At 48.0% G+C, this 144,179-nt stretch overlaps 4 protein-coding genes and 2 long non-coding RNA genes across 6 annotated transcripts in view; 3 read left to right on the plus strand and 3 right to left on the minus strand.

Annotated features, from left to right (window-relative positions):
* Nucleotides 1-3,631: 3,631 nt before the first annotated feature.
* Nucleotides 3,632-8,045, minus strand: LOC144149807 (gem-associated protein 5-like). Its single transcript, XM_077681455.1, has one exon. It carries the CDS (start codon nt 7,847-7,849, stop codon nt 3,719-3,721), a length of 4,131 nt encoding a protein of 1,376 aa, XP_077537581.1. The 5' UTR covers nt 7,850-8,045; the 3' UTR covers nt 3,632-3,718.
* Nucleotides 8,046-9,309: 1,264 nt separating this feature from the next.
* LOC144148894 (coiled-coil domain-containing protein 167-like) lies at nt 9,310-47,064 on the plus strand. Its single transcript, XM_077680418.1, has 4 exons — nt 9,310-9,494; nt 9,587-9,681; nt 9,761-9,813; nt 46,845-47,064. The coding sequence occupies exons 1-4, from the start codon at nt 9,450-9,452 to the stop codon at nt 46,961-46,963; spliced, it is 312 nt and encodes a 103-aa protein (XP_077536544.1). The 5' UTR covers nt 9,310-9,449; the 3' UTR covers nt 46,964-47,064.
* A 28,301-nt stretch (nt 47,065-75,365) lies between these two features.
* On the plus strand, nt 75,366-83,723 carry LOC144149097 (uncharacterized). The gene is made up of 4 exons (XM_077680631.1): nt 75,366-75,663; nt 76,396-76,533; nt 82,697-82,793; nt 83,576-83,723. Exons 1-4 carry the CDS (start codon nt 75,463-75,465, stop codon nt 83,611-83,613), a joined length of 474 nt encoding a protein of 157 aa, XP_077536757.1. The 5' UTR covers nt 75,366-75,462; the 3' UTR covers nt 83,614-83,723.
* An 8,072-nt stretch (nt 83,724-91,795) lies between these two features.
* Nucleotides 91,796-94,880, minus strand: LOC144149167 (uncharacterized). The gene is made up of 2 exons (XR_013318215.1): nt 91,998-94,880; nt 91,796-91,925 (listed from the first exon to the last, which is right to left on the minus strand). It is a non-coding gene; the product is annotated as an uncharacterized LOC144149167 (long non-coding RNA).
* A 4,390-nt stretch (nt 94,881-99,270) lies between these two features.
* Nucleotides 99,271-105,213, minus strand: LOC144148958 (uncharacterized). Its single transcript, XR_013318123.1, has 4 exons — nt 104,818-105,213; nt 101,457-101,558; nt 101,135-101,314; nt 99,271-100,953 (listed from the first exon to the last, which is right to left on the minus strand). It is a non-coding gene; the product is annotated as an uncharacterized LOC144148958 (long non-coding RNA).
* Nucleotides 105,214-109,320: 4,107 nt separating this feature from the next.
* Nucleotides 109,321-144,179, plus strand: part of LOC144148556 (uncharacterized) — a 47,018-nt gene continuing 12,159 nt past the window's right edge. The window contains exon 1 of the mRNA XM_077680075.1: nt 109,321-109,698. The gene's annotated coding sequence lies outside the window, so the exon portion shown is untranslated. The remainder of the gene's footprint in view (nt 109,699-144,179) is intronic.

The following is a 144,179-nucleotide window of genomic DNA, read 5'->3' on the forward strand; positions in this document are numbered from 1 at the left end:
AAAAGCGTGTCTTTTGAAGCACTCAGCTGTTCAAGAACCAACACGGTGCCATGTACCACAGATACTACAGTCACTGTACTGATACTGTTCGAAATGACCGGCCCGTCAGCTCATAATGCACCGGTACCGCTTGTCGAAACACGGTGACATATCGCTTACAAAATGTTATTAGGAAAAATTTAGTCGAGATAACTACCTAATCAGCGAAAAACGTCGTGTATCTTAAATCAAAGAAGATAAGTCCTTTCAATTTCATCAAACTTTGCACATAGTTTCACTTTTGTGAAAAAAAAAAGGGGGGGGGGGATATAACTTTGTTTGCTTTGGTATTGTTCGGGTAAAACTTCCTTTTGCTCAACTTTTTCTGCTTGTGTCACGGTCTCTACCTTTTGCGTAGTACAGGGTGTTGCGACGATAACTGGAACACTTTAAAAAAATTTCCTGAGCGAACCGCCGCACTGTTCGCGCTCAAACTTGCCACGAAGGTCGCAATTTGTTGTTTATTTTGTTTGATACCGGGAGCAACGATGGTAATTACCTGTGTATTCTGAAAATAAATAAAAACGATTTTTGCCTGTGAGAAAATGGCGGCTGATTTGGACGTGCGAGCCGGCGCAAGTTGATGTTGGAACGACGGAACCACCTTCAGAGTGAAACGCGCATGTTTGGGATTCACGTATGGAGCCAAATGGTGCAGCAGACGATCAGAAAATGCACCTAGAAATGAGCTAACAGACGATCAGAAAACCCGGTTTTCGGGCTCACACGTCCAAATCACCGCCATTTTCCCAGAGGCTAAAATCGTTTTTATTTATTTTCAGGCTAAACAGGTTAAGTACCGTCGTTGTTCCCGGTGTCAAACAAAATAGACCACAAAATGCGACCTTCGTGTGAAGTTTGAGCGCGAACAGGGCGGCGGTTCGCCCAGGAAATTTTTTTAAAGTGTTCCAATTACCGTCGCAACAGTACTGTATATATCTGTTATCATTATACTGTTTTTTTGGTGCTTTGTCGTTGTCTTATATAACCAACGATTGCGTTGATAGTTTGCCTTTGATGCCATTTGGTTTGTTTCATGTTTATAATTTGATTCACTGGTTGTTGAATGTGCTTCGCTAGTGCTACTGCCGTAGTGCTACATCAGGAACGGGGCCTCGTCAGGCGGCTCGATCGGGCCCGATCAATCCGGCTAGATCAAATGGGCTCAAACGCCTTGTGCCCCGTTTGCCTCGGCAGAAGATTGAAAATTATACTATCGTGCGCGGTGTACTTGTACTCTGCCTAAATAAACAAACTTTAATCCTTCATCCAGCATTAAATATTCCGGGACATTTTTCAGGACCAGAGTCCCCTATACCAGTTGTATAGAAGGTTTTGCACGCAGCACCACAAGACGTTCTTGCGGCACGTCTGACATTTGGGGTGTTAAATTACACCTCCAACTTCAATCATTTGTCGAAATAAACCAATTTTCCTTCACGGCCTCCAACATCCAACTTTACCAAAGATGATGCATGCATTCTTGAACTAGAACATAAGGAATTTAACTTCCCATGTATTATCTTCAAGCCATTTTAATATTTTCAAAATTCGACATCCCAGACCAGTTCCGCGACCCCAGTTCATTACATGCATGCGGTTCCTTTAAATACCCGAATCCAAATCAGCACACTAGTTTTGTATCTGTTCACAAGAGAGTTGCAGGGCTCACAGGACATTTGAGAAGCCGCAGCTAGGATTTTATCAGTAATGCTAAGTAGAAGTCATGTCATGGAGACCAATCCCTAAGTGCAGAGAGAGAGAGAGAGAGAAAATGCATTTAATGGTAAAAGCGAGGTTAGCCGAGCCATATCGCTTACCATGCTACACCACATGAAGGAACGAAAACATGAGGGTCTGTGAAGTGAAATAAATAAATAATGAAAAAACGAGGTGATGCGCACGAGTGCTTAAGCACATTTACAGAGTTAGGAAAGCACATACACAGAGTTTGGAAGTTAAGTTGGTCACAGCACTTGTTCCAAGCCAGTACTACGCAAGAACACAACAGAGCTTTGGTAACAGCACAAACAACCTGCACATCCCGCTTAAACTCAAAACCTTCTGCGAAAAGCTTGCAGCACAGGATAAAGCGGAAGGATTTACTGCAAAATAGTGAGCGAGTGCTACCTGAACGTTGAAGACCAGCACATTAAAATACACGACCTGACTGTTAGAGAACTTGCAGCAAAAGAACGGCAACAAAAATTTCTGTGTGTTCTCTGTCTTCTCCTAGATGCTAGTGCACCGTTAAATCTCTTTCGAAATGGCTCAACAATTTTTAGCTAAGAGCAAAAGCTAAAAAAACCCACATGCGATTGTTTTTTCGAGGAAGGTTTTTTATTACAATGCATTGCAAAAAAATATATCGTAATAAAGTATGCAGAATTAGGTAACTTCAGGTATGATTGGTATATAGACCATACGATATAAACAGTGCCTGCATTGCACACTACTGAAATGCAATATATTGTGAAAGCAGCCAAGCTTGCAGACATCTGAGCACTCTGCATTTTACCCCAATGCTGTCGGGCTGTTGCTTTAACAATTTTGTGTCAGTGGGGAAAATCGGTTGGTTTTGGGTAGTCCAAGAAATATTTTTTCCTGTCACAGAAAATGAGTGATGCTAAAGTGTTAGGTATGAAATGATAGAGGAAGGAAGGATAGGGCTTTCCATCAGTATCAATTTCAAACAACAAATTTATTATGAATATTATAAAAAAAATATTTAAAACAAAAAAGCAACAAAATGATGAAAATATCAATGCTACTTAACTTTGTACAGGGTAAATAAAGAAAATGTAATATACACTTTGAATACAAGGCCCTTAGAGAATAATACTGCAAATATGAGCTCTGCGAGTACAAATTTACATACATACAAAAATATCAGCACTAGTGCTTATCATGCAACCGCGCAAAGCATTTTCTCGATGCAGGGAAACAAAGGTTGGCTCCACTGTGTAGCCGGCGCCAAGTGGTCCCGTCCACACTAAGTGGACACCCTGCAGATAAGAGCTGTGACCTTCAGAAAAGGCTGGATACGTTTACATCAACGCACGGCAGCGATAGAACTACCCATGGTGAAAGCGAAACTTGTCGGCAGATACCTGCCGACGTTCCAGGGTGGTTTGACGCACTTTTGCCATCCATACCGAAATCTGGCATGTCTTTGCTGCAACCATCATCCAGACATTACAGCTCAGATTCCTTGGAAGCCATCAAAATTCGTTTCCATGGAGCATCGGCGAGCAGCATTGACACAACTCAATCCCCGTGCACCCAACTGTGAAGGACCTTTAGAAATCCCCCCCCAAGCAGAGAAAAGAAACTCGAAAGCGAAAAACTGATGAAATACTTCCTCTTTTACCCTTTGGATGGCGTTAGCTGTCTAAAGTGCTTGGAGAGCGCCAAAATTTGAATTTGTATTCATCAATAACATACTATCGATTGGAACAGCCGCGCTCGCGAAAGTATTAAAACTCAGCCAACTGTGTCACTAGCCAAACACACCTTTCTGCACGGCAAAACAAAATATGGTATGGCAGCATACGACTTGCCGTACCAAAGAACCTCCAATTAATAAACACAATTCAAGGAACATGTAACATCGAGCATTTAATGCCTGAGTTTTTACCACAGCCGCCACACACACACACAAACACAAACGGGTGTCACGTCACACGTCCAAAACCAGCTGCATCCACGCCTCAAGCGTCGTCTTGAGTCCAACATAACTCTTATCACTTACACCGCCGAGGAGCTGGATGAGGCGCCTCAGGACGCTGGTTTGATCCGGAAAAGGGCAGTCCAAGGTCGCCGCTTTCATCTCCTGGAGCAGCTGTTTACACGCCTGAACCTCGTTTTCAAGCACCGATTGTGGAGAAGCCTCATCTTCGGCCGTGCCAGGCTCCTTGGCTTTTTTACTTGGCGCCTCGGTTATCCAAGTGAGCAGATTCCTCTCAGCCACGAGGTACCTGTAGCTGAGGTGCTCCAGACAGGCAACTGTCGGCGACAGCGCAAGCGCAGAAAGCTCTCGAGCGACAGACGCCCGCACGTTGGCCGATTCAAGTACTTGAACACAATTGCACAAGATGGCGTCGCACAGGTACAGCAGCAATGCCTCCTGCGCTGGATCGGAGTGATGCGTGCTCGCTTTGCTTGTAAGTGTGCAGAAGTTACTCCAGAGACTAGCGCTTGAGGCTGGACACTCGAAAGTCGGAGACGCGGCAACGGAGGTGCCGTCCAGCTTGTCGAGAAGCAGGCACCGATCAGGCTCGACGCTGACCGCAGCTCCGTCGGCGAACGTGGAGTCGACAACTTTGGCGCAGAAAAAAAGCTGGCAGAGGGTGCCGTAAAGTGGGTGGTTGTGTGCCTTGGCGGTGGCTAGAGCTCTGGCAAGGTACAGCTTCCACCGATCCGGACTGAACAGGGCGACGCCGAGGAAGCCGGCCACGTGAAACAAAATGTGCTCCTTAGTCTCGTTCACGACCACCTCCTTCAAGACACTTTTCTCCAAACCAAGCAGGCCACTTAGCTCCACAAGCCCTTCGGTGCTCTTTAGTGGGCTGTAACCATGACTTTCGTAGGCTTCTACTAGTGAGGAAAGGAACGTGGCGGCAATGCTGTCCTGACTGCTCCAAAGGATGCGGTCGGTGCTGTCCTGGCCGTCGACAGTGTCCACTTTCATTTGACCGATCGTGTTTACAGCCTCCACAAGAGCCTTGTGTAGTTTAATAAAGCTCAAGAACACCGGACTCTTCTCGTGTTCCTCAACAAACTGAGCTGCCTCCTCCCACTGGTTGTGGATCAGTGAAGACTGGAACGCTGCCTGGAAAGCCATTTCTGCCTCCGCCGACAGGCCATTCCTCTTCGCTACGTAGGCCGCCGACCGCAGAGAGTGTGGATCCCGGCGGTTCAGCAAGAACGCAACCGCCTTGGCAGCGTCTCCAATGGCGAGGTAACACTTGGCGGCCTGCTCAAAGTTGCCGACCTTGGCCGCCCTCTCAGCCCAAGACTCGTAAACCTCCACAATCTCGGGGCTATTTCCAGAGAAATGAGCCCTCGCAATGGCGACAGCCTCACGGTGGAAGTTGTTGCTGCAGAGAAGCTTGACGGCCTCCTCGCTCTTCCGACAGGCCAGGAAATAGAGCGCAGCGCGGTGGTGCTCCCCTTCACTTGCCAACTGAATGGCGTACTGCTCGCACATTTCGATCCACACGAATCGAGAAACCATCGGAGCGAGGGCGACCAGAGTGTCCGTGAGCCGACGCTCGGCAGCCGCTTCCTTCAGGGCTCCCGCAAGGTCGCCTTTCCACGCCATCATTTGGAAAGCGTAGTCGAGGTTGTGCTCCTTCTTGTGGTGAGCGATCTCGGCATCCAGCACGCCCATTGCACCAGGCCTGTCGGTGTACGCTCCGAGGTGGCTGTGCTCAGGGTCTAGCTCTGCAGCTCCAGGTTGACTTTTAGCAAGCAGGTCAGCCAGGTACTGGACATCGCTGGATCGGCTCTCCTTGGGCAGGTTGTCGAAGTGTGAGGAGTAGGGAAAGTACGACGCCATTTTCTTCGCCTTCTTCTTTGAACCGGATGTGGACGTTTTGGATGAAGTCATGGCTGGACCTGAGCCAGTGCTTTGGTTATCCAGGTCCACGGTGTCCTTCTTGGGGGGAGTGATCTCATCCGCGATGCCTTTCCCATTTACGAGTGGCGCTGCAGCCTCGGCCTCCTCTTGCTTTTCGGCTTTCTCTGGAGGCTTCGGAGGCCGGACAGGCTTTACAGGTTGCTCAGAGAGCTTCCAGGATCTGATGACATTGTCCTCCCCTCCGCTGAAGAGGACATCAGGGTCGGCAGGGCTCCAGCAAACGCTGAAAACACGCGACGAGTGGCCCTGGTAAGTTGCAACAAGCTGAGCCTTCTCGACGTCCCACACCTGGACTGTACGGTCGTACGAAGCCGACGCTAGCAAGGTTTCTTGAAAAGGGCTCCACGCCAGCGAGACTACCTTGGCATTGTGTCCCGACAGCTGCAAAGTGGGCTGGAGGATTCGGTGGACCTCAGGGCTGGGGGTGGCAAGCTGGCTCAAGTCGTAGACAAATATTTTACCATCAGTGGATGAGCATGCCAGCCAGTACATTAGGGGACTGTTGCAATCAGAGAAAGGTGCCTGGGAAGGATGCCATGCGAGACATTCCGCAGGTTTTCTCTGCACTTCAAGCGTGGCAATTTTTTCCAATGTAGGGCTTTTGCCAACTTTGTAGAGCTCAACAAGACCATCCATGTTGGAAAGTGTCAAGATGCCAAGGTCCCTGTTGAAGGCTAGAGAGGTGCGCTTCGCTCGACTTGGGCCAGGATTAGGCAAGAGGCTTTCGATATCGGGTGCGTCCTTGTCAAGCTTTGGGAACTCGTGAATTTTGACTCTGTTGGAGCCGCACGAGAGCAAGAAGGTCTTGAGGGACCCTCCTTCGACAACAAGGTCTGCCCAGCAGACTACATAAGTGGCGCTGGTGTGGTGGCTTTGTGACACCGTAATGTGTCGGGTGTTGATGTCAACCACGCAAACTTTTCCCTCGGATGTGCCAAGCGCCAGCAGGTTCTCCTTCTTTGGATGCCAGGCCACATTCAGGACCCTATCTTTTCTCCCTAGGGTGATCACTTTGCTGCTGTAAGGGTTCTTGACACAGTCTGTGCGCCATACCTTCACACTACCGTCCCCTGATGCGATTGCCAGTGTGGCACAGGCAATGGGTGAGAACACCAGAGAGTAGGCGAATCCTCCGAGGCACGGAATGCAATACGCGGACTTTTTGGCGGCCAGGTCCCAAAAGACAATGTTGCGGTCTTCAGACGTGGTGACGGCGTACATTGGAGCTCCCTCCTGGGCACCTCCAACAATGCACAAATTGTAGACAGTCGAGCTGTGTCCCCCGGAGTCTGCATCAACAGCAAGGAACATGCCCTCGTCGGCTCCATCCGGATCGTAGATGCAAATGTCCCCGGCTATGGAAGAGGAAACAATGGCTCCGGAGCGGCCTGGGATCCACGAAGCCGCGGTCCATTTCTCCCGTGTGTCACCCTTTCTGTACTTGCTGCTTGTCGGAGTCCTCAGCGTCTTCACCAGTTTTTCGGCCGTGACGTCCCAGATCTTCAAAGTGCGGTCCAACGCTGTCGAACAGAGACACAGCGGTTCCGTCGAGCTGCCTTCATTCGGGGCACTTGAGCCGACTTGCCAAGACAAAGACAACACACCTGCTGAGTGCCCTTTGAGTTTGTATATGAGATTGCTGCCTTTCTTGAGCGTCTGGACGACAATGGTGCCGCTGTTGTAGCCGACTGCGACGATGTCAGGGTCATTTGGATGCGAACGCAAGATGGTGATGTCCTGTCCAGGCGCTTTGCCCACCGTGACAGCAGCGCCTGTGTCAGTACTCCACACGAGTACAGAGGCGTTGGTGCCGCTGAAGACGACAGACGTCGAGAGGTTGCCCCTCCAGTCAGCACAGCAGGTTGAGGACTGGGACTGCGCGGTGCTCTTAACTGAACGGTCCTCCACGTTCCACACTCGTATCTTGCCATCGCTGGAAACGGTGAGAAGGGCCGGCACGTTGTCGGCGTCGGCACGTGCGGAGCGACAGAACACGACGCAGGTAACCACTTCCGGCCCCACAACCCACGACGACTTATGTACCGGTGCGCCGCGTCTAGCATCTAGCACAACAACGGAGTTCTTGGCCGCGAAACAGTAGAACCCGGCATCAGAGCCGGCGCTCACGAAGGGTTTGTACCAGTTCGGAGCTGGAGGCAAGAAAGCCATTGTTTGTTGGATCGGCAGGGTCACTCGGGTTTTTGCGAGATGTACTCGTGGAACAGGTGCGAGAAAGAAAGACCAGAACACTCAAGCTAGTTCATTGCGAACGAAGCAACTTCGTACAAAAATGTTACGACACGAACACGTTCTACTGTCACAGCTCGTGCACGGCGCCATCGCTGTTGGTCACGTGACACGTGCGGTCGCAGAACTCATAGAGATAATAGAGAACTATTTCTTTCTCTATGGCAGAACGTGATAAAAGATGTCATAAAAGATGTGCTTATAAACTTAACAAAATAGCAATTAAACAGGGCTCGCAAGCTTGGACGTTCCCTGTCTTCCCTATAGGCGGCGTAAAAATCGACGCCCCACGTGACCAACCTTGACCAACCTAAAGCGCTGTTTTCGACCATCAAGCCCACCAGACGGCGCAGGCAAAATGTTACTTTTGGTATAGAATACAAAACATTCATTCCGTGACTCAAAGAGCCCACACAGTTCGCTTACAATGTGTTATTTAAAAATACTATTAACAAGTTCCGCATCAAACATCCGTTGAGCAAAAATGTACGCAACTTTTTACGAACAGCCGACTGGTGCACCACCTTGTTTCTGAATTCGCAACCACAAAGCCGCCAATTCAAATTGAAACCGCTGCAACGGCCGACCGTTTCAATGTGCGCGGAGCACCGGTTTCGTGACTGTTATTGCTGTTATGTGCTTTTGCGTCCATCAGTTGTTGAGAGGACTGGCAAAACACGAGAATTGAGTGCTTGTGGAATGACAAATGTGGGAAATTCCGCATCGGAAGGCAGCTGTCGAGGCCAGAATATTCGATTCTTCAAACAGAAGGTGAGTGTTATGCACTCCGCTAGAAAGACGGTGCAAAGGAAACCGTTGTCGCCGTCAATACTTCATTTGTGCCCTTCGTTCGAAATCTTAGCGCAAGTGAACGAGTTGTTATGGCAAAAAAAAAAATGTTGTCACGAAAGCGACGTACAATTGCAGCGATCGAAATGAAATGATGTCCTGGCCTCTGTAAACTTGCGGATGTCAATAAACGATTTGTTCTCACTTGCTGCTCACTGTGGTCTGTGCCAGTCGAGGCCATCTGGTCACCTGGCGTAACATCACTTCACTAGCGCGGCGCAAGTAAACACGCGACCAGCGTGCCAGCCAGGAGCCAGCAGGAGCAGCCACGGCCGGACTCGACGCCCCTTTCGCGCGCGGGAGGAGGAGAGTCGAGTCCGGCCGTGGAGCAGCGAGCCGGCGGCCGCCGTGCGAGGGCAGCCATGTTATTAAGGAGCTCAAGCGGCCTGTGCAAAAAGCATCCGCCATGTTTACAAAGCCGTGTTTACAGCGCCATCAAGCGGGCGTACTGGGTAGTTCACGACGCCGCCACTACGCTTTTTCTGGCACTACAGGCAAAGCTAGACCTTTGCTTCTCTAAAATCCTCCCTGCGTGCACTCATCACGGCGCTGACAGCACACACTGCAGCCAAACCCTGAGCTAAAAGTGAACCCAGCGCGTGGCCGTGGGTTTGCCGGGTTTGCGCGCCGACTTCGAGAAGTGGAAAGCCCGGTGTCCGACGAAGTCTCAAAGATGCCTGACGGCACTGACACCTCTCGCATGTCCGTGATTAAGGAAGTATGTAAACGCGTTTCTGTTTCGTGTGGCGGCCGCCGTCCGTTCACTTTGGCACAATAGGGCAACGTGTGTTTTTTGCTGCCTTGTTACAGATTGACAGAAATGAAGCTTTAGTACAAGACTACCTTTTTCAACTAGATCAGATAGAAACAAAGTTGCGGAGGTCGGCACTATCGGACTCTCAAAGGTAACCTCGCCGATTTCACGTGCAGGACCCACGGGCATAACAACTTTTAGGTGCCTTTTTCTTTTCTTTTTTCATACAGGGAGAAGCTTGAAGAGGAGGTGAAGTCGTTAAAGTCGCAGCTGGACATTTTGGGTAAAATTGCTGTTATGTTTAGCTTGCTTCTGAAACATTGTCAGTGGGCTAGTTGACACCTCACGGAAATTTTGCATTCCCCTTTCACGAGGGCATGGACAGAAGCGTTCAGGTTGGCTCAATGAAAACTTGCAGCTTGTGGGCGCCAGTTAAAACTAAAACCCAGACATGAAAACCAAAGACGAGACCCTTCTTTTGCTCTTGCTGCACGCATCTACGAATAAAAAAAAATTAAACCGAGAGAAAAGCCTGGTGTGCAAACCAACACCATTTGCTTTTGCCCCATGCAAGTTCGAGGGACAAGATGCTTGCCGATAAAATACAAACAAAATTGGCCTTGCATTCTTTTTTAAAGCAAACTTTAAAAGCGAAGCGAGGTGAACGGAAAATTCTCCGTCGCAGCCCCATGCGTATGTGTAAAAAATGACGGAAGCTCACTCTAACACGCAAGACTTGAAGGTAGCGAATCTGTACACAACCTTCACGGCCATTGCGATGGTCGAAGTCAACGATTGCAGCCTTCTTTTTGTTACCTTCTTCTACCTCTTCTACCTCCTTCTTTTTGCTGCCTTCTTTTTGCTACCGTTTACTCAACCATTGTTGTTATAAATTGGAGCTTCTTTCTTCTTCTTTTTTTTTTTTTTTTGAGGTCGTGGGTTCGATTCCCAGCTGGGGCGGCCGCTTTTCTAATGGAGGCAAAAAACAAAAAAAATGCCTGTGTGTACAAGATTTCGCCGCACGTTAAAGATCCCCAGGTGGTCAAAATTAATCCAGAGCCCTCCACTACGGTGCGCCTCATCGCCTGCGTTGTGTCGGCACGTAAACCCTACAATCAATCAATCAATCAATTCTTTCATTTTTTTAGAAGAGATAATTGTAGAGACGCGCCCGGGTGGCGCGGACGCCGCGAGCCGTGCCGAATGTGGGCGTGAAGCCCGCGAAGAATGACGCAACTACGCGCAGTTCACGAACAACAAAAAGCCCCGTTTAATCCCCGCCAATGCCTTTATACAGAGTGGGGGCGCCACCTCCCAGTTACTCGAGTCAACAGGTGGCGTCCTCTACATCCCTCCTTCCGGAGCTCTCAAACACAAGTGCTACAAAAGAGCACCACCAAGAAACAGTCCTTGCAGCAGTCTCACAAATCCAGTCTGCGAGGTGGCACCACGCGCCGGCCGTATCGTGTGCAACGGTGGCCTGGCGATCCTGCAGCAGGTGCAGGAGCTGGAGTGTCCGATGCGGCACCGGTTGCTGCCCGCTGTGGTCCTGGAGACGGCGCAGATATCGGGGCCGCACGGTTGGAGCTTCCCGTGTCATCTGAGGGGGCTGACTGAGGATTGCTGCAAGGGACGAGGTGTCTGCGGTTTCTCACTAGTATGCCACTGGGCGTCTGGACGATGTACGAGCGTGGTCTCTGAGCTGGGCTTAGGACCGTCGCCCTTGACCGCGTGTCGCGTACCCATACTTCCTCCCCATCGTCGAGAGCACGAAGGTCATGCGCTGCGTGCCGGTTATTGTAGTCTCTCTGTTGTCTTCGTCTCTGGGCGGCATCCCTGTCATTGAATTCTTTCACCTGTGGCCAATCTGGAACAAGGCTTTGAGCCGTGGCTGGCACACGAGTTCGCAGAGAGCGTCCCATGAGCAGTTGAGCCGGGCTGTAGCCAGACACACCGGGAGTGTTACGGTATGCTAGCAGAGCCAGAAATGGGTCTGTGGCCTTCAGAAACAGCTCCTTGATTGTGCGAACCATGCGCTCTGCTTCGCCGTTGGACTGCGGGTAGCGTGGACTGCTCGTGACATGTGTGAACCCGTAGGTCTTCCCAAAGTCCTCAAAAGCTTTACAGGAAAACTGTGGCCCATTGTCGCTGACTACAGTCACCGGGATGCCGTGTCGGGCAAACGTGCTCTTGATTGCAGAAATAACGGCGTCCGCAGAAGTGGACCGGAGTGTGATGACCTCTGGGTAGCGAGAACGGTAGTCTACAACCACAAGGAAATCTTGATTGGCGAAATGAAACAAGTCGATGGCCACCCTCTCCCACGGAGCTGATGGTGTCTCGGTCGGAATCATGGGCTCATAGCGTTGGACACGTGTAGAAGCACATGCTGGGCAGTTCTCTACGGCTGCTTTAACCTGGCTGTTGAGACCGGGCCACCACACAGAGTCTCGGGCCACCGCCAAGCATCGATTGACGCCTTGATGACCATCATGCAGCAGGTTCACGATGTCTCTGCGTAGTGCTTCGGGCACAACTAGACGTCCGCCCATGAACAGCAGGTCCTCGCATATGGTGAAGTCCCCACGGTGCTCCCAGTAACGTGTCATGTTGAGCGGCAGCCGGTCTCGTCGAGGCCACCCCTTCATGCTGTATGCTTTCAGCATTGAGCACTCGCCGTCTGAAGTTTGGTGAGACCTGAAGTCTTCAAGACGTACGGCCAGGGTTAAAGGAAGGGCTGCCACGACCATAGACACAAAAATTTCTGTGCTGTCCACTTTGGATGTAGAAGAGCATTCAGGATCCCTAGAGAGGGTGTCTGCAGTGGCCAGGTACTTCCCTGGAACATACTTGACGGTGAACTGATATCGCATGAGCCTTATGCGAAATCTCTGGATGCGAGGGGGCATGAGGTCAAGATCGGCGGAGCCAAGCAACCTGACGAGCGGCTGATGGTCTGTTTCAACGACAAAGCTGAGTCCGCGCAGGAATTCCTCAAACCTCTCGATGGCCCAAGAGACACCAAGCGCTTCCTTCTCAATCTGACTGTACCGCTGCTCAGCAGTAGTCAGTGCTCTTGATGCGAACGCGACAGCCCGTCGCTCTCCCGTCTGTTGCTCCTGCAAGAGAACCGCGCCTAGCCCGAACGAACTGGCATCTGCCGACACAAGAGTGGGTAGCTCTGGATTGTAGCTGGCCATACAAGCATTAGATGCCACCATTCTCTTCAATGTCTCGAAAGAGGTCGCTTGCGCTTGGTCCCAGGTCCAGACCGCATTCTTGTTCAAAAGGAGCCGAATCGGTGTAGTGACGGCAGACAGGTTCGGCAAAAACCTTCCAATGTGGTTCAGCATGCCCAGGAAACGACGGACGCCTTGCGTATCTGTCGGCGGTTTCATGTTCACAATAGCAGATACCTTGTCGGGGTCAGCCGAGATGCCAGTGGCGCTTACCACTACACCAAGGAACTTGACGGAAGATACCCCGAAGGAGCATTTCGAGGCATTCAACGTGATGCCCGCTTGTTCTAACTTGCGAAGGACTGCTTGGAGTCTGCTGTCGTGCTCGGAACGGTCCCTGCCAAATACTAGAATGTCATCTACCATGTTCACACATCCTTCCAGACCCTCTAGAATCCGAGACATTTGGCGCTGAAAGACTTCGGGAGCGGAGGTGATGCCGAAGGGCAGGCGGCGGTAGCAGTAGCGACCAAACGGGGTTATGAAGGTAGTCAGTTCCTGACAGCTTTCAGATAGCCTTACTTGATGAAACCCCGATTTTGCATCAAGTTTCGAGAAGACTGCGGCATTGCCAAGACGCCCAAGTACCTGGTCCACCGTGGGCATAAGGTGTCTCTCCCGGAGAACTACTTGGTTCAACTTCGTGAGGTCGACACAAATTCTGTACTCTCCATCCGCTTTGGGTACCAGCACAATACCAGCACACCACGGGGTTGGCACAGTGACTCGCCGGATGACCCCGTCCCTTTCCATCGCGTCTAAGTCCTTCTGGACTACACCTTCGAGGGGAATAGGGATGCGCCTAGGAACGCTGAGAGAAAATGGAACCGCTCCAGGCTTGATGCGGATGTGATATTCTTCAGGCATCTCGCCAAGGCCTGAGAACAGCGAAGCTGCCGCCTTGTCGGACGTTGGGGGCCTTTTCGGAGCTTTGTCTTCCACGGCGTCAACAAACTGGACGACTCCCAGGTCCACTACCGCCGAGTACCCCAGCAGAGGAGAGTCAATGTCTGCTACGACATACAATTTTTTGCATACCGTCCGGCCTCGCCACGACAGGGTAGCAGGAAACGTCCCGAGCAACTTTAGGCGGCAGCGGCCCGGCCCCATCAACTGTTCATTATTGGGTTTGTCTAGGTCTACTGGGCACCCCGCGAAGCTCGGAGGTACGACCGAAACGTCCGCCCCAGTATCCACCTTGAATTGAAGGGGGCGTCCATTGACATGAACAACAACGTGCCGGCGTTCTGTTTGCGCTGCATCCACGGCGCAGAGCTGGATTTGGCTTAAGCGCCTAGTACTGTTCGAGCGGCAAACCGCCGCGAAGTGACCGTTCTTGCGACAGTGGTTGCATGTGGCCCACCGTGCTGGGCACTCAGATCGCGGATGAGGGGCGTAGCCGCAAAAATCGCATGCCGACTTCGGGCCGGCGCGGTACTCGGGAGGCCGACAGACGTTACTTCGTGCAGTTTCGCGCGCTGGGGCGGCGGCCATTCGGTACTGCTTATTCACAACGGCGTCGACGTTCAGTGCGTCTGGTGCGAAGTCTGTCCCCTGACGCCGCCTTTTCTCATTTTCGGCGTCTTCGTACTGACGAGCTTGGATGAGCGCCTCGTCCAGTGTAAGCTTTGGATTGCGGCACAGCTGGTCGGTCAAGCGAGAGTCAAGCAACCCTACGATAAATCTGTCCCGAACCAGCCGGTCGTCAATTTCCCGAGAGGCGTAGTTGCATTTCTTCACGAGAATTCGGAGCGCCGTGAAAAACGCGTCGACTGACTCGCCTACCACTTGCGTGCGCTTGTGGAACCTGCTCGATTCGTATACCTCGTTGACGGGGTGTACAAAATATCCCGAAAGACTTGTTGTCACGCCGGAGTACGAGCGATAGGCCTCAGCGTCTGACATGAGAGACGAAAGCACCTCGCGACCTTGGGGACCCATACAGTAGAGCAGCGTGCGTACCTTGGTTTCTTCGGGGGCGGAGGACAGCCCTGAGGCGAAGGAGTAATCCTCGAATTGTTGAAGCCACGCGGTCCATTGGGCTGGGTTGTCGAAAGTGAACTGCGGCGGGGTTCTCAACGTGAAGCTGGCGGTCACGGCGGAGGCGGCGGCTGGGTTATCCTCCATGTTGCACGGTTGTCGCAGCATCCCACTTCTGACACCATGTAGAGACGCGCCCGGGTGGCGCGGACGCCGCGAGCCGTGCCGAATGTGGGCGTGAAGCCCGCGAAGAATGACGCAACTACGCGCAGTTCACGAACAACAAAAAGCCCCGTTTAATCCCCGCCAATGCCTTTATACAGAGTGGGGGCGCCACCTCCCAGTTACTCGAGTCAACAGGTGGCGTCCTCTACAATAATTATTGGGCATCATCTTAGAGGGTCGTACACTATGACATGTGACATGTCTTTCTCGTTCTGAGCAAGTTTTGCCACGAGTACGGTGAACGCTGAAGGTGTATTTTTTTTTCTTTTTGGCCAATCTCTCTAAGTGGGTATTCTCGGCTTGAAAAGCACGCTCCGGGGACGCTGGGTGGTTGCTGCGAGGCAAACACACACAAGCGCTCGGCATTTTCTTGGTATTTTTTAACTGCCGGGTGGCCGCCGCAATTTTGGGCCAGTCTCCCTAAGTGGGTATGCTTGGCTTGACAAACGTGCGCAGAGAGGGCGCTGGGCAGTTGTCGGGAGGCACGAACAAAGGAGCACTATACTCGGTGACAACTTAAGAACGGCACCGGTACTTGCCGCTGTGCATTATCACAGTAGCAGGATGTTTCTCCGCGCGGCGCAAGTAGGGCGTTACTGGGAATATTTTGAACATGGCGTGAGCCGTTCCCGTGATTTTTTGGACTTAATATGCTTACAAACGACTCCAGTGACGACAAACAAACTGCATGAGACAAGGCAGACGATATCACGCATTCATAGCAAACCCCTTTCAAAACGCGCGCGCACTGACGTCATGGGTCCGGCGCTTTGGCGGAGTGATACACTACATGAGGTGGTGCCGTTCTTGAGTTGTAACCGAGTATAGGCATTTTCTTTGTGTTGTTCACTGCCGGGCGGTAGCCGCGAGGACGTGCGCGCGCTTGGCAATTTCTTGGTATTTTTAGCAGCGGACACGAACAATTACGACTGTCTAAACAGCTTCTCTGTCAAAAACCCATGTTGACGAGTAGTTACCAGTAAAGGGAGAGAGATTGGCTGGGTGAGTGAGCTACTGCAGAGTGAGCTACTGCATAAAGCACAGCTCAGGTAACAGCGGCGGGCAGGTGGTGCGGGCGGAGCAGCGTCAACATGGAAATAGCAGAAACCAGCTACACATTACTTCGAGTAGGCCACATTACTTTGGTAGGCCACGTGTCGCACGTAAAGTACCAGCCACACATTATAGCTTCCCTGTTTGTGGAGCGCCTGGGGGAATTTTTTTGTTTGTTTGCTTGTTTCCCTCTCGATTTCTCTCTTTTGTCACAATGTGTGTGGTGGGCCTTGCTGCAGCAACAAGAATTGGTCGCATAACTGACGATGTTTCTCAATCTCAACTACCACTCGATATGCCCACTATGGTGGTGCAATGGTTAAGGCTTAAACATTTGAGATTGTTGACAAGTTTCGCTGCAGCAAAATTTTCTTGTTTGTACGTCTAGGCTCACTTCCGTAACACCCAGGCACTTATATATTCAACTTCAAATCTAAAAGTAGCCATGGTAGCAAAATTTTCTCATCAAGCTACCCATTCCGCTATCAGTGATGGTGGTGACGATTTAATTCAAGGCAGCTACTCTACCCAAACCTTTCGAATGCACAATTTATTTGATTGAGGGTAGGGTTTAACGCGCCGACGCAACGCTGGCGCTGAGGTTCGCCGTAGTGGAGGGCTTCGGATTAATTTTGACCACCTGGGGATCTTTAACGTGCGCCGAAATCTCGTACTCACGCGCGTTTTTGCTGCAGCTGCAGAGAAGCAGCCGCCGCGGCCGCGAATCGAACCCGTGACCTCGTGCTCAGCACCACAACGCCCTAGCCACTGAGCCACCGCGGTGGGTACAATTTATTTGTCTCAGTGAAAGAAGCTGTGAGTTCAAAAGGGACTGAAGATTAGTGGTGTAAACCCTACGCCCGTGCATTTTCTGCTATTTTGGTGGTATGAGTCGCTGAGTAGATGAGTAGTAGTAACTTTAAAGATCCTGTGCCAGTGTTTCAGCTGAGGCACAAAATGATTTACATCAAATTGGTGGGGGGGGGGGGGTGCAGGGTTCACAACTTTGCTGCATAATCATGCCAGCCATTAGCGGGCAGTGAGAAATGCCTTGTGGCAACGCCAACTTTGTACTGAAGCCTAGCTATAATATGTCTACTGGGTTCAGTTGTTTAACGTACACATTTCTACTGGCCTATCTGTCATGTGATGTATTAGAGTCACACAAGAGGCCGTGACAGGTCTGCTCTAAGCTCACTGGTCCAAAATTCATGAGTGAAACTAAGCGCAAACAGACACAGGGACAAGAAAGGGAAATGACACCAGTGCTGGTGTCGTTTCCCTTTCTCGTCCCTGTGTCTGTTTGCGCTTAAGTTTCACTCATGGATGTTCACCAACTAGCTCGCCTTTCCATTTTGGTCCAAAATGTTGCTGTTAGGGAGGGGTAGGAGTAGGCTAACTAAAAAATAAAGACAGACGTTCATGAGCGGTGATGTTGCTCCTGGAAGTGACATCACCAGAAATAATAGAAGGAACGTCAGTGCAGTGCGCTGAAGTAGAAGTTGGTGCCACACTAGGGAATTCCGGGGATAAGCAGGCGTGGCGTGCATACACTACAGGGACTGAGAAAGCGGTTTGCCAGGGTGCTTGAGCATAACAGAACAACGGGCGATTCCGCCGTGCACAAAGCTGCACTGAAGACATTTTCAAATCCTGAAGCAGCCACGTATGTAACCTCATGGACACAGTTCACTAACAATGCATAAACACTTAGAGTATAAGCAGGTGTCAGTTTTATTTCTATGTGGCCACAGGCACTTTGTAGTAAGTTCGAATCCGGAAATTTCGTGCCAGCTGCTTTCAAAGTTGGGAAAGAACCATGAGCGATTTTTCGCATTGCTGAAACATTGGGACTCCTCGTTCCTTAACTTCACCTTTTTTCATTAAACAGACTCGCATCATTGAACCAACAAATGGTATATGGCACTGCAGTGTGAAAAGTTGTATTAGAATGAGCAATTTTGCAGATGTGAAAGAGAAAGAAATGATATCTACATTAAAAACAACATGCACTCTGGAATAAAAATAGGTGGAAGAACCTTTTCTGTTGTAAATAAATAAATACCAGGTATGGGGATTCTAATCTGCTATAATTCTTCTGGAAGAGTGACAGAAGTTAACAGGGTGAGTTAAAAAATGGGAGTTGGTCTACAACCATGCTGATGTTATGCGTGCCTGGCAGTGGAATGGCTGAAGGTGGGCAGAGTGGGGAAAATTGTTACGCGCTGTAGAATTAGAAATTTTGGCCTGTCAAGCTTTTTGCTAGGTCCTATGCAGCTGATGTTAGTACTCATTATATATTTAGCAGACTCGTGCGTTGTTAAGCGATTATACGTGAACACAACTTCAGTTTCCTTTGTTTGTTGAAGTCCATCAAAAAACCTAAAAGCGTGAGGGTTCCGGCTAGTTGGTAATCCATTAGCAACACAGCGCAAAAAAGACCAAGGACAAGACAGAGACGACAAACAAGTGCTTGTTTGTCGTCTCCGTCTCGTCCTTGGTCTTTTTTGCACTGTGTTGCTAATGAAGTCCATCAGTTGAGGGGCCATTTGGGGAAGTACTTGCTGCGGTGGCTCAGTGGCTAAGGCGTTGTGCTGCTGAGCCCAAGGTCGCGGGTTCGATTCCAGGTCGCAACGGCTGCTTTTCTGATGGAGGATAAAAGCAAAAACGCCCGTGTGTACAAGATTTCGGCGCACGTTAAAATGTCCAGGTGGTCAAAATTATTATGGAACCCTCCACTACGGCGCACCACATTGCCTGAGCAGCGTAAACCCCATAATCAATCAATCAACCATTTGGGGAAGCAATACTTTTGAAGGGGAGGCCCAGTGCTGCAGTGAGTGGTAGTAAACCGCCTACTGGCAGGGTCCATCAATACAGAAAACCTGGAAATGGAAAATTTTAGCGCCTAAAAAATTGGGAAAATCTCCGAAAATTATTTGTTTTTAGTCTGAATTGGAGAAAAATTACTATTTGTATCTTCTAAATAGACGAATGGGCTGACAGATATACAAGAGACTTTGCTGAGTCTCCACCCAGCGGCTCATGTTCCACAGCTTGTGCACTGCAGTGAGCTACTCCCTCCTTTGTCTTTGGTAGCTGTACCAACATGCATGGCTGCTGCTTTTCTCACAGTGTTGGGACGTACTTAATTTGCCTGTGCGATGAACTCACCTTGCCTCATCTAGAACTAATGCAAATTGGGGACACTTGTTTTTGTGATGGATGTTTTTTCCTCAGTTTGCTTTCACTGCAGTATCGGCCTTTCATCTCACTTCTCACAGTCTTAGTCTCGGGGGTTTTTTTTCTTTTGCTCCTGAAGAGGTCAAGAAGATTTTGTAACTAGGCTCCAATACAAGTTAAGAAAGGCAGTAGGGCGTTTAGCATATCACTTCGCTGGAGCAACAGAATCGTGACGTCAGTGCGCACATTTTGAAAGGAGAGTGCACCTAATTTTCGACATCACCTGCTTTTTCTGACGTGGTTTGTTTGTCATCGCTGCAGTAATTTTATAAGCGTATTAAGTGCAAAAAATTATGTAACCGACTCGTGTCACGTTCAAAATGCTCACAGCAATGCACTCTGCGCTGTGCGCGGGAACAGCTGGCTGCAGTGATGAGCCCTCGGGCGACGTCTGTTGTCATTTTTAAGTGGTATGGTGCCTGAGTACGAACGTTTTCTCGAGAAAGAAAAGAATTTAGCTGTGTCGGGCAGCGCCGCACTCGCTCATCACCAACAACGAAGGAGTACGCAGTTCGTATCTTGGCTAGGTCTGTCGCAGTCATCTGAGTGTTTTCTTTTTTTTCCCCCGAAATGAGTCAAATTTAGAAACCGAAACCAAATCAGATAAAACTCTTGTGGCAAGAAAAGCTCGGTAACTTTGCCCTAAAAAAAACAGGTTGCAACAAAATAGGTCAGAGAACGCCTGGCAAACGACTATGAAACTTGCATTTTAGATCGAAAATGAGCCAGAACCTGTTGTGGCACGGATTGAAACGAGCCGAATCCATTTTCCCGATGGGAGTGGGCTTTTGGTTTGATGTCATATGACCAACATGCCAGCCTCCTTGTTGTGAGTTCCTGCCTTACAGCTCGGCCTGTCAAGAGGGACGAATTGATTATTTAGGATAGGAGTAAATAATTGTTTAAAAGTTAACAACCAATTAATTTTTGATTACTTTTGGCCACAAACTTTCCCCGGCTGACGTAAAACATATTACAAACTAGCTATGACAGCAGTGCGTAGAGGTCCCGTAACAAAGTTATGCTGTTTTGTCAAATTCTGTTTGGGTGGATATGGCTCATTTCGAAAAAAAAACTCCTTATTTGTAGATTGCATCTATGTCCTGTATCGAATCTAAAAAACCCAATCTATGTCCACATAGATCAAATCTCTTTGACGATAGGTTAGTTCACTGTCAACCATGGTTCATGTCGTCTGTCTAGCTACCATGTAACAATATTAGCATAACAATTTTATTTGGAGTTTAAACGCGTCACACTAAAAATTTTATATTATTGTGTGCTTCATGCGGCCTCGTAACATCCCGTTTATAGTCTATATTGCTGGAAGTTTGCCTTGAAGCGTAGTTGCCACATCATTGTTGGTAGTTTGCCGTGACTACTCATTGGTCGAAGACTTCTCTGAAGGTCCCAAGGTAGTAGGTTTTAAATACCTTGAATAGAAATAGATAGAAGAGACAGAAGGCGTGGCAATGTTGGCTGTAAAGCTGTCCTGCTTTTTATTCCACCGCATCTATAGTGCCACCTGATGGCTCTCCAGCTCATCGCTACATCCACGGCTGGAGTGCCGTCCAGTGACATTTGAATATTTAAGACTACGCTGGCCCAGGGCAGAGCGTCTGCTGTTGTTTAATGGTTCCGTCTTGGCTTCCCGATATCAAGGATCAAGGGCAGTGGTTTGAATGCGACACTTCCATTTTTTTTTCCATCTTTGCATTTTTATGGCTTAGGTTAGTTTTCAGTGTTTTAAATCTGTTCCTTCTGTTTGTTAGGTTATGTAAGGTTAGGTTACGTTACGTTAGGGAGACCAAAGTAACGCCAGATGCAGCATTTTTTTGTTACGAAATGGTGGTAAACGTCGCTTTAGTGGAATGTGTTAAGGGCTGTTTGATGGCTCTCTGGACACAGCCTTTACATTTACATCCATCATCTTGGCCAATCCTTGGGACTTTGGGTTGAATGATTAATGAGCCGGTAGAGGGGGGGCATGGAGGCCTGCTCTGTCCTGGCTTTTTGTTGCAAGGGGGCACAGACACAAAAAATGTTGAAAAATGGCTCTGGTCTGTGCTAGTTGGTACATCTTCGGTGGGAATCAACTTGAATAAAACGAACACAAAAGAAAGAGGGAGTAACACGACACACTGCTGACTATCAACTGGAATTTTACTGAAGGAAACACATATATATACATACGCAAAACACGAAAATTATAAAAAGCTTGTTCACGTCAGTCAGTTAAATGATTAGCGAAGATTACTGCGCAGAAACTCTTTTTCGGTACGTGACAGTGCCACAGACGGCACACTGACGCAGCTATCTCCAGCTTCGTCTATCGCCAATGCTTCAACTATCTCTCGTCCGGTTCTACTTCTCTTCCGTCCGATAACTGCGATTTTGTTCACGTAGGCTTCGCAGGGGCAGTCCCGAACGTGGGTGGCAAGGTGGTTGGAAGGGGTTCCTTGGAGTGAAGCAGCATGCTCTCGGGCCCTGTCGTTCAGGCATCAGCCGGTTTGTCCGATGTAAACGGACCGGCACTTCAGGGGAATTTTGTAGACATTTTTGCTGCAATCTGCGTACCTTGTCTGGTGTTTTTTGTCACAAACTGGCAACGCTGCGCACCTGTTAACCTGACGGCACATGCCGTAGGCCTTATTGGGGGCGGAGAATACGACCTTGATGCCATGTTTCTTTCCCACTTTTTTCATGGCATGAGAAAACCCATGTACGTATGGCAGCACTGCCAACCGTCTTCTGTCCTCTTCAGTGGGTTGAGGAGGCCGTCTCTTCTCTTTAGCCTTTATCCTTTGCAGGAGCGTTTCACAGACAGGTTTCAGCAAGCTTTTTGGGTATCCGGCGTTCTGTAGGCGACTGGCCTGTCTTTCGAAGCTGGTAGTCATCTGGTGCGGACAGGACTTCTTGAGTGCCGATAGCAAGGCAGTAGTGGCCACTGCTCTCTTGACAGTCTTGGAGTGGCCAGACGCGGCCAGACGCGGCCAACCAAACTTGACGCGGCCAACCTTGGACAACTCTGCTCCAAAGTCACCAACACCAAGAATGGTTCCCTGTGCGTATTCTTTGCGGCGAAAACCCACAAAGAGGCAGTCCCGTTCAGGGCTATCGTCTCGGAAGCAGGCACCTGGCAAGCTCGTCTTTAGGGCTACCTTGCTAAGCATCTAGCCCAGGTACATGTACGCGACCCTTACAAGGTACCCAATTCTGAGACAGTGACTTCCTTTTTGGAGAAGAATGAAGCAAGAGTAGCCTCCGGTTTTTCGCTTGACGTTGCGGACATGTACTTCTCTATCCCGCAAGCCAACGTTCTGACGGAACTGCGCTCAGCAATTGAGGAACAGGGTGCTACACGTTTTCAAAATGCTGCTGGAATTCCTGTCGACAGCTTTCTTGAGCTCGTACATGCCTACCTGTTGTCCACGATCGTTCAACACGAAGATGCGCACTATGTCCAAAAGGACGGCATATGTATAGGGTCCCGTGTAGCCCCGTACCTATCCGAAATCTTCCTGGCCGCATGCGGAAGAGCAATCGAGTCCAGTCTCGAAGAAGACAGCGTCCTTTCAATTTTTCGCTACGTAGACGACTTCCTCGTCTTGTGCAACTCAACCACAGATGCTCCTCCAAACCGTTGCCTGAACGCTGTCCTCAAAGTCTTCAATGAATGCTGCCCGGACCTCTCCTTCACACACGAACTCCCTGAAAACGCGTCGATCAGGTTCCTGGACATCATCATTCACTTCCGGCAGCACCACGCCTGTTGGAGGTACGAGCCCCATTCGTCCAAGGCCTTTCTTCCCCACGCGTCTGGCCACTCCAAGACTGTCAAGAGAGCAGTGGCCACTACTGCCTTGCTATCGGCGCTCAAGAAGTCCTGTCCGCACCAGATGGCTACCAGCTTCAAAAGACAGGCCAGTCGCCTGCAGAACGCCGGATACCCAAAAAGCTTGCTGAAACCTGTCTGCGAAACGCTCCTGCAAAGGATAAAGGCTAAAGAGAAGAGACGGCCTCCTCAACCCACTGAAGAGGACAGAAGACGGTTGGCAGTGCTGCCATACGTACATGGGTTTTGTCATGCCATGAAAAAAGTGGGAAAGAAACATGGCATCAAGGTCGTATTCTCCGCCCCCAATAAGGCCTACGGCATGTGCCGTCAGGTTAACAGGTGCGCAGCGTTGCCAGTTTGTGACAAAAAACACCAGACAAGGTACGCAGATTGCAGCAAAAATGTCGTCTACAAAATTCCCCTGAAGTGCCGGTCCGTTTACATCGGACAAACCGGCCGATGCCTGAACGACGGGGCCCGAGAGCATGCTGCTTCGCTCCAAGGAACCCCTTCCGGCCACCTTGCCACCCACGTTCGGGACTGCCCCTGCGAAGCCTACGTGAACAAAATCGCAGTTATCGGACGGAAGAGAAGTAGAACCGGACGAGAGATAGTTGAAGCATTGGCGATAGACGAAGCTGGAGATAGCTGCGTCAGTGTGCCGTCTGTGGCACTGTCACGTACCGAAAAAGAGTTTCTGCGCAGTGATCTTCTGCGCAGTGAACTGACTGACGTGAACAAGCTTTGTATAATTTTCATGTTTTCCGTATGTATATATCTGTGTTTCCTTCAGTAAAATTCCAGTTGATAGTCAGCAGTGTGTCGTGTTACTCCCTCTTCCTTTTGTGTTCGTTTTATTCAAGCTGATTCCCACCGACAAAAAATGTCACTGTGGGAGGCCAACACACTTTTTATTTAAAATTTGAAGCTGTGTACTGGCAATGTAAGCTTTACGTACATTGCACTACCAAAGTGGCTATGCATATGTTGAGCTACCGCCTCATCTTTCTCAGTATGCAGTGGTGCTACCAGTCAATTACAAAAGTTTTGATAATAAAATGCTCGGGGAAGCCTGGGGTAAGTTCATAATGAGAATTCTGTAAACACTTGGTTAAAATGTTACATTTAGTGCAAAAGGTGGCCATAGTCTTTAATGGGAGCCTAATTTCGAGTTGCATTGAGAGCACATGAACGTGTCACAGTCTTTCTCTTAAAATGAGGCTTACATGGAGAAAGGCTGATGGCAGAGACCTAGAACTTCAGCAGCAAATCAAATATGCAGGGATTCAAGTGGGTTCGAAGCAGTGGCATTCCATCCAGAGAATCATAGTCTGCAGCTTGCGAGAAAAACAGCATATACCCTTAATGTCGTGCATTCTAAGTAATTGGTGGCATGATGTGGGGAGGTAATTACATAGCACTCACTGTGTCATCTGTAATGGTGAAAAATTCTCCGACATAGTAGCTTATATCATTCCTGTGGCCTCTTCCTGGTACCAGTGGTTCTGATGAAGTTTCTTATTGCCTATCGAAAAGGCATCTGGGTGATCTATTTGTTATCTCGTAGTCTACTTACATCGTGAATCAGGAAATTTCAGCCTCATAACAACCTTTTTTTAATGCTCCTTTTTATGAAGATTCAAGTTATTCACCTCACTTGTCATATATCTGTGATCCAGCTTAAGACTCTCCATCTTCAAAAATGTTGAGAAGCTGCATTTAAGTGGAAACAATGTGTGATGGCTTGATGTCGACCTTGTGCAAACGAAGCGACTAGTTCAGTGAACACCATTTGTAGATTGTCCCCCTGGAGTGAGAAGCTGTGACGACGTAATATTCCCAATTCCACAGAACCCGTTATTCAGCTTCCGTAATTATTTTTCCAGTTCTACTGGGTGCACATCCACAAGCACCAGCTTCATTCCTGCCTATCATGGGTATTGTTGACAGGCAGTTGCGAATACGAGCTTCTATAGAGACAACTCTTTTGGATGAGTCAAACCAGCTGGTCTGCTCAATCCATGCATGACTCTGCTGTACAGGCTGCAGCCATTCATTTCCAAACTTGGTGATTGTGAAGTGTTTGGCCATGATTGCTTTAGCATGGTGGCTACAAAACAATGAAGGTTTGCTTGATCATGAATGTTTTTGGGCCTCTGGAAAAATAAAAGAAAAAAGTGGGGGTAATTCTTTCTTGTAAAGGTTGGTAACAGCACAGAATGTTGTGATAGGGAATGCCGCATCCTGATCCCCTGACCCTGAGTATGTGATGGAGAATGGCTTGTTGTTCGATCCACTCATCATGCTCCGTCGTCTTTGATGAAGAGTGAAATCTTGGTGAGGAGCGGGATGACTAGCTACTGTTTCTTGAACAAGGAGCAGGATTGTGATCTTCTGCTCCTTAGTCACAGGAAGTTGGGGTCTTGACGAAATGACTCATTTTAGCTTAAGAATTTTGGCCCAGAACCAGGGGTACACATTGTAGTCCAAACAGTTCCAGGGAATACAGCGAGAGAAAAAGTACTGGTTTCTAGAACCACCCCCCAAGCAACCTTCCTCAATTTCACTGGCTGTCAGCAATAGCTGTGCCATGCTGCTTCTGTTTGACAGGCAATGATTTATAAGGAGACCTGTTGGAGATATTTATGCAGCTGCCACTGCTTCGTGAGGTTGAATACATGGTGACAAGTACTGTGCGTGACTGAACGCTGCTGGAGTGGCCCTTTCAGGTCGTGGAGGTGCACAGTGGTTGTCATGAAATACAAAAAACAACACAAAGGAGTGGAGGGCCAAAGCACATTATTAGGTAGACAAGGAAGAGACAGAATAAAGGGCGTTCTAAGCAGAGCCATAGCCTCGGGGGGGGGGGGGAAACCCAATGGACTTTACAAAAACGTGCCGAGCAACCTTGAGGCATGGCGAGGCCTGGGAAACTTCATGGTCCCCCTGTACTGCAGGCCTTGCCCACCATGGCTGGCAGCTCAGTGCACTGAGCGTACCATGATGGCCAAAACGTCACCGTGCACGACACCATTCACCCAGCAGGGTGACCGTGAGGTCATTGGCCGACTGCAAAGACCAAAGGACACTTTCTGGGCACATCACTGACCTTGCCGCTATGGCAAACCACACCGTGAAACTACCGTCTGCAATGATAAATACCTTCAAACATCTTTATTAATCGACTCAGCAAGGACACATTGACCCGGTACAGCTTGACCACCAGGTCAGCCACGTTTTGGACTTTGAAGACGACGTACAGGATCATGACGATTCAAATGTATATCTGGCAGTGGTTATTCGCACTAACTTCCGGCTTCATGAGCGAATATCCAAAGTAAGCTTAATCACCCTGCGAGCCACCGAAGACAAAAATTGATGCCGACCTTCTGCAACCACTCCAAAGCAGCACCCGTCAAAGCATTGTGGAACCAGTTGGTGACCTCTCTGACTGCTGTGGCAAAGCATCTGATTACAAAGACGAATTACCTACTCGGTAATGAAAACGACACCAGCAGAAACCACTTCACTGTCAGCAGACAATTGTCAGCAGGCAACTGCCACAAATGTGGCATCGTTGTTGATTGCATAGAGCGGCAGAATGGAGGGCGGGATTCAGCAGGACTTTCTGAGCGGGTACCTAGACAACAGTCTGTTAAACAGCCTGAAGTCAAACAGTGATTCCATTCAAACCAACTTGAACTGGCGTAAAGAACGCAAGTTCCATCACAAGACCAGCAAATGACATCTGACTATCAAGCTTGAAACTAGAAGCACAGCTGCTGCACGTTTCCAGAGACTACAAACCCAGTTGCCATGGCAAAAAAGAACTAAGCCCTATGCTGTTAGATTTCAGGATGGCGGAGAAGGCCTGTACTATGCGACCGATCAAGCGAGACAACGACTGTCCGCCGCATTCCTTTAAAAAAAGCTGCAACAAGATGCCAAGGCAACTATATACAATCCTCCACCCACCTAGAGCCATTTACCCCTCCTACTGTTGCATCCAAGTAAAAGACTGATGCTGCTCCAATGTAGCCCATACCCAAAGACATCCCTAAGTTTAATAGATCGCCAATTTTATACACTTTCACCAGTAACGTAACATTGGCCTGTGGACCTTGGTGCGCGGCAAGAACACACATAAGCAATAACAGTACACCGACGACGGCACTCCCAACCTTGAAAGCTGGATGAAGACCTTTCCAAACTCGCTAAAAAACAAGACCCCAGGACATGATCACGTCAACATAACCTCGATGTTGATTTGCACCAAGGTGTCCAAATCCGCTCCAATCACCACTGGACCTGCCAAATGCTACCCCCCTAATGGAAACACACTGACATCACACTTAGTACAGTTGCTTAAACAAATTAACATAAGCAACATAAGCAGTTAAACAAAGCAACATAAGCAGTTGCTTGAAACAAATTCCTTGAACACGTGGTTCATACTGACTAACTGCTGTACTTACTCACGTCATGCACACACTTTTTTTCATAAAACCAAAGAGAGTTGGGGCCGCATTTATTAAGTGGAGTAATTACTTGTTTTGCAGTGATAAAAAAATGCATTACATAAGCTAACTTTTGCAGTAATTTACACATATGCTATTTGCAAACAAACAGCATTTTTATTGAACTTCACTCATCTTTGTTTCTCGATGCTTCACACTTCATCAGAATCATTGGACTTGTCGTCCAGGTTTCTGGCCACTTCCTCATCGGGATCCCACAACTGGTTGTCCTTGCTGTCGACCAGTGCATTGGGTACTCCATTTTTCATGAAATTCTTTGAGATCAGCTAACAGCAAGCGCTGTACACCAGCTTAATAGACATCTTGCTGGTTAGCATTAGGGCATGCCTTCCCTGAGTCATCCCGTCTCTGTACAAGCAACGCGCAGTGTCTTTGAATGGCTTGTTCGCTCAGACGTCTAGGGGCTTCAACATCGAAGTGAGTTCACCCAGAATGATGACGATCTTGGTGCTCCTGTAGTTCCCGATGAACATTCTCTCCCAGGTAGCCGCAAAATCTGTCCAGCATAAGGAGATTGTGGAAGCAGGGATCCAGGTTGCTGTCCCCAGACATCATTATCATCATCATCATCACCAGCCTATCTACGCCCACTGCAGGGAAAAGGCCTCTCCCATGAATCTCCAATTACCCTGCTCCTGTGTTAACTGCGACCAATCTATCCCCGCAAACTTCTTGATCTCATCTGTCCACCTAACTTTCTGCCGCCCCCTGCCACGCTTGCCTTCTCCAGGGATCCACTCTGTTATCCTTAATGGACAACGGTTATCTTGCCTTCGCATTACATGCCCCGCCCACGTCCATTTCTTCTTAATTTCTACTAGTGTGTCCTTAACATGCGTTTGTTCCCTGTCCCACTCCGCTCTCTTTGTGTCCCTTAATATTGCACTCATCATCTTCCATTCCATTGCGAGCTGAGTCGTCCTCAATTTAAGTTGAACCCTCTTAGTGAGCCTCCAAGTTTCTGCCCCGTTGGTGAGTACAGGTAAGATGCAGCTGTCATACACTTTCTTCTTCAGGGACAATGGTAGGCTGCCATTCCTTGGGTCCCCAGACAGTAGGGACCCAATCGGCCATTAGAACGGCGAACATCCAGTCTTTCTATTGAGGTCACTCATGATATGCCAGCTGCGAAGTGTGCCTTCGGCAGAGATTTCCTATTGAAGATCACATACGGTGGGAACTTCCTGCCGTGACAGCCAGCATTATCGCGAAATGCTGCTTCTCGGTGCCTGTCGTTTCGACAAGCACCCTGTGTGCTCCTCTTTGATTGACCATTCTGCTTATGAGCGTGCCGAAAGTTGATGGGCATCTAAGTGATCTGTGCCCCCTCAAGCACATTCCACTGCGCCGCATGAAGTCTGTTGTCCACCCGTTATTCACTTCAAAAGTAATGAGTGTGATGCTGTGCTTCCTAGCTGTTGCTTGCACATGCATCACGATCGTTTGGTGTGAAATGATGCAGCCTTCCTTTCACAGGACCTGGACATATTCCGGGACATCTTCCACATCAAAAAATTGTCCAGTCTTCGGTCCCCTTTTGTACTGTGGAGCTTGTCGTGCTGCTTTCACCAGTAACGCATGCACACCTGATCAATTTCTAAATGCCTGCCGGCAGCACAATTCCCTGGCCTCACTGCATACTTGCAGGTATTTGTTGTTGGGTAAAACCAGATTTTACCCGGTTCTTACACCCCTAACATGTTTCAGGAGATTCGGGGTTAAGCCCGGTTTCTCCCCGAATGGCCCTTCTGAAAGTACCGACCTGCATTGCTGTGTGCTGAAGGTCGACCGTTCTTAACCAGTACTTGCTGTAAGCAAGCCCCGCAAAACACAGCTTCCGAACTCATTGAGTACCGACTCTACCACTCACTACGTCAGACTGGCAAAGGCTGCCCTAAAATGGTTGTGCCTAAATAATGGAAGTTCTTTTGTCAACAGAACTTTCTCCCAGTTGAGATACCTTCAGTGATCTGACAGGTCTCAAATGCAGACCGACGCATTGCTCAAGGAGATAATATTGTGTGTGAACTAAGATGAGCGATAAATCGATGACCATATTTTCGTGGATAAAGGGTTTCATTTCTTAGAAGTTATCAATGCTCTTAACTGTCATCATTCCTGATTCATTTTCAAAGAAACGCAAAACTTCGGAGAGCATTTTTTAGAAACCGTGATGTCCCTCCGATTACAAAGTTGAAATGAACACCAATTTTACGCGTCAGAGTTAAAAAGCTCGTGTGTATAACTTGGTACATCTGTAGATTTAACCCAAAATTACCCGAATTTCGGAATGGTTTCACAAAAAAAAGCAGATTTCTTCCCAATTATCAGTTTTTAAAATATCACCTGATTTTGTACCAACAGATTAAAAAATATATATAAAACCCCAAAACGAACAACCCTGTGCATACTCTACAGCCTTTAACTTAAACACGGCCATGCAACTGACATTTCTGCCCATCGCATCGGGTAGAATGCAAGGCAGGCAGGAAAGCAAGCAACTGGAAATGCTCTTACACCGTGGAAATGGCTGCCAGAAAAAAAAAAAAGTAGGGGTAGATCCTGCACGATCGTCTAGTGCTCTTTTGAACGGATGTCCACTAATGCCACAGTAGAGTGTTCATTTTTCCTCAAAGATATGGTTCTAGGTTGGTTGCATGCACGATCATCTTCAGCTGGAGAGAGTGAAGGGGGTTGTTCGCACGGCTGCCGGGGATCAAATTTGGGGCGTGTTTATTACACTAGGGGTTTTGACGACTAAAGTTGGGGGAGCTTTCATTATGCGAGTGCATTCATTACATGAACCGCATGCCACAAAATCTTTCAGTTTCACGGTCGCATGTAAACTCAAGATGTATTTGTGCAATATGTGCAACTTGGAACTAATCACTGATGTGCTCAGCAAAACACATCCTGGTGCCATCCTCCGCCTGCACGTGGAAGGAGAGTTCGATCGTGTAACTGATGCAGCCATTCCTCAAGGACTACAAATTACAAACCATGGCCAAGCAATGTATAGCTCCATTCGAGCTTTCCTTACCACCTTCTCTGCCTGCTTCTGCTTTGGCCGTCTTCACATTAATGAATTTCCAACACCACCCCGTGGAGCCCCACAGGGCTCAGTCATTTCACCTACTCTTTTTATCATTGCACTACACGACCTCTCTGCTCAACTTACCAGCATTCGTAATTTACATCATGCACTATACACAAATGACCTCACCTGGCTTTTGCCCAACTCCCCAGGAAACTAGCAAGACACACTTCAAAAAGCTGTTTTATAGCACTAGGGCCTCGTGTGCACACCAAAGGAATTACCCTAACTTATTCTACACACAAAGGTTTAGGGACGACTTCCCACCCCCTGCCCGACCTTGCCCGACAATGACTGCAGTGTCTTTACCCAATGTGACTCCCTTGCGTGGCCTCAGCCTGCTACTGCGACAGGACAGGCGTGGAGCACACACACATCTACCAGCGCAACTTTACGGTTCTAAAGCTGACTTACCTACATTCGCAGAATCACAAACTATCACAAAGGCCTTAAGGAAAATGCTTCTACAAATGGTACAAGTATCCCTCACAGGTCGAATCGCATATTCCACCCCTACTTCTCAATCCAACCACATGAAAGCACCAAACTCGACACAGTCATTTGACAAGCCACCAAGCTGGACCTAAAACTCCCGGCACAAACCTCCAACTAGGTGTCCACTAGAGTGAACTCATCCAGGCCCATCAAGCCAGCCAGCTAGAGCGACGGAAAACTACCATCGCTGGCTGACATGTTCTGCGCACACTGTGCTACCCCTCCTGCCACCCAAACCCGCAGACGAATCCCCCTGAAATATGGCAATCGACCGTCTCCCTGATAACAGCTACAAAAAAGGCCGATGCACCACAGGAGTTATTGCCCTCCACGCTGAATACCAGAGGAGACCCGACACACCGCACCAACGCTAGCTGTTACCCCCCCCCTCCTATGCCTGTTGTTAACTCTGGGGCAAAACGTTCACCTCCCTCACTCTACCCACCTTTGATGTCACAACAGCCAAAGAGACTAGGATATCCATAGATAGCAGCGGTTACAGACATGAAATACATCACAGTTATGACCGCTGTTGAACTGCCTGCTGTCATATTTTCGGGGGTCAAACCGCTGCGCTGCTTGCTCATTAAGGCTTGTTCCTTGTCCCCCTCATCATTGCATGCACGCGGTTGCGGCTTGCTGGTTCTGGGGGAACCAAGGGGGGGGGGGGGGGGGGGGGGTGCACATTGCAGACCGTTGGTCACCACCCCTTCTCAAATATAGTGGTGTGTGTAACAAGCGGCAAAGCTGCTTTGCTGCACAGCTGGCATGCTGTTGCTGTCTTGTGCTTGTAGCCTTTTCTCTGCACTTCTGCGAAAAGGAATACCAATAAATGCCATTGAAGAACGTGGCTGGGAAACAAACGTCTTCGTCCGCAGCTGCAGTTCCACTGCACCACCTCCAAACCCTCAGCACTGGACATCTTGGTAGCGGTGGATGTAGAAGGACGGTCCTTTTTCTTAGCCGGGGGGAGTGATTCTTGTAAAGAAATAGCAATGGAACCAAAGGACTTAAGTTGCTCGGATTGGGCATTCAGCGCGGTAAGAACTTTGAGGATGGAGGTTTCGAGCTGAACCAATCGAGTGTACTGGGCGGTGGACGTGCTTTCGACTAAGTCTGCCAAAGGCATGAGTTGGGTTGCAGAGGGAGCTGTGGTGAACGTGGCAAGGTGCTGATTGAGCTGCGCAAGTTGGGAGGTAAGACAGGTGGTGGTTGCTTGGAGTGTTTCGGTGAGAGACTGAATCTGCTGTTGCAATTCCTGGGAAATGCGCTGCTGCTCACGCAGCTGGCGTTCGAGCATCGCGAGTCGGAGGTCGAAAGAGTGACGGTTCTCCTCATTCAAGGATGGTGAGGGTGTAGCATTGGAGGAAGTGGGCGGTGGCACCGACGGTCCTTTCAGTTTAGCAGCGTACGAGCCCGGTTGGGATTTGACCGGTGAGTCAGATGCAGGTTTAGAGGACGGAAGGCAAGGGGTGTCCTACGTGACCCGGCGCAAAGCTATGCGGCGTTCAAACGCAGCTTTAGCACATGCGCGTTGCTTTTCGAGGAGGAAGGGGCAGGTAGGGTCAAGAGAGGGGTGAGTGTTCACCTTGCAATGAATGCACCAGGGCTGAGAGCATACGTGGGTGCTAGGGTCGGGTGGTAGAGGGGCAGCACAATGGCGGCACTTGGCCGGAGCACAATGCTGCGGGCACTGGTGAGCCCGGTGTCCCAGAGCGAGACAGCGGGTGCATGTGGGGGGTTTAGGCTTGTGGGGGCGACACCGAAAAGCAACACGTTTGAAATATACGAAGCGGGGGATCACGGTGCCAGCAAAAGTAATGAGAACTGATTGGGTGCTACCCATCATGCGTGCAGCAAGAATATCGGTGGTATACAACTCTAGTTCCTGCATAATCTGAGGAGGAGTGAAATGGCCGCCGACGTTATGGATGACACCAAGGCAGGAGATGGGAGGGCTGCGAGCATAAGGTTTGATGCTGATGGTCTTACCATGAAGCCGAACGTGTGAGAGAGAGAGTAGGAGGTGAGCGGTAAGGGGGGAGTGAGTTTTCAGAAACACAAGGCTCTGAGTGGGCTTCGCCTGGAGGGTGATTTCTTCACTTGTCTGGGAGGAAAGTTGTGCAGCGGAGGCAATAGCGGTGAGCAAGTCGTACAGAGGTAGCTTGCGAGTAAGGGTGCCTGGAGGAAGTTGGATGCCGACAGTGATCAGTTCGGTGCGGGATCAGGCGGTGGAAGCGGGTTTACGGGATACAAGAGGCCCGTGCCACTAGTGCCATCCCAGGTTACCGCGCCCATCATGCCGCTACAAGCACGCCGCTAGCATCCATTTATGTGCGTGGCGACATGCTCGTGGAACCACTGGACATACCCTGTACCCTTCTCAAATATTTAGTCGGCGTGGTCTATTATGATCCTTCTTCTAAAATCTCACTGGCCCTTCTCTCTTTCTACAACCCGCCTGTAACTTCCTCTTTATTCAGTGCACTAGGCAAGTTCCTTCACTCACTTCCGTCCACCACCAATCTAATCCTTGGGGGTGACTTCAATGCACCTCACACTCTTTGGGGCTACCCGCAGACCCTCAGAGCTGGCCGCCTTCTCCACTGTCTTGTACAGGAACGCCACCTCAACCTTCTTAATACTCCGGGCTCCCCTACCAGAGCCGGCACTACCTCACAGCGGCCCACGACACCCGACCTTACTTTCTCTCGGGGGCCCCTTTCAGTTCAGTGGCGGGTCACAGCGGAAAACCTCCTCAGCGACCATTTTCTGATTCATCTTTCCATATCCGTTTCCCACATCCCGCGACGTCGCCTCGTCACTAACATTGACTGGGACGCCTTCCGCACGGCTCTGGCCTCCCACTCTTTTGAGTCGTATGAGAACTGGACGTCGGGCATTGCCGCTGCGCTTTCGAGCAGCAGTCGTCGTGCTCGCATCCGTCATCCAATCCAAGACCCTGACCCTCACTTCCTCCGTTTATGGCGCCGGCGTAAACGACTGCAGCGCTCCTTCCGCTCCCAACCCCAAAATACTCAGCTCGCTTCCAGAATCGCTGCTCTACGCGACGAGATTGTTGCCCACTGCGCTTCCCTCGAACATTCTCGATGGAGTGCTCTCTGCGACAATCTTGACTCTGCTTTGCACTCACAATCGACATGGTCTCTTTTTAAATCTCTCCTAGGCACTAAGCCCACGCTTGCTCCCACTTTAGCTAAAGCTCTTGCTCAAGGAACAGCCTCTGACCTCTTCAACCAACTAGCCTCTCTTTATCTCCCGCCCCCTCTTACTCCGAGCTATATGGACTACTCAGGTGAACCTAATTCTGATCTGGACCGCCCTTTCACTCTCCGGGAGCTCGAGGCGGCCCTGGTTGGAAATGCGAAGCGTTCTGCTCCTGGAGAAGACGCCATCACATACACGGCTCTCCGCAACCTCCCCGACAATGCGAAAGAGTTCCTCCTCCAGATTTTTAATCAAGCTTGGGACAGTGGCAGCCTACCTAGCTCCTGGACGTCTTCCCTTATTACCATGATTCCCAAACCTGGAAAACCTCCTTCCATCGCTAACCTTCGGCCTATATCCTTAACGTCATGCGTTGGTAAGACCCTTGAGCGTATGGCTCTGACTCGCCTCTCTGAATTTCTCGAAAAGAGGGACTTCTTCCCTCATTCTCTCATCGGATTCCGTCGCCGTGTCGGTGCTCAGGATATGTTTTTGCTTCTCCAGCACACCTTTCTCTCTTCCACCCCCACCCAAATCCACGCTCTGGTGACCGTCGATGTCCGTAAAGCCTTTGACAGTGTGTGCCATGACCATATCCTGGCACAGCTTGCCGCAATGTCCTGCGGCTCCCGCATGTACTCCTATCTCCGCTCCTTCCTCTCTCACCGAGTGGCTCGCTTTCAAGTCGACTCTCATCTGTCCGACCCCCACCACATCACTCGAGGCACTCCTCAGGGTGCTGTTCTTTCCCCCACCCTTTTCAATGTTGCTATGACTCCTCTGGCTTCCCAACTATCTGAAATCCCTGATCTTCATCACATTTTTTACGCCGACGACATCACCCTTTGGTGTTCATCTGGCTCTCCGGGCCATGTGCAGAGCACCCTGCAACGTGGCTTGGATCTCATCGACTCTTTTCTCACCACTGTTGGTCTTTCCCCTGCTCCGGAAAAGTCCGAGCTTTTCCTTCTCAACCGTTACTCTTACCAGCGTGCCGACAATTCCCTCATCTCTCTCCATATTTCTGGTTCTCCCATTCCTGTCGTCACCAAATGCAAGGTTCTTGGTTTTCCTTTGCATGCAGCCAAGAACATACAAGCCCTACACAGCGCCGTCGCGACCTGCCACTCGGTAACCCACCTTCTACGTCGTGTGGTCACTCGACGGGCGGGTCTTCACGAAGCTAATGCCTGCAGGGTTGCTCACGCCCTCGCGCTCAACAAGTTCTTATACTTTATTCCTTACATCTCCTTCACCAACACTCAACTCAATACCCTTGAGACCGCCTTGGTGGGACTCTACAAAGCAGCACTGAACCTCCCTATCACCACTTCTACAGATAAGCTTTTTGCCACGGGCCTCTTTCATTCCCTTCGCTCTCTACTCAATCTCCATCGAGATTCCCAGATTTCTCGGCTCTCCCTTACCCGTCAAGGTCAATGGTTACTGGTTCAGGCGGGTATATCTCCGATTCCCGTCTCCCCCATTACCCCTCCCGACGCAATTTCGGCGCCCAACCTTCGTATTCTCCCTCTCCCGTCAAACATGTCCCCTGTCCTTCATGCAGGTCGTCGTCATGCTGCCGCGCAGCATCATTCTCCTCTTTTTGCGACCCAGGGAATTGCTTACACAGATGCCTCCTTTGTGGCGCCTCGAGGCTCGTGCGGTTACATTCTGTACCACCCTCACCTTGCTGAAGCAGAAACCCACACTAGCGGCCTGTACCTTCACCCTCCGGAAGCAATGTCTCTTGAGGTTCTCGCCATTGCCCATGCCCTTCAGTCCTTTGCTTCTCTCCCCCCCGTCCCCGAATACACAGTCTTTTCTGACTCTCACGCCGCTATTATACAGATACAAAGTCGCTCACTACCTTCTATCCTTCAACAGGAGGTCGAACGAGCGGTCTCCGCTCTACAGCCATCCATCGTTTTCCTCCGTTGGGTCCCTGGACATTCCGGGATTGACGGCAATGAGTTGGCGCATCAACTCGCCCGCGAAACTCTTCACCGGGCACCGTTGATCCCCTGGCCCGGGCCCTCGGAGGACGGTGCGAGGCTCTCCCTTCGTCGTACCATCAAGGAGGTCTACCTTCAGCTCCGTCTTGACAAACGCCTCTACCCGCCTCCTCACCCATCACTCACCGTAACGGAGGCTCGACTCCTCCGGCACATCCAAATGAATGCCCTGATCACTCCCTCCCGCCTTTTCCTCTATCGCTATAGGTCTGACTCCTCTTGTCCCAACTGCCCCACTGCCTACGCTGATCTACCTCATTGCTTATTCTACTGCCCGGTGGCTCAGCTATCCGACTCCTATCCCTCCCCATCCCTTTCCATCACCACCTGGACCGACTGGCTTGGCTCTGAAGGAGAAGAAGAACAGCGCAGACTGGTCGCCCAGGCGGTGGACATGCTCGGCCTGTAACTTCGGCCGAATAAAGGTCTTTTCTCTCTCTCTCTCTTCCGCAGCTTTCAGGCATGCCATTGAAATTAAAGAATAATTGAGATAGGAGCAAGAATGACATAAATTCTTTCATTCAAAAGGTATTTCAAGATTGGGGCAAAGGCTGCAGCTTCTTAGGCTTCTATCGCGTAATGCTCTGTTTCAACGCGTTCATACTGTATTATAACTTATCGGAAACCCTCTCATTCTTTCTTTCTTTCTCTTCTTTGTTTTAACCACCTGGCAGCCACCAATACATTTCCTATTGAAGGCATTGTCTACATTATCTTTAAACTGCGGGAAATTTGTGGAAGCCTTTTTTTCTTTCTTTCTTTCTCTTTTTTGTTTTAACCACCTGGCAGCCACCAATACATTTCCTATTGAAGGCATTGTCTACATTATCTTTAAACTGCGGGAAATTTGTGGAAGCTGAGTGACCCCTGAAATGCGTTTAAACTGCATTCTAGAACTAGATTCATTCGAATTAAAAACCATGGACAGTGTTTTTTGAGCATACACCATTTGCATGTAGGTACAAAATTGTTTTTGCTTTGCACATACTATTCATTTTCAGCTAACACTGCATTGCTCCTGTATGAGCCAGTGCTTTGGCTTGAAATATGGATACATTAAAAATAAAGCAAAATGACACTTCAATAAAATAACGTAGAATGCAGACAACTTAAGCTAGACTATTATTCGGTTTGAGCCTTAAAACAAATGCACCCATTCCTCCATACAAATGGCTGACCAGCGAAGCTGCAACTTGCGGCCAGTGTTTACCCATGCATTTCTGTGTACCGTATTTTCTGGTGTATAAGTCGCGATTTTTTTTCTGGAATTTTCGTTGGTGCGTCTTATTCACTGGTGTGACTTATGTATGGAATTAATTTGGTACGTGGCGGCTGCACGTGTTCCGTGCTTGAAAAGGTGCCTGTGTGCTGCGTGATGTCAGCGCACGTTATTAAGAGATGCAGCTCTATGGTCTAAATGAATGAATTATTTGGTAGCGAGTCACAGGAAGAACGTTTCAATGGTTTTGCCTAAACGCCATCAGTAATTACATGCCATCTGTGTGTGTCAATAAACCAATTTTGAGAAGTTGCCTTTAGGCTTTGGGTGGTAGATGCACTGGTCTAGCACTGCTTACCGGGGAATGCGTTCAAAGGTGGCACCCGGCGCAACCATGTACTTTCATCGCACATTCTAATGAACTGATCCTCTATGAGTTTACCTGATTAACAAGTGCGTTTTGTACGCCGGTGCATCTTATACACCGGTGAAACTTATACTTTTATTTTTCCCCCCCGGAAAAACTGCCGTTTTGAGAGGAAGCGACTTATAGACAGAAAATACGGTATATCCATGTGTTTCACTCCCTCTGGTGCACTGTTCCCACATACCAGTGTTATTAGATGTGAGAGTGTAGCTACATCACCTTTAAACCGAGCCAATCTCTCTTCCTTCACTTCTAACTTCTCTCCAACCTGTTTTGCTTTCGCATGTGCACATGAGGTTACGAAGGAGGAGTTTTCTGCGTACAGGGGACCACTGGATCTTCATTCCACCTAGCCACATAAAGTTGAACTTTAAAATAATAGTAAGGATAGTTTTCTTAGAGATCGTGCACGTGCAACACCTGCAGAGTTCCACGGAACTCTGTTGATGCAGCGCCGTCATCGACCGCGCCGATCGTGGCACTGTTACTGCACGACTGTCCCACACGGCAACAGTATCCGTCTAATTTATGTGCATTCAAGCTCAGTATACTTTGATGGGGCTGTCTGAAGTCGTGCTAATTATTTTAAAAGATATGTCTGTGGTTGAATTGCTGCCCCTACCCTTTTTTTCTGTCTTTTTTTTTCCCCTTACCCCAGCCTTCACTGCTGACACGTGTGTCATCTGATCTTTGTAAGGTTGCACTTCACCGTTTGTAGTACACAAAGCTCGCGCCCTTCATGATCTTCTCCCTAAAAAAATAAATATGCACTGAATGTTTGTGCAGTCTCGGTTGAAAGTCCTCAAACTATGCCAAAAGTTTACTCGCCACAGCTAATTCAAAGGACAAGCTCAACCATCAAAATCAAATGAAATGTTTTTTATGCCATGAAGTTTCCAAAAGTATTATTATTGTTATATATAAAAAAAAATCTGTTTCACTTGAGGCAAGTTTTGTTTTATTTATTTATGGCCTGGAAAGTTTTGGCATGCCCTGGGAACCTGTGACCAAGACTGTACTTTTAAATGACTACAGTCGAGTCCACTTATGACGATACCGTTTATAACAATATATCGGATATAACGATGAACAGCTATGGCACCGTCAACTTTTGCATTCTTTCTATGGTAAAATAAACCGCTTATTACAATGCTCCAGTGCCACGATATCGGATATAACGATTGAATTCGGTTATATTGTGCACCAAAAGTGCAACAGTGATGACTCTAACGACATGGTTGCGCAGCCTACTCAAGTAGTGTCATCGTAGGAGGCCCAATGCGTGACACAGTCTTCCGGCTTTGTTTCCGCCAAGGACATTTAGCTCAGCTAGGTGAAGCACCTATCGATGCTCTTGGAAAAGATTTGCGCTAGCTTCCAGTGCGGCAAACAAAGGTGACCGAGTGTGGCTTCTTTTCCGCAAATTAGTATTAGTACGACCTTGCTGGCATGCGAATAAAATGTTTTGAGCTCTGCTCCGTCTTTTTATTTTGCGACCCGCTTATAACAATTATCGGTTATAACGATGGGATTTCCTTGGCACTTGGATATTGTCATAAGTGGACTAGACTGTATTATAAAAGCTTTGCGATGTGTATAACAAGACATTATAGGGAACTTTTTGTCAGAAATGGGGTTATCGAGCTTAGCATCAATAAAAGGCTCATTCACGGTGGAAAAAGTTGTTTGCGTGGGTTCAGCTGCGATAGAGCGGGCTTGCTCCCACAAATTCTCCTGTGGGTACTTGATTCGGTTGGTAAAAATGTTTGAACATTTGCCTGCAGCTGTCAAGGAAGCTGTAAGCTTGCACAGAGCACTGTTTGCACTTGTTTTACGTGGAACACCACCAACACACCACAAACACAGCCTGGAACAAACGAAAGTAAATGAGCTTTAGCAGTTGTGGTGGCTCCTTGGTCATTCGTGCTCGTAGAGAGAAATGGGAAAGTTGTTTGTTGCCTTACTCCCTCAGTCAGCATCTCGCGACAGTGCTGCAACAGACACTGAAGAACCAGCCATGGTGGCTGGCTCTTCTTGAGTCTCAAGCAATCACAAATGTAGACGAGTTTCTTAGTTCAGTGGAGCTGTCTTAAGCTATTCTACAGTTTAAATGATGCGCGAGACATTTTAAATACTTTTATTCTAGTTGCTCTGTGTCTCAAGACAGTACTAACTTGGGACCTCAACACACTGCGACTTCCTCGTATTTATATAGCATCCTTTGGGGCCGCCGCAAGGAACTTAACCAGCTGCCAGGAAGTGTCACAAAATAACACTTGAAAACAACATTACAAGCTTCTGCAGTAAACGCAAAGTCCTGCAAAGCTATTTTCTTGTGTATCATCAACCCATCTTTGTGAATGCGTAATATGGCAATCAAAGAATGGGAGCACACTGTTTATCTAGCACTAGAGCCCCGTGTAGCAGGGAATCGTAATGCACTTGCCACGCTTTGGGGTGAGGAAGCATAGAAGCGAGAAGCCAAATGATCAAGGACCTTTTCTCGTAGGAATGAAACATGATTATTGTGAGTGGGCAACCCTGCGTATTAAAGTTAAAGAGACGTAGAAGACAGCACACAGCCTCGCTTCACTCACAAAATAGATCAAGTTTAACGCAGGCTTTATTTAAGTCATTGTTCTGCGATACGGGCTGCGAATTGGGTAGCCGATCCGGGAAAGGGTTCTCCCACCTGTGAGTGTCAGCAACAACCATTCTCGTTGGCTGGTGACATGCGCTTGTATGAGCTCTGTAGCTGTGTTGTGTAGGCCCAAGCCAAGTAGGCGCTCAGTAGAAGTATTGGGTGGCAAGCGCAATGCTCACCCGCAAGCCTTCCTTATGGTTACATCAATCGTCTCCAGGTTGTTCTCGCGTAGCCGCAAGCAGGGGTCTACATTGACGATTTTGCTGATGAAGAATGCCTAGACTAGTCGAAGGCAGTTTGATTCCTCCATACAGTGGTTTCTTCCCGTGGTGCGGTTTATCATACCGACAGTCTGAGCTGTGGCTCGTTGGAGCCGATGTATTGCGAAAATTTCCGTTTTACGCTAATTTATTCCTGTACGCTATGCGTGAAAACCTAAGCCAACGCCCCCTGTAATAACATTGCCTGACGCGTCGCGCGCTTTTCAATGGGACGGGTAGGGACGCTTAGTTCAGGCACTGATCCGCTATGTGGCGCATGCCGGCGGACATCTCGCCTTACGTCACTGCTCGTGAGTCGCGAACGCTGCACCCACTTCTACGACATGTGTCTGTCAGCTTGCCTGTTGGGCTTCAAGGGCCGTTTTGCTTACATCTTAGCCGCGACGGGGCGCTAGTTCTGTGGAGCAGTGGGGATCTCGTTCCACGTGTCACTCGCTTCATACTTGCTGCATTTTTCCAAAGATAAAGACGTAGGCGGACTGAAATAGTGTAAGAACATACTGATTGTCGGGTAGACACATAGCTAACAGAAAAACGATATTTTCGGATGGGGCAGCCATTATTTTACTGATATTTTTTTTCTCGAGCATTTAGAGAAGAAAAAATTGCGTGCACGTTTTTTGTTCAGGCGCTCACTTCTACGATTACTTTCCAATTATATCACGTGCTTGTAAACTTCAGAAAGTAATAGGAAACAAAAGGATAAGCAGCTGGGATCCCGCCACGCTGTCCGGGCGCTTCTACAGTACAGTCCTCAATTTTAGAAGTCCGGACCGATGCGGAGTGCGAACAGCGGGGTCAAAACAATACCTAAATGCGGAGGGGATAGAGGTGGGATGCCCCACTCAGAAAATTTCAGGGCCTGTGATGCGAGTAGATAAGCGCGCAAAGCTGGCATCAGCCTGCGGCAGCGCAAGGGATTTTGCTTCGTGACAAAGGAAGTTTTATCAGTGACAGACCAAGACAGACAGGCATGATGAAAAACAAGAAGGCGTAGGAGCGCCGCCTCGGGAACGATAAACAAACTTTCCACTATTTTGCATAGTTTGCGAGAAGCGGCGCTGGCTGGCGGACACGAAAGCACGCTGGAAGGCTACGGAGCGGGGAAGGGTAGGAGAGAGCAACAGGAGAGTGGCTGTTTGGCCATTTTTCGCTCACGCGTTAGGCAATGTTTATACAGAGGCAATGTGTTATGCGTTGCCTAAGCATAGCCTCGCTGTAAATGTCCTTAAATAATTAAGTTAGACACTCGGGAAAGTTTAAGACAGGTGGCAGGTCCTTGTGGAATTTCCAGCACTCGTTGAATGGTGTCGCCAAGCGACATCATGGTCAGGCCTGTATGGAGTGGCTGGTTTTGTTTATAACTAACGCAGATTTATCTCTAGTAACATAGCAGCACTGAAGCGGTGCTCATTCTAGTTGGGCCCCTCGTTCTCAAAAATATGAACTTCGCATATGGAATTTTTCTTGCCGTGAATCACATTGTCAAATGTCATATTCTAAAATCTATCATTTACACCGATTCACTAAGCGTTGTGCGGTTGTTATTGTCCCAAAAGAAGTAAAAAAAAATCTTAGGATGATTATGTCAGCATATGGCTGAAAGCTTGAGGTGGCTGTTTGTTGGGTCCCAGGCCACTCGGGGATTGCAGGAAACGCTGCTGCCCTTACTGCTGCCCTCGCCACCTACACGGTGAGCATAACAACAGTACCCTACACCGACCTCAAGCCACATATAAAACAATAACTATGTAAAACATGGCGAAAACATTGGAGTGAACAGACAGACAACAAACTACATGCATTAAAGCCACGCTGGGGACGATACACAGCAGACACACAGAAGTTTCCTTAGCAAGGTTACGGATAGGTCACACACATGTAACACACTCCCACCTGCTCACTGGAACACCAAGACCCATGTGCAGCAGGTGTGGAGAGGGCCTATCCGTAGTCCACATACTCATTCAATGCAAGGCACTTGACATAACACGACGCAAACACTTCCCACAACTATACACACCACATATTCCACAACACCCGTCATACTTCTCAGGAGGCGAGCCCATATTTTCAGTCAAACGTGTTTTTGTGTTTCTTACCAACGTAAAATTTTTACATCTCATTTCTTATCGTGCATCTTGACAACTGGCCGTTTACACCAGTCATCTTCATTACGTTGTGTTTTACTTCGTTTGTTTTTACTGAAATGCTTTTCTTTTAATTTCACTTTCATGAAATGACTTCCTTTTGGTGCTCTTTGCCCTCAGTTGGCCTTGCGCCATTAAAATGCACACATCATCATCATCAAACATATGAACCTGGGGTGGCCGTTTTGTCATGGGAATGTTGAGAGTTTGTTTGGGCTGAAACTGTCTAATCGTAGTCACATGTGGATCTTGGCTTGAAACTCATCGCATGAAGCACAAGTGGAACCTGTTTTTACATACGTGAAAATAGTAGGTTAGACGGTGGTACCTTAGTTTTTGCTTCCTGCTGGAGTGAATCCGTTCAGATTTAGGCACCGTGGTGATTGCCAGTGTTTTTTCATCTGCACGAAGTATGACATGAAATGTTCACGTGCACCAAAAGATTACTTATTTAAGTAGCAGATAGTTTTAAACATGCCCCTTTGGATGCAAGTTCCCCTGTAGTAAAAACAATTTTGCAGCAAAAAACTTCGTTTAGCTAATCTTTCAAATAAAGTAGAATCATGTTGTTTTTGTGGTCTGTTCAAGCTGTGGTTCTTGAGGTGCGACTTTAGAAAATTTGTGTTTTAGGTATCACTTAACAGCCACAATCGAGATAACATCAGCTGTGATGTCTGAAGGTTGTTTGCGCTTGGAAAGGGTTCAGAAAAGGTTCACGCGCATCTTCTCTCGCCGCTACACCCTACACGAGAAATACGCTTACAAGGATGTCATCAAGCGGCTGAAGCTCGAAGAACTGCAATCTAGACGCACAAACCGCGATTTAGTGTTTTTGTTCAAGTGTATCCACTCCAGATTCGACAGCCCGAAATTAGTGAGCTCTGTTCGGCTAAGGGCACCAATTCGAGCTCTCCGCCCCCACCTTTGCTTTGATGTGACCACCTCAGAGATGCTGTCTCCAGTGTGCCGTGTGCAACGTGTGTACAATGATGACTTTCGTGCATCTTTGGACGTCTTTTCCGGCAATGTTAACTCTTTTAAACGCGCCCTGAAAAATGCATGCATTTGAAGCCGCTGTTGCCCATTCAGTATGGTATAGAAGTTATCTCGTGTTCGTGTTTTCCCTTCCCTTCCCATTTTCTACACTTGCACCGTTTGCCGTACACATACTCCCGTGCACCTATGTATGTGTGTCCGCAGGTGTGTGTGCATGCATGCACGTGCGCATTTGCCTGCACTTGTTCACCTTGACATGCACCCGCGTGGGCATGCGTGTATGTATGTTTTGTTTGCACTCACGAGCGTATGTGCCGTGCATACGTATAAATTTTGCTTTATATGTACTTATTACCAGTATCCATGTTCCCCAGTAAGTTACGATGGTGGATCGTACTGAACTTGCGTGTATGCCAATGTACTTTGTAGTATACCTTGTCACAAGCCCTGTCTCAGCGCGTCCTAATGTACCTGACTGTAATCTCAATTCCTTAAATGTATACATTGAGTGTGTGTGTGTGTGTGTGAGTGTGTGTGTGTGTGTGGTGTGTGTGTGTGTGGTGTGTGTGTATGTGTGTGTGTATGTGTGTGTGTATGTGTGTGTGCGTGTGTGTGCGTGTGTGTGTGCGTGTGCGTGCGCGCATGCGTGCGTGCTTACGTGTGTGTGAGTGCATGTGCGTGCCTGCGAGCACGCGCGTGTGCGGTGGTACTATGTACTTTGTGATCCCTGCACTTCATAACCAGTCTCCATGTTTTACCGTTTGTTTATCTGTGTGTCGCCCTATCCTTTTTGTGTGCACCACCCAAGAAGGCCTAGTGCTGTTGGTGGGCACCACCCAATAAACAACTATAAACAACAATCAAATTTATAAAAATACTGTACAAAGATTGCTGCTAGCAAGCAGGATAGGCTTTATGAGCATTCCTTCTTTGTGAAAGAGTTAACGGTTTTTTGAAGAGAAGGCTGTATGATCATTCCCCTTCCATATAACAAGGAAAAAAGTGCTGCTTTTTAGGCATAAAATGAACAAATACTCTGTTTTCATTTATGTCTTGGTTGAGACAAGAAAATACAACGATCAGATCAATTGCAAGTCCACCTCAATTTTTGAATCTCCTTAATGTTTAGAGATTTAAAAATTGAAAACAGAAGGCTGTGACTTATCACCATTTTTTGTTCGTTCCAATGGAAGTTCCTTTTGTGAGTATGTGTATGTGGTTGGTGCGTGGCCAATGTGTAGTGTGCAGTTAAGGATGCGCAGTCTTTGTCAAAATTTTCTAGGCCACAGCACAAGTGCGTAGGCCACGAAAAAGTCAACGTACATCAACGTACCAGCTTACCTCTTGAGCGAGGAGTAGTGTTTTATGCCTGCAAGCTGGAAAAAGCACCTTTATTTCTTATCGGCATAAAACAACTTGTTCTGAGTTACACATGAGGCTTTTGCATTGAATAATTTGCGTGCCCCAGAAACCTTTGGTTTGGCCTAAAAAATTTTGACAAAGGATGTACCTGTCTGGTAGACATAGTCAAGAGTGACTGCCTGTTGTGGCTATGGTGCATCCACACATCTCCAGTCCAGAGCGTCGTGAATGTGCATGTGATGTTGTTTCACGGTATATGTATTTAGCTCTTCGTATGTGGTGGTGTTTATGTACTAGGTAAAAACAATTATAGTAAAAGCTCGTTCATTCGAACTCATTCAATTTCAACTTACAGTTAATTCGAACTTGCACCCTCCCGGCACAGCACTGTATATTTCAATGCAGAAAAACTCCCGATAATTTGAACACGTCGGTATCCACAATGGTTAATTCCAACTCGGATCCTCTGGTTTGCATCGCTCCTCACAGAAAAAGTTCACCCAGAGTGATTACAATGTGTTGCAAATCCAAACCAAACCAAATTTACGAGAGATGCATAGGAAGCAGCGTCGTGGCTGCATGTTGCAGCACGTGATTTCTCAGCAGATGAGAATTATGACGCTGCGCTGGAGCTCTTGGGCAAGTTGCAAGTGATGCTCATGGACTCGTGACAGAACAAACGCAAGCAAATGCGTATTACCGATTACCTTTAATTTCGATTGCCTCAACCCTGCCCTGTAAATAAACGTGTTTTCGAGCTTAGACAGCATGATTATTTCGGCATTTCGGCTCGCAGCTCACATGAATGCATGTCGGTGCCAGTTTCTGGCGTATAACTGACTGGTCAATTAGTTTAGTTCGCTGTTCCATCTTCATGAACATTATCTACGAAATCACCTGCCACAAACGTATAGTACTGCTTATTCACGATAATGAGTCCAGAGGGGGCTTCTGTGTGTTCTGCCCGTGCAGTGTGGCGCGATCTCCATTCATTCTACAGCGCCCGCCCACTAATTCGAACTTCGCTTAATTCGAAGAATTTTATGGTCCACTTTGCGTTCGAATTAGCGAGCCTTTGCTGTATTTACTTCACCACTCTCTTGGCGTTTGTATCTGTAGTGCTAATTTCTAGTGATCCCTCCTTGTTCTGACTCACTTTCCAGCATTTGTATCCTAATTCATCACTGCTTAACACTAACCACTACTATTTGATTTTACGGCCTGAAAGTCTTGTTAAAGTGCCAACTGGCTCCTTTGTGTCCGTCCCCTTGTTTTCCCCCTGCGCAGAGAAGGAGCTCACTGGGCTGCGGAAAGAGAATCGCAAGAGCATGGCGATAGCCGGCTGCCTGCTCCTGCTGTTCCTCATCATCTATTACTTTTTAGTCATAAAGACTGTCACCGGCTGAGGCTGCAGAGTGAACATGCCTCCCGTTCTCCACTGCCTTCTTTTAAGCCATTCCTTGTTAAAAACAATAAAGAAATGGACCTCAGGGCCCATAGCATTCAGCTTGGGGCTGAAGTTTGTTTATTTATTTGTATGTGCTATGCAGAGCAGTCAAATAGCGAGTCCTAAATGGTTTGCCAACGCTTTACACACCATTACAGGAGCCTCAAGGTATGCAGAAGTGTTTAGAATGCAAAAAATGTAGTCCCAGGATGCGTCATGTGCTTTGTGCTTGTGCAAACAGAAAACATGGGGGCCCAGAGGAATGTGATCTGTACGGCTGACGCAATGGCCTCCCCTCTCTAGGTGGTACACATGCCAATGGTAGCCTTTCCAGAGCGGCATCTAGTTGGTTACATGGGGCGTAGTGTATTGTTTGTAAAGTCTAGTCATGTGTTAATGCCATAACCACAGAGTGCTTCATTTCCTGATTTAATTGCTGATGTGGCCGCACGCACAGTTTGCTTGTTCTCGTGCCAGGGTTGCATTGTAATTTCTGAAGGGGGAAAAGTTTGGCTGCACCCGCTGTACAAGTTGTGTCGCGCATTAAAAAGTGTGCATACTTTTCAATTTGGGATGAGTACTAGGTAATAATTTTTGAGACCTAGTTGTGCAATGGTATTGATGTTGACAGATATCAGCATAGTTCGACTCTGACGATTGCTTGGCCGCAAGCACCATTATAAAGTGGAATAAAAAAAGCATTGGTGGCCAACTTCTCAACGAGGTAAATGAATTGCCATGATGCGGAAAATGTCAACGTAATATGTTTTTAATATTGTCTGTGATATCGCATTGGATGTCTTGGACAGTTTGTGCACCTCGAACCTGTTGTGTATCGTAACTTTTAATATCGATAATAGAGCACGTTGGTGGGATTGCGGGGCTATCTTGGGGAGTGCATGTGCAACACTGTCGTGGTGAATATCATAACACTTCATTATAGTGATAGCCCTAAAGGGCACATAACAGAAATTATGGTGACTGGCGTTTGGTGTATAGGTATGTCGAGATTGTTGATTTACGCTGTCTAAATGTGTGCTAAAAGCTCACTTTCTAAGGACGTTACAATTAGGAAATTTGGAGAGTCTGTTCACTGTATGGCTAATCTTGCAACCTACCGAGTGTGACATTGATCAAGATTGTTGGCTGATGCAATGATTTAGCCCCCAAATCTGACTAAGCGTGAATTTTATTTAAAAATCTCGGCTTAGGCGGTCCATGCACACGTGCATAAGGTCCTGAAAGCTCAGTGCAGTTTACTAACAGCTATGCTGTGGTTCATCGGCAACTGTATCTGAGTATACACAGACACGCACCCAAATGAAACACCCGATGGACACATTTTTGTGTAAGGAGACTTTTTTAGACCACAAGGCAGGGCAAAGGTAAATGCTTAAGTTAGCTAATATTTTACAAGGAACCAGTGAACTCTTGCTGAAAAAATTTTTAATGAACCATTCTTTCCTTTTGATACATGGAAGGCCATGGGTAGGGGAAGTCAACAGCGACTGATGATAGGGGAAGGGGGCTAGTGGGTATACATTTAAGAGGCTTCAGAGTGCCACTTAAGCAAGATGCCAATAATATGCCCAATATGACAACGTCAGGTTAATAATCCAAATTAGTTGCAGGAAATAGTAAAACGTTGCTTGAAAACTATTTTAGGCAATATAAAGCAGCATAAAATCATTTCATCAATTTCCACAATAATAAAGCAAATTTAGAAGAGGGGCAACACAAACTCAGGGGGTGTGGAATATTGGCTGCATTCTCTTCCAGGCTACTACCCACAATGGAACATTTTTTTTTTGTGGTGGACACCTGACCATTTGGCAAAATTGTGCATCTTGCAATGACAAAATATTAGGCTTGTGCGAATAGTGTTATTTTAGTTCGAAGCGAATTCGAAGCAAATAGGCCTGGGGTCGAATATTTTCGAAGCGAATTCGGGTAGTCGCGTAGAAAACCGGGCGTTGGTACAGATTCATCTTCGCAGCGCACAAATGACAGGACAAAGGGGAGGAAAGGCAGGATTCATCTTCAGCGCTTGTCCAGTGTTTTCCTCCTCTTTGTCCTGTCATTTGTGCGCTGCGAAGATGAATTCGAATAGTTGTCAGGTGTCCGAAGAACAAAACAACAGTTGAAGTTGTTCTATGCAAAAGTTTTTATTTGTGAGGTTAGAACATACAAAGGCATCACGGAGAATCCTGTGATAACATGATAAAAAAGATTTCTATATACAGGCAAGTCGTAGAAGGAGCATGCTTCCTTCTACACAGGTAAACAACCTACAACACATACATGCATAAAACATCACAGAAAATCATTTGATAACGTATTTCAAGTAAAATAATAATGGCTTAAAGGAGCCATGAAGACAAAATACAGGTTGGGTTTATTAGAAATACTGCTTAGTCCCAATAACAATGATACCAATATCATCGCAATCTTCGAACAAATAATGGAGATATTAAAAAAGTGTGAAGCAGTCGCGACCCCCTATCCAATTTCCCGCAACTTTTCTATGACGTCACGGAACCTTGTTTGTGCGATTGGCGGCCGCCTAACTGACCTGTCGCGATGACACATGACTGGACGTCTGTAATGGGGCCTCTATTTCCATTTGACCGCATAACTTGAATGCTAACGTGCAGTTAACGCACTGAAAATTATGTTTTATTGTTGGCCCGTATGACGTCATTCTTGCTCATAACACGTCACCGTGGCACAAAATTTGAAAGTTTTTAAATACTACTTGCTTTTTTCGTTAAAAAAACATCATTTGTGGCTGTAATGGAGCTGAGTGAGATACTGAATCCTAGTTCTTTCAAATTAAACGAAGTTGTATTTTCTGTTCATGGCTCCTTTAAAGACTAGCAGCTCCACACGCAGTGAAGAAGACGTTCCCTGTGACTAGTTTCAAGGTTACAACACAGAACAAAAAAAATCTGAAAATTTGGCTACATATTTTAAGCAAAAAAAAAAAAACATTGGCATATAGACTGCAGCTCCACATGCACCCGCCGCGGTTGCGGTATACCGACAGAACAGCACGGGACGAAACGGCACGCGACAGAATAGCACCGACATAACAGCGCGGCGTCAGAAGGACACGCGTCAAAACAGCACAGCGACGAGCGCACAGCGACAAAACCGCACACGACAGAACAGCACGGGACGAAACGGCACGCGACAGAATAGCACCGACATAACAGCGCGGCGTCAGAAGGACACGCGTCAAAACAGCACAGCGACGAGCGCACAGCGACAAAACCGCACACGACAGAAGAGCACGGCGCCAAAACAGCACGGCGTCAAAACAGCACGCGACAGAAAAGCACGGCGACAAAACAGCACGGCGACGAAACAGCACGCAACAAAACAGCACACTGCAAGAGATGAGCACTGTAAAAGTTGGGTGCGGTGGCGTTGCTAGGTAGTATGGCATAGTGCACTCGCCGGAACGGAATCCAAACTCTGCGGCAAGTAAGGAATAGAAAAGCACATTCATTTGAACTTATTTTTACAAGACTTATCTGTGCAGCAACATATCAGTACATGGACATTTAGGCACCCGCATATTCCAGTGGAGGGCGATTTCGGTACAGGAAGAGATTTAGGTGTGCCGGTGATAGGCTGAAACAACACAACATAGTGAGCCGTTGATATCAATTACAGATTTTACTTGTTCGTATTACTTTCTTTTTCATGCATGGTTATATGTGCAATTATTTCTATGAAACGACTACTCCAGTAATTGCCTATTAAAGGTGGTTCCTCGATCCCGTTGTATTGATTGGTTTTTGGTCATGAATTCAGGGATCTATTTTTATGAAGACGGCATCTGTGCCCTTTTCGTGGTAATTTAATGCAGAGCCATGAATTTGCATATTTCGTGAACACTTTTTTCTGTGTTAATTTACTGAGGATTGTTCGTGGTTCCTCTATTATTTAATTACTTTTCTTATAAATGCTGTTTGAATTATTCATTTGCTCATTGACGCCATTCTTTTGAAAACTTCGATGTATAGTGACGGTCTTTTTCACTAAAGTGAAGAATGTGAGCTGCCGGGTCACCAATGAGCCGCGATCCACAGTAGCTCATATTCGCGGACGCTGCTTTGACGCGCAATATTGTTGCGGAAATATTTCTTACCCACTAAGAGCTCCTCTGTGCTGTTAAACAAATTAAACCCCCATGTATAAATTAGAATTAAGTGGTGTAGGACTTCAGTAAGAAGCAAATTATCCGTCAGAATAGTAGCGCTTAAGGAGTATACACTTCGGCTTTTTCGCTTCCATCATATTCCAGGTGATTTGGGTTGCAGCGGCTCATGATAACCTGAGGCATGCCTATTGCAACTGGCACTTGTTCTTTTTTTACACTTTCGATAAAACAGCAGAAAAAGAAAACAGCAGCAAGAGAAGATCTTCTTGTGGGAGCCGAAAGATCACGGCCGCTGCAAAGCATGCCTCGGTACCGGGTTAAGGTCTTTTCTTGCCTTGATGCCGTTTTTTTTTTTGTATTCGCAGTGCGGACTCCATAAAAGAAGCACACAAAAGCTTTCATTTCTTTCAGCTTTTTTAGGCTTCACAAACAGAACGCTAAATTTGGAATATGGGATGCTCCGCAGTGAGGGACTTCACACTTCTTCGCGTGCATTTAAACGGCGACACTCCGGCGTGTTCGCTCTTCTCCTTCATTTGAAATGCAACCACCATTGCGGGCATCTAACTCGCTTTCTTTGGCTCGGCGGCTCAACGCTATCCGCTCTTTTCAGCCCCTACAGGTGGCGCTGTGGAAAACGGCAATAGGAGAAGCGAGTTTAAAACCGGTAGGCGGAGGGCTAACCTGTTAGGGTAATAGAGGGTAGGTTTAATGAGTAGAATAAGACAGGCAAGTTGGTTGGTGGCAACGGACGTCCCGATACAGATGGAGGGCTTCTAATCATCATCATCATAATCATCATGGCGTACCAGACTGTGATCCGGTCTTCATACCAACATGCGCGCCAGCATCAATAGAGGCCCAAAAGCCCGTAGCTCTACTAGAAACAATTACTTTATTAAAGTTAAACGCAGGCATATGTTGCTAAATGCGAGAGGACGTTAAAGGAGCCATGAAGAGAAAAGGCAAGTTGGTTTTATTCGAAAGATTTCGTGTTTTATAGTGCCCCCAGCGCTTGTCCGGATACAAACGGTGCTTTATTCACTGAGAAATTAAACAATTTAGGTTAAAATTTTGATTTTCCCGCTCAATCGTGCGGTTTCGTGGTCCCAAGTGACATCACTGAAACCGACCGCTCTGCAGCCTAGAGTACCTTCATTCACGCATCCGCCGTACAGGGTAGAGACACGTATACGCTAGCGCCGCCATTTTCGGTTGCTCGCTCGCCGCCGAAGCAAGTCATTGTGTCAAAACCGCGCTAAAATTATCGCCGCAACGCGGTTTACTGAAGAAGTTTGAATCATATTGTCTGTTTCGCGTTGCTAGGTCTCGTGGGAAACGAAAAGAATAACGCGTTGAGCCCGTTGGCCCAATTGCGGCGGCACGGGACCGTTCAAAGGTTGTCTCCACCCTGTACAGCGGTGTCGGTTTGTTCCCGCGTTTCTTTGCGTTCCGTAACCTAGATGGCGCCACCATACCGTGGCAAGCGTTTGGTTTGTTTTTGCCCGCATTTAAACCTGGCTTGTTTTTGTTCTGGGAGAAAATATTCGTTCCCTGAAACAGTGCTCGCTCGACAAATGGGGTCACGTAAGACACCGTTGCTTGCGTCAATCGGCCAGTGTCGTCTGAGACAACCCCAAGCCCCATAGTGCTGTGCAGCGAAACCAAACATGCTGTGCGCAGTACGAACAGCAGAACGCATCAGTACTTCTATGTTTACATGTGCTTTCGTAACTTCCACTGTTTGTCCCATCATTCTTATTGCTTTGTAAAGAATGTGCCCTAAATTTAAGCGCAAATCGCTCGTTCGTCTAGTTTGTAAGTTCTACCTAATTTGCGTCTGCTTCTGCCAGCCTCCGCCAATCGCAGAGCTTAGCTCATGTGACGACATAGGTTCTGTTGCGGGAAATGAGCTGGTGGGTCGCATGACCATTCCCGTTTTTCCTAATTATGTAGCTTATTTGAACGAAGTTTACGTTAAAAGTGGTGTCAGTATGATTCTAACGAGACAATTTTTTGAATGAACCAAACTTGTGTTTTCTCTTCATGGCTCCTTTAAATTTGTTTCAGGGTGCCTGGTGCCGCGTAAAAAGAGCCGCGTTATACGCAATCCGCTGTGCATGGCTCCGGCCGCACGGAAGTGGTTCGCGAACACCCGCCTTACTGCGAAAAAAACTGCTATAGGATGTGCAACGCTAATCTCGTGGGGTGTTTGCAGTGTACGTCATCGCCGTGTACGTTAAACTTGAGGCGTGTTTGTTTTTTTCCTGTGTAACTGCTAAGCAGAAGACCATACGCTCGATGTGCGGGCGATATGGTCCCGGCACAAATGGTCCCGGAGCTACTGGCCCCGGAACTGATAGTCCCGGAACAAATGGTGCCGGAAAACATGTCCCAACTTCAAAGTAGGAAAAAAATATCCCACCACTACTTCACCTATCCATGAGCGCCTGTATAAGGGAAGCAGGGAGGGGGTCAGTTTATTTGTCGTTACATGTTTGTATTTGTGCACAATGTATTTGCATCGGTCCGTACATAATATATTTGCTAAGGCTGAAATTATTTGAAATAAATGCTGCATGCGAATTTGTCGTCGTACGAGTATGTTCTCCCGTGCTTCCATTGCTTGTATCCTTTCGTTTATTAACGCTTGAGAAGCGAGTATCACGATTCAGGCTGTGCAGTGAGCACTTTTACAGGCACAATATTATTTAGGTTACATGATGTATCGAAAATGGGAGTGGGCCGGCACCACTGAATATCAGACAACATAAAGCTGTACTAGCGATCACGCTCGCCGATTTCTCGCTATTTAAAAAAAACGAACTTTACCCGATGAATGGTTTATTGCGTTACCTAAGCTGCGATATATACTGTGCTCTTCATCTGAAATGCTTCGATATCTGCAGTTAGAATCAAGCGAAGCGGCACTAAGGTTTTGGACCTTGATACTTTTGCAGCTTGCAGCTTCGATACTTTTGATTTTCCCCGAAAATATGACATATAGCTATTATCTATGACGCCTATTATCTTGCTGCAAGGCTTAGAAGACTGCTGGCTAACATGCGTTGTTCAATTTGCCGGCGTGTTGCCGGAGCCTAACAATTGTTGACGGCAGCAGGTGAGCTCATAAAAACAGGTCACCCAGTGGCGTAGACTTCTTATTTTTCCGGGGGGGGCAGACCTGGAGTGCGCCTCGAAGCGGCGAAGGGAGGGGGGGAGGAAACGGCGGGGGGGAAGGGGGGTCCCTGTGAGATGACACGTCATCACCCCGATACAAAGAGGCTACCACTAATCATCATCATCATCATAAAGGGCACCTGCAGCAATGAGGGCCTTTTACATTGTGTCGGCTAACTACGAGGTGTCCCGAAATAAGACGTCCCGCAAATCTATGAACCGTGAACTTCAGCGGTTTGACGCATCGAGTAGAAATTTCTTTGAATGCGTGTTTTACTGGTCACATTTATTCAAAAATATTGCATGACTGAACCATCAGCACAAAAAAAAACGAGTCGATTTGTTTTTCTTTTAATGGACAGTTCGGGGGTAAAAAGAAAGGGACACGAGAAAGGGACAAGACAGGGGCGCTACGTGATGCTATGTTCATTTCCGTTAAGAGCCCCCGAAACGGGTCTGACTTTGACCACTCATTTTGTATCCGTGTGTGTGTTGTGCCAAAGCGCCCGTCACAAATTCGCTCCACCTGGCGACGTGCCGGTGGCGGGGTTGATTCGCGCCTAGGTCAAACCGCCCGCGTCACGTGCCGCGACTTGGCGGGAAAGGCGCCGCCGAGTCTGCTTTTCCTTTCCCATCGCGACGGCTGGACCAAATCATGCCTGGGACGAACTAATTCCCGTAGACGCGCAGCAAGTAGCGCATGGAGACGCCGCCGCAGAGTCGCCTTCCCTTTCGCGGTCGTGGCGGCTCGGCTGACGCAATCGCTTCGCCTCCATTCGCCAGATTCATAATGCGGCCAGTGATAGCTCCGACTGGAGGCATTGGAACTGCACGCGGCTGCAACGGAACCATGGGGGTATAAAACCAGCCCGGAAGCAGCGGTGGAGCGGCGGCATCTCATCGAAGGCCCTGAGTTGAAAAGTGCTATCGCGCTTGTCTTAGCCATGTAACACTCTTGCTACCTTTGTATATATTGTATATAAATGCTGCTTCAAATAACCGTCAGCTAGGCTACTTCGTCGCTATGGTCTGCGCCGCGTCGATAACGGACTGGGCAGGGCAACGTCGCAACAGTAGTGACTGAGCTGGGATGGCCCAGTCCCAACAGTGTATGTGTATGTGTTTTGGAGGCTTGGAGCGGGTATCGCTCGCAGTCGACGGCCGCAGTGCACCCAGTTGCTGCCGGTGCTTGGCAGCCGTTACAGCCCTGTCTAACTGCTCTGGCGTGCTTTGTGACCTCGAAAACAAAGTTTGCAGACAGGCTTTTCGGAGGCGTGATAGCTTGCACTGACGTCACTGTATTCCCGTGTTGGTGCGTTGGTTTCACAGTAGAAATCTGCAGCTCTTGGTTCGAGAAGCGCTGATGAAGCTAAGAGCTATCGATGAAAACATGCGGTGGCGTCGTTATGGGCAAGCAACATCTTTTACGAGACGTTCCAAGACGCGAGCTAAAGGCAAAAACCCAACGTCTGGCGTTGGCGTTCATCATATAAAACGGCCCTTTCACGAGGCCTTCCACAGAGCGACCTTAAATTCGGCACAAGTTGCTAGCGAGGAGTGGTCGCCCCGCCAGTAAACAGCAGATGAAGGTAGGGGAAGGACAACCACCGAAATTCATCGTCGTCGTCAGCTTCATCATTACACGGTGGCATAAATGAGAAGCAGCGCATCGGGTTGCCATTCGAAAGCAAAACACTCCTCCAGCATCAAGATGCCAGCGCTGTTCGACAAAATATGCGGAGCGAAACAAGGCGTCACACGCGTTCGACTGGGCATTATGATGTCCGATTAACAACCCACAACCTGCATGGTGGGGCTATATGCTCACTTGTAAATGGACACCACGAGGACATAGTCCTACCAAACCTGAGCAAAAAGTTTCAAAACTGGAGCCTAATAAAACCATGTGGTTGACACAAACCATGCAGTCAATTTGACGCGAATCACGTAAACTAACAGCGACTGTTTAAATGAGCGGTTCCGCTCATGAAACGACTCCAGAGCATGACATGCATCTATGGAAACTGCTTAAGACCGAAAAAGAGCGACTTCGGTGCGCGTAGTGCATGCATTGTGAGCAGCCCCCACAGCTTCCCCTAAAACAATTTGAATGAAGCAAGCGGAACGAAGCAGCTACGCGGTTCCAGGCCGCGCATTTGTAAACAAAAATAACTGCTCCAATCAACAGGTGCCGTAGAAACAGAGCAACTGTGGCCGCGCTTCCAACCGGGACCTAAACCCCTCGTTTTTCCCTTTTCACCGCGACCCCTTAGCGAGCGACCGCCGAAAAACGCTAACAGCACCAAACAAGGACAGGGAAAGGAGGGAGGTGCAGTTTTCGTTGCCTGATTTTACCATCCTTGAGAGTTAAGCAGCACAGCACGCGCCACCGCTGAATGTCTCAAACTCGTACACGTGCGTCCAGACTTGAGTTTGTGATAGAACTTGTTTGCACTGCTGTACTCACGAGTGCATGTACTCACGAGTGCAAGCATGAGTTCTGTACTCACGAGTAGTGGACTTACCCCTGTACTCAATCGTCATCATACTCACTTTTTTAATCTGGGTGTGTACTCACTCATCATCGTACTCACTCGTGAGTTTGAGTACGAATGAGTACAAATGAGTGTACTTACGAGTGAGTTCGCTGACCTATGCTCCCGACAAAATGTCGCTTTGCTGGCGTGCTGCTGAAGCCAAGCTATGGTGGCTAGAAGGGCCACCCTCCTAGCCACATAGCCAAGCGCAGGGCTACATTGTTGTCAACAATCCGCACACTGAGCACGTCTAACTCACCGTGAAGAAAAGCGACACGGCCCTGCGTTTCCCCCTGCCCATCGGGGGGACGGAAATGTCTTTCAAGATCCCAACCCCTATTGTAAACAATAGTTGGCAGACAGGACGGCCAACAGTCCGATGTCGACGGGCGCAGAGCCGAGCCAAGCCCTTAAAAAAATCCTCAGCCGGGGCCGGAGGGGGCTCTGCCCCCCCGTAAAGCCGTCCGGAGGGGGCACGAGCCCCACTGCCCCCCCGTAGTTGGCGCTTCTGTGACACCCACCATAAACAACAAACTCTGTTGTTGGGAACCGCATTTGTGCAGAAACATATGCAGTTCATTCGCTAAAATGCATAAACATGTTCGTGTGCATCTTTCTGACGGCTTTACTTTCCCAGAAATTGCTAGAATCAAAGACTGTCACTTGTCATGGTACAATGAAAAGCCAACGATTGATGCAACGATTGATGCAAGAACGGGTGGACCACGAAACAACCCCAACGCGGGTAGACCACGAAACAACCCGAACCCATTTTGCCTGTCTCAAAATCCCACTCTCAAAATAAACTGGCTATTTCCCCTCGTGTTCAAGATCCCTCCTCTCATATGCACATGTTAACAATTGCCCCCTCTCCTGTCCCCTCGACCTTCTCCCTCTCCTCAGCGAAAACGAAGGTTGGGTCGGCTTTTGTTGCCGCCAAGACGAACAAAGGGGCAGTGGCTGCCGTGGGGCGCACAGCGTACAATGCGTGCGTGGGGACGTACAATGGGTGCTCTCCTGCTATAACTGTTGGGGGTGATCCCCTCAGGCCTCAGCAATCAGGCCGTATTTAGGCCGCGTCGTCAACGTGTAAGTTTCATGCTATTATAGATGGATTGTAGGGTTTCACGCGCCAACGCCACGCAGGCGATGAGGCGTGTCGTAGTGGAGGGCTCCGGATTAATTTTGACCTCCTGAGGATCTTTAACATGTGCTGAAATCTCGTACACACGGGCGTTTTGGTTTTCGCCTCCATCAAAAAAGCGGCCGCCGCGGCCTCTATGCTATTATAGAAAACCTAACTACCCCTTCTCTTTACCAGGCCTAATACTGATGACCCGGCCGGACCGAAACATTTAAATTTCGCCACAAAGGACAGACACTTTATTCTTCTGTTGCAGTTCTTTTTTATTTATTTGCAGCGGGGAGTCACGGCCGTCTTTTCCTTCCAGGCGGACCGAGCTCGCACAATACCAGGCGAAGCTCCCCTGTTCGTTCCCACTAAAAGGGTCGTTCCCCTCTCCAGCTCGAGGAGGGGGCTTTCGCGGCAGGGGGAGACGCAACACGTGGGAAGAAAGACAGGGATTATGGACAGTGGGATTTTGAGACACGGGGGAAGTGGGGCGGGAAAACTGTGACGGGGGAAATGCGACATGAGGAAACGTGCTACACCCCCGAACGCGTTTTGCCTGTTTCCAAGTCCCGCTCTCAAAATAAACTGGCTCGTGTTCAAAATCCCTCCACTCAATGCGCATGTTAGCAACTGCCCCCTCTCGTTTCCCCTCGACCTCCTCCCTCTCCTCAGCGAAAACGAGGGTTGGGTCGGCTTTTGTTGCCGCCAAGACGAACAAAGGGGCAGTGGCTGCTGTGGAACGCAGAGCGTACAATGCGCACGCGGAGACGTACAATGAGTTGCTCCCCTGCTATACACCATTTTCCATAAGCAGCCGGGAAAGGAGGAAAATACTCTCAAACCAGTTCTCTCGGCGGCCGACCAGCGTTGCCTGAGCGCGCTGGGCTGCTAACATCGCTCGGCGTGGTGTGCTCCACTGCGTAGTTCAGGAGTATTTCGCACCGCGTGCTTAGTTTTTGCGGAACTTTCAACTGTTTTAGCCAATGCTGCGATGCCGTTCAAGGCGCAAACGTCGCCTGGTCAGCACTGCGCGGTGGTGGGTTATTGAACAACCAGAGAAAGCGAGAAACAGTCGCTGACAGCACGCATGTGCACGACACTGCCTGGAGAAAATGCAGTGCGGTTGCGGCGTATTTTTGCGGCATCGCTTCCCAACGCACACAGAGTTGAGATATCGGTGGATTCCGTTGATAAATCGCAACGACTTTGTACCAACGACCAACTCCAGGGTTTGTTGGGTGCACTTGGACGGCAAGCAGACGGATCAAAATCCATTTATCACACGCAAAGCTGCGACAGGGAACGGAACCCCCTGAAATGTTAGAAGCAACTTTATCCTTTACAATACAGCATTGATTGGTTGGTTGATTGATTGATTGATTGATTCATTCGTTCATTCATTATGGTGTTTAACGCCCCGACGCTTCATGGGTAATGAGGCGCGCAGTAGTGGAGGGCTGCGGGTTAATTTTGACCACTTGGGGATCTTTCACGAGCGCCAATACAATACAACACTACAATAACTTCTGGTTCCTTGTAGTCAATTTAAAATACCATATATTGTTTGGTCATTACAGCCTATTGGCATTAAACCATCCCCTTTTCGTCTAATCTAACCTTTAAAATCACGGCGTTTTGTTTACTTTTTTTCAGACCAACGCATTACACTGCCAAACGATTTGAAAGGATAACTTTCTCCATCGCACACTGCTGGTCGATAGCAAGATAAGCAGGCAGCCAAATGTGGAAACGCAGCTCGAGGTACGCGTGAACGCTGCATTTGGAAAATAGCTCAACCTGTTCACAACGCGGTCAAAGGAAAAGCTTTTAATCCTTTTGCGTTGCCACGGAATCTAAAGTATTACAATTACAAAACAGTTACTGCTGGTCGCGTAAAGCATTTGTGGTGAAAGCAGCGGCCGGTTTCACAAAGGTGGGCTCCGAGCGGCAGGCCACATGCGCTGCGCAGAGTTAGGTCAATCATGATCACGATCATGATCAACCAGAACGTCAACCCTTTTGCTCAACCTTCGAATAGTAATTTGACTGGTTGTGCGGTCGCGTTATTTTTCCGCCCGGGTAATTTCGTTTCGTCAGTAACCGTCATAAGTCTAGTTAAGAAAGATTATATTGCATTGCAATGCCAACAGCGTAGCAATCGCCTCGTCGAAAGTCCATCGCGAGCACGGATCACCGTGACCCACATATGCTATGCGCGCTCCGCATTCGACGTCCGCGCTTCCGTAAACACGACTAATCGGTGAACATAACAAGCACGGTGGCATTGAAAACACGTATTTACTCCCCGATATCGATTTCTATGTCAGTCGGTGCCATACCGGTACGTTTTCATCGCGGAACTGCGGAGCACCACCGGCACCACCACCACACTGCTACTGCTGCTGGTCTCAACAGCCGCGGTCGGAATTTCCCGCTCTGGCAGCAAATCAGGACCTAAAATCCGTCCGCAGATGATGAAAACAAAACAGAACACACACACACAAGCACTGCAACCGCTAACTTAACGCCAAACCACTACGGTTCACTCAGTAATGCACGGATTCCGAGCAGACGCACGCAAAGAACAGCGCACTTAACAGCCCAGCGCGGAGGTTTCGGCGGTCGCTACATAGACGGCGCTAAAATAAAAAGCTCGTATCAAAAAATTGCAAAATGTTTCTGCGGCGCAAAGCAGACATACTAAGACTACCCTGCGGTTTTTATTACCGATTTTGCTCTGATCGCATTCCGGGCGAACAGTATTTCCTTTGGGTTCGTAGCGCAGGCGTTGACTTTAGACTCGGTCACCGGTTTTAGCGCGTGCTAACGTGGTCCACTTTGGGAGAGATGTGAAAGCCTGCGGACGAAATGATCCGGGCCTACCAGTCTTGGAGAACTGTCAGCGGCAAATTCGGAAATAAATTCTTCTTCTTCTTCTTCTTCTTCTTCTTCTTCTTCTTATTATTATTATTATTATTATTATTATTATTATTATTATTATTATTATTATTATTATAAAAATTGTAGGGCTACCTAAAAAGGAACAAAAGTTTTACCAAATGTCGTCCCTGGCTTTTGCTTCTTTTATTTCAGATATCCCACATGCTGTAATAATTAAAGCCGTAGTATTTTTCCCGAGAAAGAGTAACGAAACATGAAGAGAACCTCAGAGAGAGCAGTTTGCGCCCACTAAAGTGTTTTTATCCATGTTAAAATCAAAATATTTGCCCATTTAGGCGTTCCATAAAATCGTGCCGTTCTGTCGCTGTGCTGTTTTGACGCTGTGCTGTTTTGTCAACGTGCTGTTCCGTCGCGTGCGCTTTTGACGCCGTGCTGTTTTGTCGCGTGCTGTTTTGTCGGGTGCCCTTTTGACGCCGTGCTGTTATGTCGGTGCTCTTCTGTCGCGTGCCCTTTCGTCGTGTGCTGTTTTGACAGCGCCCCCGCGGTTGCACAGTGGCTAAGGCGTTGTGCTGCTAAGCTCGCGGGTTTCATTCCCGGCCGCGACAGCCGCTTTTCTGATGGAGGCGAAAAGCAAAAACGCCCGTGCCCGAGATTTCGGTGTACGTCAAAGACCCCTAGGTGGTCAAAATTAATCCAGAGCCCTCCACTATGAAGCACCTCACCGCCTGCGTTGCGTCGGCGAGTTAAGCCCTACCATCAATCAGCTCCACATGCAGTGAAGAAGGCACTCATATCTACTAGTTAAAAGTTTACACCACACACAGAAAAAAAAAAACAGGATCTTGTTTGATGACGTTTCAATAAAAATATATCACAGATCTACATGCAAGTAAAATGTACAGTTAATAAAACAACATTCAGAAATTCTCTTGGAGAAAAACTAGTTCTTCCACATGCTGGGGAAGGAGGTGCTTCCTTCTGCAGGTTACAATGGCACCCGCTGTCGAAAACAGCGTTTCACTTGTTGTTTGGGTTGCTGTCACTGAAAGGCAGGCGCGTAGCCAGGATTTTTGTTCGGGGGGAGGGGCTAAGGTTGTTTTCCGCCTCCTCCCCCCACCCCCCTCCCCTAAAGAAAAAAAAAGCGCGGTAGTTTGCAAGCTCCCTTAAAGGCTATGAAGATAAAATTCATGTTTGGTTCATTAAAAAGTCTGCCTTGTCCCGACAACAATGATACCAGTTTTATCGCAAACTTCAAAGGAATATTCGATATATAAGTTAAACGTTTGAAGCAATGGCGAATCCCCGCCCCCTTTCCGGCGGCGATTTCACTATGACAGTTCAGGATCTTGTTTGTACGATTGACGCCCAACGACTTAAGTCACCGCCAAGTAACATGATTGCGCGATTGTATCCTCCATTGATCTTATCATTTGAATTCTAACGTGCAGTTAACACACTCATAACTACGTTTTAGTGCCAGCCTATATACCACTCCTGCCGATATCACTTCACTGCAGCGCTAAATTTGAAGATTTCTGACATTTGTTGCATTGCTTCGGTTGAAAAAACGCCTGTGATTGGAATGAAGCTGTGCGAGTTATACCAAAGTCTAGTTGCTATTCAATTGAACAAGGTTGTATTTTGTCTTTAAAAGGCCCTTTAAGGTTCTCTCATAATATTGGTGTTGATTATGATTGTATTTGTGCCAGGTTAAGTTGTAAACTGGGCGAAAATACGCAGACCGGGTGGTACAAATGTATGCCCGTGATACGGGACGTACATTGCACGCACGGGAACCTTGCGCAGGCATTGCATTAAACGGTCATAGTTTCATGCAATTACTTGTTTTATTTCAACGTGTGTAGTATGATGAGTGTGACATCAGCAATAAAATGACGTAGGCCGTAAGAATTAGATTTTTTATTTAGTTATTCTTGCCCACAATGCAAAGTAAAATGTTTTTGCATTCAACGTCCGTACATTAGCTGCCAGTGTAAAGCCAATGGAGCTCATTCTGTGCAGTATACATCGAATCTTAGCACTTAAGTTATGTGTAGCGCAGGTCTTATCTCCAAAAAAACGAGTGGCTATGAATTATGCATGCAAGAAGCGTTACATCACCAGCAATATTTCAACAAATATCAACCCTAAACAGACAGACACCACGCGCAAGTACAGCGCTGTTAAGGGCGAAACTTACACGAACCTGGCAGTATTAGTCCACACGCAAAGCGGAATAATTCAGCCATCGGCATTTGTTAAGTCATGCCAGTTTAAATTTGCGCTTCTGTTTTGAGTCTCAACGTGGTCCATTTCGTATACTATAGCTTCTACCAGGACTCGGGACGCACATGAGAAGCTTGTGCTTTGTAACATAATGAATCTGGTTGACATTTCCGCACAGCTCAAATCTAGAGTCTGCTGTAATGAGCTTGGTGTTCTCAAATAGTTGCATTACTACCGGTCAATTTTCCAATGCTTCGTGCATAAATGCCCTATTATCTGCCTGAATGCGTGTACTGTTAAGTTATACCTTTTCTGGAGCAGCCACCCCCTTTAATTACCACTCCCAGATGAGATAGAGCAAGTCACTGCAAAGTTCGCAATTCAATGCTGTATCGAAATTTATATTTAGCAAGAAAAAATAATAACGCATATACGGCGATGTCTGACCATACTGTTGCGGTTAGGCATGTTCTGTGCAAGCTGAGCAAAATATTGCTGCGTTTTGAATTTTGTCGTGAGATCTGAGGAAAGAGTTACAGTCAAACCCGTTTATAGCGAACTGCGATATGCACCGTGATTTGTTCGATATATCCAATAGTTCGATATAGCCGAACCCGCCTATACTAGCTTATTGTTACGAGTTCGCATTGCGCGGTAGCCCCCTCCAGTCTCCCCTCCTCAACTCCACCATTCCCGCATGCAGAAACAAACACAGTAAGGTAGCTATTAACCACACCCAAAATAATCCATTTATTGCAATTAATACAGCTTCTTTCCGCCTTAACAGCCTATTTTGAAAAAAAAAGCGGTGATTTTTGTTTTCACTTTCGTTTGGGCGGCTACAATTAGCATAGCATTCTCTACACGAAACATATTTGCAGCAGTACGAGTCTGCGTTCTCCAAAATCGCAGAAGCATTGGCGGAGCACATCAACTGCCGAAAGCGCTTCACTATAAGCATCGGACGTCTTTCACTCGCGACACCATCGTCAACGTTGGCGAGCTCTTCCCACAGTTCACCGATGCTGCTGTCTTGGTCCGGATTCGCTGACAGGGCGGGTTCCATCGTAAGTCCCACGCGTCGGAAAGAGTTACGGAAAGTGTCGGCCGTCACGGCGCTCCGTGCAAGGCGCAATGTCCCAGTCGCGGCTCTTGCTCCGTGGTCGCGGCCAATCCACATCTCAATCGCCGCTCCGAGACCATGCATTTCGGCGGCCATTCTAGGCGCGCGGAGTTCGATATATCGGATGTGAACTTCGTTATAAGGAATATGTTTCCCATGTATTTCCGTAACTGAAGTATTTTTGTTCGATATATACAGTCAAACCCGTTTATAGCGAACTGCAATATGCACCGCGATTAGTTCGGTATATCCAATAGTTCGATATAGCCGAACCCGCCTATAACGAGCTTATTGTTACGAGTTCGCAATCCGCAGGAGCCCCCCGCCCCCATCCCCAACTCCGCCATCCGCGTATGCAGAAACGAACACAGTACAGTAGCCATTACCATACCAAAATAATCCATTTATTGCAAGTAATAAAGCTACCTCCGCCTTAACTGCCCACGTTGCAAAAAAACGGTGATTTTTGTTTTCACTTTCGTTTTGGCGGCTTCAACTAGCACAGCATTCTCGACACAAAACATGGTTTGCACCAGTTCGATTCCGCGTCCTCAAAAATCTAAGAAGCATTGGCGGAGCACATCGACTGCCGAAAGCGCTTCAATATAGGCGTCGGACGGATTTCACTCGCGACATCATCGGCAACGTTGGCGAGCTCTTCCCACCGTTCACCGATGCTGCTGTCTTGTTCCGGACTCGCTGACCGGGCGGGTTCCCGGTCGCGAGTCCAGCGCATCGGAAACAGTTACGGAAAGTACTGGTCGTCACGTCGCTCCGTGCGAGGCGCAATGTCTCAGTCGCGGCTCTTGCTCCGTGGTCGCGGCCAATCCACATCTCAATCGCCGCTCGAAATCATGCATTTCGGTGGCCATTCTAGGCGCCCAGAGTTCAATATGTCGGATGTGAACTTCGTTATAGGGAATATGTTTCCCATGTATTTCCGTAACTTAATTATTTTTGTTCGATATATAGTATAATGCACTCTATCCGGGTTCGTTATAGCCGGGTTTGACTGTATAATGCGGTCCTACCATTTTGGTTTCAAACTTTAATGAAAGGACATAGTTTTTTAGCTGACGCGTGCATTGCCATTTTTCAGCCGAGAACACACTGCCGGTTTTAAAGCTAAACGATAAAAAAGTGTTTGCAGTTCATGAGCATGGGCGGCTCTGGAATGTATAGGGCGCACAGAAGTTTTGTACATTTCGTTGCAGAAGCGGGAAATGTAAATTATGTTTGAAATCTCCTTGGTCCACTAGAAAACGGAGGATTGGGCAGCTGTGCAGAGCCAGCATGACCTTCGGGCATGGTGCGATGCCCGAAACAAGTCAGCATTTTGTTTCCCGGAGTGCACCAAAAAACATGCGTATTGGCATGGCCCCGCATACAGAAAGACCAAAGACTACCATGCTTTAGCATGAAGTGGACAGTAATGACACAGTTACACTATTTCCTTGGTTGACAGCGACCATGATGTTCAAACGAAAGCATGGTTTCAGGCTACGACAGGATAGATTGGATAAAAATTGCAAAGTTGTTTACCGTGGTAATTCTCGGTTGTTTCGGTTACTTAAGAAATGCTGACGATTGCTCAAAATGTCCTTCATGCAACATTTTAGAATGTATACGTAGCAGTTGTGGATCCAGGAAGAATCACATCAGCGCGCACCCATATGTGTGTGTGTGTGTGTGGCGGGGGGGGGGGGGGGGGGCGTAGAGGGGAGGAGGCGGGTGGAGGTGTGCTGGTGCTCTTGAGAGGGCCTGTTGTATGTGGCCGTTTATTTAATTAGGAAATTCTGTTGTCATGCACGACCGATTGAGCCTTGAAAGAACGATACTCCTGCGCCCACAGAACTTCAAAGAAGGCCAGGAAGAGTTAAAGGAAAATTCTATCAGAAAGGCACGCTCGTTTCTTCGCCACCAGTACGAAGGTCCTTCACTTGCGCTGCGCACGCTGCTTTGGTTTTAAAATTGGGTGTAGCAGTAGATGCACGCGTCGATATGAAACGCGGTAACAAAGTCCCAATAACGGGCACACCATGCGACAGCGGCTATCTCACATGGAGTTTCGTCCCAGTAAAAGCAAACTATTAAAACTGCAGCCAGAACAAATATATTTTTCACTCTTCATGTACTGATACTAACGCTGTCCCGATACACTCTGAGTAATCCTCTCCAACTTCGTGCATAATAAAATATTTGGGCGTTTACAGGAGTTGAATTTACGTTTTCCCTCATTAAAAGTCGCCTATCCGCTCCACCGTGGGCGCTTTCAATTACCAATTCAAACGCAAATACTGCATTCGAAATAAAACGAGATAGGCATTTTTTATCTCGGAGACACAAGGTACTGTGGTATCGTGTAAATATTAGGAAGTGAATATTTAAATATCAAAGAATGCATAATTGATCTGCGACGCACAACTTAACGTACAATGCAACCTCCATCGTCAAAAGACATCAGTGATCATGTAAGGATATTATTCACTGGAAGAAAATGACTTACAATTCGATATCGCCATTGTGACTCCGGCCCGAATATACACTGCTCTGGGCAGCCGCCGTCCAGGGAAAAAGCGGTCGTGGACGCAACGGAGGGGCTTTAGTTGTGATCGAGGTAGAATATGGCCATCTGATGGTTGTTACTGTCGCGACGCCGTCTGCTTGTGGCAGGACTGGTGACCGTCGTGTCTTCATATTTAGGATAAAGTCTGGGACCAGCTCAAGGAGTCGCAGCGCGCCTTTTTTGTCGACCCGCTGTTCTCCAGTTTCCTAGGTTAGGGGAGAATACCGCCCAACAAAGCTGCCTAATTGCAGGGGTGAAATTGATTGTCGCAACATCGCCGTTGGAAGGGGACAACACTCAGTGCGCGCAATCTGAGTCTACTCCAACAAAACCCTCCGGGGCTCGACAGAAACGTGAAAAAGGAAGAATGAAGGGCTGACGCGAGGAAGAGGGGCGTACCGTGCTGTGTGTCTCATTCGCAAAGGCCATCTGCCCGCGCACGGCATTCATCCAGCTAAACTGCACGTTTCAACCATTACGTAGCCCCGGCGCATTCTTAAAGTTACCTTGAAGGAGTATTGAATGTGTGCCCATGGCCGCTTGATCTCTCCCTTTCTAGTATAGATGGAGCGGCCTGGCCGTGATCAGCCACCCCCCGTTTGCACGTTGTTCTGCTTAACACACAAAGATCGTCTGTTTCCTATCGAACCTGCATTGTACCAGTCTTCAACCATCAATGGCCGGCGGTCCCTCTTTTTTTCCGCCGCGAGTTAGTGCGGTCCACTCCTTGCTTCCCCTGCAGAGCCAATCTCCTCTGCTGAGAACGACTCAGCCGGCCAATTATTCTCTGTCTTGCTGCATGTCTCGCACAAGGGGTACAACGCATGCCTTTGGCGTACCGTGCGCTGAGCTTACCCGAAGGCACCGTCGCTTTTGGGGCTGCACCCCTCCGAAATCATCCCTCAGCAGTTCGCACCTCTCGGGCGCTTCGTTTTGTCACGTTCGGACTCGACTCCCTTTCCGCAGCGCGGAAAAAGAGTCGAGTCCGGCCGTGCTTTTGTGTAAACACCCATGGGAAGGGCAGAGATGCACTTTCGTGGCATTTTCGTAGCATTTCGTGGAAAGTGCCATTGGTGGCACTTTCGAAGCATATGCAGCTTTGTTCACAGGCGACGTACCAGGCATACTGGCAGCACGGCGACGGCCCGAAAAATTTCGGGGGGGGGGGGGCTGAAGCCCGGTCAGCCCCCCCCCCCCTCACTACGCCACTGGTGGCGTTATCCCAATCGATGGAATGACCACGATTATTGGCGTGCTCGGCCAGCGTGTTCGGCACTTTCCTGTTCTTGCCTGCGTCCCTTTTATGTTCCTTTATCTCCTGATGAAGTTGCCAGTTTCGTCGATGTAACTGCAGCTGCAGTCTGCACATGGTATCTTGTAGACAACACCGGGGTATCTCTTGCTGTCCAAGCAATCTGTCACGTTCACAAGCTGATTCCTCAGCTTGTATGACGGCATGTGCGCAACGCGAAGGTCTACCTTGCAAAGATACGGCTTAGCTTCGCTTTATTTAGCCTAAAGGCGCACAATCAGAATACTAATGGAAAGGAGGCAGTTACGTCGCCACCAACTAAGAAATGCGAACACGGCGTTATGAAAGGGGACATACTCCTCGAAACAACTTTTTTTTTTAATAATGAAGTTAGGAGGCTGAAATTTTCACATCTTGTAGAGATTGAACTTTTCTGGTCATATATGCAATCAGATTTAGAATAGCTGCTCCGGATAAAATGTTATGCAGCATGACTTGCAGAAAAATGGCTTTTTTGTGCACACTTTCTTTTATAGTAAACATTTTTCCTGAAACTTTTAAAATAGCCTAGGTGGTTCCTTAGGATCTGCAGAGTGCACAAAACTACCTGAAAAAGCCTCATATTCATTTTCCTCACCACGAAAAAAAAATGACTGGTAGTGTGCCTTTTCTTGTTCTGTATATTTTTGTTTTATGACCGTCAGAAATATCTAAGGACACAAATTGCATAATGAACAAGATTTGTGCACTTTACGTGTTATAATGAACATCTGTGCAAAATTTCATCGTGATACAACAACTTTAAGTGGGAAAATAAGTGTGCACAAACTCAGAAAACGGACAAAAACATCAAACTGAGAAAAACGCAATTGAAAGTTTATTTCTTTGGCAGATTCAGAAATTCTTGCTCAAACAACATGAAACTTGGTGGGGATATAGTCTGAAATGTCCACATTGAGGTACTAAAACTAGAACGCTCCTGCTGCATAAGTTGCACCCTCACGGTTCTTGCGGGTGGAGTCCTCGGTACAGGCCCGTTTCACCAGGCTGTGGCGATGGGACCTAGCCGCAGCAGTCAGCCTGGCAAACATCTGCCTGATCCTCCGCTGGTCACTTGCACTGCTTAGTCTAACCAGTTCTTCTGAAGGGAAGATTCCCAGTTCTTGGAGAACTTGCTCAAAGCTAGTGTGGCCCCTGTTGAACCACAACACCGTGAGAGCAGTGGCAGTCTCCACTACAGTGAACTGCAGGTTGTACGATACCGTCCTGTGCCAGATGCGCAGTGCTGCTTCTGTCTCCATGGGTGAGTAGTCGACATTTTTTTCACGCACAGGGGCATGAAAGGCTTGCCACACTTCCTCCTCTTGCTAATCAAGCTTTTGGGGGTGGCTGCAATCTTGACAGTAGTTTGACAGCACCTCAAAATCCAGGCAGAGACCAGTGTCGAGAGAAATGGCAGTGCCAACACAGTTCTGGCTTTTGTGTCCTCGTTTCTGCCAAGTACAATCAAACATCACACTGACGTCAGTCTGACCAGTTTGCAACACAGTTACTTGCCTTGCTTCAGCATGTTTGTCAGAGACGACTTCTGTGGCAGCGGCATGAACTTTACTTTCTTGGCAATGTTGTGGAACGTGTTTTGGTGCAGTGGTTTTGGTAGACCAAGAATAGCACAAAACCTGCACAGCTGATCGTGTCCGATGCCAAGCGCGCGTGCAGCGAGTACCGCTTTCACATTGATGGCGAAACTAACACGGGGACTTCCCCTGCAGAGTTCCGGGTTGCGGCCTCCGCGGCCGATGGCGGCAGCGCGCTGCGACGAGTAGATAGAAGAAACCACTCCTGCAGGGCACTCTACGTTTTTGCAATTGAGTTCCAGTACCAATGCGAGGCCCTTTCGCTTGTTTGCGACCTCAACTACGACGAGTTCGTACTTCCCAGACATCGCGCACACGGCGCCGCTCACAAGGTCACTCAGACCGTCGACTTCGGAGATAACTGCGCTAGCACCACTCCCGTTGCCGACTGTCTCCCCGCCTTGGAAGGCTGAAACTTCTCCGATGCGCTTACAAAGCTGATAGTGTCACTGATAAAACCAACCTCGCCTGGTTGAGCCGCGCTCGCAGCGCTTGAAGGCGGGTCGCCGTTAGGCCTCGCCGTGCCGGTCGTGCCGGCGTTGGCCGTAATCGTCGCAAGGCTGCGCCGCTTCCGCTTTCCCTTGTACGGGCGTGAAGTCGAGGACTTGCGGCGATGAAAGTCATGCTTCTTCTCACCGTTCATGATTAACAACACACGATAGAAAAGATAGCGCGAAGTGGCGAACGGAACGCCACGGGCGATGGCGGCTCACAAGCGGCGAGAGCCAATGGCGGTCCCGATTTCGCGTCACGTGATTTAAATACCCAGTGGAAGCTCCCAAAACAAGCGGGAAGAAATGTTATTTTTGTTTACGCGGAGATACGAAGCTGGCGAGCGGTTCGATTGAGAGAAGAAGGCTTTGTCTACCTCATGGAGGAAAGAAAAGGTTAGGAGAGGCCCTGACTATGGTCCCTACATATTTCTAGGGACCATACCCTGACGTCACATTTGTGAAGCCGAGTACCGCCATGACTTGAGCCCACGGAGCCCAGCACTCTCTCCCATCATCCTTTGCTATCTCCGGTTTGATTTGACTAACATGGCGTCGCCCTGCCCTCCCGCTTCGAAGCGAAAACAGCTTCGTCGCTAATTCCTTGGTGCGATGTCATGTTCTAAGCTGTTGATTTCGCCTTCAATTTGCCCATTCTAACCCTCAACCAAAGTTTCAATCGAAAAACGGCCTTCGCTTTTGAGATAGAAGGACGATTTTTCAGCTCTTAAGCCTGGCAAAGTAGCGTTTGTCGCCGCCATAGCGACAGGCTCGCGGGATGGCGAACGCAGACGACGGGAGCATTGTTTGGGGTGGTACATCACTGCGGACTTTGCGCGCTACGTCTCAGCAGCGATAAATTTCACTTCACTTCACAACGAAGAAACACAGTGAGCAAAGAACGAACTGTGGCTCTCGCCAACGCTGAGCGAAGGGAATTTTCCCGGCACGTCACCGGCGGCGGCAGCGGCTCGCTCCGCCGATCTCGACGCGACGTAAGCGCCGCTGCGGGGTATGAGTTAAGGCCGCCGCTGCGGGGTATGAGTTAAGGCCGCCTCCGACGGCGGAGTTTTCAAACTGGCCTAGTCTAAAAACGTTTGTCGTAGCGACTGCGCTAGTTTGCAAGCGTAGCGAGGCAGCCACATACCAAGCGCCTTAAAAATTTGTCGGTTTTATTCGCCCAAACTTGGCCGCCACAGTTGTAAACAAGTAAGCAACATTGTCCATGGGCTCAAGAAAAATGACATCACTTCCTCCACACTTTTCGCAATGCATTGGGATGCTAGGGGCCTCTCCTGAGTATTGTTTCCTCCATGGTCTACCTCTCTCAAGTGACTGAAATGGCGGCCAGCGGCGCTGCCGTGCAGCAAAAACTCTCCAAGACGACCGAAATTCGACTTGATTGCGTGATTTCTAGGCTCACCGCGAGTCATTCAGACACGATTTTCACTAAGTTCTCGTTCGTATTTCGTTTTCATTTTTTTACCATGAAAGAGGGATAGTCAAAGATGATAAAGCAAGTGAAAACAAAAAAACAACATATTTCGAAAAAATGGCGATTTTTCGACCCGCGTGTCCCCTTTATCTGGTGCACGCTGAATCAAACTTAAGTGCTTAATAAAGGAGCCATGACGAGAAAACACATCTTGCATCTTGGGGAACAGCGCGAACTAACAGGGACACAAAAAGAAAGAAGTGGACAGGACTAGCGCTGACTTTCAACTCGATTTATTGGAAAAGACGTAACTACTTATACATACACAGAATCCTCCTCCCCCACCACGCCACGTGCCCACACCAGCCAATGACATACTATCAAGACCAAAACACTCCACTGTTGACAACGCACTTTTCTTAACAAGGAACACCTTATCGCGACGACCGCTCCAAATAACCAAATTCTTTTTCGTGCAGGACAACTGATGTTTCACTGATACAATCTCTCCCCCACTTTCTGATGTAGTATGATTCCATCAACTCTCTAGTACGCCTGTCTTTATGCTTAAACAGGATATCAGTCTCGCGGAAAAGCGGATAGCATCGGTGCTTACACGTGTGGCAATGTTCGGCCAGACGTGCGTAACCATCTTTTTTAAGCTTGTTGCGATGATCCAATAAACGAACGTGTAAAGGAGCCATGAAAACAAAATACAAGTTGGGTTTATTAGAAAGACTGCTTAGTCCCGATAACAATGATACCAATATCATCGCAATCTTCGAACAAATAACGAAGATGTGAAAGAAAACGTGTGAAGCAGTCGCGACCCCCTTGCAAATTTCCCGCAACTTTTCTGTGACGTCACGGAACCTTGTTTGTGCGATTGGCGGCCGCCTAACTGACCTGTCGCGACGACACATGACTGGACGTCTGTAATGGGGAATCTAGTTCCATTCGACCGCATCACTAGAATGCTAACGTGCAGTTAACGCACTGAAAATTATGTTTTATTGTTGGCCCGTATGACGTCATTCTTGCTCATAACACGTCACTGTGGCGCATAATTTGAAAGTTTTTAAAACCTTCTTGCTTTTTTTTCGTTAAAAACCATCTTTTGTGGCTGTAATGGAGCTAAGTGAAATACTCAATCCTAGTTCTTTCAAACTAAACGAAGTTGTATTTTCTCTTCATGGCTCCTTTAAGCAGCGACCTGTTTGACCAACATACACTTTTCCGCAAGATAAAGGAATCTTGTAAACAACTGCCACAGAGCACGCACGGTACAAAGGGTGATACATGATTTACTACACACGCACTTTTCTTCTTTCCCGGCTCATATTCAGCACGCCGCTGGATGGCCGGACAAACGCTATTTAATTTAATTTAACGCCACCCTGCTAGAGAAAACACGAGTTTGGTTCACTAAAAAGATTGCCTCGTTAGAATCATACCGACACCACTTTTATCGTAAACTTCGCTCAAATAAGCTACATAATTAGGAAAAAACTCCCACCTCCCCTCGCGGGAACCCCTGTGTAGATGCGACGCATAGGGGGTTCACAGCACGTTTCCATTGAAGGCAGCGTAGGACAGCGGAGGAACGGCGCTGGAACGATGGAGCGGAGCGACGCAGGCACCGCGTTTTATAGCGCGCATAACGTTGAGGGGACGCGCCGGTGCCAGTGCGTCTGCCGCGGCTAAGACGCAACACAATCCAACACAATCCACTTTAATCCAATCCAAATCCAAATCCAATCCAATCGAATCCAATCCAATGCCCCTCGCGAGAGAGTGTTCGCTATCGGAGAGGAGTGGGGGTGAGCGCCGGAGAGCGAAGCCGGCGCGGCGAGGAGAATGGGGCAGGGGTGGACGCCGACAACGACGACGGCGCCGGATGCAGGGACGAGGCGGGTGAATGAGATGCCTTCGCATCTAAAAAGGGAATGGCCATGCGACCCACTAGCTCATTTCCCGCAACAGAACCTATGATGTCACATGAGACAGCTCTGCGATTGGCGGAGGGCGGCAAAAGCAAACGCAAATTAGGCAGAGTTTATAAGCTTGCTGAACGAGCATTTGCGCTTAAATTTAGGGCACATTCTTCTTAAAGGAGTACTGACACGAAATTTTTATGTTACGTTTTTTTCGCTGCTATGCGTGCCTACCAGCCCACTAATCATAGAATGACAGATTAGGCGGTCGAGCGCAGCGTAAACATTCATTTACGGCGTCGTTTATTCGTGCCAGTTTCGGTTTCGACAAAAAAACGCCGAGCGGCCGCCATGACAGCATGTATCACATGGCGTCACCATTCTTGCCGTATCGGTGCCTCTCTGGAAGCGCGCGCGAGCGAGCGCACGCGCGCGCCCAGACCGGCCGAGGTCTTCGCCGTCCCCGCAGGCCCTGGCAGCATGACGTCAGTCCCAAAACCATGACGTGTACACATGCTCGAGCAGCGCGCGCCAACCACAGCCAGCGCGTCGGCTTCGTCACGGGAGCCCCGACGTCGACAGTTTGGGGCACGTAGCAGATGATGTCACGTCGACCCGCTCTGGCCTTTCTCGTGCGGGCGAAGATTAAAATGGATTTTAAATATGTTTCGCTGAACGGTTGCTGTTGTGAACTTGCTGGGAGATATCTCCTGATAAAAAGGAAGCGTTTTACATAGTTATCTCAGCTTTGAAATTTCGTGTCAGTACTCCTTTAAAGCAGTACTGTGCCTCACTGCCCTGTGGTGGGACAAACAGTGTAAGTTACGAAAGCACATGTGAACATAGAAGAAGCGATGCGTACTGCTGTTGGTACTGCGGGCACTATGCTTGTTTAGCTGCAGAGAACTGCGCAGCTTTGGTGTCGTCTCAGACGATACTGGCCGATTGATTGACGCTACGTTGTCTTACGTGACCGTATTTGTCGAGCGAGCACTATGTTTCAGGCAACTATTTTCTCCCAGAACAAGAACAAGTCAGGTTAAAGAAGGTCAAAACCAAACCAAAGACACAAAACGGCATGCCACGGTATGGTGACGCCATCTAGGTTTAACGTAAACAAACGCGTGAGCACCTCGATTGCAACGCTGCCGTACAGGGTGGAGACACCCTTTGAACGGTCCCGTGCCGCTTTGCAAAATGGCCAAATCGTTGGCGGAAAAGCAGCAAGCCACCCTGGCAACACTGGGCACCCGCTGCGCCGCCATTAGAAAGGAAGCGAAAAGTCTGCGAGCACAGAGTTTCTATGGAGTAACTACCGTCCACCGTCCACGTAATTGCATACGCGTCGTGGGGCAACAGACTCGTGAAGCCGTGGGCGAAAACGTGCAACCGCAACGGCGTTGCTACGACCTGCTTCCTTTCTAATGGCGTCGTCGCGTTCACCACCAGTGTTAGCACCGCTGAATTCTCAGTGTCGTCCGCCTTTTTGCAAAGGGACCGTGCTCAATGAGTCGTTCGTTTCGTTTCCCACGCGACCCAGCAACGCGAAACAGATAAGGTTATTCAAACTTCGCCAGTTAACCGCGTTGCGGCGATAATTCTAGCGCGGTTTTGATATGTACAATGACTTGGTTCGGCGGCGAGCGAGCAACCCAAAATGGCGGCGCCAGCGTATAGCCAGTATTTAATAGCGTGGTATGCATGCAGGCAACCGTGCGAGTGCGCCGCCATATCTGTGGCCAAGCGTCTGTTGCCAAGGCGACGTTGTGCGTCCGGACCTGCCCTTCAGGAGAGGAATTAACCAACCTTTTGGGCGGGTGAGGAGCATCGCTAGGCGGATGTGACGTCACGTTTGCTCGCAGCGTTCCCGCGCGGTATGTTTACATTTGCTGCCTACACGGCGTACGTGCCGCAGCGATTCAAGTATTCGCGTTCGACTTATGCGGTCGACGCAAGAATTCATAAACTGGCGATGGTTGTCGCCCTGTCAGTCGTCGTTCAACAGCTCCAGCGTCTTCTGGCACTACAGCTTTGCAGTTATCTGTGGGCGTTCAACTGTCCACCATCGGCCGACCAGGTGAGTGTTTTTTGGCGGGTTTGCAATCAGTTCGCATATCTCCTACTGCAAAGCTTGCTTTCTGCTCGCGGCAGTTATATTAGCGACGTTTACGAAATTCTTGCGCGTTCTCCCCGTCTTGCATTATTGTCGCTGTTTATGCTGCTCGTTCGCGTCTGTCGGCGATCGCGAGCTGTTGACGGTTTGTTGCACGGCGCGGAAACTCGCTCGCATTGCAAACCCGTCTCGCCCATGACGTTTCCTTGTCTCTTTAATGTGGCGTCATTAACATCACTTGTTTTCCTCGACGCTTTTTCTAGACAACGTGCCTTGTGCTAACCGATCTTAATATTGTAACGAAAATGAACTTGCAGTACGATCTGTTGGTGAAGTTAGGAGCGTGACAGGTCCCTGTTGGCAAGGTTTTCGTGTGTGCGTGTGGTTCGTGAGGGCGTTGTAACACGCTACTTTAGCCTGTTGCACTCGTTGCTGCATCCAGCACTTTTGCTGCCAGGAGTGCCTGCCAAGGAATGCTTACGTCGTTATGTGTTTTCATCTTTAATAGTGGGGCCAATCGGCGTTCAATAACCGATGGAAATTCAGAGGGAACGACCCTGATAACGCAGGGCGGGCAAGAGCACTGCTTGTGTGGTCTTCGCTTTCGTTTGCCCTTTTTTTTAGTCATCCTAGATTGTTTATTACTGCTGCCTCCACGGTGCTTCATTCCTCATGTTCCATTTCTTTCTCTTGCAGCATCTCCTGACTGCAGTCACGGTGCCCCTAGCCTGCCTGCAGCACTCATCCTGCCATTCTAGTGGGAACTGCCATTCTAGTGCAGGCCACTTGTCACAACCAAACGGGTTCCCGACCTTTCCTGGCTTCTATTTGATGGTATACTTTAGATCCACCAGTGCGTTCTCACTCCGTGTACATTTCAAGCGAGGGTTTACAGTAACACGGTAGTTGATAGCCATGAAGACAGCAGCGTGTGTACTAAAAATCAAGTTTAGTTATTTATGCCAATGTCAAAAAACCAACCTGGTCTATGCATCCATTCCAGCCTGACATTTTCAAATACAAGTCTTTCAGTAGCTAGTGAAACAATGAAGAGGTAGGGATAGCTCATGCACTGCTTAATTACTACCTTCATTTTTTTACTGTCGAAAATTTATGGATGATGCTATATGTGCCACCTAGTGAAGTCCCACCAGAAATTGTTATATGCACTACCGATATAGCACAATCTATGAGGTGGGCTGGCGTGACCTTCGTGCAAACAGCACCGTACGTGGTTTCCGTCACGACAAAGTTTGCACTGTAGTCTTGGGCGTGTAATGGGTTATGGCTGACCACAGGGCCGTTTACAGTGCTTTCCAGCTTCCAGTGGAGGCAGGAACACAAATTACGTGGTCGGCCAGGGCACAGTACATGGTGTTAGTCAACACCATAGATATACCGTGCCTCGGATGGCCGCGTCATATATATATATATATTTCTTAATTTTACTTTTGAGTTTTGTGTAAGCAGGGATGTATCTAGTGCCCCTATGCAGTCTATCCTTGGTTTTTGTAAACACTAAGTAATATCGCACGGTAGCTTTATTCATCGTAATGAGATTTCTCAGGTGCCAGATTGCTCAGATCTCACATGGCTTCCTATGGCTGCAGGGATGTACAATGTCTTGGGTTCGATTCTTGGCTGCCGGGGCTGCATTGAATTTATAAAGCCAAAAAAAATAACCTTCTGTACACAATGTCTTGGTTTACGCTAAAGATCCTTGAGCGAGAGGTCTACCACACTGCCCTGTGCCTCATAGTGCGAAGTGACCTCAGTTTACTCGATTATGATGCAATTACTTAATGCCTTCTCATGTAAACTCTTGAGTGCAAACGGGAGAAGGTGCACCTACCTCGCCTTGAGCTGTTAGACTAAGTTGCCTTTTTCGCACGACATCTAAGCTGTGTGAGAAAGCCATACAGGGCTAAGAATGTTGTAAGAAATGCCTCTTACGTGAGGCAGCTCATACATAATGTTTAAAAAAAGCGTGTCACATTATTTTGCAGTAAGCTCTTTAAACGTTTTACACCCCTCCTACCGCCCTGCTTTTATTGTTAATAAAGGCACTTTGCATATGTAGACACAGGAAAATGAAGCAGAAAGACATAGATATTTTTTTCAGCTGCACAGTGTCGCAGGCTATGCACCTGACGCAATGCTGTTTGTTCATCACGGTTTGCACTGTGCTTTGAAACAGTTTGTTACCAAGGTCCAAAGATTCACTTGGCTATTTCATGTCAGGAATGATACAAAGGGATCATCTGTGGAAGCAATGCCCATCTTATTCTTGTCCTTTTGTAATTTATGAGAGCTGCTGCAGCCAAGCATTCTATGGTATATTTATGAACTAGAAAATACATGGAAAAGGCAGTCTCTAAGCTGGAGGGAAACTATCGAGTAGCATATGCATTTAGTTTAAATAGTGGCGTGTTGCCCAACTGCTGGGCAACCGCATTAAGTTTATGCCGTGCTTGTGATTTGCTCAAATATGTGAACTAGTCTTAGGCATTTACGTGTTGATAAAAGTTCCGTGATATCTTCATTCATTCACTGCAACTCGTTTGTGCTCATGGGGAGCATTCGGAGTGAGACGTTTAGCATGATAAAAATCAGAATACGCTTTACTCAGTTGGACTCAAAATATACCTGATCAGGACACGTCTACTCCTGAATGCTTAGATACCTGATCACATAAAAATTGGCCAACTTAACAAGCTGCAGGAAAAGAAGCAGCCCCATTCCTTCACCATAAAATAAAAAGAAGACAAGAAGAAACTATTTTACATTTGCAAAAGGTCCAGGCGAGGCTGTTGTTTCTTACGCTTTCAAGAATACATTAATACTGTTGTTGTTTTACAATATAAAGTGAATTTTCCTTACACTACTTCCTCGACTTCAGTTGTTTTCCTTTCTGGGTGACCTATGAGACCAAAGGTGCAATGTAATTAACAGTATGGTCATGTTGGTTGTAAACATGATAGAAAAGGAGCACAAAAATATGCATGGCAAAACTCAGGACTTTTGTTGTGTTGTTTTTCATTTATAGTTAATTTTGTTTTGTCCTATGGCACAATGCAATTCTCTAAACCAGCTTTCCTCAGAAACCTATTGAGCACAATTTTTCATACTAGGCAACATTACATGCAATGGCTGCACAACACTTTCTGCCTGAATATAAATGTGGCTAAAAAATGTCTTAGTTATTTTGAAGCAGGCAGTTTTCATTGCCAGTCAGACAAAATGGGGCCAGATGCCATCTGTGCAAAACCGCATGTGACCGCACCATGGGAGGAGGAGGACAAACATTTTATTGAGCCTTTAAAGGCCCCTTAGGGGACGTGGTGACCGGCGTACCGGTGTCCGCAGCAGCCCTCGCCGTGACCACGCGCTGGGTAGACAGGTCGGACCTGCCCAGTGCCTCAGCCCAGTGCCCACCGTCTGCTAAGAGAGGATAGGGGTTGTGGGGACAGTTCCAAAGAAGATGGTCCAGTGTTTCCACTGCTCCACAGGCCGTGCAGTTGGTGGAGGGGTAGACGGAAGGATAAATACGGTGCAGGTGGTAGCGACATGGGAGGGTATGGGTTTGCACCAGTCGCCATAGCCGTTCTTCCCTGTTGGATAAATCCGGGTGTGCGGGGGGGAGCTGGCGGCGTGAGAGGCGGTAATGTGCCGTAATGTCTTGGAAGGTCAAGAGACTGTCCCAAGCTGATAGGGCTCCGTGAAAGGGTTCGAGGCTAGGGCCTGCTTGGACGGTGAGCTCTCGAGCGGCCCTATGTGCTGCCTCGTTTCCCCCCACGCCCATGTGGGCCGGAGTCCAGATCAGCTTTATTTGTATGGTAGGAGGATTTTTGAGGAGAATTTTGAGCACCAGGGGCGAGATCATGCCTCTGGCGTAATTTCGAATGGCCGTTTTCGAATCCGAGATTATAGTGATAGGGGGCGGCCTATGTGTAAGGGCTAGCGCGATAGGTGACCGGTAAAAGGTGCAAAGGCTCATGGGTACGTTGTCTTCTCCAGCCACTTCCGGTTCGAGATCTCGCCTGGCCTCCCGTACGCCGGCGGCTTTCACGCGCGTGTGTGCGTGTTGTTTATTTGTCACAGAGTGCTAACCGTTCAGAGAAGCCCCTAGTAGAATTCATTGTTGTTACACATTGAATGTGCGATGCATGAGCGATTTTTTTTTTCAGTGGAAACAGATAAACAACAAGCACAAGCGCACGTGAAAGCCGTCGGCATATGGGAGGCCAGGAGAGCTCTCGAACCGGAAGTAACAGAACTCCGCGGGAGCAGACAATGCACCCATGAGCATTTGCGCTTTTTACCGGTCACCTATTGTCGCCTCTTCCGCCTCAGCGGGTCAGTTGGTGCGGTCTGTTAGGGATTTAAGAGGAGGAGTGTTGGGATGGTTGATTACTACTGCGACAGCGTATGCATCCTGCCATCGATAGCAAGCTGCGTCCACATAAACCGTAGTGGGGTGGACGGGGTATTTCTCTGTAAGTGCTTGTGCTCGTAGTTCCCTACGCTGCTTGTTGAAAACAGGGGGATATTGCGCGGTAAAGGGTGGATAGTGAGGGAGCCATGAATGTCGGCTGGTACCGGGAGCCTGTCATCACAGAGGATAGGGGCTTTAAGGTTAAGAGTAACAAGGAGAGTGTGACCGGTGGGGGTGGATGAGAGCCTATTTAGCTGACCGATAAGGTGGGCTTCAATGAGTTCCTCCGCAGTATTGTAAATGCCGAGTTTCTCGAGTCTGGCAGTGGTAGTGCTCTGAGGGATTTGTAGCGCCGTTTTTTAGGTCTTTCGAATGAGGCAGTTGACTTTAGAGAGTTCGGTACGCGAGGGCAAGAGATACGGGAGGGAGTAAGTGAGAAGGCTGAGCCCAAATGCCTGTATCAGCCGGATACGCTCCGTTTCTTTGAGCCCCTTGTTGCGGGCAGCAATCCTGCGGATGAGGGCGATCGTCTGATTCACCTGAGAATTCAGCTGTGCTAGGTACTTAATGTTTGCGAAATTGCGCTGTATGCAGAGCCCAAGTATTTTCAGGACTTCCACTTGGCGAACATCCCTACCATCAATGCGGACCATAATGGTGGGTGTCTGGGCTGGGTTGCCGGTTGATTTGGCGGGGAGGATTAAAAGCTCAGATTTTTCAGGTGAGCATCCAAGCCCAACTTGCGCGTCGGCGGTAACTAAGTCAGCTCCCTGTTAGAGAACCTCCTCGATTTGAAAGTCGCTGCCTCTGGTGGTCCACAGCGTAATATTATCGGCGTATATGTTGTGGAGTAAGCGAGGGATCGCCGCGAGCTTACTGGGAAGGTGGATTAGGGCAATGTTAAATAGGAGTGGGGATAATACTGCACCTTGAGGCGTGCCAATGGTTGGGAAATGGATAGTGTCGGATTGTAGGTCACCGAGCTGAATAACAGCCGTGCGGTTCGAAAGGAAGTTACGGATATAGTTGTATGTGCGGCGACCCGGAGTGAAAGTGGCAACGTTACACAAAATAGCCTGGTGTGATACGCGATCAAAGCTTTCTAAAGATCAAGTGCCAAAATGGCTCAATTATCTACCTTTGAAGGGGCAGCGATAATTCTGTGTTTTAATTGCAGGAGTACATCTTCGGTTTCCGCACCATGGGAAGTGTTGTCCAGTTTTTTGCAAATCGCTTGTTAGCCCTACGGGAACCGCAGCACGTGTAGTGACTGCCATAATCTTTGTCTCAGCCCTATAAATTGACGTGAACCTTTTTCCTCCTTACTTAAAACAGATTTCCTTTTTTGTTGTTTGATCCTGTTTACAGCAAGCCCTTTTTTGTAGAGAAAAGGAACTGCCACCTGAAGAAAACCACCTCTGCTTCAAAAATGCACTGATCAAGATTAGTATCATACTACAATGAGAACATATAAATGTTAAAATGTAAAAAATTAGCCATATACACAAATAACTAATGAAGTGTGCCGCTGCACAAATTGGTTTTCAATACATAAACAAAGGAGTGCTTCAAAGAGAAAGGTCAAGAAAAAGGGCAGGGGTGTTTTCTGGTCTGTTTCACTACAACCTAAAATGATGCTTTGGCTCTCGGTAAGATTAAGTACACTATTTATATGGTACTAGGAAGTGTCCAAGCAGCATTTCTGACTCGCCCCGTCTTTCTACGAGCATTACTGACAGTTTCTCTCTTGTTGATCGAAGAAAGGAGTGAAATGCGCTGAAAGCATCAAATCTGCATTCGCACCGTTCAGTTGCATGGTCTGGCTCATTAACAAGGAACCACACGACAAACAGACGTGCTCACACGTCAGCTCAGAGTTGCGTATCGAGAAATTCTGGGCGAGCTAGAGAAGCTTGCCAGGTCTTGCACTTAAACATCACTAAAGCATGCATTATGCGACAAACCAACGACGACAGAAATAGCTACCTTCATACTGGGCAAGTGTTCGAACCACTGTGGCGTGTTAACGCCGCGATCAGAAAGTTGCCACGCCAGTTTGACAGCCCTGGCGCGAATCGTGTGTGTCAGTCCGGCCCACAATTGAAGACTTCCGCGTTATTACTGTGATTTGTGGCAGCCAGATTGGTGGGATCGACCCATGGATGATCGGTCAGAAGCAGTGACAAGCAGCCATTTTGACCCTCCGAACGCTTGAAAGTACGTGTAAACATATAAAAAAGTGTTTCTGACTGCAGCTAGATGATGCTATATCGGTGGTGGGTATAGCACTTCATAGGTTGTATTCACTGGTGTGGCCCACAAGTGGGCGACCCTGTGTGTGCGCCGCCATGTATGTGCCGCAGCGTCTGATACATCGGACTCCATGAGATTGCGGTAATGGACCTTTTTCTATTAGCAATCTGCACATGCGCGGGCTGGTAATCCGCCATTCTGGACAGTCGTCTCGGGCAAAACAAACAAAAGGGTGCCCCCTCCACTTGTTGCTGGGGTAGCAGCTATGCTTTCTAGTGATGCACGTTTTTATTTCTTCTTTTTCGACAGCATGTGGTGAGCTGTGCGTGCACACAAAGGATTTCAAAGGAAAGGGGTGAAGACTTGAGGTTGACCACGGTACGAGCACATGGCTACCAGCAAGGGGGTGAGCGGTGCAAGCATGGCACAACTCGGGAGATGGCATCACGTGCACTGGCTTCATTTAATATAAATATAGAATATAACTATAAATTGGCGTGTGCATAAAGCATTTCTTCGAAAGCAATATTTGGTTTTGGTTTTCAACTGTGCATTAAACGACACTTGTGTCAACATCGGTAGTCGCAGGCGACTGCAGCGTTGCCTCTGGCATGCCGTGTCACTTTCGTTCATAGCCGCAGTTTCATTCTACAGTGATGCAAAGTAGGGCAAGGAGAGCACCACCACGTAATTTGAGTGCAATTAATAGGTCTTCTCTTAATACTAAGGCCGACAATCGGGCTGAAGTGGTGCAGACGATATGCACCGAGGTTTTCTTTTTTTCTGCGAGGTGTGGGCACAATGCGCAGGCACAGATGTGGTGGTTTCCAGTGTTGTCGGGTGAAGAAATCTCCCTCTGAAATTTTCAGTGAATACCATCTATTGGGTTGCAGTCCAGTATTTCTGAAAAGTTCACTGCTATTGTGACAAATTTTTTAGAGCAGTCATGGTGGCTAATATGGTAGTTATGAGAAGCTGAATCACTGTTCCAGAGGAGGCTGGAACAACCGCGCTATTGCTCCGCTTGTTCCCAGGCTTGGGTTGCGACATCAGTGTCCTGACAGCACCACACCTAGCTTGCTCATCCCAGAGCTTGCAGTCTCCTCCTGATGCATTTTTCTTGCTCTTTGCTCCGCCTCCTTTCCATCTTGAGGTTCGTGCTTAAATACTCTCATCATGTCTTTGCAGCACCTGCTGACTGGGCTCTAGCCTGTGCCTGCTGGTGAAGAGAAGTTTGCTGTGAGACGAGGGTCTTGACGAGCACGTAACTCCTGTTGTTAAAGTGAAGCTTTCAGGGCCTCACTGATTGCATTCAATGTGGCTACATAATGCACTGCAGGAAAGCTAACTTTACAAAGTGAGTTTCACAAAGCGATAAGGATGATAAGCGAAAGCACATGCACCTCAAGAAAAAACGCTTTCCATGGTCATAATGGAACCAGTGTCCCTTGCATTATGAAACCATTGTCTGTCAGACTGCGCCCTTCTGATACGGTCGAAGCAGTTTAGATTTTGGACTTTGACTCAAGTCGCAAGAGAGAGAGTGAGAATAAACTTTAATTAAATGCGCAAAATGCTTCAGAGAGGTGTCCTCATTCCAGGATGCCTTGAGCTCAAGCCGCGTTGACAGTCCTTTTGATCAGGCACAGCTGACCTTCGGGGCTGGAGCTGGCCAGAAAGCCAGAACTGTGCACAAATCAAGGACTGACTGCCATAAGACTAACATTATCATTATATATGGTCTGTAGCAGAAGTTACAGCCATGTGAAGTTTGGGCCTAGAAAATGGGAACCAGGAAAACTGGTGGTGCCGTCCAGGCCCAAACTTCAAACAGCTGTCACTTCTGCTACAGACCATATATAATGATAATGTTAGTCTTATGGCAGTCAGTCCTTGATTTGTGCACAGTTCACCGGTACCTTGTTCAGCTGCGCCCCTCCAGCAGTTTTTTTACAAAGGCTGTCAAAAAATCAAACATAAAAGCCAAATAAAGTTTAATGTAGTTGTTTTACACAGAAACAAACTTCATATCTACAATTTCAATGAAAAACCACATGCATCACCCAATTTTTATCGTCCTAACTGTAAAAACCATGTTTTTTTTGTTTAAGACCAGGGTGCCCACTTAGAAAAAAAGAATTTGAGTTTTTTGGTAGACAGCCCGGTAAAAGACCTCCCAAAAGCAAAGATTGTGGTGTGTTTCCACCATACTACTCTAGGGTGCTGGTGGCAACTGCCCTGGATGAACTTCTTTTAAACTTTATTTCAGGAAATGAGTGAAGATCAATCCCCTTTTACGGTGGGGTGCTACATGAATGGTTCATTTTTAGCCACTAGATTCAAATGTCATGTCTTCATCCTCTCTCTAAGGGGTTTTGGCACTTCCCCTTAAGGGTGATTGACCTTGACTTGTGACAGCCACGCAGCACTTTTTTCATTTGTAACATCATGGCAATTCGCAGTCCCACTTCCAGTTTGTTTCCTCCTACTGTGTACTGTGGAGTACAGGCTACTGGGTGGTAGTAGTGTCGCCAGCAAGCAGTCCTCTAGCTCCCACGTTGCTGTTTATCTATACCATCCAGCCGCACGCCTGGTTGATAAGAAAGTACAGTGGCTACTAAGACTCCCAACCCTTAATTTTGTCCATTTGCCGTATTCTTCGTCTCTGTTCAGCTGCGTGGGAAGGTTCAGCCGCAGCTGCTGTGCTCTTCTATTGCTCAGTCTCCTATCCAGAGAGTTCCTCTCCACAGTTATGTGCAAATCTGTGGTTGTCAGTTTCATCATTGCTTTCTGTTACTTGTTCTGTCATGTGTTCATTAGTTGCTGTGATTGCAAGAAAAAAAAAAAACGTGCACGCTTTTGTCTTACGACAATAATGGCTTTTTTTTAACGTTTATTGAAATGTAAAAAAAACACCCGGGGCCTCTTGCTAGTGCATCAGGCCCCCTTAGAAGTAGCGATTAGTTAAAGTTCGCGACGGGTATGGGTGGGAAATAGCAAGGGAAAAATAGTGGGTCGGTATATGAAATGCAGGAGTGTGTCCCACACTGCCTCCGCTAAATTAGGTGGGTAGGAGGGACGCAAGAGATCATTTAAGGAATTTGGTTGCAAGTTAGTGGGAAGGGTGTCTAGGAGAAATTGTCTTTCAGTTTAACTCAGTTTTCTCACGAGGGATTCCTTGCTTGATTGTCATCTGAGCTTGGACGTTGCCTGTTTGAGCTATCACTTACTTGCATGCTGTTTGGACTTTTGATCGCAGTGGCTTTGAAACTTCGCCACTTGATTTTGCTCGACGAAAGCTTCGCGTTCAAACTGTCGTCGTCATTAGAATGTGAGGTGCACCATTTTTGTCTAATTTTGCATCTCGATGCACCGCTATCCAGATTCAAACTACTTCGACCATGTTGCAATGGTGTCACGGAATAGATGTTGGTTTCACACCGCGAGGGTCCTGATTTGTTTCTGACTGCAGGAAGCGTTTTTTTTCTGCACTTCTTTACCCACGATCATTATCATTGTCAGAGAAAGTTGGCTTTTCTGCAATGCCTTTTTGGCATGGCATATTCCACTGGTGAGACATAGAAAGTTTTGCTTTAAAATCAGGGTCTTCAAGCACTTTTGGTCCAGTGAGTAGCAATGTGCACGTATTTGTAACCATACAATACTGAGTTTGCACCCTTCGATCCTTCCTGTCTTGTGCCAGCAGTCTCGTCATCCAACACATGAAAGTGCCCTCGACTTTTGCCCGCACTTTTCACTTATGCCTGACCCAATAACTTTTGTTGATTTCCAGTGTTGCGCATGTCACATTTTCATTCAGGGTCACCTTGGGGCAGATAAGCGCCTGCTTGTATTTTTACAAGTGGTTTTAGCCATGGAGCATGCTTCGCACTCTTGTGTGAGCAGCATTATGGTGCCTTGTTGCTTGTCCAGCAAGTGATGTGATGCCATGTCAATAAACATTCTTCAGTGTTTGTGATGACTTTGGTGTTTTCTTGGCTTCACTTTCTAATAGTGAGAGTTGCTATCCATCAAGAAGCATACACTTACAAATGCTATGTATTCTTATTTTTTCTTGGAGGTGAAATTTACAAAGTTTCCTTAGCAACACAGCATAACATCAAAACAAATAAAACCAACTAAAATAGCAAATGTGGCATATTTTTAAAATTAATAAACTGTGGAAAAACAACACAGCACGAGAGAGAGAGCACGAAAAGTGACAGCACTGCGTGTTTGTACCATTCTGTTGTTTTCGTGCTAAATATTTTCAAATAAATAAATATGCAAGGAATGCAGTTGAAGTAGGGTAACTTTTTATTTGAGCTTGTCTCTTGGACATACAAGTACATTTCTTGAATCGATTGCTGGATGCAATTTTCGATATTAGGCAAGCACTGGATTCTCGAATGGACACAACAGACGTTTGTTCAATTCTTATTTGCAATTGCATTGTGCAGTTTAACCCGTACAAAACATTTCGCCAAAGTCCAAAGCATTGGTTAAGGTAAAACAAAAAAAATGCCTGTGTGCCAAGATTTCGAAGCATGTCAAAGATTTATAGGTGGCCTGACTTAACCTATAGCCCTACACTGCAGTTACCCTTCATAGCTGGCCCAAGTTATGCTGAGCTTTTCCTCGTGAAACCTAAAAAGTTGAATTTTGATGTTTACAGCTACGCTGTGCAATGTATAAGCCTAGCATAATTTACTCTTCAGTATTTTTACTCTATCCAGGTTTTATGTTTATTACACCACAATAAAAGTTTGCAGCCAGTGTTGAATTGACGAGCGTCAACCAATTCAGGTTTAAAGCACAAAATGCTCTAACAGAAATCGCAGTCTTCGCATGTGATCAAATATGTAGTTCTTTAACACTAAACAAGGCTACTGCAGAATGCTAGGAGCGTAAAATATACTCGATGAGGTGCAGTTGGCCAGTGTGTAATTTAAGCAGCATTGTTTTAAGACAAACGGGAATTGGTGAAACAGCCATGAGCTTCTGACAGCAGCTATCATCGTGACTGGCCAATTCACCTGAGTGGGGATGTTACGGCTATGTGCTGGCCTAATGAATTGCCAAGAAATTTAAAACTCATTGTACGTCGGGTTGCTTGTACCTGTGGACTTTTTTCAGTTTAAGGTCATAATGCACTCCCTGGGTCCACCTTTAGTCAGCTAGACCCACTGAGCTATAGTGGTGTCAAGGATGTGGTGCTGGACTTGCACTAGGGATGTCCTGGGTTTGATTCCCATGTGGTTTGAACTCTCCCCAAAGGTTTGAACTCAATCCACTCTTTGCACGGCCGGCCGGTTTAGGAGCTGTTGTGCTAGTACAGCGGATAGTGGCTTCTTAGTCAATGGGCCACTTATTGCTTTCGCGTTGATAAGGTAGAGTTTTCAAGATTGTGTGTTACGGTCGGTTACACTTGCCACATTTAGGGTGCTTAAATCCGACCATGTGCAAATTGCAGGCCTGTGATAAATGAGTACAGGTGATTATCTAGATGCATAAAACTGCGCCTACTGTCAAGGCATGCCGTGAATTTGTTGGTGGAATGGACATTTACAAACATGTATTCGCATGATTTCCACTGCAGCATAAAAAATTGAGGTAAAAAAGGTGCATTGTAATAAAAGGTGCATAAAAGGTGCATTGTAATTTTGCAGCTCCCAAGTAGTACACTATATAAGACCAGCACTGCTTCCCCTCGTGGTGCTTTGGGCGGCTCACAGCAAAGTCCACTAAGCATCAGAATCAGCTAGTGCTTGATATAGTTGCTACATCTATTCCCTTTAAAACGCAAGCTGCTGGACACCAGATTTCCCTACACTAATAACATTAGAATTGGGTTAGAAAAGTGAAATGAACTAGAAAGCTGTGGGTGAAAAGTATGATCAACATGACAATTCCAACAGGGACAAGGCCACCCTGTTTTGGGAGCTTTACCTGAAAAGACCAAGGCACTTGGCAACGAAAGGAGCCCCAGCTGAAAACAGAGCAAGGCCTCATGGCTTGTGGAGGGTGCTTCTCGTGGTAGAATATAACTGCCTGTCATCATGCGATTTCGACTGCCCAGGAGTCTTCACCACCACTGTGGTGACATTGAAGGAAGTTGACAGGAAAGTGTCCGCAAAGTCGCACATCAAGGCTACTATTCCTGTTGACACTGGACAGATAAGAGCCAAAATTACAACTAAACTAGTTTTCTGCACAAGAAAGAGCTCACTTTCTTGTTTTGCCAAAGCTAATAACATGCCCTTAAATAATCCATGCATGACATATGTTCATCACAGATGGGTTTGGGTGCACCAAATTATTTGTTATACGGAACCTTTTTTCCCCGCTGCGAACTCGCAGGAAGCAGTTTTATTTCGTGTAAGGCATTTCTAAGAGCAACGCAATCACTTTGTTCTCTGTCTACTTTACTCATACTATCAATTCGTAAATTTATACCAGCAAATAGAAAACAAACAGAAAGAAGAACACAATTTAGCGCACGAGATATCCCCAGCTGTCCATTGCTTTGACACTCGCTGAAAGATTTGTAATGGTCAAGCTGGCATAGATCTGTAGATCGTTTGGTTTTGTTTTCACTGGCATTGCCAGTACACACGCTGCTGTCTTCATGGTTATCCACTGCTGTGTTAGTGTAAACACTCGCTTTAAATGTATGCAGAGAGAGAACGCAGCAGTGTATCTGAAGTATACCATCAATTATAAGCCAGGCAAGGACGGGAACCCGTTAGGTCGTGACAAGTGGCCTGCGAACATCAGTTCCCACTAGAATGGCAGGATGAGTGTTGCACGCAGGCTAGGGGCACCGTGACTGCAGTCAGGAGATGCTGCAAGAGAAAAATGAAACGTGAAGAATCAAACAACGTTCACGCAACAGTAAATAATCTACGACGACTGAAAAGAAGGGCAAACGACAGAGAAGACCACACAAGCACTGCCCCTGCCCTGCGTTGTTATCGGGGTCGTTCCGCCTGCATTTGCATCAGTTATAGAACGCTGAGTGTTTCACTATTAAATATGAAAACACATAACGAAGTAACCATCCCTTGGCAGGCACTCCTGGCAAGCAAGAGTACTAGAGGCAGGAAAGAGGTGCAAGAGGCCAAAGCAGCGTGTTACAACGCCCTCACGAACCACACGCGCACACGAAAACCTTGCCAACAGCGTTCTGTCACACTCTAACTTCACGTATAGATCGCACAGCAAGTTCATTTTCGTTACAACATTAAGATAGGTTAGCACAAGGATAACAAGCGATGCTAATGACGCCACATTGAAGAAGAGACAAAGAAGCGCCACGGGCGAGACGGGTTTCCGCGCCGTGCAACAAACCGCCAAACAGCAACAATAATGCAAGACGGTGAGAACGCGCCGTTAACAATTTCGTAAACGTCGCTAATATAACTGCCGCAAGCAGAAAGCACGCTTTGCAGTAGGAGATATGCGAACTGATTGCAAACCCGCCAAAAAACACTCACCTGGTCGGCCGATGGTAACTGGTAACCGGCCGATGGTAACAGATAACTGCAAAGCTGTTGTGCCAGAAGACGCCATGGAGCTGTTGAACGACGACTGACAGGGCGACAACCATCGCCAGTTTATGAATTCTTGCGTTGATCGCAAGTCGAACGCGACTACTTGGATCGCTACGGTGGCTACGGCACGTACGCCGTGTAGGCAGCACTCGGAAAAATGTAAACTTACCGCGCGGGAACACTGCGAGCAAACGTGACGTCACATCCGCCTAGCGATGCTCCTCACCCGCCCAAGAGGTTGGTTAATTCCTCTCCTGAAGGGCAGGTTGCGTCCGGCCCCCAGATCAGGCACCCTTCTTCTCCCCCATGCTACAGTGTACTATGAGGGCAAGGTGTGTCGTTTTAGGGGCCGGGGAGGGGGGTCCCTTTTGCGATGAAAATTCCTGCTGAGGAACTCCTGTTGTAAGCAGCGCCCCTGGCGGCAGCGGCGGCCACCGCAGTCGCTGCTTCCCGTGTGTTGCTCGCTGCTCGCTGTGCGAGCTCTGATCGAGCGTTCTTGTGGGTGCAGTTAAAATGCAGTGTTGTGCTTTCTGAACCATTTTCTTTGCATTTCACGAACTATGCACTTATCTTGAGCGATTTGCGTGGAAGATTGCTTTGACTAAGTTTCAATGTAGGGATAACCGCCTCGCGGCCCGACTACGGGCGTTGTGATTACGCGAGGCCGGCAATAAAGTGAGACGTCGTGAAATTGCCGTACTCGATCGCCAACGCGCGCCGACAGCGTACGCGTCGACCGGGAGGAGTGTTTGATTAGCGCGGGTTGTGCCGGAGGAAAAGTAGGCAATAGATGAGGACGCAGGAGTAGAAGTGAAAGTGGAACGGGGAGAGAAAATAATATGCAAAGGCAGGAAGCGGTGGCGGGATGAAACTTAGAACCGCGAGGGGTGTGTGAGAGTTCGGGCTGCGAGACGGGGCGCGCGCCGGAGAGCGAGTACGGCAATTTCCGCGCGCCTTATTTTTGTTGCCGCGTTTCAAGAGTATGGCTAGCGTCACTAAATAGTGACGCTAAGTATGGCAGGGATATCACGACGGCGGCAGTCGGATATTCACATGTGCAGTAGCTGTGGCGCATTGCATGGATGGTCGCTAGTCTTGGGTAGGGGGGCGGGGGAGGAGGGGTAATTTCACGACACCTGCAAGGCGCCAGCCATGGCAAGGCTCGAAAAATCGCTGAAGTCGAAAACTTTTTCTCACCGCTCAATTATATATGGCTGCTATAGGCGATATGTATTTGTCCCCCTTTGTCTCTAAACGTTTTTTCGGGAGGCCACGAATATTTTGAAATGTAGAGTACACAAGGAAAAGTCCGTTACAGACAGCTGATAATGTCTCCGTTTGAACCCTTAGCTCCCAGTATGCGCGGAACGTTCAAATTTACGCTGAATGGTGAATTTACGCGGGGTACACCCCAGACAACACAAACACATCCTGAGCACATCACGAGGACGTTCTATTGAGGACATCATGATGTCCTCAGTATGTCCTCTTCTGATACTCAATTGGTACTGAAAAGGTCCTATTGTCCGGCCTCAGCACATCCTCGGAACATCCTCAAGATGCAGTCAAGGATGATTACAGTACATTCGCAGGACTACTGTACGACGTCAGGACATTTTGAGGACTACTTTCTAGCCATGCTTTTTTTGCAAGGTGTTATGCACAGGGTGTTCGAGAAAGGAGGGGCCTGGGCTTGATACTGCCATCCCCGAGGTATTTGTGCAATTGACTCTTTGCCAAGGTATGTCACTTTGTGTACCCCTGGAATCTCCACTGGGTACAGCCTTTATGTGTAGCATTAATCTAAAACCAGTACTGCCCAAGCCTCCTCGTTATGACACAAGTATGCAAAATATGCTGGAGATGGTGATTTATTGCACAAGTAAATGCATCGTAGTGCAATGTGAGGCGACACATGCTGTGAATCGTCACCGGAGTCCACTGGAGAGCCTAGTAGTCACTGGAGTCCAACTGCCCCAACGACCCTAGAAAAATGATACAAGCAGAACAAATTAGCAAAGCATATGCACAAGAATTTTCTCTGAACTGGACCCCACCATTTTGTAATTAATGATGATCCAGCTTCTGGGCATTTCTTGGGGACTACGGGGCGAGCAGACGATAGCGCAATCACACCCTGTTGCGCTGTGGCGTCCTTGGTTATCAGACATCCCAGCGGCATCGAAACTCGGTGTCACTTATTCGGTATGTCAACAGCGTGAACTTTAACAGTGCTTAAGGGGAATGTTTAAAGCGACGGGGAGCAGCCAGCTTTGCCCATTAATTCCGTTCTCAACCCACTAAGGCGGCAAGCGTGCACCCTACGTGTGCTGTCGTGATGGGGGTTGCCTGTGAGGATATGTTTTGCTGTGCCAGCAGGACGAATGCCCAACGTTTTATCTCCAATTGACGTTTACTTTCTTCATTGTGGGCAGATTTCCGTCATTGACTTAACTTGGCAATGCACAGCAGCCACCCGTCTGGGCGTCATTACGCCATTGTTCGCTGAACCAACTATCGGCATAAGCGCAAAGTGCTCACACAAGAAACGTGTTAAGTGCACCACAACAAAAGAAGTGTCTGCATGTGTGGAGTCTATTCAATTCACAAATTTCCTGCATCCCTCGAGAGCCGCCATGAATGGGTCGTCGTGCTGAATCGGAAAGTGTTCGAACCTAGCAAATTTGTGAGAGAAGGTACGGTCCTACGCTGCTTTGTAAGCACTGTTTATTTACTGTCATGCTAAATCCTTATCGCAAGTGTCTGTGCTCTGGAGGTATTCTCTGTTCATTTCATCGACGGGAAAGTGGTAAAAATCAACCCTACACCTTTGCTGCAGCTAGGGTACGCGAAAACGGCGAGCTGAAAGCGAAATAGGAGTGTCGCGGTGGCGAAGCATGCCTGGTCGTTTCGGTAAATCGCTAAAACACAAAACCTCTTTAAACGTGCAATAAGTGTTTAGCATGAGGGTGAATAAACAGTGCTCCCAAAGTAGAATACGACGGTATTTACTCTCACAAATTTGCTACTTTTGAAGTCTTTCCGCTTCAGCACAACAACCCATTCGCGGCGGGACTCGAGGGGTGCAGGAAATTTGTGCAGCAAATAGACTCCCCACACGCCGACACTTTCTTTGCTGTGGTGCAATTCACACGTTTCTTGTATGAGCACTTTGCGCTTACACGGATTGTTGGTGCAGCCAACAATGGCACAATGACGCTCAGATGGATAGCTTCTGTACATTGCCAAGTAAAGGCAATGACTGCAACCAGCCCTGAATGAAGAAAAAATAAATATCAATTGGTGATAAAAGGTCGGGTGTACGACCTGCTGGCGCGGCGAAATGTAGCCTCACAGGCAACCCCCGTCAGGACAAAGCGCGCGCAGGGGGGCACGCCACCTTAGTGGGTTGAGAACGTAATTAATGGGCAAAGCTGATAGCCGTCCAACGCTTCAAACATCCCCCTTTAGGCACTGTTAAACTTCACGCTGCTAACATACTGAATAAGTGACACTTACCGATTTTCCATGCTGCTGGGACGTCTGATAACCACGCACGGTACGGCCCAACAGTGTGTGTGACTGCGGCGTCGTCTGTTGGCCCCGCAGTCCCCAAGAAATGCTCGCCAGGTGGTGCATCGGTCGCCAGAGAATGGCCAACCCGGCAAAATTCTTGTCTATAAAAAATGAGTGCATTGCAACTTCATTGCATTATTACAGACTTTGACAACCTGACTAAAATGCTAAAAAATTTGCTCACCCAGCTGCACGGCTATATTTTCAAAGTTCTAAAGGGGAAGTATTGCCGGTCATGGTGCAGTGCCTTCCAAGGTGTGCTGAATGAGTAGTAGCCATTATTTAATTACCTTTACCCAATTAGCTTAGAATGCAGAATGCATAGACCACGCTCCAAATGTTTCTCTAAAATTTTAAGCTATTTTCTTCCCAAGGTATTGACAGTGCCCTTTCCCTCACACCATCCTCCATGCCAATTAGATCTATCAACATACTCGCAATACACAGGTGGGCTAAATTTAAATTTAAGTGGATCGCTATTCCTGAACCTGTTAAGCAAAAAGTCGATACTGACCGTGAAGTGTATTACAATAACATTTTAGAAGCTTCAGGTAGCATGAAAACACATTGAAAACCCGTAGCATGAAAACCCGCGTGCTGTTCTTCCTGTGCCTTGTCACGAAAGCTCTGATCTGTGCGTAACTCCTGTCTGATATCTGGGTAACACACCCTGTTTTCATGTTTGCCTTTCACAATGCACTTTGAGCAGCAGAAGAAGTCTGGATGGCCTTTTGTGCACAAAACAAACGCTTTAGCAGGAGCATCACATACTAATGCATGCAGCATCATAAAAAGGAGTTCATGATCTAACAGTTATGCCATCACCAAACAACACTTTCATTTCATCAACAAAACCTGACAGCGAATCATTCGCGTCACTGGGCTTGCTACGGCCGAAGAAGCACTCACATCAAATAGCTCCTTCTCAACATTGTTCACATGGCCAAGAGTGACCCAAAAGGTAGTTCTCGTGCTTTTACATATTTCTATGCCGTCTATATTGAAGGAAAGGCTGAGTTCTGCAGGGAGCTCTGGACAATCCTGAAGTATTTTGCATAGTCCTGCTTTCACACTGAAGTGCTGGTACAGCTGAAAGCTTTATTACAGTAGACACGGAAGCGAACGCCGCTCAATACATGCCGAGTGCTCTGGTGAGAGGATGACGTGCTCTCACAGTTTGCACGATTGGCGGATGCATTCCCTGAAACGTCTTATCGCATGCCTGCCTGCTGCATCAGTTAGTCACGGAGGATGACATTTTTTTATCACCCAATTAGGAAGCGAAAAGAAAACGTTTTAATCCATTCGCGCCGTTTCGCGCTTGATAAAAAGCCCTTCATCGGCACATGTATTCTCTGGAATCATGCCCACCCTTACAAAAATGCTTTTTTACATTCTGTAGACGTTCTGTTGACATCCTACCAACTTTATTGCTATCCTACATACTCTTACATTCTATTGACAGTCGTCTGTAAAAAGTCTACTGAATGTATGTTGACACCCGTCTGTTGACTGTTGTATGTAGAAAGTCTACTTAATTCACGTTGACATTTGTCTGTTGACGGTTGTATATAGAAAGTCTACCTCATTTTTGTTGACATTTGTCTGTTGACGAGCTTCTGTAGGATGACCACTAAAAGTGTTTTGACACGCTTTGTCTCAAGTTGAATTTAACGCAAACATCTTTTTCCTTCGTCCTGGAGTCCGATTTCAATTATTTCATATTGGTTTTTGCTAAATACCAGGACAGGTTCACAATATTTGGGGACAAACTATTTACTTGACTTTAACCAAATTACGTTACTTTGTTTGAATCAGGTTTTAAACACACACACACACACACACACACACAAACACACGCGCGCCCGAGCGCCTGCACGCACGCACGCACGTACGCACATAGACACACATACTCTCTCTCTCTCACACACACACACACACACACACACACACACACACACACACACACACACACACACGCACGTATCTTTCTCTCTCCCTCTCTCTCTGCATGTATCTTCACACTTGTGCAGCCCGAGAAAAAAAAAGTAGCAAAAGGGAGCAACTTTCACTGTTCGTACGTCGAGCCGCGCAGTTTCTCCCTCGGAACAACCAGTTCGTCCCTCAGCCGCACGGGTTGGTACTTCACGACCCGCTCGCTTTCACTCTTCACGGTGATCAACATGACTATTCAGCGGTTCCGAACAAGCGCCAGCCAGCGGCATCAACCACGCGCAACCGCTCGTCACTGTGTTTTGATTTGCGCAAGCTAAGTGCCATGCATGGTTGAAAGGAACGAATTATGCCAGTAAATATTTCGCGACAGACTACTGGACGTGTCTCCAACAACGGCGATAATCTAAAATCGCCTGCTATGCCCACCTAATACGGCCGGCGCAGATGTTTTGGTCGCTCTCGGCCAACCGCCAGCGGCGCCCCTCCCTCTTTGCGTACCTCCGGGAGAAACGCGTCAATCACCGGAGGCAGCCGAAACGCGGCGCGCAACCCATTCCAGATTTCCGTTTTGTTTAGTTACAGCTTGCAACAATAAAGTAAACATGAAGATATGTGCAATTGCTTACGTTCCAGTGTTTCGCGGTATTATATTTTGGAAATAATAACGCGTAGTTTTGTAAACATGCAATGAGAGGCGCGCCTCACCGCGGCATCGGCATCCCGCGGCTGGCGGGTATATATACATGAAGTGCACTGCTAGCATTTGTGCGGTGTCGGTGTCCTGCTTGCAAGCGCTTGCGGTTTTTCGGATGTAGTACGTTTGTGAGCTGGGGTTGTGTTGTTTGTTGTGTTGTGTTTCAGAAAGTGCGCGTGTGGATGTGTGGCTCCGCAAAATGTGAACCCTCGCAGACGAGGTTCCCGAGGCTTAATCTGTTTCTGCTTTCTTTTTTTTTTTCATTTTTGCTCCCACTAAACGATCTTTTAAAGGGCAATAATGACGACGTTCTATTAAGCTGTATTGACACCACGGTCTAGGAATGGCCGGCTTTTCTCACTGCATCACGTTTCGAATATCATGTCAGAAACTCTTCGGTTAGCAACAGCGATTGAGTATAAAGTCTACAAAAAACTTTCTGTAGAAAGTCTACAGAAACGTTTCAGTTCAAACACGGTGGCCAATGGTTGACAAAAAGTTGGTAGGCTGTTGCTAGGAAGTCTATAGACAGTAAGTAGACAGTCTACTCAATGTTGGTAGCTTTTGTCGACTTTTGTCAACAAACATTGAACTCAATGTTGGTAAAAATTTTTATGAGGGCAGGTATCTAACGTAGCTACTGCAGCAGCGCAATCAACCGTTGCCAGGGGGTGGATCCGACAAATGTACGAGCTGCGACAGTTCGCCATCCCATCACTAGACCTCTCTGCATGTACTGAGCGACACACGCTCCCGTGTTTACTGTACAGGGTGTTGCGACGATAATTGGAACACTTTAAAAAAATTTCCTGAGGTAACCACCGCTCTGTTCGCACTGAAACTTGCCACGAAGGTCGCATTTTGTGGTCTATTTTGTTTTATACCGGGAACAACGACGGTACTTACTTTTGTATTCTGAAAATAAATAAAAACAATTTTAGCCTACGGCAAACTGGCGGCTGATTTGGACGTGCGAGCCAGCGCAAGTTGATGTTGAAACGACGGAACCACCGGGGGCATGCAGAGCGAAACGCACGTTTGGGATTCAAGGTAGGAAGGAGCCAAATGGAGCAGCAGACGATCAGAAAATGCAACTAGGAATGAACTAGCAGACGATCAGAAAACCCTGTTTTCGGGCTCGCACGTACAAATCAGCACCATTTTTTCACAGGTGAAAATCGTTTTTATTTATTTTCAGGATAAACAGGTAAGTACCGTCGTTGTTCACGGTGTAAAACAAAATAGACCACAAAATGCGACCTTCGTGTGAAGTTCGAGAGCGAACCGAGTGGCGGTTCGCTCAAGAAAAATTTTTAAAGTGTTCCAATTATCGTTGCAACACCCGGTATAAAGCTTTCGAATGTACTTTCCCCCTGAACGTTGCGAAGTACCACTGGACCTTGGTGTGTGCAGCAGGGCTCTTCCAGACGATGGCAGTGATGAAAAACACGTGTGGCTGCGCAACACACCAAGCAGTGATGTAACTGCGGCAAGGGTCGATTTAGAGTTTACCGCCCTCTCCTGCAGTTTGTGCCGAAACGCCAACGTGGTGTCTCCATCGTCTTCGTTAACAAAACTGTGGTCTGACAACTCGTGATCTCCGCTGGACAGGGGCCACGCAACGCGACTCTCGATGTGGCGGCGGTTTATTACAGACACAGCAGTATGTCACGAACTTTGCTGCTGGTGGTTGCTCGGACTGGGATTACGCCAACAACTCGAGCGTGTGCTAGCATCTAATTAAGTTGCTTCTAAACAAAGCCCACGTTGTTGCGATGTCGACGGCTTGGGCACAAAGTCGATTTGCGCGCTGCCAACTAACGCGGAAAATGCATCGACGTGGCGCTTCCGTTCCCGCCTGAGCTGCCGCTCGTTGCTTTCTGACATTTGGAATCCAGTGAAATTATACAGAAAGCTCAAGTTTGTTATTTGCACCCACGTCAGGTACTTACCTCCGTGCGTGGCGGCCATCTTTCTCAAGGCCGACTGGCTCGTCTTCAAACTTTCAACTTGGCTTGACTAGAATAAGTACTTGCGCATGGTGGCCAGCAACAAAATAGAAGTGAAAATAGAAGTGCTGAAAAATGGTTTCACACAGAACGTATGCGCGTACTGAACATTTTCTCTTTTGCATCATTTTTAATTTTAAAATTTGCGGAAGATGTTTGTATTCTTCTGAATGTTGAAAAGGTACCCAGCCAGTAAATTAGAAGCGCTATTTTTTTACCTGTATTACAAACAAACAATGTGGACGAGAACGCTAATCACTATCTGTGTGAAATACCTGCGCGTGAAAAGTATATTAGCGAGCGTTCCCATTGTCTTCTAGTGACCAAAATTAGCACATCCTGAGAAAGTCCTCAAATAAACGTTTATAGGACACCAAGCGCACTGACGTACTGAGGATCTCCTGAGGACATAGCAAAATCAGTGAGGACGTTTGGACCTTTTGAGGACATCCTGAGGACCTTGTGTGTTGTCTGGGACGCTGTAATATGGTGTCCCACGCCGACATCGTTGAGATAGCTGTGCACAAATGAGCTGATCATGCGGACGACGAGGAGCCCTCGGATGTTCCTGCAACGGCAAAAAGAACCAACATGCTGCGCAAGCTTTGCTACGAAGTTGAATGTAGCGACGGCGACCAACATGCGATGCATTCAGCAGCTCGAGAACGCTTTTCTGGGAATAGTTGCGAACGAGAAGTAGACCGAGCACCACGCGGTTCTTTCTTCCTTAATAGCAAAAATGGTTTTTCCTGCGAATTATTTTGTCTGTATACGAAAGCTCCCCTATGCAGTAGAGCTTCTGTTACCGCAACTACAAATTTTTAGCGTTTCAATTAAATCGAAACTCCGCTTGTATCAAAATTTTCAGCGGATTTTACAACATAGTGTTAACGAGGGATTACTGATTACCTTCACATCGAGAGAATTCGCTCATTTACCTAAAGAACTTCTCAGCATCAGTGCGGTACGCTTCCGCGCGTGTCATAAATTTTTCATGTTTCACGAGAGAAACCAAAGAGATGTGCTAAACGATACAACATGCGTGCATGCCTAAAAGTGAAATAAACAGCAGACAACATGTTTTCATTTGTGAACTTGGTATATTTTGTATACATACAAGGGTTCTTATCAGTGGAGACAAAGAGACAAATTTATGAGATAATAAAAGTAAATCGTATTTACAAACTAGTGTGAGGCTCATTCGAGAACTGCAACAATAGGCTCAAATCACCTGAAATAATTGACATCGTCACACGGGACCTAGTTCAAATCACGTCATGGGGGTCTCTCAACTGCGCTCTTCCTTAACGGTACGCATTTACATGCATAAAATGCTTACACAAATAATAGCGGGAAAGACCAGCCCTTCCAAGCATGCGACCTAGTTACACCTCCTCAGCTTCAGGTGCTTCAGCTGTTCTCTTTTAGACGCTCTCTCCCGGTTCAAAGACTTGGCATAGAAGCGGAATCGTAAAAGTATGTAAAACTTCACTATTGCAAGTGTTAGTTCCCGCTCATGGTCGCAACAGCCAGCTTTCGGCAACTGCACGCCCTGCAAGAAGGTGGCAAGGTCTGTCATGCTTGATGCGGTGATCTTGTTGTGGCTAAAAAAGACGGTAAACGAGTCCTCCAGAGTTGTTACAAGCCTGGCAAGCTCGCCAGACGGATAAAGAAGGCCACCATGGTCAAACTCTTCAATAAACTCGTTCCGTGCATCTGACCGAGCAGATTCCCCAGGAATAGTGAGTGTTTCAGAGCAAGGTCGGCAGTCTGTCTTCTGGATCATTTTTCGGGCTACGTATCCTGCTACATAGTAGACAAGGCGAGCCGGACTATTCTGGGTGATGTATTCATGGTCCTGCGGTGCAAACGAGTTCATGGCGTGCTCTGCATCCTCAAGATTTCCCACGTCCACCAGCTTGTCCAACTTACTGACGACATCAGGGCAGCTTTTACGGCACGTGGCGTTTGCCTCACCGAGCAACGCTGTTATAGTCTGGGGGTCACAGTTTCCTCCCTTTGGTGGCCGTGCCAAGTTGTAGAACGCTAGGACATTCAATGTCGCCAGAAACTGTGCTGGGGTTGGGTGATCGTTAGTGCCGTTGAACTGCCTGACGATTCCAAAATAGATTCTCCAGCTTATCCTGGCTGAGCTTCGATGTGAGTACGTATTTAAAGTTGCAGTCGACGCAGAGGTAAGCAACAAGATCTAACGTTGACTGCACAGTCACGCGGAGGCCCTCCGCCGTGTTCGCACTTAGGAACACCTTTTTTCAATCGCGGATATGAACGAGCTCCCATTCGTTCAGAAAAATCAGAAACTCCTCCAAGTATGCGGCGTTGGCAGAGTCCGGTCTCAAACTTGTCTTTGCACAGCGTGATGTCATGATGGCGATCAACTTGGACATCCGCAAAATAAATGCTTCCGTCTCACGCGCAGGTCCATAGACCTTTTCTACTTGGCTGCGGTAAAAATATAGGCCTTTTAATACTTCTTCACTGAAGAGGCGAAGAGCTGGGCCTACCTTCATCTTCTCGAAGCCGTTCGGGTAGAGGTGCAGCCTGCTTATGTGAGGCATGACCTTGAGTGTGCTGCGGTCATTCTCCCATGCTTCTTTTATGAAGCCAGCATGCACGTTACCCTTCGGTGTATCGTAGCCGGTCTCTAGAAAGCCATTGCGTACGTTTTTCATCAAATGCGGGAAGTCTGAAAAAAATGTAAAAAGCGGCGTTCATCAGCTGGGTGGAGGCATTTGCACTTGATGCTTGCTGAGGAACCTGAATGCAGAAAAAAACAACAACAACAAAGTTTTATACAGCCTGTTAGAATACACCGAGTAAATAATCAACAAAGTTTTATACAGCCTGTTAGAATACACCGAGTAAATAATTATGAACTCGACACATGAAATCCCATTACCAACGTTACCAGCGCGAGGTGCATTGTGCTTAAACGTACCCCTTATGCCGAAAAGCTTCCACATGCTGCGATTCCAGCTGGCAGCATCGCACGTCACACCATCGACAAAAAGGCCCGCCTGCTCACAGAGTAACGTCGCCTCCAGCACAACTTTCGACAGTGCAGCCGCCTTGACGTTGCCCCTTGACGCAAATACTCCCAATATTTGCATCCACTGTCCTGGAAAATGAACACAGTAAAGCAGAATATTACAATTTAACTTAACCGCAGAAATTGATATTGTAACTTAGTTTAATTAGGCAAACGGATATATCGCACAGTATCGATCCCGCATGGTGCATCGTCAGTGTATACACCATACCTGTGAAAGGCTGGAACACGACCGCCAGGCCGTGGTCAGCAAGCTCGCCTCCAGAACTCTCTTCTCCCAGCCCTCCGAGGTCGACGAATCCCTCGATGGAGCCTGCGTTTTAATCGTTTAACACGGTAAGGAACAACACTGATTGCAATTATTTGTGTGTACCTCAGAAAGACCAATGCTTTATTTCTGTTAATTGGTATGGTAAAATATATGAAGAGAACTTGCCTGATGATTTCACTTCGATGTTCTCGGAAAGTTTCATCTCGTCGAATACTATTAGCCCATGTCGGCTGAAGTCGTCCATTGTCTTTGTTTTCTCACGCAAGGCATCAAAGGTACTTGGATTGAATCCTAAGCCGCTTTTGAAATGCTGCATTGCTTTCCTTATGCAGCTGCGGCCAGGTAGAACCAAGATCTCGTGGCGCCGCAAGTGCTCGTACAGCTGCCGGCTTCGCATACGCATTAGTATGCACTCGAGCAGCCAGCCATTTCTGTACTTCATACCCTTTGTAGACTTTCTCCTGGCTGCTTCAAAGCATGCTCGAACGGCGGCCTGTTGTTTAGAGGGGAGGCCTTTGATTTTCTCTGAGAACTGCTTTTCCGGCAGTTGCTCATTCATCGCCTTCATCTGGCTTATGCTAATTTTTGCTTTCTTTAGCTTCGCCCTAATTTTTTTCAGGTTCCGCCGAACAGCAACTGTGTTGTTCCTAGCTTTTACTCGGTATCTTATTCGCGCAAGCTGGTTAAGAATTAGCTTTCGCTGATACTTGCAGTGAATGCAACTCGCCTGACCATCTTTGACTGTGCGAGAACACTACTTGGAAAAAAAACTTCCCGTTGAAGGATGAGCATTTGCTCGCGACCGGGTGTAGCACTGCGCCAAGGCATAAGGCCATTCTGTTCACATCGTTGATGAGGGCTTCAGCCTCTCCTGGTGTTGCGACCTCTTTTTGTTGCGACTTTTTACCGTTCAGGTATGCGGTAGCAACTGCCCTTTCATCCTGTCTTGAACCTGCCACTTCAACTCTTACCATCTTCTTGAAAGCTACTCTGCTCTCCTCTCCAGAAGCATCGGACTCACATTCGGCGTACTGGAACACATTTAGGCAGCTGGGAAGGGTGATTTTGGACCAGGACTTGGGCATTTTTAGGTTGCCGAAGGATACCCTTTGCCTTTCGGCGACCCAAGCTTCTTCACTTTCCACGTCTTGAGTTGGTTCCGCAGAATTTTCCTTTTCGAGGCGCAACCCTTTCTTTCGTTTTGCTGCCGGTAGATGCTGGTCGCACAGGTTACTTTTTTTTCTCTTCCTAGGAAGTGACTTCGTCATGTAGCTTGGTGCGTCAGGAAAAATCGTAGGAACGGCATCATTTGTAAGCAACGGCCGCTCTCGTTCAATTTCCACGAGCTCACCGGTCACTGTTGTTTGGAATTTCCGCTTAATAAATTGGGGTTCAAAGTGCCTCTCACAGACAACGCTGCCTGCGTCTAGTGGCCTGTCAACTCTTTTTATATTCCTGGACCACAATTCACGGCGATCGGGCTCCACGGGCACCCGAAAAAGCGACCTTTTTTCTTTGCATGATCGCAGTCCGCTGTTGCAGAGCGGCACAAAGCGAGAGCTGACCCTCTTATCCCGGCGCCTTTCCGTCATTTCGTGCACAAATCACACTCCTGAGACTTTTCTCACACACTGTGTTGAATCTCCAACGATAAAATGATGCGCGCAACGGCTGTAAGTTTCTTGAACCAGAACGACGACGCAGATACGCAGCCGCAGACGACAATAGGCCGAGGTGGCAGATCAGTTCGGCAAGTATCGTCTGTTACATCGCCTGTGAGGATTTTTATTCATTTATAACACTAAAGAGTCTTATATATCCATTTAATTGCATCAAGTTTCATAAAACATGTCAAATAACGGGAAAGAGCACTCTTCGGAACAATCAAAGTGAAAAGGAGCCCGCGTGTCGTCTGCTACCAACCCGCGGAGCAAGCAGGCACACCAAGCGGCACAGCGCCGGCGGGCCGTCGTCTGGGAACTCCTGTTGCAGCCAGCTCCACCTACAATTTTTCATCGCAAAAGGGACCCTCGCGTTCCATTGGTTTTCTCCCCGGACGACACACCTCTACCTTCTAGTACACCATACCCATGCCTTCATGGCGGCCATGCAGGATGCAGCCTCGGGCCGCGAGTGACCTTGGGTTCCCGTGCAATGCGTGTGCGAGTGATTCGATAGTCAGTTGTGTCGCGATAGTGTGGTGGTTAGCGATAGCGTTGGTTACACGAAAAGTCACGATTCCGCTCATGAGTGTGACAACCAAATCTGCAATTCAACCCCAGCCTCCGCGCACACCTACGAGCGAGTGCGAGTCGGTCATGGCACAAAGGTTGCAACGTGAGCGCAGTGGTCCGCTTGACAGCAGGAACTACTGCATCATTAGCAAACTGTTGCCCTCTGAACACAAAGTAATACCTCAACGCCACGTGTACTTGAGTGCAGCACAGTACGATCTACCTACCGCCAGACGCGTATGAAGTAGCCGCCGCAGATCGGCTGATTGCCAGCCGCCGCGCTCTGACGTCAGACGTGAGTTGTTTTGCTGGGTGTGAAACATTTAGCGCACGAGAAAGCCAGCGCTAAATCTGTGTACGCGTGAACCATTTCTCCAAAGAAAGTATTCGGTTTCTGTACTCAACCACGTATTAGAGGGCACCTACCAGACAAAGTCGTGGATGCGGTGCGCGTGCACTTGGGTCGACATCCGCGGCGGAAGCCAAATGCAGCGTCGGACTTATGCCGTTCGCCGCCGCGGTTTCATCCTCCGCGGATTCGAAGTGCTCGAGGGTAGGAAGAGCGCCACCACTTAATGTGGGTGCGAATAATATTATACCTGTTGACGCCACTACCGATAATCGGTCTGAAACGCAGCAGACGACGTGCGCTGGTGTTTCTTTTTTCTTCTTCTTCGAGATGCGGGCGCAAAGAGCATGCGCTGGCACGGTGGCCACCGACATGGCGGTTTTCAGTGTTGCCAGGCAGAGAAATCGCCCGCTAAACTTTTCATTGAATACCGCCTATACGTGTCGCCACCCTGTACGGCGGACGCGTGAATCAAAGGACCCTAGGCTGCAGGGCGGTCTGTGATGTCATTGCGGACCACAAAAACACACGATTTAGAGGGGAAATCAAACTTTTAACTTAAATTGATTAATTTCCCGGTGAACAAAGCGTCGTTTGTATTCGGACAAGCGCTGGGGGCACTATAAAACACAAAATCTTTCGAATAACACAAGCCTCTAACTGGAATCTGCTGGAAGTTCATAGTCTGGCAGGGAAAGTTTTTTAAGCGTACACTCACCTGAAGTGTGTCCCAGAAGAATTACAACAAAACATTTTCCCGAAGCCGCGTGTGTCCGAGCTGGGAGCCATAAGTTGCACACCTCTTTCTTGAGACGACGCCACTTCTGCCACCTCGACTAAATTCTGAAGGCGTCATTTCACCAATACACTGTTCACACTAAAATCGCTACAGTGAACGAGAAGCCACCGCTGAGAGCGAAACGAACTTTCCAGTTTTCTTTCACACACACTACCAGCGTTATCGCTGCTGACAGTAAACCTACTGTAGTCGCTGGCACAGCTAACGACAGACGTCGACACGGAAGGACGGTTTCAGCTAAATGTAATACCACAAAAGAGGAAACGGTTTGAAACACAGCTAGAGCGCATTCCCGGTGCAACACGGCTTCCTGGCATGGAGGCTCCCCGGCATTCACTGGCCCCCAGATTTGAAAATTTGAAAATAATCAGTAAGTTGCATCTCAATTTCTTCCACATTTAAATTTAAAAAAGATTTGCAAAATAATTGCAGAATTCATAATAATTTTCTACGGCTTTATTAGCAAAACGTACTCTTCTTTTTGTGTGCGGTCCTAAAAAACACCGCCTTCACGATATTCCCTTCCCTACGCATAAGCTTCGCAAATCTGCCACAGCTTCGCACTTGTTTTGTTGTGTAAAGCAGCCGCCTGTGGCGCTAGTATCTTACCCCCTTTTTGGCGCGGTTGTTTGAATGTGGAATAACGAGCTGCAATGATTGATAGCGGTTCTAATCAGGAAACACTGTTGAGAGTGGATTTTGCCCTACCTGATAAGCATCCGTGTAAGTGTGACGCCGGCATTCAACGAAAGATTTATGCCGGTGTTCAGTCAGTTCGTTAGCAGCATCGTGCGAGTATATCAGTGCTTTGCTATAAAACAAAAAAAAACTTTGCTATAAAATGTGTCAACATTATACCAACGCTGCCTATTTGAAGATGGAACAAGGGTACATATAGACGTTCAGTTTGTTTTAAGGAATAAAGAGTTTTCGCGCTTGAAAGTGGATTAGCTTGAGAAAGCAGCTTGTCTCGATTAAAACGAACAGCGACTGCTTTCGTACGGGTACGCCGTTGCAGCGCAGCGCGTAAGGTGAAATATACTTTGCAAAATGTTTGTGTGGGCGTGTGTGTAGAGAAGGGGAAGCACTCTGCACTACCTCTGCACCAGGCCAGAATTCTTACGCAATATGCATACGTGTCGAACAATTTCAGAGCTTGCCTATTGGCCACTATTGCAAAACGCATCTAACATGCTCAAAATAGGGCAAAATTATTTTCTAGAGCACCGCCCAGGCCTAAGCGACGCGCAGGCGGAGATTTGGAAGAATAATTGTGCGGTAAGTCGGCAAGCTTTACGCCAATTCACTCCGTACGCGTGCGAGCGGGTACATGTGATAGCAATCACTTACCCCCTACCTACATGCAGAGCGCCGATATCGATTATAGGCTACTGTTTCGCGATTCCAGTGCTTTGGGGACGTAATGATTTGGAGTAGATGCACCTAGCACTGAAGGTATCAGCCAAAAGATTGCGTGCACATGCCTCCTACGTGCAAATCACCGAGATTCTAACTGCGGCAGCGCTGCGCTCCTCTCACGACAAAAGCAAACGTGCAGCGAACTTTCGCAAAGGCGTAGCGACGACTTGAGCAATACGTAGCGGTGCGCGTAGTTTGTCAAAGCGCGCATCCTGGGATCCAAAGAAAGCGCAATGCCTGAGAGCCTGAGACGCCACAGCAGGACTGCTTTCAAATGGGCGCCGCCATTTTGGCTACAGCTTCAGTGGAAGTGACGTCGGTGACATCACGATGCTGGGGCGCTATTTAGGGGGGGGGGGGGTCGGCCTGGTCCCTTACGGGATATGGTTTGGGAATACGCTGCCGGGCGCTTACGGAAGGGGGTGTGGTTTGACCTCTAGCGCGCAAGGGCAAAACTGGTCACCCCGCGAATACTGCTCGAGGTAGCGTAGAGTAAAAACCAAAACGCTTAGACGAGCCACGGCATGAGGGAATAAGCGCTTTGTACGACAGATAGTGTCGCCTTGTCGCTGAAACTGACCAAGATCAAGCAGCCGCAACCTTCACTCCCACATGTTCAGCCACACAAGCGTAGATGGCGTCTGTTATTTCTGTGTCAGGGCAATTTAAAACCATCGTGGCTAAACTTCGGTAACTGGAAAGCAGAAATTGTAAACGCAGCAACTCCCTTCTAAAACGCTCATTCGGCGTCAAAGTAACGCTATCGCGTCCAACATGTCACTGCAACTTTTTCTGATGCAAAAATAACTGTCGGACGGTCTTCTTCATCCTGATCGATAGCAACGTGGTGTTGGAATTGCGCCTAACTTCATTAGCTTGGGCAGACGTTAGTGGGACTTCTTCTGTGGAAATAACAATGGGACACGCGGCGTTATCACGCGCATTTGGAAGCTGCTGTGAGCGGCCTCTGATTCTGATGCGCATGCTTCCGTTCCATCACCTATGTGACGCCCGGCCGCCGGTAATGGCCGCGTTTTTCAGTTTAGGTTCCCAAAACACCAATCTTCACGAGCTGTTTGCGTCACGTGCATTCACGCTTGAAACGCAGTATATTTGCATGTCGCACTCTTTTTATTGGCCCTGTTGGATGGCCTTATTTTTACGCCGTCGAAAATTTGAGTGCAGTTGGCCTTTAGGGAAAAGCTTCAGTATAACAAGCAGCGGGACTGCATGCTCTGTTAGGCAAGCGGATGTTGGATTAGCCGCAACGATGTTGTTTTAGCCCACTCCCTCCTCTGCTTCGTTTTAAGTGGATTGTCTTCGTCGTACGCAATCCCAGTAGGCTACTTCTTCACTAAACGTCCAACGGGTAGTCAGCTTCCCGAGCTAGTACTCTTTGTGATGAAAAAAGGAAAAAACCTGTGGTTGCCTCATAGTGCAACTTGTCACCGACCACCACCGAGTCAAAATGAAGATGCTGGACCAGGGCACTCTGGCGTTTGAAGTAGAACTCCCGTGCGACTGTAACAAACCTGTACTCCTAAGTTTCGACTCCTGCGATGTGCTGAAGAATGAAGAACGCACGCTCATGACGTAGGACCCAAGGGGAAAATTTAGGTATCTTACCTAAAGCTTGTGTATGACCTGCAGGAGAACCTGACGCTGAAACCGGTCCGTTATCTACACCGAAAGCCCGTCCATACGAATAATATCGAAAAGATGAACGTGAGAAGGGCCATTCAAGTTCTGCCTCCGGCTGTGACCGCTGCCTTGTAACACCTAAAAGAACAAGCCAGGCACACATGCAGCCCATTGTTCGCAACTGCAGGCCACATCATCACATTCATGAGGAACTTCTATCAGGGGTTCATACTTCTGGACATGAGCAATACAACCCGGCACCTGCGCCAAAAGTTCCCCGATATCCGGCATTACGGCGATGCTGACTATGACAGGCTTGAGTGGCTGGAGGTTACCATGCCTATGTACTTGGAAGATGTTAGAAGAAGTTGCGGCAATCCAAGCGAGTTCCTCACAGAGGAGACGTATGAGGAATTTTCTATCAGCACCTACTCTAGTGTTTCCTGCATAAGGTACCTTCTGAAAACCGATAGCTTCCTGTTCGTGCATATACCGAATAGAGAAATGGAGCGAGAGCCCGTTGTCTTACCAATTGAGCTACGAGCACACGCAGATACAGGGGAGACAGACGGTGTATTCACCGAGCACAGCTGTGGGTTTACCCCCTGCGTTCTCGCTGAATGCCACGTGATAGCGTCACGCGACCTCTCGCGCCTCTGTGCACTCCGTCCACGGCACGTGTGGCGGCCGTGTGCACCAGTGGTTTGTCCAGGTAGACCTCGAAAAGTTTGGACTCGTGTGCAATACCGATACCAAACAACCGACTACCATACGTGAAATGTGCTTTGAGTTAACTTTCACGAATAATATAACTGCGCTGAAAACGCAAAGTCTGAGTGCGTATCACACCGGTCATCAGTCCGTTCTGAACATTGTGCTGAAGTGAAATAATAAATAACGTGTTACAGGTACAGTGTAACGTGTGAATAACGCAACCGGGCTGTAGGCACCCGTGGTAGGTGGTGTATAAAGCGTCGCTTTCGAAACGCCCTCCACAGGGTGAATTGGCCCGCACTTTTTTGGAACGCAGTGCATAACGCAGAAAAGTCTTGCGAAAAGAAATATGCTCGGTTGTGGAATGCAGGCACAGAATTGTTTACAAAATCCCGCAGTCTTGTCAGGACGTTGCATTGACGATCGCCTGCGTGACTACGAGAACTTTCTCAAAGGGTCATGCTGGCAGTCAGCTTGCTGTGCATTGGAAAAAAAAAGAAGAAAGGGTACGCGTGACCCACGAGGCTTTCTGTATCGCACAATGCTGCGACGAGTGTATTCGTATGCCCAGTGTCTCGCGTGAACGGAAAAGGGATCGCATATCTTTCGAATTGATAGGGGTTTCCTACCATCATTGTGTGCTTTAAGAATTCGTACAGCACCGTCGCCTTCTTCTATTTGTTATTTATTGTTGCGTAGATTTGACTCTTTCGTACAAAGGTTGCGCCCTAATGCAATAAAAAAGATGTGGTTGATAGTCAGTGCACATGTTTGTCTCCTCCTTTCTCGTGTCCCGTCTTCGGGCTGTTGTAATCGCTTAGTTCGTTTTTTTTTATTTTGCCACCCTCTGATTGGCTAGGTAGCGCACAAAATAGGCGTCGCTGAAGGAACGACGGGCATTGTGTTGCTGGAACTACGTGCGTCGCCTCCCTTCTTGGGCAAGCCGGCGGTCGTCCAGGCAGCTGGTGGCAGCGGTGGCGACGGAAGGGAGCGTATACGTCGGCGTTGGTCTTGGCGTCGGATTTGGTGAGAGCACGGTTTTATTATTATTATTATTAGAGTACCCTCAGGGCCTTTACGGCGTTACAGAGGGGGTGGGTACAGTGCATGAAAACAGGTAACAGTGTAGAAGTACAGGCAGTATGTAAACACAAGCATATTTCCGGAAACCAGGTTACTGCATTACATGTACAGAAAGTGCATTCTTGAATGATGCCGGATCTTCAATGGACACAATGTGGTGGGGAAGGTGGTTCCATTCCTCAGACATTTTGGGGAGAAATGAATCTGAGAATGCGTTGGTGCGGCCAGATGGAACGTTGTTGCCTTGAAAGGATGGTCGATGCGGGATGATATGTACGTGGGCCGTGAGAAAAGGTCGCGTCTTATAGATGGGTTATGAAAATAGATTTTGTGAAACAGAGAGAGTCGTGAAATTTTTCTGCGATGGTGCAAGCTTGGTAGAACCAGGTTATTTTTTATTAGTGAAACACTGGAGGTACGGGAGTAGTCGGAAAGTATAAATCGAGCTGAGCGGTTTTGTACAGATTCCAGAAGAGAAATTAGGTTTTGTTGTGCAGGGTTTCAGATTGCCGAGGCATACTCTAGTTTAAGGCGAATTAGTGTCCGATAAAGTGTTAACCTGAGGGGGGATGGATCATGAGAGAAATTACGGCGAATATATCCTGAGGAACGGTTTGCGCTGCTGCAGACATAATTAATGTGTGTGTGCCATGTTAAGTCATTGCTGATATGAACACCAAGATACTTGTAGGATGTAACGTATTCGAGAGTGGCTCCAGTAATTTCGTAATTAAAGGGCTGCTGGGAATAACGTTTGCGCGTAATGGTCATGCTTTTGCATTTGTTTGTGTTAAGTATCATGTGCCATTTGCTGCACCATTTAGAGACAGTGTCGAGGTCGGCGTGTAAATTAAAGTTGTCCATTCGGTCACAAATTTCGCGAAATTACGCAATCATCAGCGAATAATTTTATGGAGGAATTTATACCATTAGGAAGGTCGTTAATAAATATTAAAAATAGCAAAGGACCTAACTCCGAACGCTGTGGTACACCGGATTTAACATCAGTAGGGGGAGAATTGCATTCGTTAGTAGTAACGAATAAGGTGCGATTGGTCAAAAAGCATTCTATCCACTTAAACACATTAGGGTCAATGTTTAGGGTACTGAGCTTAAGAAGTAATAATTGATGAGACACTTTGCCAAACGCTTTTTGAAAATCTATAAAGATGCAGTCTACAGATGAACGGCGATCCAGAGCTGATGCAACGTCGTGTGTGAATGTTAGAAGCTGAGTTTCGCATGAGTAATTTTTCCGAAAGCCATGTTGAAATGGGCTGAAAAAGGAGTTGGATTCCAGGAATGATAGGTTAGAATAAATGACGTGCTCTAAAAGTTTACAGGAAATAGACGTTAATGATATTAGGCAGTTTTAGCATATCATTACCGTGTTTGCGTTACCGTTTACCGTGTTGCCGGAAGCGCTGGCGACGGTGAAGCCTGTGCCGGTAAGTTGCCGTTCGCGGCAACTCTCGCGCTGCGCAGTCTTCTCCCGCAAACACGGTAAACGGTAACGTAAACACGGTAACGATATGCTAAAACTGCCTATTGGCCGGTAATTTAAAGGAGAGCTTTGAATACCGGATTTGAAAACAGGGACGACCTTCCCAACCTTCCAATCAAATGGCACAGCACATCACTGAAGGGATTGAAAAAAGATGTGTGGCAGGATTATTGACGAATAAACTTCGGTGTTTTTTAAGAGCTTGGGATTAATTTCGTCTACGCCACAACTGGAAGGTTTAAGGTCATGAATCAACTTCATAATTCCAACAGGATCTACTACAATAGGATCCATTGGAAAAAAAGTTGTAATCGCATAATTGCGGCACAACATCCACAGGACAATTCGAAAACGACTTGGCGAATACTTGATTCAGAACACGACAACATTCGTCACTGCGCATGACCTGGTTGTCAGCATATCTAAGAGATATAAGTTCTTTTTTATTAGGTCTAATTGTCTTCCAAAACATTTTTGGGTTACTTTGGAGAAGCGAAGGGAGAGTGTTTGTAAAAAAGACGTCCTTTGCTTTTTTTATGGCTGCACGATAAGCGTCGGAAATATTTTTGTAAGCAAACCAGCGGGATGTCTCATTTTTGCGTTTGGCTACACGAAATGAGCGTTTTTTTAGGTTTTGCAGTCGTTTTAGATCAGATGTGAACCAAGGTGAGCGTTGCTTGCCAGAAATAACAACTAAAGGAATATATCTGTTAGTCAAAAACGTAACTTTTTCTTTAAACAAGTGCCAACTGTGTTCAACCGTGCGATCAAAAAAGCCTACCATGTAGGCATCGATAAAACATTCGAGTTCTGTATTAATTGAAGCGTAGTCTCCTTTGGCGTAATTTCTTATTGCTTTGCTGTGTGTTAGCCGGCGCGAAACCTCAGCTTCTAAGGTAAAATGAATGAAACAATGAACGCTTAAACCAGGAAGGAAAATTAGGAGTCGCACAAGATCTGGAACATTTATCAGGACCAGATCTAGTATGTTAGCGGACGTCGGACCCACTCTGGTTTGTTTGTCAACTAGCTGAGTCAAATTAAAGTCGAGACACATGTTAAAAAATGTAGTACTATCTCCTGATAGATTACTGTAAGCAGAGCAGGGCACTGACCAGTTTATTTTGGGGAAGTTAAAGTCCCCGAGCAAGAACAACGGCGCATGTGGAAATTTCAAGACCAGGTTGTTAAGAACGTCATGTATTTTGTCACAAAAGTCAGATGTAGCATTGGGCGGACGATAACAGGCGCAAAACAGGGCGTTTTGATTATTTAAGTGTATCGAAACACAGATAATTTCTTAGACTGAATTTGTTATCACCATACTGGAAGTGAGACAATCGGCTGCAGCGATCAATACACCGCCACCAGGTTGATTACAACGATCAGCTCGGTATACAAAGTAAATTTTATCGCAACAAAACAATTCCGAGTTTGCCTACTATGTCTGCAGCGCAGTCATCAAAAAGGGAAAACAAGGCATCGCGCTTGTTAGTGACGCTGCGCACATTTGAAAATAAGACTGACAGGTTCTTGTCGTTATTTTTTGGGCGCGGGTCAGATGTTAGGATGACATGGTATCTGAACCCCCGGACGTATCATCGATCTGCCTTGGCTTGTTCGTTTCCAGTTCGCATATGCTATCGGTAGCAGGAGAGTAGACATAGCACTTTTTGTTCAGGTAAAGCTTGTTATAGCGAATGGTAAACTGCTGGCCGCTATCCTTTCCGTACTCGTACAACTTTTTTCTCATGCTCCTCGTTGCCCTGCAAAAATCTTCGTTCACGACCACGTCAGACTCTTTCAGCTTTTTTTTGGAATTCAAGATGCTGTTTCTTCATTTGGATGAGGAGAACTTTACAATAATTCGCCGACATTTACCAGGAATGAACTTGCCTAACCTGTGGGCGCGAGATATTCGGTCGTCGCTAGTAGTGAAGTTTAATTTCAATACGGAATTCAGAACTGCACAAACCTTTTCTTGTGGTTGTGCCCACGTCTCGGAAGAGCTGTCTGCAAGGCAATGAAATATTAAATTCTCCCTTCGTGAACGATCTTCAAAGTCATCTAGCCATTGGTTCAGCGCCATTACTTGTGGTTGATAATTTTGCGTGGGCAGCCCTTCGGGGCAGCTGACATGTTTTTCAACTTCCGAAAGCCTATTATCGAGATCCGTAATCTGTTGCTCAAGGGATGATTGCGCCTCTTTCACTTCATTAATAGACTCCATCAGTTCATCGTGCTTTACATCTATCTTGTTATGCAATGACTTAATAAGGGAAAGCAGCTCGTTGTAGTGTTTGTCAGGAACATCCTTTGGGGGGCCGGGGTTTGATTGAATATCGCCAGACATGATCAGCAGTTTTTCAACATGAACACATTCGCTTGTCACAGCAATCATTACACAAGGGCATGGAAGCAGCAGCAAGCAAACATTGTTTGATCTTTTGCTATAAAGGGAAGGAGCAGAACCCACCTGCACAAGAAAAGCGAAAGGGTTGCTGTAGACTCGCATTGTTGCTGCACTTCCATGCCCACTGAAGGCGATCCTCGGGTCCCAGCTGTTTAAGTAGAGCTGCGGTGATGCGTCGGTCACTTTGGATGACGGCGGTGCGCAGAGGGCCGGGGAGTCGTTCCACAAAAACGGTTGCTGCGCTTGGCAGTCCGGAGTGTTTACTGCAGAATGCAACGCCTGGAAGCCTTTGCCGCCGAGTTGCGCAGTTGGCTGCAGTGTCTTAGCCGGGAGCGGAAGAATTTTCCACGAGGCAAGGAAGGTCAAAATCTGCACAACAAAAGCGAAAGGGTCACTGTAGATGCGCATCGTTGCTGCACTTCCATGCCCACTGATATCGGCTTGTTTGACTTCATGTGAGCACTAACGCAATTCGCTTGGTAGTCGAGGATTTTTTACTTTTCTAGATATAAGCAGTACATCTAAGAGCGGAACTTTTGTTATCTGCAGTCATGATGGAGACGTCGGTAACAAAACCCAACCTAATGTTGCTCACCGAAGGGCCAGGTATCACACGGAGAGAGCCCACGCGGGAGACAGACGGTGCACTCACCGAGCACATCTGCGGGTTTACCCCCTGCGTTCTCGCTGAATGCCATGTGATAGCGTCACGCTACCTTTCGCGCCGCTGTACGCTCCGCTCACGGCACGTGTGGCGGCCGTGTGCGCTCCTTGTGCATGCGCTAGGATGCGGTTATATAAATATAAAAGGAATCTGACAACGCATGGCATCGCACTTCTCTTTCGTCTCTGCCACCGATCCCGTCGCCTCTGTCGGAAGCGACGGAAACAGAAGTGAGATCGTCTAACACCGGGTTTGAGTTTCCTTCATTTTGCAAAAAAAGTGTCCACGCATGTGCTACACCGATAAAACTCAACCAACCACCGTTCATAAATCCTGCATTCATTTAACCTTAACAAAGAACTTGCAAGAAAGGGTATGGTTAAGTGCATTTCACTTGTCTCTGGTTTCATCTTTTGTAGAGCCACGTGTGTGAATTCAAGTGACGTTGCATGGGTAATCACTGTGGGTGTCGTTTACAGCTTCGTTTTCAAACCACCTTCGTAGGGTGGATTGGCGGGCATTTTTTGCCCACAGGGATCGTTTTTGCTTACGTCGATGAAACCGTTGGGGGGGGGGGTAGAGGTATACAGCTTTGCTGTAAAAAATGCCTGCAGTATGTGTTGTATTCCACTCCATGCCCATGATTCCACTCCATAGAGCCAGTAATGCGCAACGGCTCCTGGCCTCCCTGGAAGTGGTACCTACATTTATTAATTGGTCCTTTCTACAGTGATGTTTTAAAGCAAAGCTTTTTACCTCTACCCCCCAAGGGTTCTTTCGCGACCGTTGGTGTCACCAGAAAACTCCAGCGAACAAATAAAAGAATTCACCGGCACCGCCGGGAATCGAACCTGGAACTAACAGACTAACAAAGCGACAGCCCGTTCGTTGTCTTACCGATTTAGCTACGAGCCCACGCGAAGACGGGGAAGACAGGTGGTGTACTCACCAAGCATCTACGGGTTCCCCCTGCGTTCTCGCTGAATGCCACATGAAAGCGTCACGCGACCACTCACGCCTGTCTAGCGGCTCTGTGCGCACCTTGCTCATGTGCTTAGAGTTCCAAAAATTAAAGGAAGCTCAAACCAATGCATGGCATCTCACTTCTAGTACGCCAATGTGCTAAAGCCTGTGGCCTCCAGTGTTCACGTAAAAATCGCAGCTCCTTGTCGTCCGCCCTCACGCCATACCAAGGAATACATTCAAATACTCCTTGATGGCCGGGCCCTCACTCCAAGCCCCAGCATCAAGATCCTGGGACTACATCTCGAGGCTAACACCAAGAGTGACGTCTCCTTGCAGCGCCTCAAAAACAGCATATTCAAATCATACACATGATCAGGCGAGTTGCCACCAAGAAGCGAGGCCTAAACGAATCCGGTGCCTTTCGATTAATTGAAGCGTTTGTCCTCTTAAAAGTCACTTACGTCAACCCGCTGTCTTCTTCTCGACAAGGAAGACATAGAGATGCTTTATATAATGATCATAAAGGCGGTCGAGAAGGCCATTGGTCTTCTCATGAATGCGTCCACACAGAAGCTGCGTAGAACGGGGCTCCACAACACGGTGGAAGAGCTGATAGAAGGCCATCTTCCTAACCAGAAGGTCCGACTCAGAACTGCGGTGGGTAAGCGCATGCTTCCCCAGATTGGCTGGGCAGCCCAGAATGTCACTCCGCTTGACGTACTCTCAGACTCTTGGCGACTAAAACTAAAGATGCTCCCTTTGCTTAGAAGTATGAACCCCTCACATGACGAGGGTCACCGAAAAAAACGGGCTCAAGCGCTAAACACCACCCTCGGTAGGGATCATGCAGTTATCTCCAAAGACGCCTCCAAACATGGAGGGAAGCTATACGCCATCATCGTGGCTACCTCCAGAACCAACCTCCTTGCGTGTACCTCGCTTACGACCCAAGAAATGACGGCAGCAGAAGAGGCAGCCATCACCTTGGCTCTCACTCAACCAGGGGTTCGGAGGGTAGTCACCGATTCCCAGCAAGCCTACTGGAATTATCAGTCGGGTTGGGTGTCCTGACCGGCACTGCGCGTGCTAAAAAACACTCCCAAACAGTTCTATTCAGCTCACCTGGACACCCCCTCACGCTTCAATGGAGGGCAACAAATGCGCCCACCCAACAAGTCTGCGCTTTTACCTCCCGTGCTATGGAGCTGCACGAGGACAGTCACCCGCTTGTCACGTTCAGGGAGATAACCCAGCATTATCGCCTTCTGAGACAGACCGTACCTTCGCCTTACCCGGACCTTTTCAGAGAACAACAAAATATCCTAAGGCTCATACAATCCGGGCTCCTTCCCACAGCCTACGCGCCTTCACTTAATGTATCCGAATTGCTTCGACGCTGAATGTAAATTTTGCTCAGAAGAAGGAACACTCCGCCCCGTAATCGGGGTGTGCGACTTTAGTCCTAAGTACCCTCCTGTCTTTCCATCAACTACCAAACAAGAGCAATTGGAGATGCTGCTGCCCAGGCCCTCTCTACCTACCCAGCTTCAGCGGGTGGACAGAACACAGGCCGCGCGGACTGCATATGGGCCTCATAGAAGGAATCACTCCCCAGGGCTGCACTCTGGGCCCTTCAGAAATCTGAACAGAAGTATTTGTTCCTCCTCCGCTTCCTTCTCTGCCGCAAATCTCGTCGTCTCCATCCGCGGCGCAGAGACGGAGTAGTCAGATCGTCTAACACCCGGTTGGAGCTTACTTCAATTTTATAAAAAAAGTTTCCACTCTTGTGCTACACCAATACAACTCAACCAAACAGCGTTCATGCATCATGCATTGATTTAACGTTACCAAGAATATCTCTTTGAAGTAATAAATGGTGTGGTTAAGTGCATTTCACTTCTCTCTGTTTTTACTATTTGTAGAGCGATGTGAGTGAATATAAGTGACGTCGCACGGGTAATCGTTATGGGTGAAGTTTACAGCTTTGCTTTCCAACCACATTCACGGGGTGGATTGGCGCAATTTTTTTGTAACTATAATAGTATATCACGGCTGTGATAGTATTGTTTCGCGTGCAGAGTATGTTATCCCAACTACAAATTCAGGCCGACCGATTACAAGCAACTTCTGAATAGAGTAGTTCCATTTGACAAGTCTCAAGCTATGAAAGCTTTGAATATGGGCCGTTTGATTATCCTTGCTCCTGATTTGTTCGTATGCGTGCCAGCGCGAATCGCTGCGTAGTTTACGTAACTTTTGCTGTGCTCATTCATACCTGACTTACACAAGCAATAGGTGCATGCGTCCTCAATTATGGCGCGACCTTGATAGTTTCCGCGCCACAATACGTTTCCCCATTACATTTAGCACGCGCCTTCTTACAAGTGCAACTCATGGTGCATTAAAGTGAGGCGTCTTAAAGTGGCAGACAACCGATTATTGTCGAGTATATATTCTCTATCCCAAAGGAAAGGGCATCACTTAAAGCACCTTGACGAGAAACGGTTTTGCTGATAACGCCCTAGAACTTTTCAAATCGAAATTTTTAGATATGCGAATTTTTAAAATGTTTAGAAATACATATACAATTTAACATTGTACAAATACTTGTGTTGAAAGGTTTTCAATACGTACATGATGCATACTAGTCGGTGGCTGGTGCAGACCGTGGACCAGGAGAAATTCGGTCTTCTCGGGTGCTAACTCAAGGCCGAGAGTTGGAAGAGTAGTGGAAAGGCTGTTCACCGCCGCCTGCAATTCTGTTGCCATGTCCTCCGTGCAGTCGTAGTCGGCGGCCTCAACCCATACTGTGAGGTCGTCGGCATAGATGGCAAAACGAGCTGCAGTGTCCCGTTCTAGGTTGCGGGCGACGCGTGCCATGGCCAAATTGAAAAGTACGGGTCCAAGGACAGAGCCCTGTGGAACGCCCCTATCTAGATAAAAGGTCCTGGGGCTCCATCCTGGATGCGTGCTGTGGAGCCGAATCGGTCGATTTTCTAAAAAATTCCTGATCCAGTTTTGGGTCCTTTGGCTTGGAAAGGCTATAGCGAGCTCTTCAAGGATCGCTGCCTGACTAACATTGTCAAAGGCTTTTCGCACGTCGAAAGTGAGGACATAATCTGGATTACCAGCTCGTGACGTACGGTTCAGAACGCGTCGCAGTAGCCAAAGGCAATCGTGAGTACCAAGGTGAGGACGGAAGCCAGTCTGGGACGGATGGAACCACGGGAGTACATATTCCAAATAATACTGAAGGCGGTTGTTGATCAGGCGTTCGATAAGTTTACAGATGGTGGGTGTAAGAGAAATAGGCCGGAGATTAGTCAGCACAGAAGGGTCTTTGTTTGGCTTCGGTATCGGGTGAACCAGTGTCAGTTTGAGTTCGTCCGGAACGTCACCAGAGGCCCAATAAGTGTTAATCATGTTTAGCAGTACTGAGTGTGCAGACTCGTCCAAGTTACGCAGCTGCTGCCATGTCACGCCATCATGACCAGGTGCAGAATGTGGTTTGCCCTGGTGAAGAGCCGCTTGTAACTCCCCCATGGTGAATGGGGCATCGAGATTTCTATCCACGTCTGAAACCATTATGGTCGGCAGCGGAGGGTGGGGACTGAGTGAGGCACGTGGGGAAAAAAGTCGTGATCAGGCGATGTTCTACGTCCGCTGGTGGGTCCCGGAGAGTGAGGGAAGCGAATAGAGTAGGTTTTCCCTTGCGCTTGCCCGACAAGCTCCGAAACGTGCTCCACAGCCTGGAAAGGCCTCGTTCTTTACCGAGCTTAGCACAGAGACTATGCCAATGCTCGTTGGAAAGGGAGCGCTGGTATTGTCGGATGATTTGTTACTGACGACGAATACGAATCAGGTCTCGGTGACGTTTGCCGTTGGTTAGATAGCGAGTAGTGAGGGTTTGCACGCGCTTCCACAGGTTGGTAAGATGAGCGTCCAGTGCGGGTGTTGCAGAGTCACATAAGATTTCCTCTGTAGCGTGTGCTTTCGCAGAGTGTATGGCAGCAGTGAACTGCGGTAAGGTTGCATTCTGAGGGATACGGAGGGTGGTTCGAAAGGTTTGCCAATCAATGTGCGAAAGATATTGTCGAGTGCGGAAGCGCTTGCCTCGGAGAGTGAGAAGAATAGGATAATGATCACTACCCCAAGTGGTGGTATAGGGGCTCCACGTGCGAATCACTCCTGTAGTGGCAATGGTTAGGTCAGGCGAAGTGTTTTTCTGCCGTCGATGAAGACCCACACGGGTGGCTAACGTAGGGTCATTAAGAAGAGAGAGAGACCGCAATCGTCAATCGCCGCCTCAAGGCACGAGCCTCGACCATCCGTAGAGTCGTATCCCCACGTAGTGCTTTTCGCATTAAAGTCCCCGTCGATGACAATTGGGGTGTGAGGATACTGCAAGACAAGGTGGCGTAACCAATTATAGTTAACAGATTTCTGAGAGCCGGTGACTGGGACTAAGACTAAGACTAAGACTAAGACTAAGACTAAAAGTGCCATCCTGCGGCTGGCACTGCGGCGTAGCTGTCTTACTGTGGTTATGGTTGAAAGACAGCTGTCGCCTTCGTGCCATCCTGCGGCTGGCACTGCGGCGTAGCTGTCTTACTGTGGTTATGGTTGAAAGACAGCTGTCGCCTTCGTGCCATCCTGCGGCTGGCACTGCGGCGTAGCTGTCTTACTGTGGTTATGGTTGAAAGACAGCTGTCGCCTTCGTGCCATCCTGCGGCTGGCACTGCGGCGTAGCTGTCTTACGAAGCATAATCGGTTCGCGCTTCATGAGCTGCGCTTTTTTTTCTCGACTATTGTGTTTCTATTTGCTTTCGTGTTTGTGTTCCTATTCTTGCCACTGTTAAGCCAGGTTTCCCGTTGTATATTTGATGTGCATAATAAAAACAACTACACAGAGGGACCTGGTGATTTGTTTCTGAATTGTTTTGCAAGTCCCGTAATTGCTTCGCAAAATTGATGCATTTTGTTTATTGTGCCTCGCGGTCCGATTTCTGTTTTATAGATGCATTGTTCAGGAAATTATTTAACGAGTGCGCATTAAATAAATGAGTAACGTTAAATAAATTCCTGTTAAAGGGCATGTATAAAGCAGAAATCGGGCAGCGAGGCATCCCATAAAATAGGCATTGGTCATAAAGACTGGCCACAAAGCCAAAAATGTGCATGAGAATTCACGCGGTGCACCCATAGACATTATCATGGCAACATACTTTGCCAAGATTTGTTCAATATTGGCCTTCCAGAGCTTGGCCATTTGTTGGCTTGTCAACTTTCCCAAGCGCCAGCCAATATAGGCGGCCGAAGTATTGCCAAGCTCGGACACATTGGGCCTGGCCACTGATGATTTGCCGTGCTTGGGCTTGGCAATTTCTGCTGCTTGGGAACGTCTTGTACACATTGAGGTTCGTACGTCTTCTAGTCATTTTAGTAAAGATGACTTATCAACATCTCACGGAGCTCAAGACGTCGGAGATCTTGCACAATTGTCCTGTAGATATCTCTCTTAAGACATCTTTGAGACATAAAAAATAGATGTCTTATAGCTAACTCGCATAGTGCAAGATGTCTAAGACCTTGCAAGACCATGGTGGACATCTATAAGACGTTTTGTGTTCAGTGGGCTTTTAGGCCTCCAAAATTGTGCTAGGCAAGGTAGTGTAATTAAGTTACTGAGTAGTTACTACAACATATTTTACTTATTTCTTGCCTAAATATTTAGCGCGTGGGCAAATTCTATTTTGCAATAGGCAGTTTTAGCATATCGATACCGTGTTTGCGTTACCGTTTACCGTGTTGGTGCACAGCGCGAGAGTTACCGCGAACGGTAACTTACCGGCACAGGCTTCACCGTCACCAGCGGCTTCCGGTAACACGGTAAACGGTAAAGAAAACGTGTCGGAAGGACCCTTTAAACCGAGTAGAGTTAGAGTCAATAGGCAGTTTTAGCATATCGTTACCGCGTTTACGTTACCGTTTACCGTGATTGCGGGAGTCGACTGCGCAGCGCGAGAGTTACCGCGAACGGTAACTTACCGGCACAGGCTTCACCGTCGCCAGCGGCTTCCGGTAACACAGTAAACGGTAACACAAACACGGTAACGATATGCTAAAACTGCCTATTGACTCTAACTGTACTACGTTTACAGGGTCCTTCCGACACGTTTTCTTTTTAAGCTCTACAGGTGATGGCTATATTGTCAAAGCAACTACAGTTATTGTGAACGCTTCACCCGAAAAGTGAAATATTCCAGCTACTTTAAACGAAAACAAATAGATATCAGCAAAAAAAATTATGCGTGATTTGCTTTGACACTAATTCATCAGATGTCGCTACTTGCGCCGCGGCGGCCGAAATACGCAAACCGCGAACGGTGTGCTAAATAAAAGAGTTTTAGCATAGCGTTACCGTGTTTTCGTTACCGTTTACCGTGTTTGCGGGAGTCGACTGCGCAGCGCGAGAGTTACCGCCAACGGTAACTTGCCGGCACAGGCTTCAGCGTCGCCAGAGGCTTCCGGTAACACGGTAAACGGTGACGCAAACACGGTAACGATATGCTAAAACGCTATTTCAGACGGATAACTACCTAAATGTGTGGTTTTGCTTTTCCACGCACTGCGTGCCCGCTTATGTATTACCCGTAAAAAGTTCACGCAAGAGAAAAGGCTTGGGGTACGTGTTCTTAACGCTTGGATGAAAAATATGTGCGAACCGTTTCCTCCGAGGAAAAATTTAAGCTTTAGACTTCAATGGCCATTCTTCTACAGACATTTGCATATAAAGTGACCGTTAGCGACGTACACATTAAAATGGATCGTACCACCATGGCTTGGCCCTTTCTCGCTTTCATAAAATAAGTTTTTTCTGTAGTTAGTTAAGATTTGGTAATAATATTTCGCGATATCTTTTTCCTGCAAATAAAACAGTATACCTGTACTACCCCTAATAAATTAATAGTTGCATTTGTTAAAACCCCAACTTCATTCTTGAGAAGAGCTGCGGGCGCTACAGACTGGCACTGCGACCGCGGAAAGGTTCTATTTTGTTAATTCTCGCTCTTTCTTTTTTTGTGGGCGTTGCATATAAGTGCATTCGTTTATGCAACCGTACGGACTGGCACCATCACCGCTGCCGCGGCGTACGCATGCGAGTAACACGTTCCAGACCGCGCTCGACCAACGCAGAAGCAGACGGAAGGTGTGCTGTACCGGGTCGGACGTAACGCAGCAACCTACGTGTTGTTTTTTAATTGGCGGCGCGTATCGTAATACGGACCATTGCAAAAAGGTTGCAGGTTCATAGGGCGTCTTCATACTTTGGCTCCGCCAGCCGTAACGCTTTTTTACGGTGAAATACGTTTGACGTAACTTCAATTTAATTTTCAGGTTACGGCGGGCGCAAGTTTCTGACTTTCGGTTACGTCGAAGGTAACTCAATACATGAGGTTAAAATACAGTCGGACGCAACTTTAATTTTAAAAATCGCACGCCTCGGTTCGAGTCACCTGAGTCGAAACTGGGTGCGTTATTCCGGGAAGGGGCTAAATGGGAAAATACGAAACGGGAAGGGCGTTTTGTACCGGGTTGAAGCGGCAGGGAACAAACGAGAAGGTTCAAATGGGAACGGGTTCAAATGGGAACAGGGGAAATGGGAAAGGCGAAGAGCTCTGATTCTCATCGTTTTTTCGCGTTCGTTGTCATCTGCATGCAATTTTCTGCAGCCAGAGCACCGGACCGGAGCTCGCCGGAACATCAAGAGCGCTCGAATAAAAGGGCTCGTTTTGGGGAAGCAGGGTGCGCTGACGCTTCGTCAGCTGTTACATCTCGCTCTATCCCGCTTCCGTGTGCTGCCACAACAGAAACCCTGCCTGACGACGCCCCCGTGGACACGCTACCAGATGGATATTCGGGACAGCCTGGAGCGGTGATCCTTGAAGACAAGCATGATGGAGGTGTTTATGTTGACAGCAGATCGGCGTCAACCTTGTTGACTACAGAAAAAGTTAAGTGGAAGAGGAAGGAAAGCGACCTCATGAGTCAAATTGTGCGACTAAACCGCTGCAACAGCTGAGAGAGGATTCCTTCAGTGCGGACCTTTCGTACATACGGCCAAAGGCCGCTGAAAACGTGTCTTCCGCATTATTCTTGCTTGAGCAAGTAAGGAATTTTATGAAAGTAAGGCCGACATGGTCCGAGTCAACAACTTGTCGCTGTGTTGTTCTCAGCCCCATATATCTACAAAGGCATATGAACGTATACGAGGTGAAGCACTTCTGAAGCTGCACTGCAGAAGTGCTCAGTCCGGGCTTATCTGCATCCAAAGTGGCGATATGGGCTTCACAAAACTGGTTGCAGCTCGCCTTAAGACTAAGGCAGAAATCCTAAGCAAGCCACAATCAATGGGTGTAGCCCGAAAGAACCCATTCCCGTTTGACCCCTTCCCGTTTGAACCCATTCCCGAAACGCCCTTCCCGCTTGACCCGTCCCGTGTGCGCCAGTTCCCGAAACGACCTTCCCGTTCAGCTGGTTGGCTGCCTCATAGTCTTACTATGATGTCTTCTCGCTGAACGTCTGAAAGGCCCTTAGAGGTAGTATTCCCGCGACAATTTTAAGTTTCTCTAGTAAAGAAAATTTAGGCTAGAGACGACCCTGCGCTGCTTAAGTTTTTGAAGGTTTGCCCTACTATGCAAACTGATTACGCCAGAGTGACGGGAATAAACAGAATCAATAAAACGCAAAGCTAAGTTTATATTTTTCGCCGCTTCTCATGACTGCGATTTTTTATAGCCAGATGTGGCATATGTATCCAGATACATAGGGTTACTTTATTTTTATACATCTTTTTATGTTTTATAGTTTTCATCTGTTTCTTTTCGACATTGATGTACACTTGCGCTATTATAACGATTACTTGTGTTAGTCCGCCAAATACGATTTCTTTCAAAGTGAGGGTGTTTTTGCGATTTTTTATTTGTGCTTCCGCGGCGCTTTTCTGGGCTTTTTTATTTTATCATTTTTTGGTTTGTTAGCTTAAAAGACTTGTTTGTTAATTTAAAAAGATTTGTTTATTAATTTGTTAATTGTTACTTTGTTTGTTAGGCTTTGTTAATTTAAAAGATTTGTTAATTGGTATGACGAATTGTAACCAAATGTCGTCGTCTCTAGATTCAAAAAGTGAAGCCCAGGTTTGAAAAGCAGTCAATTGAGGACTCTGGATGTACTGAGCATGCTATCGCAGCGGCTGTGAACAAACGGAAATAAATGAAAAACAATATGAAAATGTTTTTATAACGTTTCATAAACTGGGTACGTTATTCCGGGAAGGGGCTAAAGGGGAAAATGTGAAACGGGAAGGTTCTTTCACCCCGGGTTGAAATGGGAAGGAACAAACGGGAAGGTTAAAATGGGAACGGGTTCAAACGGGAACGGGCCAAGTGGGAAAGGGCGAAACGGGAAGGTCGTTTTGCGCCGGGTTGAAACGGGACGGAACAAGCGGGAAGGGTGAAATGGGAATGGGTTCAAACGGGAACCTCCCCGCACGGCGGGCCATTTTGGTGCGTGCGTGAGCGTGCCGGCGTGCGAAGGGTTGCGCGGGTTGCCTAAACGCCTCCACGGGCTGAAAGTTTCGCTGTATTATAAAATACATTCGAATGTATTTTAAATATGGGGTAGCGGAGGAAGGAGCGTTACCACTCCTGCGCAGCTCTGTGGTGCAGCAACACAGGGCGGTAAAGTTCGGCCAAATTTCTCGCCTTCTCCAAAGACGACAGGTAAGCAAATTAGCTTTGTACAAGTTATAGTGAATTCCTTAAAGCCGACCGATTGCACTCTTCTGTTTTTAAACTTATTCGCGCATTTAACGTGAAGTTAATGAGACATGTCACTCGTCTTGGAGTGGAAACTAATGTGCAAATATATCCCAGCTGTGCAAGTACGCAATTGATGTTTTGGTAGAAGTAAACGCGTCTTTGGCACGCACACTCTTGCTCGCCAGATCAATTTGTGGTGGCATTGCCATCTTTTTATTACCTTAGTAACTGCTGGAATGTCGATTCAGTATACTTATCAAGGTATTTTTTGTTGTTTCGTGCAGCAGGTATGAGTCATTGGACGTTTCCTCCGGTGACTCTCCTCAATCCATCCAATGTCATCACGACGCACCTGCTCACAAAGAAGGCAAGCTCAACTGTACGCGCTTCTTGCCTTTCACGGCGTACCTACTACCACAACGATTGGTGGCGTGGAGGTGCTGCGCCCTAAGGATTTTTGTCCTCCGCCGTCTTGCTCCAAAACGTATATTTGCGGCGAAACTACTGCCAAGCGTTGCTTCAGTGCTCCGAAAAACCTGACGTAACACCGCGGTGTTCAATGCAAGTAGATTTTCACATAAAGCAGTGGAAGGCCGAACCGAAATACATGCGTTGTCCGCAGCCGCCATTGCAAGCGGTTCGCCCATTAAATAATAAATAAATAAAACCCAGCAGCATTGCCAGCGTTGCTGTTCAATCTAAACTGCGCGCCCGCGCCTTGTCATCTTATCGCGAGTGGGTTTGGTGTTCCATAGTTCTGAAGTTAGAATGGTCATGCCGTATTGGACAGGATGAGATAAGAGGCGCTGCCCGAGCTAGAGGGTAGCTTGTAACAACCTGGCCGATATCTGCGGCTTACAATATACGCCTCGAGCGCGGCCTGTAGGGGCGCCACTGAAATCCCCATTGCGGCCCGTTTCGAATGCAGGCGCGGGAGTCCCCGGCCCGCTCCCCCCTGTCGCCGTTGCTTTTGGGCCTCGTTCAAGACAGCGATTTACCGTTTGTCCGCGTTCTAAATACCGAATAACGTGGAGCAGGCACTCTGTTTGCAAGCGTGGTGTGTTCACGGGAGTATAAACGTTTATGACGCGATCTTAGTGAGATGTATATGAGCGCCGGGCGTGTGTCACAGGCCGGCGTCCCGAAGCCAGCATTTGCATGCAGCAAATCAGCTGCATGCAAATGCTGACTTCGGGACGCCGGCCTGTGAAATTCCGCTGCCCTGAAATTTAGTGGCAGTGTCTCCGTAAGTAGTGTTTCCTCCGATGGTCATGTAGCGGCCATACACACTATGATGTAAATCGACTTTGTGCACTTAGAAAATCCAGCGGAGCACTCATACGTGACAGCACGCAAGTTATGCCTGCCAATATCACAAATCAGATATTGATCAGTACCATGAACAAGCCAATGCGGCATAAATTTCACAAACATTGTACCAAAGAAGTACGATGGATAATGCAAAATTACACTCCGGAGTCAGCACACGACGACAAATTTAATGCTGTGTCGTCTTGTCCCGAGGTGAGCGCTCGCAAAGATTCACCTGTTACATTTATCCTCCGCAGAAGCGCGAAGATGGGCTTACAGAGTAATCCGCGTCCGTGACCAAACTCTTCTTCGAAACATCGTCATATGACACAGGGAGACTGCAGAATCTAGCATAAACAGAGACTCTTATCAGATACGACACTCTTCCAACGAGCCCGTGTGTACGAGATTTCGGCGCACGTTAAGGATCTGCAGGTGGTCAAAATTAATCCGGAGCCCTCCACTACGGCGTGCCTCATCGCCTCCGTTCCGTCGGCGCGTTAAACCCTGCAATCAACCAATCAACTCTTACAACGACACCTCGTATCGCTTGAGAACTGCCTACCCTGTATTCTTCAAAAAATGCGTCCGCCGAGTGATCAGCCGTTTGTTGAAGGCGAAAAACAAACGAAAAGTGAACACGCAGCTTGTGTGTGTGATTACTAAAACGTTCATTCGTTGATTTCGCTCCGCATTTGTAAACAACGATAGTTGAGCGTCCTCCTCCTCACCCCCCCCCCCCCCCCCCCTGTCTAGCGAAATAGTGCATTTCGCATCTAGTTGGTGTGATGAATGCTACCTTGCTCAAACAAACGTCTTTAGCATTTCAGAGGCTCGTTTTTTTTTCATTCCCGTACGACTATTCCATTTATTCCTGACTTGCAGACCATTCATTTTCCCGTGGTTTCATTAACTTATACCTTGGTGCTTGCTATAAAGCTTGATTGGGCACATATTTGACAACGCACGGCCTTCGAGTGTACTTAACATTTTCGCGTGACTTATACTCCCATAAAAGGCACAAGTTTTTGTTAGCTATTAGGTTATCACATCCCCGAAACATATTTTTCTACGACGTACATATCCGAAGCAAAGCCGCATTTGTTGTCTGCGCTGCAAAACGAATCAACCTCTTACAGTGCCAATAACAGGTCTAAACGGGGCGACAATAAATAGAATTCACTTGTGTTGACGTGTTCGAAGGTGACAGCGGTGATATGCTGCTGCCGTCGCCGACGCCCGCAAGAGCGGCCAAGAAGCGCGCAGAACCGCCTCCCCGGGCAGCTCTTGTTGGCGTTAGAGCGTTCTACCAAGACGCAGCTGTTTTTTTTTTTTAAGTGCCCTAAACGTGCAGTTTGCTTACAGACGTCACCATAGCAAGTTGTTTAGTGCGCGGAAAGGCAAAGAGAAGCGAAAGAGAACCAAAACACTGCATAACCACCTATCAGCCACGCAGCGCTAATCCCGCAAACGCCGCGGAGAAGCGGCGGCAGGCGGCGCAGCGATCGCGAATCTCGAGGCGTATAGGAAAGCTTTTATTTCTGGGTGTCTTCTCCCCCCGCCTTCCCTCCCACCCGCGGTAAGCAGACTGTTAATTCATGCGCCATTAAAAGAAAAGATGGGTACGTTCGATTTGTGTTCTGTGTTCTACGACGTGCACATGGTTGCGCATTGTTTTTGTGCGTAGATGTAATCAAGCAATGAGTGTCTACAGTGCGGTCATTGTGTTGCAACAGTTTTTTACGGCTGCATTTTGTTGGTGTGAACATGATTTCTCCGAAGTGTATGCAGGTTAATGGGCTGTTCAACGATTTCTTTCAGAGTTTGCGTTAACTCACCCGAAAGGCAGGGCTTGAAGCATACGTGTGCGTGCTTTCGTTTAACATATAGGTTCCCAATTATTGTGTCTCTGAACTGAAACGAATTTTTTTATTGTCTAAGGAACATTCCTGTCTCTAGGTGAGCCCAAGAATTAAGTATACACTGAGTGGCACTTTCAAGTTCTTTTCTTCTCCCGCCAATGTGTGCGCGAAAACAAAAATCTGTGTAGGGACTAGAACTTTCGGAGTTCTTCTTTCGTAATCAAGTATTGTGTACCTAAATGTGTATGCATGGCTGTAACGTTTGCGCAACTTTAGACGGAGGCAGATACAAAAAGGAACACGAAGACCTGTATCTGTCTCCGTCTAAAGTTGCGCAAAAGTTACAGCCATGAATTCAGAATACCAACTAGCCCGCCTAACCGTGTTATTGTAAATGTGTATGTAGCACGTTTTTTCCTATTGTACAATATTGTATGCCTAAATTTGCATGTCATATTTTTGCTTAGTCTTATAGTGTGTACAAAAAATGTATGTGAAATATATGGTTGTAGTACATGTGTTTTAATGACTTCGAATCAAAGACGTCCTCATATGAATTTTTAATAAACGCAAAGCAAAAAGAATATTTGTGTAACACTCCAATTAATATCGCCACAAAGACAACAATTCGACACCAGAAAACATACTATCACCTGCATGTTTTCTTCGTTCAATTATTAAACACGTTACTTCACACATAACAAGCGACGGGCAGCGGCCATTTGGAGACATCCCCGCCACTCGTCCAACTTTCGCGCCTAGTGCCATTGCCGAGCGGCCCATGAGGCAGCGACCGTCGACAGGCACGACAGGCGCAAACATGGAGGAAGAAAAAGTTAGGAGACGGCATGACGTCACGCAGCTAGCCTTCGCAAGCCCAGCTCCGTTGAGCCGCTCCCTCCGCCGTTTCTCTTTCTCAAGCCGCCGAAGTCGGCCCAGCACGTGACCTCCATGGTCGGGTGGAACCTATCTAGTAACGTTGGGTGGGCCGGCGGCGGCGGCGGTCTCCGACTCCGGCGCATCTCTCGTGTTTGGTTGGCGGTAGCTTTTCTCCGTCCTTCCTGCATTTGTCTGCTCGGTGATCTCATGCCCGCGTGCGGGCAGGAGTGCCGCGTATGTGTGAAAGACAAAAGCCTTGGGAAAAAAACCAACATATAGCAGGCTTCGCGACAACGGGAAGCAGAGTAGTTTCGAGCAGACGAAATTGAAGAGCTCGCGGCGGCGGCGCGATGGGGTCACGTGGTGCAGTGACGCCTGGGCCGACTTGGCTTTTACTTATGTATAGGCTTCACGTTTCTTGGGCCAGCGTCGGTTTCAGGGGCCGGCGCGCGGCAGCCCGGCCTGGCTGCCGCGGGAAAAATGACGTGAGCAGCGTCCGCGACGTCACCAACCTCCTTTCTCCCCTCGCCACTCGTTGCCATGACGATAAGTGCAACGTTTTTCAGACGCCACGTACTACTAGGGGAGGATCTGGCGCTGTTGCGAATTACGCGGGACCACGGTGGATGCTAAAGAGGCCGCCCCGTGCCCGCGGCATGTGGCAATCAGGTGCGCAACTCTTGCGCTACGCGATATAGAGGAACTCTAGTTTAGGGTATAATTCCAGCAACACAGCAACTGCATCGAAGTTCCTCGCAACGCACACGCCGCTGTAATAACGTTTATTGATCCCAAGTGGGTTAAAAGGAGCGGGGGAATGACCTGCGATGGTCTTATGGTGATTATCCAGGGTGGATAGCGTCTGCATATACAGAGAGGTCATAGCCTGCCACAGCACGAACGCCCTGAGTCACAATGCCGCGCAAGACCTCCCACTGATTTGGTGGTGGGGCGAGGGTCCCCGGAAGTTACACTACGCCCGCCTCGGACAGTCTTCACGGGGTGACCAGTTTTGCCCTTGAGCTAGAGGTCAGACCACACCCCCTTCCGCAAGTGCCCAGAACGGAGCAGCGGCCCGATAACGGGGAGAGATAGGCGGCTGGGAAGAGATAGGCGAGGAGGAAAAGGAAACGTGCGCGGGACGTAGCGGAGGAAGGCGAGGAGGCCACCGCCGCAGCGATAAGCGCGCGCCATGAAGGAAGGCCACGCGCGGCACAGAGCCAGCGAAAGACGAACATCCAGCTGTGGCCATTCGTACAGCGGTGAGGGTTAAATAACGCAGTGAGGCGAAAAATAGGGAAAACGCTACTGTACAGCTTCGCACCTTCAAGTCTTCCGCATTAGTGCAAGCTTTCTTCATTTTTTTGACGCCTTCCCCTCACTCTCCCATACTATATGTAATGAATGAATTAGTATATGTAATGAACACCTCGTGGGGGGAAGAGGAGGATGAGAAGGAGAGGGTTGGGTTTATTCACAACGCGTGTCCGCCCCGCACACAGACAGACAGACAAATGTTTTTATTTGGATGGCTCGAGGCCGCAGGCTTAAGGGAGGGAGTTGTCCGGCCATGGCTGCCTCGCAAACGAAGTGCCACAACGCAGCCAACGTAGCTTGGTGTCCATCACGTGGCCTGATCCAGTCCTCATAGGAGAGGACCCAGGCGGGACGATATTTGACGCGAACCCGATCGAATGCCCCACAGCCCCAGACGAGATGGCGGATTGTGGGGGTCACTTCTGTGTTGCAGGCAAAGCAACGGACTGGTCTAGGAAACGTTGCAGTGGAACCACTGTTAGAGAGGTTTCCATCGTGGGGTGTAGGTCGGGGAGCGTAATTCCGCCATCGAGAAACCACGTCATCTGTGTATGTGTACCCCGACCGCGCCCGGTTGAGGAACACCTGAGCACCTCGGGGTAGACCAGGGGGTGTGGGGTCGTCACAAGGGGAATAGTAGTGGCCAATTCCTGCCTCCTTCGATTACGTCGACGGCGGCGCTCCACATCTGGATCAGTAAGCAGCGTATATGGTCTTACAGGCAGCATGAACTGGGAACGGTGTAAAGAAGCCTCGCTCGCAAGTTCATGAGCCTTCTCGTTTCCTGGGTGCCCTTGATGGGCAGGAATCCAGCGTATCGTTACCAGTACTCCAGAGTCAGCCCTAAGGTCCTCGCATTTCTGCTTGATAGCGTGGGCGGTGCTGTTTTGCCTAGGTGGACCAATGAGGCATTTCAGTGCCTCAGTGCAGTCAGTCAATATTTCCACCCGGTCGTAACGCCGTTCTGGATGGTCGGTGACAGCCTGGCGTGCAAGGTGAATACCTTCATCTATGGCAAAAAGCTCAAGTTCCGTTATATCGTGGTCGGCGTCCAGCGAAATTAGTCGAATGCTTTGCAGTTCATTGGAGTTGGACACAGCGGCTACTGCCGCCATACAGGACTCGGCCCGCAAAGACGCGTCCACAGCTACCTCGAGTGTTGAACTGCTCCGAGAAGTACCACCGGCTACAACCAGCGAGGTCCGCTGCGACGTGTGCCTCCGACGCTGAGTTTTAGAGGGTGCAGGTTGTTGCGCTGTAACAAGCGTGTCCTCCCATGGCGGGATATGCTTCTTGATAAGCGGCGTGTCCGCCGGTGCAATATGGCCATCAGCGGTCAGTAATCGGCGCCCTTGCGGTGTGAGCTCGTGGCGATCCGAGACTCCTCGGGACCGGGCAAGGACCGTTTCTTCGACAGTAAGAAGGCCAGCATAGCGGTACAGTTCAGTGACCTTCGTGTGCCGGGGAAGCCCCGTGATGACACGAAGGGCTGCTCTGTAAAGCGTCTCGAGCTGTTCCGTCTCAAGTTTCGTGAGACGGAAGCACAGTGCCCCGTAGCAGGCTTTGCTCACCAGAATGGCTTGAACTAGTCGGCGGGCGATGTTTTGGGACGCTCCACCGAATGTATTAGAAATTCTTCGGATTAAGCTTAGTAGAGGAGTCCATTGCGCCTTCAGTTGTCGAAGCCATTCTGAAGCTCCTCCGGACTCGTGGATTGGAATGCCCAGCACTCTGATCCACCGTTCTGGGGCCCGCTGAAGTGTTTGACCTCCCATGGTGAGAGCAACTAGGGCTTGCTCTTCTGGTCTACCTCGAATTATAATAAAGTTGCTTTTTGCCAAGGAAACCTACATTCCTGTAGCGGGGAGGAGACTGGTGAACGTATCAAGAGCTTGTTGCAGGCTACGCACAGCGCTTTCTGTCGAGGAATGATCCGCAGCTTCGGTCCATATAGTGACATCATCGGCATATGCCGTGACGTGGACGCCGGGGATAGCTGCAACCCCTCGCACAAGCTTAGTCATGACCAAATTGAACAGAGTTGGAGATAGGATGGCCCCCTGTGGAACTCCTGAACGGTTGTCAAAGTGTAGAGTGTCGTGGCGTCCAGAGCGGATTTCAAAGTCCGGTTAGCCAGGAAACTCCGAACAAAATTATTCAGTCTCTTGCCTGGGTAGGCGTCCGCCCCGCACACGGACCACTTAATTTAGGCCATTTACACTAGACCTGTACATCCAGCAAATTTCCACAGGGTCATTAAAGTTTCTTTCGCATCGCTTGAAGGCGTTATCCAATTCTTGAAGAGACATGACGTGAGGATCGAAATAGGCATGCACCTGCGGCGTCCCTTGGAGAGTCTGGCATGGTCCCAGAGAAAGTGGTGTATAGTGGGTCGGTCGGCGCTGCACAGGGGGCAGGGAAGGGTAGAAGGTGGTACAGGCGTGGGGCCGACTGGTCTCTTGCTGCTGAAACGCCCACTCCAGGTCCATCGGTCGCGGATGTCAGGATTAACCGCTGTGCTGGAGCGGGCCTTGTGTAGGAGGACCTGGAGACCTCGCGGGATGTCCTAGGGAACTGGTGAGTGTGGCTTCGGGATAGTTTCCTTGAGGTGACGGCGTCACCGCATTTTTCGTATACGGCGCTCAACGACTGGGTTGTTGAGGTCATGCTCAGGTTCGGGAATCGGGGCGGCGTCGCATGAGAGTTTTGGCTGAAGTCCCTTCTTTCAAATGACCCGAAACCAACCTTGGCAATGTGGACACAACCGGTAAATCACAAACCAAGGTCGACAAATGAGCACAAAAGGCACAAGTATCGAAGAAACACGCATTCTCGCTTCCAATACCTATCGGAACAAGGCACTTTCGCCATCTACACTGACGCCGCATTAGCGCCTGACCGATTCACGTGTGGCATACACCATGTGAACGACCCGAGATTGACAGAGTACATGACGTTCTATAAGAAATCAGAAATGGGTCCACTCACAGCAAAACCTAAAGCCATTCTACTGGCCACCACCATGCTAAGGAGCGATTTCCCTTCCAGCAAGAGAAAGTCGTCATATGTACTGACAATGCAGAGGCGATCAGCATAATGCACTCTCCAGATCCTCATGACTACAATTCCAATGAAATTGGACAAAGCGTCGACAACCTCGCCTAAATAAATGACACCACAATTCTTGTAGAATGAACCATCGGCCACTAGTCCAACCCAGGGTGTTCAAGGCGGCCCATCGCATGGCATCTGCGTACTATGTAATACAGGTTGTTGGGCGTTCCGCTGCGGAATTTGTTTTCGCAGCTGAATAACCTGAGTTACATTATAAGACAAAAAAAACGCAACATTGAAATCACTTAGAAAGACAAAGTCCTGGGTCTGACACAATAGAGAAGCATTTAGTATACGGGTGCGAGGTCTTGTAATCAGTACGCCTCGCGTATACCTCTGAAGGGAACGAGAAACAAAGTCAAATGTCCTGCCGCTCTTTCCAAGCGCAATGTTGGAGAGTGCACGTGGCGTCATTACTATATATGAGCAGAATAGTAAACCTGGCAACCAGTCAAGCAAAGGCCAACGAGTATGTTTGAATATGGCGACGGACGTTTGATGCGTGTCGCAGACAACATAACCTAGTAGTCACGTGGGAGACTCGTTGACGTCGATCTTTACTGGCGCGAAGAATTCGCATTTAAATTCTCTTCTCCTGCAGACTGCGTACTAGGGCGGATAGAAGTTCCAGGCTGTAGCCATGCTCAAGCGGCCCTTGTTCGGTGACCTTTTGTATAATGTGGCCATCTCGATGATAGTGGAAATCGTCAGTAACCACGTCCTCGCCAGCGTGACGGTCGGCGTGTCCACGATGCCCACGAGCGCACCAGCCCTCTGCTGCTGGGGCGAGCTGCCGCTCATCTTTGGCCACCTCATGTACGTGTACTGCGTGGTCCTGTTCCTGTCCGTCTCCTTCGACGCACAACCTACTCATACTCAGAAGGCGAGTTCTATTTCCTTTGCACAGTGCAGCTGCCTGGTTCCACCCACGCGAATTCAACTGATTAATCGGCTGTCAGCTGGAGGACCAACTTTCCTGGTGACACGGGTAAAGACGCCTAGGGCAACGCACTGTTACGAATCAGCCCGCCGCTGGGCTTTGCTTCAACACTCCTCGGCTGTGCGGTGAAGCCTCCACTACATGCGCCTTTCGAGCAGGCCTCCCTGTCGGTGACTCACACTTGAGGCCGACAATTCAAACGCGTCGCTACACGTCTGGATCGGTGGCGGCGTGATCAAACTTCAGTAGCGTGCCGACGCAACACGCCGAGACTTGCCCAAGGACACGGAAGCCCCGCGTCCGCTGCGGATACCTCCTCTCTCCGCTCTCTCGGACTCAGCGTGCGCCGCTACTACCGTCTGCTCACGACTCTGGAAAGAGTGGTGTGTGTGTCTATGCCGCTCGTGTCGTGTGCAGAATCTAGAGAGAACGCTTGTTTAGACCGTTGGGGCTTTGGGTATAAATAAGACCCCCCAAGCGCTGTAGTTCATTCCTGTTTGAGCAGTGAATCAGTGCTGTCAGTCTGCTCGAGTCCTGTACTGTAACCTCGCCCGCCGGAGCATTGTTCTTTGGCTTCGGCTCATCTCTCGCTATGAAGTAAACCGTTACGTTTGCCTACGGCTTCTGGTCTTCTTCGAGGCAGCAACATTGGCTGACCGCTCGCTTCCCCACGCTACCAAACATATGCCGGAGGCGACAGAGCTCGGCTCGGGTCGGCCTTCCCGGATTCAACAGCACGGATTCCCGGACTAGGGTTACACCCTCACTTTGGAGCTCATTAAAATCTTTTTCCTTCTCTCGGGTAGAAAATCGGCCGTAACTAGAGCATCCATCTTATTGTTAACGAATCCGATGGATCGATGGCTTTGTGCTAGCGGAAAGAAATGTTTCTAAATTCTGTGTACAACCCGACACGAGCCACTTTTTGATTCAGCGAAACAGGGACAGCTTCTGGATTTCTAGTGGAGAAATCTGGCGATGGCACCTTCCCTGCGCCTGCAGAAATTCAACATATATTAGAGCAATAGGCCCTCTCGAAGAAAGTGGGGACACGAATTTGTTTCGGGGTGTAAAAATGCGGCGGCTTTGTAAGTGACCCATACATCTTTACATTATCTTGAATATCTGCAGGTATCTATACAAATACATAGGTCCGGCAACACTGACCCCCATTACCAGTGAGAGTCAAGTTATTCGAGAGGAACGTTCTGAGAGCAAAAAAGTACTGCGTTAGTTATTTTTCGAGGAAGTCTTACTCAATGCGCTACAGCAATAGAAGGTGCATCTGGTTTTTCGCAAATTTCTGTGTTCGAGAAGAATTTTCGCTTTTCTTTTGCGGAAGTTTGCTATTCAGCATAAGGGGAAATTAAATGTACAGATACACTCCGGATTCCCGAAGGAATTGGAGCAGGGGGCCATGATGTGGTCCTTGTATCCACGCCATGAAATCTGGCGGACGTCGGGGTGCGGGCCGCAGGTGGCGATGTGCACAGCGCGTAAGCTTAGCAGAGCAGTGCAACTCCACATGAGGTGCTTTGGTGTAGCCTGGTCAACTGGAGCGGGGCAAAAGGGGCAGGTGGAGTTGAACTGGGCATAGTATTGAGGTGGCCAGGACCTCGTCACGGCTGGCGTGAGGGCGACTCCCAGGCGAAGACCTCTGAGCAGTACCTCATCTCGGCGATACAACCCGCCAGGGAGATCCGTACCGCGCGGGGTCTGAGAGCGCGCTCGGTGCGCCATAGACGTTCTTTTTCACTGGCAAGGCGAAAACCGTTTGACGAAGGTGCAAGAGGAGCTAGATATTGCACACGCAATGGGTGTGTTCCGGCATCTGCAGCCTGCATTGCGGGCTGGCTGTTCCGTTGGCGCCATGACACGTGCTCGGGCTCCATTTGACACTCCTGTGCTTAAAAATATTGGCCGCGTATCTGCTCCTTTCGCTGCAAATGTCGACAAAAGACGATAGTCTTTGTCGATCTTTGCTAAGTAAATGCCTCTCTTCGCTTTCCCGCTCACCTCTCTTGTTGTTCCTCTTGCGTCGCGCTCCTCCCAAGGTAAACACGCTAAAGGTTTGCTAAAGTCAATTTAAATTTATCGCGTTCCACTGCTCCAGGCCGGGTGCCTCGATGCCAGCGCTGCCGTATACGGCGGAGACGCGCGTGAAACGAGGCACCCTACTTCAACGTTTATAGAACCACGTTGCCCTAGTCCATGTGCGTTCCAAGCCGAGCGGGGAACCTATAGTCGATGTGCGTTCCAAGCCGAACGGGGAACCTGGAACCTTTCGTAACTGCTACCGCTTCATTTCTTAAAATGCCTCCAGAAGGTTTAGTGGCGCGGGAGACATCAGGCGACAGCTTGAATTTTTTCTGCAGTGGATCTAGTATTTCATTTCAAAAAAATCAAGTATCTATGAATTTTCTTATAAAGGAGTGCTGTAAATATCCGTTGTGTATTGATTTTCTGTCTTATATTTGAGTAATGTCTTGTTCTTGTTCAACAATGTTGACAAGTATGAACATATAAACCAGGCTTAGACGTTTAGACGTGGCTGCGAGTATATAAGACTATTACGCAGACTTCGCTTCACTTTGGCCGGGTCTCTGAATCGAGTCACAGACAGACAGACAGACAGACAGAAAGATAGACAGACCAAAATTTCTGGGTTTAAGTAGCCCAAGAAAGGCTATCGTCTTTAAAAGGCCCGTGCGGCCAAGCCCAAAACTTCCGGGATTGAAGGGAATGGATAACGATAATGAAGGGAAGCGATAATGAAATTGGGCTACACGTCTGTTTTCCGGATATCATAGGCGTAAAACGTCAGCAAAGCACAAAACTATAGAGACGGCTCAAGAAATGTTTTGCGTGTACAGATAGATACGCACATTTGTCCGAAATACGAAGTCATTAAAGTGCAGTGCGGCGTTAAATACGGCGCTGTATTCCTCAGATTACCATTCTCTCTCTGTCCTTGTTGCCAACGGTACACCCATCTTCGCAGGCGCATACGCAGCCGCGAGTCTGCCGCGGGCAGCCACCTCTGGTCAGTGCCGGATTAGGAAGCTTCGGGCCCCGGGGCTACTGCGTCCTTGGGGCCCTAATGATGATGATGATGACGATGATGATAAGGATTCCGCTTTAATATACGAAAATTATCGAAGCCCATGTTATGCTCTCTGATCAGTGATAAATTATACATATTTTACGCTGTCCGGAAACTAATTTCTTAAAAAAATTAACTTGGAAACTAATTTCTTGGTATAGTATTATATAACAAATTTTATCAGCCGTAAAAGTTAGTATGGGTTGATTGCCGGTTCATCACAGATTCACAATTAATCGATGCGCCGTGTCGGCCTGCACACGCCATGGTTCCGAAGAGTATTTTCTTGCAAGGAGCATATTTTATTAAGCCTGTGAGGTTTTAGCTTTATTGTAAAGTTCTCCACCTGCATATATGGGAGGGCTCAAAGTCCGCGCAGGCAGCTGTCACTCACAGACATGTCCCAAACAGTTGGCTGCCACGGCTTACGGGCCAAAATCCTGTAGGTTACCCGCACAGGCAGCTGAGAGTAAAAGTAAAAGTAAAAGTAAAAGTTTATTGGCATAACTTCCATACAGCTGAGAGCCAGAAACAGCCAAAAGGCAGGAGCCCATACACCAGAGTGCTGGCCGCCTCCTCAGCTGTACGTTAATAATATGAAGGACATGTGAAAACGATTATGATAATATATATACAGATGAGGGGAGTTATAGTTATATATACAGTAGTACAGTAGTATATACGGGTGAGGGGAGGTGAAGTGGTCACACATCTCTGTACCGCACAAAGTCTTTGAATTCCCCGACAATTTGGGCCCTCCTAGCGTCGACTGGCAAGGAGTTCCATAGCTCAGGGGCTTGGATGAAGGCACTAGTTTTCTGGAGGCACTAGTGGTGCGTGCGAGGCGCTGCTCGAGTCTCAGTGGGTCCCGTCTTGAACGGCGCAGGTTACCCTCCGGGATGGGACAGTCGCCGTGCAGAAACTTGTACAGGAGTACCCGCCTGGAGAATAGTCTGCGTCCGTCAAGTCGAGACCACTTCAGGGTCTGCAACCGCCTCTCGTAGAGAAGTTTGGTTGCCCGGTCCTTGATATGTAGCGCCGCCTTCGACGCTTTCCGTTGAACGTACTCGAGCCGCTTTTGGAGGTCAATCTGGTGGGGGCTCCAGATGGGGGAACAGTATTCCAGGACTGGAAGTACAAGGGCTGTGAACAGCGCACAGAAGGCATGGTGTGGCATGGCCCTTGACGTTCGGGTTATGAACCCCCTTAGCCTGTTTGCTCTTTTGCAGACATAGTCTCCGTTAGGTCTGAAAGACAGGCTGCGATCAAAAGAGACCCCAAGGAGCTTAGTTTCGGTGACCTCCTGCAGGCGTGTGCCATTGGCCGAGTAGGACACGTTCGCCGGTGTTCGTTTGCGAGATATTCGAAGGTATAGTGACTTGCGTGGGTTAAAGAACAAGCCATTACGATCACTCCATCTGGAAATCTTGACGAGGTCGGACTGCAAGATCTGCCGGTCTTTGGTGGTATGGATAGTGCGGTAAAGTATGTGGTCATCAGCGTATCTTAGAATGTTTGATTCAATGTCGGACGCAAGGTCGTTGACGTACAGGTTAATGTCGGACGCAAGGTCGTTGACGTACAGGTTAAATAGGGGTGGCCCAATCACGGATCCCTGAGGCACGCCCGTTTTCACAGTGTGCCACTGACCAGTTGCACCCCGGTAGTGGACCTGCGGCCGGCGGTTTGTGAGGAAGGCTGTTATCCCTTGCAGGGTCGTCCCAGTTATGCCAAAACCTGGGAGCTTGGTGATGAGGAGGTTGTGGTTAATGCTGTCGAATGCACTGGAGAAATTGAGGGAAAGAACATCGGCTTCTTTGGAGCTATCGAGGGCACCACTCAGGTCGTGGTGAAGGATGGAGAGCAAGGTTTCACAGCTTCGTCCTTTTCTGAAACCATGCTGGGTGTTGCATACGAGATTGTTCATTTCTAGCTGTTCGGAGATTTTGCTGCAGATGAGAGTTTCAAAGATTTTGCATAGAATGGAGGTGATGCTAATTGGACGGTAGTTTTCTAGAGCGTTCAAGGGTTTACCTGACCCTTTGTGGACAGGGATAACATGTGCCAGTTTCCACACCTGAGGGATGAGGGTCCTGGGGAACGTGTAGTTGTACAGAGTGGCCAGAGGAAGGGAGATACCAGGAGCACATGCCTTGAGTAGAAGTGGGGGTATGCCATCTGGGCCAGGTGAGGCACTGTTCTTCAGTTTGCAGATAGCAGATTCAACCTCGTCTGCTTTCATCAAAGGAGGATCGAACACAGGAGTGGCCTGCAAGTGAGAGCGCTGGTCCACTGAGTGGTGGTCCCTATGCGGAGTCGGGCATGGGTTGTTGAGGGATGGTACTACCTCACTGAAATATTCGCCAAAGGAGTTCGCAATGTCCTGTGGGTTGTCAGAGAGGCCACGTTCAAGATGGAGTTGAGTGGCGGTGCTATTTCTCTGCTGGGAGCCGAAGAACTGCCAGAACCGTTTGGGGCATGTTCTGGCCTGGCTGGCGATGCCCCAAAGGTATCTCTGGTAAGACACTCGTATCTACTTTTTTAGGGAACGGAGAAGATGCTTGTATTCAGACCAATGTTCGGGGTCTTGACTTTTCACTGCTTTTCTGAAGAGGCGCTTGGTTTTGTTTGATAATTTCCTGATGGGACCAGTTACCCAAGGTTTAACTTTATTCTTCTTTGAGGTTAGTTTTGAGTACGTGGAGTCCTTGCAGGCTGCCGAGAACAAGTCGTAGAACAAGTCCCAAGGATTGTAGTCCGGCAGAAAGTCCATGCAGAGGAACCAGGGGGCAGCGGCCACCGAGTGATTCAGGGTCTCGCGTCCATCCCTGTTGAACAGGAGAACCTGCTTTGAGACGAAGCGTTTGCCTGTGCAACCGAGGCGCCATGAAGATGAGATCCCGATGTGGTCGGAGTTTGATAAGGGAGGAGTGTCCGATACTGATTGTGGCTGAGCCGGGTTCCGGCAAAGCACAATATCCAGGGTGTGATTGAGATTGCCGCCATGAATGTGTGTTGGGAAGCGAACAACCTGCGTCAGGTTGGCGTACTGCAACCAGTCTAGGAACTTAGCCTCTGTGTCGTTAGTTGGGATCGGGTCCGCGGAGTTCCAGTTGATGTGAAGGTTGAAGTCGCCAGTTAGTAGAATGTTCATGAAGAGGTCCCCTTGAGCGCCGATACGATCGAAAACCTCACAAAGCTCGGAGAAGACACCGTGCCCCGTGGTAGGGGGCCTGTAGAATGAGCCAAGCAGCAGCTTCCCACGGCGGCAGTTGAGTTGCGTCCATACAAGTTCGGAATAGGGGCATTCAAGGTCTGCGCGGCGCGTAGGGGAAAATTCGTGCTTGACGGCAATCAAGACACCACCTACGCGTCCACGACGATCTTTTCTAAATACGGCGTATTCGGGACCAAATATCCCAGGCGGCACAGAAAGTGTGCCCCAAGACCGGCCCGTCTATGGCCGCTTTCTGGCATGTCCGGCCAGCATCCAGGTTCTGGCAGCCACTGATCATGCGTTGAACGGCCAACATTCGGCAACCAGCGCTTCGGCATTTTTCTGTCCGCCCGTGTCCGGACGCACAACGGCAGCTAACCGGCTGCCAGATATTCAGTGCTCTTACGACTGCCGATGTTGAGAAAGAGAACGGCCGAAGTACGGCCTTAGAGCATCCGTTTTTTCTTCGGGAAGCGGTAATCGGCCGAAGCACGGCAAGCGACCGGTCACAGAATATGCGTATTCTTGCGGCAGTTGGTATTCGAAAGGAGACCGGCCGGAGCGCGGCTGCCGTGCATTCGTTGTTTCAACGGTGAACCGCGCGTCCGGCGATAGAATATTCGTTTTCTTCTGGCAACCAGTGTTATGAAGGACACCGGCCGACGTACGGCCCCAGAATATACGTTTTTCATTCGGTTAGCTGTCCTCGGCCGAATTACTGCAAGCGAATGTCCACAGAATATTTGGCAACCGGTGTTCAAGAGGAGACCGGCCTACGTAAGGTATCTGGTTATACGTCATCTTTTCGGCAAACGGCATACAGCCGAACAACGGCACGCGCCTGGCAGCCGAGAATTCATGCACAGACGTGTTTGGAAGGAGACCGACCGGTTTTTTCCTGGGGGGAGAAAAAGCCGTTAGGGAGCCGAACGACGGGGACGCGTTTTTCATCCGCTCCGTGTTTCTACGTTTTACATAAACGAACATCGTTTGTCAAACAGTAATGAGTGTTCTCGGTGAACGGGCAAGGTGCAAGGACTCACTGGACATTAGCAGGGAACCTTTTAGGCCATCGAAATGTCATTTATTCCCACAAGAAGACTGTGCCACACCGACGGGTGAGCTAAGCCTCGCCAGTCATCGCCGCTACCACGCCTCGGCCGCCGGCTTCGTCGACGCATCAGCTCGAGGCTATTCGCCCCCTCAAGAAATGGAGAGCATTGGAGACATCGACCCGGCAGAGATGTCCGATCTGAGATGGAGATGGTTCACCAAAATAACTGGCCTTCAAGGGCGTCGAGCAAGCGGCCACCACGCAGGAGCTAAACCGCCACCATGTCAAGGACTCCCCACCAAAGAAAGGCAAGTGCGAGCAAAAGCGCAAGTTATTCTGCTTACAATTAAACTGCGACAAGCAATGTTGCACTATGTTGTTGGTGATAAACGTAGGAAAGACTCGCTCGTGCATTGGTAGGATCAACTTCATGCCCTGCACTATGTTACTTCATGGGATTTTACGACTGTCTATTTAGAAAAAAAATTATTTTAAATTTGCGATAACAACAGAGCCTTGTCACTGACGAAGCCTAGCTGTTAATTTAGTTCCGATGTTTCAAGGTGAGCTTAGCTACTCTTGGGATATGACTCATTTGGTTAAACATAATCGCCAGCATCCTAGCAAACACGGGTTTTGTCAGAATTTTCTTGCTTAACGCAGATTGTTGAGTTCACGCACGATTTGGCTCTTGCGATATATAAGGTTAAAGTGGTTGACTGTATATTCTTGGACTGCAAAAAAGCAAATGATTGTGTTCCATATCACCTTCTGCGTAGTACATTTCATCCTATGAACTGAATGAATCGGTTTTTGCATTGTTATTACTATTGGCCCTATAGCTTTGTTCAAACGTACTGTGTAGTGTAAACCGGACTATAGCGAATGAACGTGATTCCGTATACCTGCAGCTTTATTCGAATTTAATAACACCCTGGTGTGCTGATTCAGAAAAGTTTTTGGATGTTAAACAGCGTGTTAAAGGCACCTTTACAAGAAAACCTTCATTCCAATTGAATACGTATACCATAAATTATGCGGCTGTGACAACGGCCGAGGAATATAAATACCTAGGAGTTTATTTAGGGAGTGGTTAGAGGTTAAATAGGCAGGTTCACACCATAAAAGTTACGGCTGAATATGTTTTTGGCTTTCTGAGACGAAATTTCAGTGAACCTCCATCTAACTGAAAAGAACAACCGTATTTCACTCATGTGCGCTCAATCTTGGAGTACGCATATGTTTTCGTGGATCCCTACACCAAAGAGCTGGTTGATACGCTCGAAAACATACAGAATATGTCAGTGTGATTCGTATTAGGTAATTGGCACGCTCAACTTAGCATGAGAGAAAATAAAAGTAAACTGAAATGGCAGGACGTGAAATATCACAGACGAAACCACAGGTTGAACTTTTTTCGTAATATCTATCATTCGAAAACTGGAGTATAAGGGGAGAAGTATGTCCAAGCGCCATTCTACATATCGCAAAGTGGGACCGCTAGCTTAAAGCAAATTATTAACTTTCCTTTAAGGGTGACGCCTTGCGCGATTCATTTTATTTTACATCAATACTGCAGTGTAATTATCTTCCACGTATGATTGCATTAACTGTTTATATTGACGATTTTCAGCGCGCTTTGTAGAATTATTTTGTTATTTTGTCTCATATTTAATGCTTCGTGTTATGTATCTCCTATCTGTAATGCATGCAAAGGCAAGCAGGCATCAAATAAATAAATAAATAAATAAAACAATTAATAAATAAATGAATAAAAATAAATAAATAAATAAATAAACATCCAGAGGCGCAAGTTTGCCTCCGACGGGTTGAGAACCCTACGCATTCAACCTTGACCAATAAAACATTTATTGCCCTATTCGTTGCAGTATGCAAGGTTTCCTGTATGCATGCTACCATTGCTATGTTATTGGTTTGAAACAAATTATGTAACTCTAATTTTACGCCTTTCCTTGCGTGAGCACAAAGGGATACAACTGCAGCCACTTGAAGCAGGGCGTCATTCGCAACGCGTCTAGAATTTTTTGAACGTAGTATGACATTAGAAGACAATTAAGTTCTTTTGGACTATTAAGTGGTGTGGACGTATACTCATGAAAACATTAAAATAGATTGAAAATGAAAGTACCTGTTCGCTCCTTCTTAGGATCAGCCCTGCGCAAGGTCATCAGAAACGTTGATCGAGTAGAAAATGTCTTTGCAAGAAAAATGGGCAAAAACTGGACATACTTTTTCGTG

Source organism: Haemaphysalis longicornis, unplaced genomic scaffold, assembly GCF_048455015.1.
Source record: "Haemaphysalis longicornis isolate Haplotype H1 unplaced genomic scaffold, Haemaphysalis longicornis Haplotype H1 scaffold_8, whole genome shotgun sequence".
NCBI lineage: Eukaryota > Metazoa > Arthropoda > Arachnida > Ixodida > Ixodidae > Haemaphysalis > Haemaphysalis longicornis.

Bases quoted from the DNA above. Each gene is read 5' to 3' on its own strand.
- LOC144149807 (XM_077681455.1), bottom strand. From the start codon at position 7,849: ATGGCTTTCTTGCCTCCAGCTCCGAACTGGTACAAACCCTTCGTGAGC.
- LOC144148894 (XM_077680418.1), top strand. From the start codon at position 9,450: ATGCCTGACGGCACTGACACCTCTCGCATGTCCGTGATTAAGGAA. The intron at 9,495-9,586 runs GTATGTAAACGC...GCCTTGTTACAG, and splicing joins GCATGTCCGTGATTAAGGAA to ATTGACAGAAATGAAGCTTT. The intron at 9,682-9,760 runs GTAACCTCGCCG...TTTTTCATACAG, and splicing joins GCACTATCGGACTCTCAAAG to GGAGAAGCTTGAAGAGGAGG.
- LOC144149097 (XM_077680631.1), top strand. From the start codon at position 75,463: ATGTTTACATTTGCTGCCTACACGGCGTACGTGCCGCAGCGATTCAAG. The intron at 75,664-76,395 runs GTGAGTGTTTTT...TTTCTCTTGCAG, and splicing joins GTCCACCATCGGCCGACCAG to CATCTCCTGACTGCAGTCAC. The intron at 76,534-82,696 runs GTATACTTTAGA...CTTTTTCGACAG, and splicing joins TTCCTGGCTTCTATTTGATG to CATGTGGTGAGCTGTGCGTG.